This window comes from Eublepharis macularius, chromosome 3 (genome assembly GCF_028583425.1).
Source record: "Eublepharis macularius isolate TG4126 chromosome 3, MPM_Emac_v1.0, whole genome shotgun sequence".
Lineage (NCBI taxonomy): Eukaryota > Metazoa > Chordata > Lepidosauria > Squamata > Eublepharidae > Eublepharis > Eublepharis macularius.
This window is the reverse complement of record NC_072792.1, coordinates 140,391,714-140,535,892: the sequence shown is the minus strand read 5'-3', so window position 1 is coordinate 140,535,892 and position 144,179 is coordinate 140,391,714. Positions and strand designations below refer to the sequence as shown.

Below are 144,179 nucleotides of genomic sequence, written 5' to 3'. Positions count from 1 at the left end.
CATCACAGGAAATTTGGAAAAAAAACTCACAAGAACATAAACAATATCTGGACCAACCAGTCACAACAGAAGATGTTACAGTCACTGTCAAATCCTTGAAAAAAATAACAAAGCTTCAGACAGGGATGGATTCCCTGCCAAATTTTTACAAAAAAATACATTCACCTACTTTCAACTCCACTAACTGCCACATGCAACTCTGTTATGTTAGGAGGTAGCATCCCTCTATCTTGGTCAGAGGCTGAAATAGTAGTTACTCCAAAAAAGGACAACCATATTACAAATACTAAATCTTCTCAACCAATACCCTTACTGAATCAAGATCTTTACAAGCATATTTGCCAAAACATTGTCTAAATTTAAATAACCAACTACATTCACCTTGACCAGACAATACACGTAACACTTTAGCTATAATTAATTTCTGCGAAGCATACAAAACCCGTGCATTACTTCTGGCCTTTGATATAGAGAAGGCATTTGATTAAGTGGAAATACCACATCTAAAACTTTTACTTCAAAAATGGGTTTTGGCGACCAATTCTAAAATGCCATTAATGCTCTTTATCTTTCTCCAAAAGCTACAGTTAGGACTAACAATGTACATTCAATAGATATCCATATAGCAAGGGGAACTAGACAAGGCTGTCCCCTTTCCCCATTTCTGTTTGCCATAACTATAGACAGGGCCAATGCTACCATTAGACCAACTAGGCAGCCGCCTTGGGCACAGACCTCAAGAGGGGCATAGTTTTAAACAGATTATTTTCTTGAAAAAAATGCAACTGAGAAAACCTATTGAGCACCCCCTAAATGGTCCTGTCCACAGACATCAAGCAGCTCAAAAGCTCACCGTAACTTATTTATTTATTTATTTATTTATTTATTTATTTATTTATTTATTTATTTATTTATTTATTTATTTATTTATTTATTTATTTATTTATTTATTTGATGTATACCCTGCCCTCCTCACAGATGGGCTAAGGGTGGCTAACAACATTAAAAAATACATTAAAATCACAGAAACATAAAATCAATCATATTTTTTAAAAAATAATTAAAATAGTCCAGGAGCAGGCTATTTAAACAAATATTGGGAGTCCGTATACAGGCATGGCAGATGGCTGAGGGCAGCTCCGGAAGAAACGGAGGTCTTAGATGGAAGAAGAAGGACACTCGCTGGCACTCAGCCAAAGGCCCAGCAGAACATCTCCGTTTTACAAGCCCTGCAAAACTGTAACAGGTCCCACAGGGCCCAGATCTCCAGCGGGAGAGCATTCCACCAGGCCAGGGCCAGGGCAGAAAAAGCCCTCGCCCTGGTTGAGGCCAGATGGATGTCCTTTGGGCCAGGGACCACCAGGAGTTGCTTGTCTGCAGAGCACAACACCCTGCAGGGGATGTAATGGAAGAGGCGGTCCTGCAGGTATGGAGGTCCCAGTCCATGAAGGGCTTTAAATACCAAGGTTAACACCTTGAACCAGATCTGGAACTCCACTGGAAGCCAGTGCAGCTGGTACAGCACATGATGAATGTGCGCTTGGATGGGCGTTCCGGTAAGGATGAGTGCCGCTGCATTCTGGATCAGCTGTAACTTCCGGGTCAGACCCAAGGGCAGTCCAGGATAGAGTGAGTTGCAGTAGTCTAGCCTGGAGGTGACCGTTGCATGGATTACTGTGGCCAGGTCCTGTGGTGAAAGATAAGGTGCCAGTTGCCTGCCCTGTTGAAGATGAAAAAAGGCAGACCTGGCAACAGTTATGACCTGGGCCTCCATTGAAAGTGTAGCATCCAAGGTCACACCCAGACTCCTCACCATCAGGGAAGGTTTCAATTGTACCCCATCAACAGCTGGGAGCCGGTTCCCAGCTCGATTGCCCCATGATCCAGACACAGAACCTCTGTCTTCAGGGGATTCAATTTCAGGCGACTCTGATGTAACCATACCGTCACAGCCTCAAGACCCTTGACCAAGGAATCCAAAGCAATATCGGACTGGCCATCTGTAATGATTCCAAGTAAATGTGTGCATGTATCTTTAAATGCTTGATGAGATAGGTGAAGAGTGGGGGGTGAAGGAGATGGATGAGTGAGTGATATGTGTCAGGCTATGGCATTCCAGACTTGATAGTCTGTTTCACTCCCTTCTGCAAGAAGACGAGGTCTTTTGATTTCAAAAGGTTTATTGTGAAAGACAGCATTCAAGCCCAGATGTGCATATTCCAGGATTAGAGATCCTGGCCGAGCAAAGCGTTGCTAGGAATGAATCATAGAGCAAAGGTTGTTACATTTCACACTCCCGGAGCCCAGCCTCCCCCCCAAGTTCATACAGCAAAACTTCTCAGAGGTGCGCTGAGCTGGCCAAGGTCGAAACAGCAGATAAGACAGGATCCTTTCCCATGGAATCGGCTCCTTGCAGGTGTTGCCTGGAGGGAAAGAAGTCTAAACACTACACGATTAAATATGGCGTTACTTAGGTTAAAACAGTTTCTGACAATATGATTTGTTGAGGACTGAGAGGGTGGGTGGAGTGAATGCAGTTTGAGACTGAGAGTAGAGAGAAAATTTTTAGTCAGAAGAAAGCAGGCTAGCTGTGTGCTGCCTGAATATGTTGAAGTGTTTATGAGAGAAATATAACCTGTGTGGAACCTGAACTGAGCATGTTTGTGAAAGGACACTCAGTCAGGGAAAGAGAGGCCAGCTGTGTGAATGAGAGTAAATGAAGTAACTTTAAGAACTGAGAACTACGTTTATGAAACCGATACGCTTCTCGAATAAATAAAAGCTTATTTTTGTTTTGCTATATCCCAGTGTAGCTGTCATTGCTATATCACATTCCTATCTTCAGGGCCACATAGAACCACGAAGGAGCCTGACGCTTAGGAATGTTACCAAAGGGAAAATTTAAATAAAATATTCCGGGTGGCAGCAGACTACCCAGAGGGTTAAGGGATAGATTAAAAGAAAAATCTACCCTAAAGAAAGTAAAGGTCATAACACCATCTGTTGTATTCCTGTATAGGTGAAACCAGCCTATTTTTCTATCCTGGAATCCATTTTCTTTAAGTATGGAAAGAACCAGACTATTTTGCTTGATGACATATTCTGAACGGGAAGGGGCAAAGTGTTTGCTTTTGCTGTTTGCATTAGCCAGTGTACAGAAGCAAAAATCGATAGCAGGTCAGTATCTTGTCAGTCAGCCAGAACCTGATCACGCTCAGTGTCACAGAAACCTAGCAGAAAAGGAGGGGCTGACAGACCAAAAACTCAGAGGTTTACTTTAAACGGATAACTTTTCTCTCTTTTAAGATTCAAAGACGTTAAAACACAGTAATTCATACATTTATTCTTATGCCCAAAGAAGGAAGACACTATGCACACACTAACAATCATGGGAACACAATTAAAGAAAGGAACATGAGGAAAATCCACAGCAAGAGAGATTCTTTTAAAGAGCTTTTGGTTTTAGGAAAAGAATCACTGACTGACCGATTTCAGATTTAGCTCAAACCATTCAGAGACACTTAGAGACACTGTCTTGGCTGTAACATCACGCTGACACTAATCACACAATTGCATTACTGGAAAACATATACACATGCATGCATATATCCATATATTCACAGCTCAATCAATCTCACTACATCTCTACATGAAATAACTCAGCAATCACCATGCATATATCAATCACATAAGTCTCAATCATAAGGAACCAAAGATATACTGAACCAAACAAAATGGAGTCTAAATGAACTTTGAATGGAGACATGGCAATAAGCTAAGATCTAGGGGATTTTCGCTGATACATGATATTCATATGAGTAATGATAGCAAATACTAAGGGATCAGAGTGACCTGACCGTTTTACAGATGTCACAATCTCAGCGCAAAATCTGCAAATGCTGCAATTTTTAGGTGATTTCCAATGCCAGGAATGACTCTGAGGAATCTCATTGGTGAATTTGAATGGGTTGATGTAAGCCAAAACAGTATAAAAATGAGCAAGAAAACCATGGAGTCTACGAAGCTAGGAGGAGAGAAAGGAAGGAATACCTCCTTGCTGTCTCTCTCCTTTTCCTTTCAGGTTGGGTAAGGTGCTCACCCATTCTTTCCATCAACAAGAATCTCTGGGACATCTCCAGGATTGGTAAGATGATTCACTATGTCTTGTTCTTGCTGTATTGTTAATCAAGCTATTACAATGCTAAGACCATGCTGTATCATGATACTTAGAGTCTATGTAACCTATGAATGATTCAAATGATTCAAATAAAACTTACTGAAATTTATGTCCAGGCCTGTGTTGTATCCTTGCTCTCTTCTCATTTGGGAAACTCTGATTCAGTTGGAGATATGTTAAAGACCCCCCGCTCTCGCATGGTAAAACTGTTGGCTATAGAGCAAAGCTAACAGAATTGGTGGAGAATGCGGGCATGTCTTTGAACTGACAGAGAAACCCAGGGGAAAAGAGAGCAAACAATTGTGTAATGGTAAAAATTTAACCATTAGAGCAACATTAGGAATAAGACATCCGTTGAACCAGAGTCACAGAAAGCTAAAGTGTCTATCTGGAGAAGGAAGAAAGACAGAAATGTAAAAGATCCGCTGCAGAAATGGGTAGAGAGAAAAGGGAAAGTTGACATTCTGAAACCCGAAATGTTCCAGGGAGATAATCCTTTGGACGCTGCAAGCTTAACCTTTAAGGAACTGAAAAGCTTGACCAAAAGCAAAAAGCAGTTAGATAAATTTGGAGTATGGACACTGTGGTTAACTCTTCAAGAGCAAAACAATAAACTTCAAGAGTGTAAAGCTAAAATAAATGATCAAGAGAATCAAATTGAGGATTTGAAAGACAAACAGGATTTAAGCAAAGCCCAATATCTTGATAGAGTGGCTCAAAATTTACAGAACTCCGCAGCCTTGAGGCAAAAGGAGACAGACTGCCAAATCTGGAAGGCAGCGGCAGAACAAGCGGAAAAAAGAGTATCTGCCTTAACGAATAAAATAGCAGAAACTCAAGCAGCAATTCGTGTGATCACAGGACACAAGCCACCTATGGAAGGATAGGAGCATAAGAAATGTCGGGAACATATGCAGAAACTGAAAAACGCTTTAGCAGCAAAAAGGGGATTGATTTCTGCAGTTGTAGAAGGGTTCGATTCATTCCCTGAATGTGACCCGAATCGTGTAGATTGTGAGGAAGAAGTCTGGGAAGTAGTCCAAAGTATTTGTGATGAAAACACACAAGCAGTGCTAGAAGAGATGGGAGAAGACTGTGATGCTGAAGTTCCATACCCAGTAGAACCTGTAATCAGAAGATCAGTCCACACACGGCGGAATGGTGGCCAAGCCACATTTGATCAAATAGACGAGGTAGCCCCAATGAAATTTAATGAATTACAAGCAGCAGCAAAGAAGTTTGGCCCTTTAAATGCTGAAACAGTTTTGCCATGGCTTTTTGAGGTCAATCGCCACCCAGAGTTTGCCCTAGAGGACATAAAATGAATTGCTAGACAGTCCTCAGACCCGGAGACTTGGGCAACTATTGATCTTCATGCAACTAATGGAGTTCAAAGTCTGGGAGGATTTCTTGCCAGCTGTGTAAAAGCATTAATGCCTGGCAGAAGCATTTCAAAGGCATATTACCAGGAGGAACAAAAACCAGATGAATCACCCGAGATATACATTCAACGTAAGGAAATTTTGGGAATTGCTAGCGACCTAGTCCGCTTACCCCAAGGTCAAGCCGACTTTAATACGGTCGAATTCAAACGGGAGTTGGTAGATGGCTTGAATGTTCAAACAAAAATGATTTTAGGACCAATTGTTGTTGGACCCATGACTTATCCAGAGCTCCTGGAAAGAATCAAAAATGCAGGAAACTTGTTTAGGGAAAGCAGAAAGGCAGAAAGAAAAAAAGGAAAAGACAAACATGGGGTCTTGCATAATGTAACTTTCTCTAACAATGGACCTTGGAACCGTGCACCAAACGCACAACAACGTAATTTCAGGACTAGTCCACCTCGAAACAATTACACAAATACATCAGGAAGTAACTTCAGACCTAACACCGCATGGGTTAGTCCTAGAGGGGGAAGAAATGCACCACCTAGGAGATACCAAGAGGATTCAGGGGTGCAAAATTGGGAATGCCCTCCAAGACCACCTAGACGGGACTGGAATGAAGGAATTAGATCTGGGATATGGGAAAAATTGATGGAAGCTGGAGAACCGAGAGAGAAATGGGACAGGAAACCCACTACTGAATTGATTAAAGGTTTGGCTGAAATAATAAAACAGCAAGAGGATGCAGCTTGTGCATTGGCACAGAACCAGGCAGCACCGCAAGCATGTGCAAGAGTCCTGAAAGGTAAGAGTCCTCTTTCTTCTATGCCCAAGGATTCTATCCCTTCTACCTCTAAGCAGCAATAGGGGGGCCCTCTCCAGGAGTACCCCAAACGAATTGTAGATTTGACATATGATCGTTGGGGAAGACCCATTTTGGAGGCAAGACTGAAGAAGGGGGAGAAACAGCCTCTTTCTATCCTATTAGATACGGGAGCATCGGTCAACATTCTAAGCCCTGAACATGTACCTGAAAGTTTGTCAGCAAAAGAAGTAAACCAAGTACAGCTGACTGGATTTGCAGGACATGATTCTTCTGCTAAAATAATGAATCCTTGTCCCATTCAGATAGGATCTTTGCAAACTGAGATAGAATTTTGTGTGGCCAACAATCAGGAATGTGGAATCATTGGGAACCCATTTTTAAAAGAACACCAGCTGGTGGTAGATTTGTCCAATGATTGCCTGTGGCAAATGCCTGATGGGGGAGACATCTCTCTTCCCGTTTATTCAGTACAGAAAACAAGTGCTTTAAAAGAACCTCAGGAAGTAAAACCTCAAGGGAAAGAGGAATGGATGAAAGAATTCCCTCAGCTGGGAATCAAAAACAGAAATGAGTGTGGGAAAATAGATGCAAAGGTGTTAATAGTGGGAAAGGACCCGAAGCCACAGAGGCAATACCCTTTTCCCAAAGAGGCAGAGGAGCCAATTGCCGAGATTATAGAATCTCTAGTAAATCAAGGAGTTCTAGTTCAAATGGAGAGCATTAACAATTCACCCATTTGGCCAGTAAAGAAAAAGGATGGAACTTACAGGTTAGTAGTAGATTTTCGTGCTCTGAACAATGTCACACCAGCTACAGTTCCAGTAGTGGCCAGTTACCCAGAGGTAATTGCAGCCATAACAGGAGGAGCAAAGTATTTTAGCGTAATTGACATAGCAAATTGTTTTCACTCCATCCCACTGGCTGAGGAATGTTGGTACAAGTTTGCATTCACATTCAAGGGGAAACAATATTCCTACACGTGTGTCCCACAAGGTCTCCATTCTGCTCCCACGATCTGCCACAAGATGGTGGTACAAATGCTAGAAAAACTCCCTTTAGAATACAAAGGGGCGGTCACTTCATTTGTGGACGACATTTTAATTTCAGGAAAGAGTATGCAGTTCACACATGATGCAACTAGGGCGGTCCTACAACTCTTGCAAGACACAGGGTTCAAAATTAATTGGGATAAAGCACAACTGGTACAACAAGAGGTTAAATATCTGGGAGTACACTTAGGTCAAGAGGGAAGGACTCCAGATACACAGAGGGTGGAAGCTTTAGGAAAATTGCCACTCCCCAATGACGCTCATTCTCTTAGAGCCATCTTGGGAATGTTAAACTTCTCTCGAGAGTTCATAGAAGGCTTTGCTGATAAGACACGTATTTTGTGGGCTCTATTAAAGAAAGGTAGACGATGGGAATGGGGTCCAGAACACAAAGAAGCACTTGACCAGCTAAAGCAAGATTTGGCACAAGCACCAGCTTTAGCATACCCTCGGATGGGGGAGCCATATAAGATACAGTTGGCATCCACTGATAGGGCAATAGCTGCAACACTGGCCCAAACCCAAGATGGGAAACAAAGAGTTATTGCTTATGCATCTAGGCCTCTTAGAGGTGCAGAACAGAATTACACCTTTTGTGAACGAGAAGTTCTTGCTCTTTTTTGGGCTCTGGGACATTGGGAATACATGCTGGGGGAAAGCAAGGTCATCGTTCAAACAGTTCACAGCCCCCTTCAGTATATAGTCTCTGGCAAGATCCAAGACGGCCACGTAAGTAATGCCAGAATTGCCTCTTGGTCACTGTCAATCATTAATCGAGGCATCCAAATAGAAAAAGGGAAGGTGATATCTCCTGCTCCCTATGGATTAATCATTCAAGGGACGGAACACGATTGCCCTCTACCTGAGTACAAACACATAGAATGGCCTGTAACATCAGGAATCTCAATGGAAGCAGCCCTACAACAGAATTTTCAGGTTTGGTGTACAGATGGGACTTGTTTCTATGAGAAGGGAACCCCAAAAACAGCCTACGGCAGCATCAGGGTAAATGATGGACTAGAAAAGGGTGGAATAGTGATACCACACTCTGCTCAAGCTGCAGAGCTCAATGCAATAAAAGAGGTGTTCAATACAGAAGCTAGTACTGAGAACCTTGCAATTTTCACAGACTCAGATTGGATAAAGCAAGCACTCTTAGTATGGTTACCTATCTGGAAGTCTCGTGACATGCGTACATCAGATGACAAACCAGTAGCACATGCCAATTTGTGGAGAGAAATTGCTGGGTGTATTGAGAATTGGAAAGGAAAGATCAAAGTCATGTGGGTAAAAGCACATCAGAAAGGCAAATCTAAAGAAATCCACTGGAATAACAAGGCAGACGCATTAGCAAAGCGAATTGCCAGATCAGAACCTCCAAGAGAGGAAGGAAAGGTAGCGGTGACCACAAGGTCAAAGGCTAGGATGCTACCTCCTCCTATACTAGACTTGGAAACGCTGCAAGTAGATGATGCAGAGATTCAAAAGTTGCTAAAGGAAGGGAGAAGTGCTGATGGTAAGTACTCTATCTGCAAAACTGAAGGAGTAGTTTGGGCAGAAAAAGAGGGGTCCAAGTCATGGATAGTTCCTGGGAAGGTTAGAAATGATCTGATTCAATATGTGCACGATCAAGCTCATTTTGGTTGGGAGAAAACCTTAGAGCAAGTCCTAGGTGTAGGATGGTGGCCTCAAATAAAACAGGATGTGAAGCGATGGTGTCTCAATTGTTTAAAATGTGCTATGGTAAATGCAGATACTAAAGTGAAAAAGGGAGCTATGAGACATCAGAGGACAAGTGGAGTATGGTCAGATGTGCAGATAGATTTCATAGGCCCACTCCCAAAAACTAAGAATGGGAATCAGTACTGCCTGGTACTGGTAGATGGTTTCTCAAAATGGGTGGAGGCACTCCCTACAAAAGACAACACAGCTCTAACCACCGCTAAACACCTATACAACCACGTCTTTTCAAAATTAGGAATACCAAAAAGCGTGAATTCAGATCAAGGCACGCACTTTGTGGGTCAGGTGATGCGTGAAATGTGTCAACTTTTGGGGATAAAACAGAGGTTTCATATATCAAATCACCCACAATCCTCGGGAACGGTAGAACGTCAAAATCGTGTAATTAAGGAAGCGCTAAAGAAATTGGTGAAAGCAGATGGTAAAGATTGGGACCAGAAGTTACCCACAATATTAATGGCCATCAGAGCTTCCACTGCTTCTCATGGTTACACCCCTTTTGAGGTCATGACAGGTAGACTAATGAATACTCCACAACAATGGTGGCTAAACACAGAAATACCTGATGAATGGCAGCCCAAAGTGCTAACAGACCATTGGATACAACAGCTCAGTGAAAGACTGGAGGAAGTTCACAGGAACGTTGCAAATCAATTAGGATTTCTCTCTTTTAAGATTCAAAGACGTTAAAACACAGTAATTCATACATTTATTCTTATGCCCAAAGAAGGAAGACACTATGCACACACTAACAATCATGGGAACACAATTAAAGAAAGGAACATGAGGAAAATCCACAGCAAGAGAGATTCTTTTAAAGAGCTTTTGGTTTTAGGAAAAGAATCACTGACTGACCGATTTCAGATTTAGCTCAAACCATTCAGAGACACTTAGAGACACTGTCTTGGCTGTAACATCACGCTGACACTAATCACACGATTGAATTACTGGAAAACATATACACATGCATGCATATATCCATATATACACAGCTCAATCAATCTCACTATATCTCTACATGAAATAACTCAGCAATCACCATGCATATATCAATCACATAAGCCTCAATCATAAGGAACCAAAGATATACTGAACCAAACAAAATGGAGTCTAAATGAACTTTGAATGGAGACATGGCAATAAGCTAAGATCTAGGGGATTTTCGCTGATACATGATATTCATATGAGTAATGATAGCAAATACTAAGGGATCAGAGTGACCTGACCGTTTTACAGATGTCACAATCTCAGCACAAAATCTGCAAATGCTGCAATTTTTAGGTGATTTCCAATGCCAGGAATGACTCTGAGGAATCTCATTGGTGAATTTGAATGGGTTGATGTAAGCCAAAACAGTATAAAAATGAGCAAGAAAACCATGGAGTCTAAGAAGCTAGGAGGAGAGAAAGGAAGGAATACTTCCTTGCTGTCTCTCTCCTTTTCCTTTCAGGTTGGGTAAGGTGCTCACCCATTCTTTCCATCAACGAGAATCTCTGGGACATCTCCAGGATTGGTAAGATGATTCACTATGTCTTGTTCTTGCTGTATTGTTAATCAAGCTATTACAATGCTAAGACCATGCTGTATCATGATACTTAGAGTCTATGTAACCTATGAATGATTCAAATGATTCAAATAAAACTTACTGAAATTTATGTCCAGGCCTGTGTTGTATCCTTGCTCTCTTCTCATTTGGGAAACTCTGATTCAGTTGGAGATATGTTAAAGACCCCCCGCTCTCGCATGGTAAAACTGTTGGCTATAGAGCAAAGCTAACACATCCATCAGCAGATAGAGCTGAGTGTCATCCGCATACCAGTGACAACCTAGCCCAAAGCTGCGGGCTAACTGGGCAAGGGGGCACATATAGATGTTAAATAGCATCGGGGAAAGAATCGCCCCCTGAGGGATGCCACATACCAAAGAATGGTAAGCAGACATCTGTTCCCTGAGTGCCACCCTCTGTCCTAGATTGTGAAGGAAGGAGTTCAGCCATTACAGGGCTGTTCCACGAATCCCCACACTGGCAAGGCAATGGGTCAGAAGATTATGATTGACCATGTCAAATGCTGCTGTAAGATCTAAAAGTATCAGCAGTGCCGAACCACTCCGGTCCAGATGTCGCCGCAGATCATCTGTGAGGGCAACCAGAGCCATCTCTGTACCATGGCCAGGCCTGAAGCTGGACTGGAATGGATCCAGGATAGAGGCATCACCCAGGTATACCTGCAGCTGTTCTGCTACCGCCCTCTCAATTACTCAAAGTTATCTCAGAAGTCTCAGTCAACTTGAGAGGAACAATCCTTAGTGAAACTACTCCTTTTTAGCTCTCCAGAGAGCCAGCTAAAAAGAAGAAAGCAAACAAATTAAGTAACTGCAGACAAAAGTATCTCCTTTTCAAGTACAACACAATTCTCTCTCTCATTGTCTCACAGCAAACATGAGAAGGGGGTGGGAGTAGAAGACACTCTGTTGTGCCAGCCAGGAAAAAGGTGGGGAAATAGCTTCCAATGCTAGAAAAAGAAACTTTTCAGCAACTTGAGGAAGCCAAGCAAGAAGTGAGAAGGAAAACAAAAGGGAAAAGGTGGGAAACTGCCTCCAGAGCTAAGAAAAAACCCCACTTCTTAGAGCAAACTGTATCCCAGCAACACCAGAGAAGAGGCAGAGTGGAAAACACTAAAATCTTCACAGCTATTCTACTGTGTCTGGAAAGAAATGGGCAGAAAGTCAGCTTCATGGCTGCAATAAAAGGGAGGAAAGTAGGGAAATTCTGCTGTGGCAATGCGCATAGCATACTTGCTGCAGAGGAACAAGTGCAGGGAAAAATACCTCTGCACTAGAACCTACAACTATATAGCCAAGCTTTTAAGTTTTCCTCAAAATCTGAAAATCCTTTAAAGAGTTATGATGACCTCGTCCAATCCTTAAGGCCACTTTTGGTAGGTGCTCGAGAGGGAAAACTGGTCAAGACCAATTTGTCATCTAAACCTTGGTTTGATCAAAGCTGTATTTGTGCTAAAAATGCTTTAATCTATGCCTATAAGCTAGCACTGAGAGCTGATGAAAAGACCAAACAAGATGCGTATCGTTCTCTTTCATTTGTAAAAAAGAAGTATAAATCACTGGTTGCCCGCTGTAAGAAAGAACATACCAGAAAACTGTGGGCCAATATAACTGAAGCAGCTACGAGCAAAAACTCAGTGGTGTTCTGGAAACTAGGGTCAAACCGCGCCTCCACAGCCGCCTCCCCCTTGGCTTCCTTTATCCCCCCAGATAAATGGACTTCTTTTTTCCAAAAAATGTATGATGATCCTATTCAACCCCCTCCTGCCCTAACAATAGAAAATCTGGCCAAATGCCCCCCAGTTCATGCCGAAGAGGTAAAAGCTTATATTAGCCACTTAAAGAATGCAAAAGCCCCTGGGCTTGATGGAATATCTCCAGAATTACTAAAAACAAATAAGGACTGGTGGGAAACTTTCCTAGCCTCCCTATTTACTTATATTGATGAAACCGGCTACATCCCCAATGATTGGGGAATGGCTATAGTAGTCCCCTTCCATAAGAAGGGAAAGGAGGAGGATCCATCCAATTATAGACCAATCAGCTTACTAAGCATTGTAAGCAAGTTGTCTACAAAACATCTGCTGAAGAAATTTTTAGACTGGCTAGAACAGGAGGATATAATTGCTGATGAGCAAGCTGGGTTTAGAGCTGGCAGGTCAACAATAGATCACTGCCTAGTAATGCAACACCTTGTAGAGAAATACGCTACAGGAGACCAAGCATCACTTTACCAGGCATTTGTTGATTTAAAAGCAGCTTTTGACACAGTCTCTAGAAATAGACTTTGGAGGAAACTGCAGGCCTCCTCTATTGATAGGCGACTGCTGTCCCTTTTGGGGGCTATGCACAAGCAAACTGCCCTGAGTAAGGTGCAGCCGAATTGGGCATTTGACTGACCCCATTCAAACTTACAGGCAGGTGAGCCTTCTAGCCCCCTTTCTGTTTATCTTCTACATCAACAATTTGGTAAACCTTTTGAATGACCCTGGATTGCACCCTCCCAAATTAGCAAATAGGCACATTCACGTACTGCTCTATGCAGATGATGCTGTATTACTTTCTAGGACCCCCAAAGGGCTGAAACGAGCCCTAAAAAAATTCTCCCAATTCTGTGATACTGAACACCTTCTAACTAATTACCAAAAAACTAAGATCCTGGCTTTCGGTAAAAATCCAAAGATCAGACGATGGGAGCTTCAGGGGCATCAGTTAGAACAACTTACCAGCTTCGGATATTTGGGTGTAGTTTTGCAAGCCTCAGGTACCAAAACAACACATAGCAGCTTCATTGCTGATGTGGGAGAAAAAACAGCACACGGTATACTGAAATTCTATCGATCACAAGGGGGGCAGTATGTACCGGCTGCACTCAGTTTGTTTAAAGCCAAACCATTGGCCCAATTAGTATACGGATCATTCTTGGGGCTGCCATCCTCCTCTTTCTCTCAACTTGAGAGAGTGCACTCCAAATTCCTTAGAGCTCTATTACAAGTGCCCAAATGCATGCCTAACTCATGGGTTAGACTGGAAACAGGAATGTTAAGGGTAGAGGCCAGAATCACCATCCTTTCAATTTTCAAATGGCTGTCAGGACGTCTAAACCCGCAAGGTCTGCTCCCTCTGTTATTCCAAGACAATCTAATTGGCAAAAGGCGACTCTGAAATCCCTGGGAAAATTGGGTCTTTCCCCTCAAAGTTTGCTAGTCATGGGGTTAGACCGAGCAAAATCACTCATTAAGCAGAGAGTGACAGACATTGAAAGACAAACATTTTCTTAGAGCACCAGGTTTTATTTCTTCAGATACTACTAAATATATTGCCGCTCCTGCAGCCTATTTTTACTTTCTTGAATCCAGTAACTCCAGAAGGGCATTTGCTTTAGCTAGAAGTTCAACTCTACCCTCTGCCATTCTGGAAGGAAAGTTTAAAGCTGTCCATTACTCTCTTAGGCTTTGCTCCTATCCCCTAAGAGAAATTGACTCAATGGAGCACATCTTCTTCAACTGCCCAAGTCATAGTAAAATTAGAGCGGAAACCATCAGTCCATTAGTAGAAAGATTCCCTGGAAGTTCAAATAAAATCAAACTTGATTATCTTTTGTCTGATCGGAATCACCAGACACCATGTCAAATAGCAAGATTCTGTGCCCAGGTCTACAAGCAACGTAAATCACATAAGGCAGCTTAAACAACTAATTTATGATGATCTTATTTTTTTACTCTTATATTTATTCATCGTTCTTCCCCGGTATCCAGTCTCAACTGCTTTTAAACTGATTTGCAAATGGTTTTATATGTACTGGTCGCAGACTGTAATAATAAACTTGACTTGACTACCTCTGCACTAAGAACAGCAGAAATACCTGAACCTACTTCATGGGGTGAAATATCCTAGCTACCACCAGAAGAAGCTGAGAAATGGAGAAAAGCGGAGGGTGTGGTGTTGGTGTTGAAGAGAATGATGGCACTTTGAAAGAGCTCCGTCTCTCCCATGCCTGAAATTTAAAATTTGTGTTGAAAAGGTAAAGTAAAAATATTTACCCTTCCAACGTACAGATACGCTAAGAGATCCGAAAGGCAGATTCATATTTATTAAAGGCACTATAGAAAACCAAACTTACACATTTGGCTCAATTTATGCCCCAAACCAAGACAGCTTAATGAAATTCTAAAACAAAGTTCATTAGAATACACATGTATCACTTAGTATAATTTGCTCTAAACCATATTTTCATGACAAACCCACAGAAACAGCAGCAACATAATCTAAGAGTATAATGGAGAACAACATAAAAAACAGAAGGATTAAAAGTATCCTGCTCACTAGGTTGGAGGCAAGTTCTGACGACAACAGGGCCAACAACAAAGATTCTCAGGTCAAACTCCATGGTCAAGTAACAGATTCCAAAATCAAAGACTATGACCCACCAAGGCTCAGGCAGCCAGAACCGAAGAGCTCACCAACAGCCAAATCCAGAATACCACAATTGTGACTAGCTAATCCCATGCTAGCTGCGGCCTTATAAAGGGAGTTTCTCCTACAGGTGAGGCTGGGTTCATTAAGCTTCTTTCTCCAAGCTGGCTCATCTCTGCTACTCAGGAGGAGTAGATCAGATCCTGTACTGGCTCTCCTGACATTTCCTCAGCAGGGGGAAGGCCGTGGGCTGCCAGGCATGTGCTCCTGTGCTTGGTCCATGCTTCTGCCCTTACCCTCAGCCTTCGCTTCCCCCTGCTGAGGAAATGTCAGGAGAGCCAGTACAGGATCTGATCTACTCCTCCTGAGTAGCAGAGATGAGCCAGCTTGGAGAAAGAAGCTTAATGAACCCAGCCTCACCTGTAGGAGAAACTCCCTTTATAAGGCCGCAGCTAGCATGGGATTAGCTAGTCACAATTGTGGTATTCTGGATTTGGCTGTTGGTGAGCTCTTCGGTTCTGGCTGCCTGAGCCTTGGTGGGTCATAGTCTTTGATTTTGGAATCTGTTACTTGACCATGGAGTTTGACCTGAGAATCTTTGTTGTTGGCCCTGTTGTCGTCAGAACTTGCCTCCAACCTAGTGAGCAGGATACTTTTAATCCTTCTGTTTTTTATGTTGTTCTCCATTATACTCTTAGATTATGTTGCTGCTGTTTCTGTGGGTTTGTCATGAAAATATGGTTTAGAGCAAATTATACTAAGTGATACATGTGTATTCTAATGAACTTTGTTTTAGAATTTCATTAAGCTGTCTTGGTTTGGGGCATAAATTGAGCCAAATGTGTAAGTTTGGTTTTCTATAGTGCCTTTAATAAATATGAATCTGCCTTTCGGATCTCTTAGCGTATCTGTACGTTGGAAGGGTAAATATTTTTACTTTACCTTTTCAACACAAATTTTAAATTTCAGGCATGGGAGAGACGGAGCTCTTTCAAAGTGCCATCATTCTCTTCAACACCAACACCACACCCTCCGCTTTTCTCCATTTCTCAGCTTCTTCTGGTGGTAGCTAGGATATTTCACCCCATGAAGTAGGTTCAGGTATTTCTGCTGTTCTTAGTGCAGAGGTAGTCAAGTCAAGTTTATTATTACAGTCTGTGACCAGTACATATAAAACCATTTGCAAATCAGTTTAAAAGCAGTTGAGACTGGTTACCGGGGAAGAACGATGAATAAATATAAGAGTAAAAAAATAAGATCATCATAAATTAGTTGTTTAAGCTGCCTTATGTGATTTACGTTGCTTGTAGACCTGGGCACAGAATCTTGCTACTTGACATGGTGTCTGGTGATTCCGATCAGACAAAAGATAATCAAGTTTGATTTTATTTGAACTTCCAGGGAATCTTTCTACTAATGGACTGATGGTTTCCGCTCTAATTTTACTATGACTTGGGCAGTTGAAGAAGATGTGCTCCATTGAGTCAATTTCTCTTAGGGGATAGGAGCAAAGCCTAAGAGAGTAGTGGACAGCTTTAAACTTTCCTTCCAGAATGGCAGAGGGTAGAGTTGAACTTCTAGCTAAAGCAAATGCCCTTCTGGAGTTACTGGATTCAAGAAAGTAAAAATAGGCTGCAGGAGCGGCAATATATTTAGTAGTATTTGAAGAAATAAAACCTGGTGCTCTAAGAAAATGTTTGTCTTTCAGTGTCTGTCACTCTCTGCTTAATGAGTGATTTTGCTCGGTCTAACCCCATGACTAGCAAACTTTGAGGGGAAAGACCCAATTTTCCCAGGGATTTCAGAGTCGCCTTTTGCCAATTAGATTGTCTTGGAATAACAGAGGGAGCAGACCTTGCGGGTTTAGACGTCCTGACAGCCATTTGAAAATTGAAAGAATGGTGATTCTGGCCTCTACCCTTAACATTCCTGTTTCCAGTCTAACCCATGAGTTAGGCATGCATTTGGGCACTTGTAATAGAGCTCTAAGGAATTTGTTTTTTTTTTGTAAAAATTTTTATTGGATTAGAAACATTCCATATCATTTACAATCACATTCCCTGAAATTTTCCAATTCTAACCCCCTGCCTTTCCCCCCCCTTTTATTGACTTCCAACAGTTTTCCAACCCCTCATTCTATTTTCCCTTTACTCATATCAACTTTGATACATTTGTTAAAATATACTTTCAAATTCTTCTAAGCTTATCTATCATAATTGTGCTATTTCTATGCTCTATCTTATTCTTTCTAGTCTCTTCAATACGGGACAAACAATTTGCCCCTCGTTATATGTATCTTCTAATACTTCTATAAACATTGCATACATTCATGATAAATCAATCAATTTGACTTATATTCTATATGTTGCTCTTTACTTCCTTTTACGTATCCTATCTATCTTAATTATCTTATTTCACCATTGTAAAGCTATCTAACAAAAATAGTCATTATATATCCATTTAACATAAGTCAGTCTATTAAATCCACATTCCGTATGCTAATCTATATTCATACTCCCTTGTACAATTATTATTTGCTTTTAGAGAAAATATTTAATGTAATTTCTATCCTTATAATTCTTATAGTAATAGCACTACTAATACTCTATATAATAATTAAATGTGATATTTGCTTAGAATTATTCTGTTAACTCTCCACCCCGGTATAGTCACTTCCCTCTTCTTATATTATATTTCAGTAATTTTCAAACTGCCACAGTTCTCCTCCCACCTCCCATTTTTTCACCAGATATTGTTTCAGCTTCTCCCAGTCCTTGTTAAACTGCCCTGGGTCAAGGTCTCTCAGTTTTCTTGTCATTTTATCCATCTCCGCCATGTACAGCAATTTGTAGGTCCAGTCCTCGATAGTTGGCACTTCTTGTACTTTCCACTTCTGCGCATACAAAAGTCTAGCTGCTGCTGTCATATAAAATAACAATGTCCTATATTGTACTGGGATATCCTCCATTCCCAAGTTCAGTAGCAGGAGTTCTGGGTTCTTATTAACTTGAAATTGTAAAATCTCACTCATTACTTCTATTATTTCCCCCCAGTACTGCCTAGCTACCTCACACGTCCACCACATATGATACAAAGATCCCTCATGCTTTCTACACTTCCAGCATTTATTAGACATATTCAGATTCCCTAGCGCAATTTTCTTTGGTGTCAGATACCAACGGTAGATCATTTTATAGACATTCTCTTTAATATTAGTACATGTCGTAATCTTCAAGGTATTTTTCCACAAGTATTCCCATGCCTCCATTGTTATTTCTTTGTTAAAGTTTATAGCCCACTTCACCATTTGCACTTTAACTGCCTCATCTTCAGTATACCATTTTAACAGTACTTTATAAACCTTTGAGATTTCCTTTTTATCTTCTTGTAAAATTACTTTCTCTAATTCTGAATTCTCCATTCTTATTCCTCCCTTCGCACAGTCCGAATAATAAAGATCTCTAATTTGTCTATATTGAAACGAATTGTAGTTTGGGGACAACTCTTGTTGTGTCCTTATTCTTATTTTAGAAAATTCTACTTGAGTTATCTCCTTATACGTTAAACACTGTTGTTCATTATCAACCGTTCTTGGATCAATTGCTTCATATGGAACCACCCAGGAGGGAGTTCCTTCCTGTAGGTAGTCTTTATGTTTCTTCCAAACTGTGAAGAGGCTTCTCCGAATATAATGGTGCAAAAACATAGAGTCTGCTTTCACTTTGTCATACCATAAATATCCATGCCAACCGAACAGTTTTTTATATCCCTCTAAGGCCAGTAATTTGCAATTTTTCAGCGTTATCCACTCTTTCAACCATACCAGACAGATTGCATCATAATAAAGTCTCAGGTTGGGCAGTTGCATTCCACCCCTTTCTTTTGAATCCTGCAACACTTTCATTTTCACCCTAGGCTTCCTGCCTGCCCACACAAAGTCCGATATTTTCCTCTGCCATTTTTCAAATTGTTTAGAGTCCCGGATAATTGGTATTGTCTGTAACAAAAACATCACTCTTGGCAAAACATTCATCTTAACTGCTGCAATTCTTCCCAGCCATGACAAATTCAGTCTATTCCACTTAATCAAATCCTGCTCTATTTGAGTCCATAGTTTCTCATAATTGTTCTTGAATAGATCTATATTTTTTGCAGTCAGTTCAATTCCCAAATATTTTACCTTACTTGTTACTTCACAATCAGTTATTTCCATTAATAACTGTTGCTTTTGTTTAGTCATATTTTTACATAATATCTTTGATTTTTTTTATTTACATAAAAACCCACCAACTCTCCAAACTCTTTAATTTTATCCATTACCGTAGGCATGTTTTCGATTGGATCTTCCACAATTAACATTATGTCATCTGCAAATGCTCTGACCTTATAGGAAAAGTCCTTTATCTTTATTCCGCGGATTGCATTATCTTCTCGAATCTGTATCATCAGAATTTCCAATACCAAAATAAACAACAGCGGAGACAACGGGCAACCTTGTCTTGTGCCTTTACCTATAGTCAGTTTCTTAGTCGCCTCATCATTCACCACAATTGCTGCACTTTGGTCTCTATAAATTTCTTTAACTGCTCTTATGAATCTTTCTCCCATTTGTAGCTGTTCCATAGTGGCAAACATAAAGTCCCAGTTCAAATTGTCAAATGCTTTTTCCGCGTCTACAAAGAAGAAACCAACCTCCTTATCACAACGCCTATCGTAGTATTCAATAGCATTTATCACTGTCCTTAAGTTATCTCTGATCTGTCTGTTTGGTAAAAAGCCTGCTTGTTCTTCCCCGATAACCTCGGCTAACCATCCCATTAGTCTCTCTGCCAAGATCTTCGCGAAGATCTTGTAGTCATTGTTAAGTAAGGAAATAGGTCTATAGTTTTTAACGTTAGTCAAGTCCTGTCCCTCTTTGGGGATCAATGATATATTAGCTTCACTCCAGGTATCTGGAATTCTTTGATCTCTCAAAACACCATTGATCACCTCTTTTAAAAGTGGCGCCAGCTCATTGGCCATTACCTTATAAAATTTGGCTGTAAGTCCATCAGGCCCTGGCGCTTTTCCCAAATTTGTTGACTGTATTGCTTTCCTTATCTCTTCCTCTGTTATTTCACAATTTAATTTAGCTCTCCAATCATCCGAAATTACTGGGAGTTTTACTTTTCCCAAGTATTTCGCTATTGAGTCTTTGTTCACTTCTTTTTTCCTGTACAGTTTGGCATAAAATTTGTAAAAGGCTCTACTAATAGCAGTCTGTTCCCGATACACTTTATTGTCCTCACATATTTTATTTATTATCTTTTTTTCTTTTCTCTTCTTCAATTGCCATGCCAAATATTTCCCAGGTTTATTTGCACCTTCAAACGACTTTTGATTCATTCTTTTCAAGTTCCATTCCAGTTCTCTATTATTCATTGCCGTCAACTGCTCTTGTAGTATTTTAATATCCTGATAAATTTTCTTTTTCCCTGGTCTTTTCTTTAATTGTATTTCTTTGGCTTTTATTGTCTCCATAATCTCCTGTCTCTTCTCCTCTCTTTTCTTTCGAACTCTTCCATTTAAGTCCATTAGTGTGCCTCTAATTACTGCTTTGTATGCGTCCCAAACCTTGTTGGTTGGTACTTCTCGGTTCATGTTGTGTTGTATGAAGAACTTAGTTTCCCTTCTCAACATCTCCATATTTTCTCCCTCCTGTAACAAGTCCTCATTTATTCTCCATCCTTTCCTCTTGGTTCTTTTCCCAAACTTCCACATAATTGGATTATGATATGTGGCCACCATAGGCATTAATTCAACGTCCTTAGTCCAAAGCACTAAGTCCTTTGAGGCCCAGATCATATCAATACGTGATAGAGTAGAGTGTCTTGCGGAGAAAAATGTGTACTGTCTGCTTGTGGGATTCCACGTTCTCCACACATCTTCCAAAGTTTCCTGTTGCACTAATGCAAAAAAAGGCCTTGGTAAAAGTCCTTTTTTCTTTTGTGCAGTTACTGAGTTTTTGTCCTGTTCCAAATTTGTAATTCCATTGAAGTCTCCTGCAAGGATTATCTGGTCAGAGCTCTAAGGAATTTGGACTGCACTCTCTCAAGTTGAGAGAAAGAGGAGGATGGCAGCCCCAAGAATGATCCGTATACTAATTGGGCCAATGGTTTGGCTTTAAACAAACTGAGTGCAGCCGGTACATACTGCCCCCTTGTGATCGATAGAATTTCAGTATACCGTGTGCTGTTTTTTCTCCCACATCAGCAATGAAGCTGCTATGTGTTGTTTTGGTACCTGAAGCTTGCAAAACTACACCCAAATATTTGAAGCTGGTAAGTTGTTCTAACTGATGCCCCTGAAGCTCCCATCGTCTGATCTTCGGATTTTTACCGAAAGCCAGGACCTTAGTTTTTTGGTAATTAGTTAGAAGGTGTTCAGTATCACAGAATTGGGAGAATTTTTTTAGGGCTCGTTTCAGCCCTATGGGGGTCCTAGAAAGTAATACAGCATCATCTGCATAGAGCAGTACGTGAATGTGCCTATTTGCTAATTTGGGAGGGTGCAATCCAGGGTCATTCAAAAGGTTTACCAAATTGTTGATGTAGAAGATAAACAGAAAGGGGGCTAGAAGGCACACCTGCCTGTAAGTTTGAATGGGGTCAGTCAAATGCCCAATTCGGCTGCACCTTACTCAGGGCAGTTTGCTTGTGCATAGCCCCCAAAAGGGACAGCAGTCGCCTATCAATAGAGGAGGCCTGCAGTTTCCTCCAAAGTCTATTTCTAGAGACTGTGTCAAAAGCTGCTTTTAAATCAACAAATGCCTGGTAAAGTGATGCTTGGTCTCCTGTAGCGTATTTCTCTACAAGGTGTTGCATTACTAGGCAGTGATCTATTGTTGACCTGCCAGCTCTAAACCCAGCTTGCTCATCAGCAATTATATCCTCCTGTTCTAGCCAGTCTAAAAATTTCTTCAGCAGATGTTTTGTAGACAACTTGCTTACAATGCTTAGTAAGCTGATTGGTCTATAATTGGATGGATCCTCCTTCTTTCCCTTCTTATGGAAGGGGACTACTATAGCCATTCCCCAATCATTGGGGATGTAGCTGGTTTCATCAATATAAGTAAATAGGGAGGCTAGGAAAGTTTCCCACCAGTCCTTATTTGTTTTTAGTAATTCTGGAGATATTCCATCAAGCCCAGGGGCTTTTGCATTCTTTAACTGGCTAATATAAACTTTTACCTCTTCGGCATGAACTGGGGGGCATTTGGCCAGATTTTCTATTGTTAGGGCAGGAGGGGGTTGAATAGGATCATCATACATTTTTTGGAAAAAAGAAGTCCATTTATCTGGGGGGATAGAGGAAGCCAAGGGGGAGGCGGCTGTGGAGGCGCGGTTTGACACTAGTTTCCAGAACACCACTGAGTTTTTGCTCGTAGTTGCTTCAGTTATATTGGCCCACAGTTTTCTGGTATGTTCTTTCTTGCAGCGGGCAACCAGTGATTTATACTTCTTTCTTAAAAATGAAAGAGAACGATATGCATCTTGTCTGGTCTTTTCATCAGCTCTCAGTGCTAGCTTATAGGCATAGATTAAAGCATTTTTAGCACAAATACAGCTTTGATCAAACCAAGGTTTAGATGACAAATTGGTCTTGACCAGTTTTCCCTCTTGAGCACCTACCAAAAGTGGCCATAAGGATTCGACGAGGTCATCATAACTCTTTAAAGGATTTTCAGATTTTGAGGAAACCTTAAAAGCTTGGCTATATAGTTGTAGGTTCTAGTGCAGAGGTATTTTTCCCTGCACTTGTTCCTCTGCAGCAAGTATGCTATGCGCATTGCCACAGCAGAATTTCCCTACTTTCCTCCCTTTTATTGCAGCCATGAAGCTGACTTTCTGCCCATTTCTTTCCAGACACAGTAGAATAGCTGTGAAGATTTTAGTGTTTTCCACTCTGCCTCTTCTCTTGGTGTTGCTGGGATACAGTTTGCTCTAAGAAGTGGGGTTTTTTCTTAGCTCTGGAGGCAGTTTCCCACCTTTTCCCTTTTGTTTTCCTTCTCACTTCTTGCTTGGCTTCCTCAAGTTGCTGAAAAGTTTCTTTTTCTAGCATTGGAAGCTATTTCCCCACCTTTTTCCTGGCTGGCACAACAGAGTGTCTTCTACTCCCACCCCCTTCTCATGTCTGCTGTGAGACAATGAGAGAGAGAATTGTGTTGTACTTGAAAAGGAGATACTTTTGTCTGCAGTTACTTAATTTGTTTGCTTTCTTCTTTTTAGCTGGCTCTCTGGAGAGCTAAAAAGGAGTAGTTTCACTAAGGATTGTTCCTCTCAAGTTGACTGAGACTTCTGAGATAACTTTGAGTAATTGAGAGGGCGGTAGCAGAACAGCTGCAGGTATACCTGGGTGATGCCTCTATCCTGGATCCATTCCAGTCCAGCTTCAGGCCTGGCCATGGTACAGAGACGGCTCTGGTTGCCCTCACAGATGATCTGCGGCGACACCTGGACCAGAGTGGGTCGGCACTGCTGATACTTTTAGATCTTACAGCAGCATTTGACATGGTCAATCATAATCTTCTGACCCATTGCCTTGCCGGTGTGGGGATTCGTGGAACAGCCCTGCAATGGCTGAACTCCTTCCTTCACAATCTAGGACAGAGGGTGGCACTCAGGGAACAGATGTCTGCTTACCATTCTTTGGTATGTGGCATCCCTCAGGGGGCGATTCTTTCCCCGATGCTATTTAACATCTATATGTGCCCCCTTGCCCAGTTAGCCCGCAGCTTTGGGCTAGGTTGTCACTGGTATGCGGATGACACTCAGCTCTATCTGCTGATGGATGGTGTTATGACCTTTACTTTCTTTAGGGTAGATTTTTCTTTTAATCTGTCCCTTAACCCTCTGGGTAGTCTGCTGCCACCCGGAATATTTTATTTAAATTTTCCCTTTGGTAACGTTCCTAAGCGTCAGGCTCCTTCGTGGTTCTATGTGGCCCTGAAGATAGGAATGGGATATAGCAATGACAGCTACACTGGGATATAGCAAAACAAAAATAAGCTTTTATTTATTCGAGAAGCGTATCGGTTTCATAAATGTAGTTCTCGGTTCTTAAAGTTACTTCATTTACTCTCATTCACACAGCTGGCCTCTCTTTCCCTGACTGAGTGTCCTTTCACAAACATGCTCAGTTCAGGTTCCACACAGGTTATATTTCTCTCATAAACACTTCAACATATTCAGGCAGCACACAGCTAGCCTGCTTTCTTCTGACTAAAAATTTTCTCTCTACTCTCAGTCTCAAACTGCATTCACTCCACCCACCCTCTCAGTCCTCAACCAATCATATTGTCAGAAACTGTTTTAACCTAAGTAACGCCATATTTAATCGTGTAGTGTTTAGACTTCTTTCCCTCCAGGCAACACCTGCAAGGAGCCGATTCCATGTGAAAGGATCCTGTCTTATCTGCTGTTTGGACCTTGGCCAGCTCAGCGCACCTCTGAGAAGTTTTGCTGTATGAATTTGGGGGGGAGGCTGGGCTCCGGGAGTGTGAAATGTAACAACCTTTGCTCTATGATTCATTCCTAGCAACGCTTTGCTCGGCCAGGATCTCTAATCCTGGAATATGCACATCTGGGCTTGAATGCTGTCTTTCACAATAAACCTTTTGAAATCAAAAGACCTCGTCTTCTTGCAGAAGGGAGTGAAACAGACTATCAAGTCTGGAATGCCATAGCCTGACACATATCCCTCACTCATCCATCTCCTTCACCCCCCACTCTTCACCTATCTCATCAAGCATTTAAAGATACATGCACACATTTACTTGGAATCATTACAGATGGCCAGTCCGATCTTGCTTTGGATTCCTTGGTCAAGGGTCTTGAGGCTGTGACAGTATGGTTACATCAGAGTCGCCTGAAATTGAATCCCCTGAAGACAGAGGTTCTGTGTCTGGATCATGGGGCAATCGAGCTGGGAACCGGCTCCCAGCTGTTGATGGGGTACAATTGAAACCTTCCCTGATGGTGAGGAGTCTGGGTGTGACCTTGGATGCTACACTTTCAATGGAGGCCCAGGTCATAACTGTTGCCAGGTCTGCCTTTTTTCATCTTCGACAGGGCAGGCAACTGGCGCCTTATCTTTCACCACAGGACCTGGCCACAGTAATCCATGCAACGGTCACCTCCAGGCTAGACTACTGCAACTCACTCTATCCTGGACTGCCCTTGGGTCTGACCCGGAAGTTACAGCTGATCCAGAATGCAGCGGCACGCATCCTTACCGGAACGCCCATCCAAGCACACATTCATCATGTGCTGTGCCAGCTGCACTGGCTTCCAGTGGAGTTCCAGATCTGGTTCAAGGTGTTAACCTTGGTATTTAAAGCCCTTCATGGACTGGGACCTCCATACCTGCGGGACCGCCTCTTCCATTACATCCCCTGCAGGGTGTTGCGCTCTGCAGACAAGCAACTCCTGGTGGTCCCTGGCCCAAAGGACATCCATCTGGCCTCAACCAGGGCGAGGGCTTTTTCTGCCCTGGCCCTGGCCTGGTGGAATGCTCTCCCGCTGGAGATCTGGGCCCTGTGGGACCTGTTACAGTTTTGCAGGGCTTGTAAAACGGAGATGTTCTGCTGGGCCTTTGGCTGAGTGCCAGCGAGTGTCCTTCTTCTTCCATCTAAGACCTCCGTTTCTTCCGGAGCTGCCCTCAGCCATCTGCCATGCCTGTATACGGACTCCCAATATTTGTTTAAATAGCCTGCTCCTGGACTATTTTAATTATTTTTTAAAAAATATGATTGATTTTATGTTTCTGTGATTTTAATGTATTTTTTAATGTTGTTAGCCACCCTTAGCCCATCTGTGAGGAGGGCAGGGTATAAATAAATAAATAAATAAATAAATAAATAAATAAATAAATAAATAAATAAATAAATAAATAAATAAATAAATAAATAAATAAATAAATAAAAGTTACGGTGAGCTTTTGAGCTGCTTGATGTATGTGGACAAGACCATTTAGGGGGTGCTCAATAGGTTTTCTCAGTTGCATTTTTTTCAAGAAAGTAATCTGTTTAAAACTATGCCCTTCTTGAGGTCTGTGCCCAAGGCGGCTGCCTAGTTGGTCTAATGGTAGCATTGGCCCTGTCTATAGTTATGGCAAACAGAAATGGGGAAAGGGGACAGCCTTGTCTAGTTCCCCTTGCTATATGGATATCTATTGAATGTACATTGTTAGTCCTAACTGTAGCTTTTGGAGAAAGATAAAGAGCATTAATGGCATTTTAGAATTGGTCGCCAAAACCCATTTTTGAAGTAAAAGTTTTAGATATGGTATTTCCACTTAATCAAATGCCTTCTCTATATCAAAGGCCAGAAGTAATGCACGGGTTTTGTATGCTTCGCAGAAATTAATTATAGCTAAAGTGTTACGTGTATTGTCTGGTCAAGGTGAATGTAGTTGGTTATTTAAATTTAGACAATGTTTTGGCAAATATGCTTGTAAAGATCTTTTGGTCTTGATTCAGTAAGGGTATTGGTTGAGAAGATTTAGTATTTGTAATATGGTTGTCCTTTTTTGGAGTAACTACTATTTCAGCCTCTGACCAAGATAGAGGGATGCTACCTCCTAACATAACAGAGTTGCATGTGGCAGTTAGTGGAGTTGAAAGTAGGTGAATGTATTTTTTTGTAAAAATTTGGCAGGGAATCCATCCCTGTCTGAAGCTTTGTTATTTTTTTCAAAGATTTGACAGTGACTGTAACATCTTCTGTTGTGACTGGTTGGTCCAGATATTGTTTATGTTCTTGTGAGTTTTTTTTCCAAATTTCCTGTGATGATAAATAATTTAAAATATGATTAGTGTCAGGATTGCCTGATGTACAAATGGTTTGGTAGTATTCAGCAAATACATCGGCTAATTTTACAGTTTGAGTTTTTCCTGGGTGCCTGTATAGAATGTGAGGAGGTTTTTCCCTCTAATTTTCATGCAAGCAAGTTTATAGATTGGGTGGCCTTTTTTGTGTTCATCTTCTAGTTTTCTTATTCTAGATATCATTTCATTTCTAATGTTTTCTTTTTGCTCTTCATGACAGGAGGCAACGGAGATTAATTTCCCTCTAAGTACCACTTCCATAGCATCGTACATGTGAATTTGAAGAATGCCACATAGTTTATTTCTATTGTTTAATTTCTAAAGAGACTTCAGAAGAAATTTATTTGTTAAATAAAAGTGATTTATTTAGTTTCCAATTTGTTTGATGTCATTTATTCTCAGTGTACATTCTGTCCAAGCATAGTCTGTCCACAACTTGTCACCAATCCTTGATGTAAGAGTTTGACTAATTAATTCAGGAGATAAGAATATGTCATTTAAATATGTAATTTAGAATATAAGAATATGTAATCAATCCTTGTGTATATATTTTGGATAGAAGAGAAGTATGTATAGTCTGTTACCAGTGGGTTTTGAAGATGTCACTAGATCAATAGATAAAGCCTAAGAGCCATTAATTGATCTTAGCAGCTTAGTAACTGTATTGTTAATTTTAATTGCTTTGACACGATAGGCAGTAAAATTTAAAAGGTCATTCAAAGAGGAGTGATACAAATGTTTACTGCTGACACATTGATTTACCCATGCTGAACAAAAGCAGAATTGAAAGCCAAGAGAATCAAGTGTACTCTGCATGAAGACAGCTCGTCAGGTTGTTTTGATCTACAAGCAGCTCTCCACACTGACAGCAGTGAAAGCAGCTTTCTCAGTAATCATGCTTCGCGGTATTATCCAATACAATTTTTAAAGTTTGTATATGTACACTCACACATTATGCAATGCATTTATATTTTGTATCACTTTCATATTGATCAAAATACTTAATTTCACAGGTCAAGGGATGGTGTCATGGAAATATAAATAATAATAATAACTGTGCTTATATACCGCTCTTCTACACATATTAGTGCCTCACCCAGAGCAGTGAACAAGTTAGTGTTATTCTTATCCCCACAATGGAGCTGGGGCTGAGAGGAGTGGCTGACCCAAGGCCACCTACTGAGATCATCTCAGTAGTGGGATTCAAACCAGTAGACTGCTGATTATGGTTTAGAACACATACTTCGTGAAACATATGCATTCTAAATAACGCTGTATGAACATCACTGTAGTTCTTTTTCTAGTATGGTGTATAACTGGTGCTTTATCTTTGACAGCCAATTAAAAATAGTGAACAGTATCAGATACATGTTCTGTAATTGTTAGCAGAGACCAAGGATGATCTGGTCATGTAACTTTTCTTGTCATTTTTACTATCGATATCTCTTATCTTGCAGCTGGGCATAGTGGTACTTTTGGCTAGGTAGAATGTCATAGTAAAAAAGAATTAAATTATGATTGGTTTGATATTTATCTTTGTTATCATATGAAAAGATCTTAGCTTTCTGCATAAGATAATATATAAAAATGGTAATCCAAATAGCAGATCAGGGTTTTGGCCAAAAGAAATCTCATGAAGATCTAGGCAGGAAACTTACCCTTGTAATATGTGCTACGGTAACTTGAATGCATTTCATCGTTAATCTGACTGGGTTAGATTTCATTAAGAAATGTTAGGAAACTTAATTCTTGTTGTGTTCATCTGTTCTATTTTTCTACGTTTTATTTAAATAAACATTTATATTTTGATACCTCACATAATGAAAACGACTAGCGTTTGTTAATGAAAGAAGCCATTAAACTCTTAGGAGGAGTCTGTCTCCTGGTTGGGAGAGTGCAACAAAAACATACATCCCGTTTATTTTGTACTGAAAAGCAGTTTCTCTAAAACAGAGAAACGTGTTTTCAGTTCTCACTTGAAGGTTTCAAGCTGCTCAGGATTTAAGATAAAACCTTCAACCCATCTCTACCGAGCATTTAATACTTTTTACTTAATGTTTAAAAGTTATGTTTAATATTTATGCCTAATAAGATTATAGAAGCAAGACTGTTAGAATTATCTATAAACTTATTTGAGTTGGATTGTTAGTAAAATTACAATTTTATGAAATTTTTACCATTTTATAACATTACAACTTTGTACCAAAAAAGTTTTGCATGTAGAAGAGGTTGCCAAAAATAAAATCCCCCACCCGCACCCGCACCTGAAGATGAAGATGAAGACGAAGACGAAGACGAAGACGAAGACGAAGACGAAGACAGCCAGGCCCCCAGGGGTCGCGGCTGCGCCGCTCCCCCCGACGCCCCCCGCCCCGCCTCTGGCTGCGCCGCTCCCCCCGACGCACCCCGCCCTGCCTCCGCCATCAGTTTTCAAACTCAGTTCAAGTTCTTGACTGTGACATGACCTTGGCCTGGCATATCAGTAGGACAACCTCTTTCTCTATGTTCCACCACAGCAGCTTTGCTCACCTGATCAGGGCTGTCTTCAGATACCGTCGAGGAGGGAGGGAGAAAGCTGCCATTTGTCTACTGAATGTAAAGCCTTTGTCCTTCACATATGTGAGAAGCTGTTCTCTTCCACATATGTGACAGGGGGAGGTAACCCCCCCCCCACCAATCCTTGCCTTTTGAGTGCTGACATCTACAATTGATGCCCTGGCTCCATTTTTGGGGGTTCACCAACCCACACTTTACAAACCAGTGGGTGAAGAAGACATCATTTGTGCATTTTATCTACCTACCTCTTTGTGGCTGCATGGCAGACAGATGTTTGGGATATAAACTTCCCTGTGTCCCAAATACCTGGTTCCAGGTCACAGTGTTAGCAAATATGAATGCTGTGCTGTCACAGGATGGCATTGTCAACGATATCAAAAGGCACTAAGAAGTACAGGAAAACAAACAAGGATGCAGTTTCCAAATAAGAGGATCAGTGTAGGGCATTCATCAGGGCAACAAATTATCTTAGTCTGCCATGATGAGGGCAACAATCAGACTGAAATTGATCATCTTTATGACGTGGCAACGGGGGTGGACAGGGTTGCCAAAGAAGCCATGGAAAATGGTTCTTCACCATTGGTCCCATCCCTCTTCCATCAACACTGCCTCATCTGGGGGAGATCCAACAGATAATGGGCTAATATGCAAGTACAAGCCAGCAGCAGGAGGCAGCACCACAGTGAAGCCAAGGACTATTGCTGCCTGTCTCCCTCGGCTCGTCTTTGCCTCACTTGCCTCATCATTGGTCATCTGTGGCTGTGTCCCAAATAGAGATAGAAACGTTACTTGGAGCATCCAGCCAGGTAACTCCTCTTCGCCTGAGGCTAAGTCCCAGGCTACCAACAGATAATTGTTGGGGTGGAGGGAAGCGAAAAACATGGTCTGGGTGTGCTTTCAGTCCCGAGTCTGCAGAAAACTGCAGTCTGTTTTGTGCTGTTCCGTGAGCATATTGGCATAGAAAGGGTTAATTGAAGGGTGCCAGTCCAGAGTTTTCATTTCTAAAATATTGTTCTGGAGTGTCTCTAACACATCCCACTGTTTTTTGTGGCACTGGCATTTATTTAGTGCCCGTTCCGGGCTGTTTTGTGCTGTTCCGGGAGCTTTTTGGCATGGAATGGGTTAATTAAAGGGTGCCAGTCCAGAGTTTTCATTTCTAAAATATTGTTCTGGAGTGTCTCTAACACATCCCCCTCTTTTTTGTGGCGCCGGCATTTCTTTAGTGCCCGTTCCGGCCTGTTCCGTCTCGTTCCGGCTTTTACCCTGTCCCAAATAAAAGCATCTGAAACAATAATGAAACATTCCCTTTTGGAATTAGTAAGAAAAATGAAAGAAATGGAACAAACTCCTATGCACAAGTCTAGTCCCTACACTGCCTGTTCAACATCTTGGTCTATCTCTTTAAATTACAGCTAGAGAGTATCTTGATTTTTTTTTCATTCCTACTGTTTCAACTACAAAAATCCCAGGACACTGCTGGGGGTTGAGGGGAGAAAGGATTCTCCTCTACTTGCTTACTTACTAATGTTGGTAACTCAATAATAATGGAATCGTGAGAATTCTGAAGACAACCAACATGGGGAAAGATCACAGTGGAGTGGAGAGGAATATGACATGCAATCCATGTGTGGGAGTGCACTGAGAAAGCTAAGCCTAAGATTTCTAGACAGGAATTCTGGGGGACAGGATTAGAGAAGCTAGACTGGGAAGCAGCTGTTATACCCCACCCAATCCTAAAAAGGAAGGGGGGGACTGGAATCTATGCAAACATCATTAGAGAGTGTTGCTGCTGGTGGACTTGTTTTGCCTCCCTCTTACACAATAGCCAATGGTGAGCTTCAGATATGTGATGCTGTGAGTTTGGGGAGGGGGGCGTTTGCAAATTTGTGAATGAAAAGCCATGGCTTGTGTGCACTGAAGAGGGAAAAGGCAACATTGCCCCTCTCTGCAGAGTCTCTTGCACCAATAGACGTGCTGTTGGTGGACCTGGGAAATGCCATATTGATTTGCTTTTCATCCACATGTGTTCCCAATGACATTTTGAATGGAGCAATGACATTTTGAAATTTACTGAGGACTGCAGAGGAATGAAGTGGTAAGACAAATCCACCTGTGCCAATGCCGCCCATGGGTGCTGCATAGAATCCAGCCAATTGGTATTAAAATTGATGATTTTTTTCTCATCAGTGGTGTATAATGTAAAAAAAGTACAGCATGTAAAAATGTCAAAAATACCATAAAAGAACAAATATGGGAAATTTGCCAAACAAAATAGGTAGGATACATGTGGAAATAAAATAATAATAATAAAATATCATGTTTTCAACCCCTAAAATAATTAATTTAAAGTGAAAGTAAATAAATAAAGATAATAAAATACTATGGTAAAGAATTCTTTCTGCGAGTGTCTTTTCCAGTGTTGGGATATGACCATGCATAGGAAACTGTGCACCACTACTACTAGAACTAAGTGACATGATGTGATGTTGCATAAACAGCCCTGACAGGGGTTAATGATGCCAGTGAAATACCAACAGTGTCGGTAACTGCTTTAAAAGATCCAGAAGAGTTAGCCATGTTAGTCTGTAGTCACAAAATAGTAAAGGGTCCAGTAACACCTTTAAGGATAACCAACTTTATTGTAGCATAAGCTTTTGAGAACCACAGTTCTCTTCATCAGATGCATGGAGGGTATGAAGAAACTGGCCAGAGATATATAGGTGGTGAGTGGAGTGGAGAGTAGATGCAAATCAGTTGCAAAAGTTATGAAAGAGGTGGAGTGCCCAGTCTATTTGTATTGAATAGAGACTCCAGAGGTTATTTCATTATCAGAAGTAACTGCCTTTCAGGCATTCCATTCAGATTCAGCTATGGAGGAGAGAGGTCACGTCTGGATTGTGCACTCTACCTCTTTTATGAGTTTTGCAACTGATTTGCATCTACTCCCCCTCCCCTCCCCACCTATATATATCTGACCAGTTTCTTCTTGCCCTCCATGCATCTGATGAAGAGAACTGTGGTTCTCGAAAGCTTATGCTACAATAAAGTTGGTTAGTCTTAAAGGTGCTACTGTACACTTTGCTGCTTTAAAAGAGAAAGCGATAGAGAGAGAGAATGGCTGCATAGGTAGCCTTGGTGCTATTAATTTCATTGTGAAAGTTTAAGTATCTCACACCTTTGTTTGACTTTGGCATAGTGTTGCCTTCAAGGCAGTATTCAACATCTGCAACAGTTCAGACAACTCAGATTTACAGCTGGCTGCACTATAACTCTTAGTCTCTCAACAGCTATTACAGAAATATGATGAAGTGTAGGAAAAGTTACTTTAAAAGAGTTGGCAGCTCAACAAAACATGCTGCTATGACTGCACCAGGGCGGACATATAAGCAGACTCCAACTGCTCAGGTGGCATTGGCAACCCAATGATGTATTCTTTTGGCTTTACAGAACTCCATTTTCACATCACTACAAATAGTAACATTGGTCTTACCTAGCTTCATAACAGTAATTGGCAATTCAATGAGAAATGGTCCCTGGGTGACATTTTGGCTGTGTGGGGCTATTACAAATAGGAGCTGCATTCATCCATCCCTGCAGGAGCACAACTAAGTTTTATGAAAGTGTCATGGCTGCCACAAATTCAGGAATCGTAGTAATGCATTTTTGTCACACAAGACAGGGCAAGACTCCTGGCTAAAATGGATTCATTATTTGTATAGTACTTAGCAGCTTTCCACAGGAGCTACTGTCATGGATAAAAGAGCATGGCCTCTTTTGCACAAACAATTTTTGCCACTTCTGGCCCCATACCTCTTCAGGTTTTCTTCCGAATTCCATACACTTAACTCCTCCTTCAGATTTCAATGCAGCATTTGAAGGGTTCCCCTCTGAATTTTCTACCTGTGCTTTTTCTGTGCGGGGAAAAAATTCAGAAGAAACTCTTGAAACGCCGCTTTGAAATCTGAAGAGGGAGTTAAACATATAGAATTTGGGAGAAAACCCAAAGAGGTATGCAAAAATTGCCTATGCAAAAAAGGCCCATATTAGATATGAAAATGAAAGCCAAAGTTCAAATGAAGCTCATTGGGTCACTTTCAGCAAGTAGATATTTTCTCAGCTTAAACAGCCCCATTTATGTAAAATAATAAACATTAAGTTGTATATTTTTAGTAAAACATGTTATAGAAATTATTAGTAAATTACTTTCAGTTATTTTATAACAATACCGTTCAAAAGAGGTGATAATGTGCAAGAACTGTTTTGAAAAATACATATCATGATGAAGCAGGGAGAGACTGTCCTTCATTACTGCAAGTCTTGAGGGGCTTTAAAGGAAAGAATGCTTGCCTTAAATTAAGCCTGGATTACAGAGGCCAGAGCTTGACATATCTTGGGCACCAGTTCACAATGGCACATAGATATTTCAATGTGGTACCCAGTGTTTTCAACAAATGCAAACCCTTCATCACTTACTGTCTCTTAGCCTGCTAATTGCTGGTAGTGTTGTTATTCAATCCTCCTCCCTGGTGATAATCAAGATTCAGAAAACTCAGAAATATCCTAACAATGAGAATGGGGCATAGTAAAAACCAGAATATTAACTTAGTCTCCATATACACTTAGGCAATACTGTTACTGGACCTAATAACATCAGCTCTGCCATCTTGGATTCATAAACTGCTCATTCTCCAATGCGATATAATAAACAATACCCTTCGGCTCTCAACATAAGACATAAAGTTCAGTCCCTACATAAAATAATACATGGGCACGCATTTGACTTTAGAAATCATAATATACAGAAACCAGTAGGAGAACGTTTCAGTTTCACTAGATATTCTGTTTTTGACCCAAGAGTCACAATTCTTCAGCAAAGCTATTTCATAGGAATACTCCAGCATGAAATGGCTGTATAGAATTTGTACAAAGATTTCCCACTGGTCCACAAAAGCTTCAAGCTGTTAGCCTTGAAGTTACGACCAGAACCCCGTTTTGTTCTTTTTATGCTGTTTTATGCTCTGTGAGTCTATGACCTGGGGAATAGCGCTTTCCCCTTAATTAAAATTAGTTAGAACACCAGCAGGAGGAGGGTGGAACTCAGTGGCAGAAGGGATGCACCCTGCAATTTGGCCAGCTCCCCAACCACACACACAGAGAGAATGCAGCAGCACTATCCCAGTCCCTGTGGGTATACATTTGTTCAGATAAATGTGAATAGAGGACCCAGAAATGTTGACTGCCACTGGAATGGGAAGACAAGAAGGGACTGGTTAGGTTAGGTAAACTCTAAACTGTAGAAGGACACGGAAACCCAAAGAAGCAGCCCCAAACTAAGCTATGCATGCTGTTGTTGTTTACTGTTTTAAAATGTTTTAAAACTGCTGTTGCTAAACGTTGTTTAATTCTCTTAAATGTTGTTAAATTCTGCTGTTTCTGTTAAATGTTATCAATGCTGTTAAATATTGTTATTGAAAGGGTGGGTGGAGTGTGGAGGAATAGGCACCAGCTGATGATGAAGGCTAGATCACAACAGCCTGAAGCTGGTGTGTGTGTGTGGGGGGGGAATCCTTTGCCACTGTGCTCCGCGAATGCCGTTGTGTTGTGCTTGTGGCTTGGTACTGTCTGGTTCTGCTCTGTGGTGTTTCTCCACTGGCTGAACTCAGAGCCTGGCTGCAGGAAATAACAATAGTTCTGCTGGACCAAGTTGCAAGAGTTTTCTCCCATTTCAGTGTGGTTTGGGTGGAATGGATGTGAGACTATGGTGCAGTTTCCTTTAAACCACTTTATTTCTGCTGGGTGGGGGTGTATGATTAGTGTTGTACTAATGTTGTTGTATGCTGTAACCACTCCTCAGCCCACTTGTGGGCAGGGCAGGCAAGATGTTCAAGAAATAAATTTTTTGAAAATTATTTTTGGTGTATGATTCTCTGGTGTGATGGTGGGTGTTGTTTTAATCTAGGACTGCAAGTTGTGATTTAACAGTGATGATGTGAATTGTGCATTGCTGTTATTAAGAAAAAAATTAAAAATTAACTTTTGTGTATGTGTGATTCTCTAGTGCGAAGATAGGGAAGAATAGACAGTGGCAGGCAAGCCAGCTCTGGGGGTGATGGGGGAATTTGGGGAGCATGTCTTTGCTTCTGCCATGCTTTCCCAGGGATGAGCTTGCATCAGGGGTTCATGCCTGTGCTGTGTGGCACCCACCCTGCGCATAAGTGCCCCTGGGAACAAAGTTTAAAAAATTCTCATCATAGGGAAGAATGGAGAATGGCTGGCCAGCCAGCTCTGGCGGTGGTGGAGGAATCATTGCGGGGGGGGGGGGGTGTCTTTGCTTCTGTTGGGATGTTGGGGAGTGGATTGTGAGTGGGACAGTGGCTGCATCCACTGGCAGTCACAATCCATGTGTTTCTGCTGTGTGGGAGTTTTCTCCACAGTAGAAATATGGTTTGGAATGGAAACCACCTTTTGGGGGGCATAAAATGCCCCCCAAAGTGCAATCTCCCTGAAACTTGGAGGGCCTGGGAGAAGAAGTAGAAGCAGGTCCCCTGAAAATTGGATGCATTTTGCTTGCAAAATGCCACCTCAAACCACCTAGAAAGCCGCCTTGTTTTTCCCCATAGGGAATAAGGGGGAGTTGAGAAGAATAAGAGCATCTTCTTTGAGGGGAGGGGGCATAACATGGCCTCCCAAAGTGCAATCTCCCTGAAACTTGGGAGGTCTTGGGAAGAGGGGTAGGAGAAGGGCCCCTGAAAATTGGGCGCATTTGGCTTGCAAAATGCCACCCCAAGCCACCTAGAGAGCCCCCTTGTTTTTCCCTGTAGGAAATATGGGAGAGTGGAGAAGGATAGGGGCATCTTCTTTGAGGGGGCCTGTTATGGCCCCCCCAAAGTGAAATCTCCCTGAAACTTGGGGAGTCTTGAGAGGAGAGGTAGGAGCAGGACCCCTGAAAACTGGGTGCATTTGGCTTGCAAAATGCCACCCCAAGCTGCCTAGAAAGCCCCCTTGTTTTTTCCTACAGGGAATAATGGAGAGTGGAGGAAGATGGGATACCTTCTTTGGAGAGCCATAACAGCCCCCCCCCAAGTTCTATCATTCTTAAACTTGGGGGGGGGGGTCGTTAGAAGATAGTTAGGAAAAGGTCCACACCAAGCTTGGTATACTTAGGAATGAAAATGGCTCCCCCAGGCTCCTGGAAATCCAGGCGCACATTCCCGATTGAAAATAAAGGCCAAATCTTTCCTAAGTATACCCGAAGCAACCCGAAGCACGATTTCCAAAGTGGCTTGTTGCTTTGGGAATCGCTTTATTCCTGATTCGGGTAAACCGAACTGGAAAAACCAAATCATCTTGGCACTGCACACCTCTACTGGTGAGCCAGTTTGGTGTAGTGGTTAAGAGCAGCAGGACTCTAATCTGGAGAGTTGGGTTTGATTCCTCACTCCTCCTCTTGAAGCCAGCTGGTTGACCTTGGGACAGTCACGGCATCTTGGAGCTCTCTGAGCCCCATCCACCTCACAGGGTGTTTGTTGTTAGGATAATAATAACACACTTTGTTAACCACTCTAAGTGAGTATTAAGTCATCCTGAAGGGCAGTATATAAACTGAATTTTGTTGTTGTCGCTATCATTATACAGTAGGACTACCTCCCATCTTTTCCCAAACCAAAGTCTCTCTCATCCTGTCTCAAAGCAATATACAATATATGTGCAGTTGGGCTCCTCTCTTGTGAATAAAAACATTTGAAAAGCAATATTCTTGAGGAGTATGAGGGATCCTATTATGCACACGTAGCTTAAACTCATATATGCACTGTGACTATGTGAGCTGAACACATGTAGTCACATGTAGTAGGGGGTTATAACCTGCTTGCTGCTATACATATTTTGAGGCATGGACTATTAAGAATATGGTTTTAATGTAGAAACAGATTAAGTCCACCAACTTCGCCACTGACATCACCAATAGATGCCTATTGTCATGTTTGACTGTGCCCATTCATTCATGCCAATATTACTTTTGCCAAGTGTATGCTTAATTGCCTAGTATAACTCCATTTCCTGTTGCCAGTGGATTCTCAGACGTGCCCAGGTGGCTGTATGTTTATAACTTTGGACCTTTCTTCCGACTATGGCCGTTTCCAAATGGCTTACCTTCACCCAGGACATCGCGCCTCTTTGCGGGGAAAATGCGAAATATCGCGTTTCCTCGCGTGAGTTTTGTGCGACGTCACGCGATGTCATGCAAAACTCGCACAAGGAAACTCGATATTTCACATTTTCCTCACAACGAGGCGTGACGTCCCGGGTGAAGGTAAGCCATCTGGAAATGGCCTATGATATGTCTTCTCTCTTCGTGGTGTGATAGCACAAATATGCACAATGTTCTCACACAGAAAGAGCAGCAATGAATTGTTTGGGCATTGGGAGGGGGAAGGAAAGTTGGGTAGAAAAGGGATGTGTTTTTCCCATGTTGCCATTCTAGTCAACTTTCTGCTAGCGCTACTTAGTTGCTTACCTTACTCCTAAGTAGACCTTTGGACCTGAGTATGGAAAGAACTGATTTCTGAATAAAAGTAATTAACAGCGCAATCCTATGGCCGGCCCCAACGCCGACGCGGCTGCACTGGTGGTGTGGCGGCGCCGCCGGGCCGGATCCTGTGCCAGCAAAGTGTGGCCGCAGCGGCGCCCGCAGCGGCGCAGAGATGCAATTTTGGAGAACCAGAAAGTGTTGTGGGCGGGTCTGATCCACGGCCGCCGCCAGGCGCAGCCAAAGGGTGCTGTTCCTGACAAGCGTCAGGGGGAGGGGCCAGGAAAGGCGCAGCCTATGGGCAGCACGCGATCCCGGCCAGGCCCCAGAGCAGCAGGCAAACCGCGCCCATGCTGGCAGACTGCCTCGGCTCGTGTGTCGGGCGGGGCTCGCAGTCGGGAAGGAGAGGGGTGGGCGTAGTCTGAGAAGCCTTTCCCCCGTTTGCCCAATGTAGCACCAAGTCCCTGGCGGCCGCGTCCAGAGAGGTTGGCATGGGACTGGCAGGCGCCCTGCCATGAGGAATCCAGGGCAGCAGCCAGTCTCTGGCAGCAGGGGACAGCCCCCAAGTGGTGCCGAAGGGGAGGGCTGGCCTGAGGCCGCCACCAAGAGGCAGACACAGCGGGCCTGCCCCCTCGTCCCCATCCCAAGGCAAAGAACACAGACACCCATTGCACAGAAATCAGCCTTTATTATTATATCATCCCACCTCCCCCAGCAGACGTGAGGAAGGGGAGGCGTGTAGGAGAGCCGTCTGTGCAGCAAAACACCCCACCCCACCCCCAAGGCGGCAGCGGCGGTCACCGGCGAGGCCGGCGGCCGGACCCCCTTGGCCGTCCACGGGCCCGGCCTCTCGCACGCAACTGGGCCCGAGGGAGGGGTGCCTCTGGGGCGGGTGGAGCTGCTGCTGCGGGTGGGGCCGGAGGGTCGAGGATGGCGACGAGCCGCCCGAGCAGGGCTTCGGCACGGACTTGAGAGGCACACCCCACCCCTCCCAACAACCATGGCCTGTTGGCGTGGGAGGCTGGCAACTGCTCCACGGGATTGGATGCGAGGCAGGACGCCCTGGGGTGGAAGGTGTTGGAATGACCAATGGGGCTGCTGCAGACGCCCGAGGGGCTGGACCCACTCTGGGAGGCGGCCGCTCATGGGACTGTGTTGCTGGGGCTGCGGCTGCGATGGGGGCGACCCTCCCCAGGCGCGCGAGACCTCCTGCCCGGGATATGGCATCCACCTGCCACCACCCTGGATTCTCCATTGGTGGGGGCTAGGGTTCCAGCGAGCGGACCGTTTGCCCTGCCATCTCCCGCCCCCTTGCAGCTGCAGCTCGCACCACCCTCTCCCTGGCTTATCGTGTGCCAGCTACTCTCCCCACCGGGGATCCCCGCTCACATGCCCCGCCCCAACCCTCTACCTGGCCATAGATACAGGGGGGTTAGCCGTGTTAGCCTGTGGTAGCGAATTCAAAAAGGGCCCCGTAGCACCTTTACAACTATCCAATTTTATTATGGCACAGGCTTCTGAGAATCAAGTTCTCTTCGGCAGATGGGTGGTACAGACACTGGTCAAATACAGAGGAGGAGGGGGGGAGGAGGGAGGGAGGGGGCGGGGAGGCAAGACGGGGTGTGTCGGATACATTTGTGGCAATGTGCAGGTGGGGAGATGTGACGGGAGTGTTGAGGGAGGGGCGGAGGACGAAGTCAGACTCGCAGACACAGAAAACAGTTGTTGTACATCTCGTTTTATTGCACTGGAAAGAGCGGGCTTGCGTTTAGGCTGGCGAGGGAGCTGGAGCATTCCACACAGCCCTCCTTCCCGCTCGGAGGGGCGGGGCTGGGATGCAGGCCGCGGCGCGACGGTGCTTCCTGGGCTGCAGCCAACCGTCCGTCAGAGATGTTTGGGGAGGGCGGGGCGCGGGGGAGCAGCCATGCCCTGGACGTGCCTGTGGGGGAAAAAGACACGTGTGGGCTTTGCCTCATTCCACTGGCAAGGCAAGCCCCACACTCCGCCATCCGGGGGGGTTGCACATGGTCGAGGGCAGCAGCTGATGCATGACGGTCTGGTGAGGATGCACTCGGCCTTGGCAAGCCTTTACCTTTAAGGGAGAGAATGAGCTGGTCACAACAAACACCTGGCCACATGTGGTTTTCGAGGCGCCTGCCTCTGAGGCAGCCAGGGGCGGCCATGGTTGCCCCCCACCCCTGCTGGGCCTCACCCAAAGCGGCAAGTGAGCGGGTGGGTTCAGGTGAATGGGCAGTTTGCGCTAATCTGCGGAATGCCCCCCCACCTCCTCCTTACCTGTCAGCGCTCCGTCGGTCATCACCAGGTGGGAGCGCCAGAGTCAGGGCACCTGCAAGGAAACGGGAGAGCATGCGGTTAATTTGCAAAGTGTCATTCCCTTCTGCCACGGAAGGGTTAGTTTGTTTGTGCTTAGTTAGAAGCAACTAGCATGCATCAGTTAGCTGTGGAGTCATTCTTTCTATCACGGTAGAAAGAGAGTTAGGCAGACATTTGCACCTCTTCCCCTTTATGCGAAGTTCCCCCAGTTTTTCGCAAAGTCCCCGGAGTGCATTCTGCGCCTGCCAATGTGAATGCCCTCAGCCCGTTTCGGTTTTCAAAGGGGCAATGCCACTCAGCAGACGGGCAGAGCCTCCGGCCGAGTGCTCACTTACCTGGGGGTTTGGGTGGCGCTGGCCGGATGTTTTGTAGGGCGCGGTCGCAGGTGATTGGGTGCAGAGAGGGGGGCTCGTCCACGCCGGGCGCGCACGCTGATTGGTCCCCGGGATAGTTCTCATCCTATGCTCCTTCGGGCCATAGGGGCGGGGCGAGGCGCTCAGAGAGGGGGCTGATTTTTCGCCGTTCCATGGACGCCTATGGGCTACGCCTTCTTTTTCCGTGGCGTAGCTTTTTTGCGCCGCTGTGGGCGTTCCCGCTTCTGGAGGAGCTTAGGGAGCGGACTAACTCTGACCCCGCCTTGCTCCCCGCCCCCCCCTGCGTCGGCGTAGGGCTCTACGCCACTTCTGCGCCGCCGCCCGGGCGCCTGTGGCTTGCACCGGTGCTGGCCCGCCGGCGGGCCAGCGCCACGTCCCAGCGCGGGCGGAAGGCCACTTACGCGGGTGTACGGGCTAGATGCGCCCTCGCAAGCCTTAGTTCGGTTCCTGTTCACTTTCCGTGCCCTTCTTAGGATTGGGCTGCCCACTAAGGACCTGTCTCTTGTTATAATGAACCAGGGATTTGTCTTCTGTATTCTGTCATCCAGAGCCTGACGCCTATTATGATACTACCACAAGAAATAAAATTGATTATGTTAATTATGGATATATGATGAATAAGCAAGATAAAATAAAAACTCAGCAAGAATTTCAAGCTCAAGGAAAAAATATCTCATGGTTGATGGATTATCAAGTGGTGCCCAAATTTAAAGAACAATTATCCAAAGAAGGTGGCCAATTAAGAGAGAAAACAGTGTTTGAGTAACGAATCACTGGAGATTCAAAACACCTATTAGGAAAAGTATATAAAATCTTATTGCAATATCAGAACAAGTTAAAAACTGTATGATAAAATGGATGCAAAACTTCGAAGAAAATATTTCCATGAGCCAATGGGAAAACTTATGGACTAAAGAAATTAAATTTACAGATAGTCAAATTTTAAGAGTCAATTGGTATAAAATATGTAGATGGTATATTACCCCTAAGGATAGTGCAAAAACTAATAAGGATTATAGTGGAAGGTATTGGAAATGTATGGATGCAATATTCTATCATATGTGGTGGACATGCAAGAAGGCGAGATATTGGATAAAAATATATGAAGAGATGCAAAAGATACTAAAATTTGACTTTGTGTTGAACTCTCAAATATGCTATTAAATATTTTACCAAGTAATATTATAAAAGTACACAGTGAACTTTTCAAATATATGGTGACAGCAGTGAGAGTGGTATATGCAACAAAATGGAAGGCAGAATCTTGTCCAGATATGAATGAGTGGATGAATAAATTTTATGAATATGCATCAATGGCTAAATTAACTGCTTCTATGCATAACAGACAAATCCTAGAATTCCAGAATAAATGGAAAGCTTTCTTTGATTATGTATTATGTATTACATTTTCAAGAAGAGGCTAGAGGAATATTTGTCAGGGATACTTTAGGCACATCCTGCACTGGGCAGGGGTTTAGACTAGAAGGTCTGTATGGCCCCTTCCAACTCTGTGATTCTGTGATTCTGTAGCTGGAAATTAAGAAAAACTAAGAATAATTATTGGTAAATTTAAAATGTTTAATATAAAATATTGAATATAAAGATTTTAATATAAGTAAGTATGGGGATGGGGGAGAGAAATATCCTGTAGTTTATATGTTCTGTTATATATAATTCTCTTTTGCTCTTTTATGTACTGTTTATCATTTTGTAGTTTATATATTTTATTATATATTTTGTTTTATATAATTATTTCTTGTTCTTTTATGCACTGTTTATTATCATCTTGTAGTTCATAAATTCTGTAATATATGTTGTTATATTATCTCTTGTTCTTTTATGTACTGTTTACTATTTTATTTTTTAAATTATATAGATATAGATGATATAGATATAGATATAAACCCTGCTTGCTGTCAGCACCCACCTCACAGAGTGTTTTGTTGTGGGGATAATAGTAACATACTTGTAAACTGCTCTGAGTGGGCATTAAGTCGTCCTGAAGGCCAGTATATAAACCGAATGTTGTTGTTGTTGTTGTTGTTGTTGTTGTTGTTGTTATTAGCAGGGAGGACGTTTGTGAGTGAATGAGTCTTCTTTAAATACATACTTTTTAAACAGGGCCTTCTGAGTGAACAGTGGAAGAGCCAAAGGGATAGTGGGAAATATTTGGGTGGCATTCCTGCTACCCTTTGAAATCTTATCTGAGAGTTAGAATGGTTAGGAAGTAGCCAATTTTGACATGGAAGTGGCACAGAGAAGCATAATTAGAGAGCCTCACACAGCATGACAAGGCTTCCCAGGGGACTAGGCTATACTGAGCATAGCTAAGCAGAATAGGAATTCAATGTAGTTGAGGCTGTAGTGAGCATCAAACTCAGAAAGAATGCCTGAGCAAAGTCAAACCCTGCTTCAAGCTGACCACCAGGACTGCCATTCAGGCTTTCCCCAGTGACATCCTCATAGATGTTCAAGAAGAATAACTTCAACTACCTTCAGTCAGAGAAACTGGCTCAGATAAAGCTGAAGGTATAGAGAAAAGTCTCCATTGCTTGGACAGGGACAGGGAGGAAGAAGTGACAGACAGTGGCTGCTCCCAGGTTTCTCCTCAGTAAAGTATATGGGTCTCTTTCTGAAACATCCAGTAATAAGATGTACTTTAGCAGCTTTTTTTCCAGTCAAGGTTTCAAGCTGTCTTTTATATGTTTACATATATTGTTTTATTAACCAGGCTATTATCTTAGAAAACAAGCATTGAAATATTGCAATGCATCGCAATATTCTGATGCTTGTGTTCCATGTCATGCTTTTCCATGTTTATAAAAGGTCTTACCTGCTCCAAGACCTTGTAGATAGGACAGGTTATAAATCTGATAGAACAAATAAATCCAATGCAAGGCACTGCATTGTCAGGCAAGTCTGTCCTGCTATCTCTCTGTCAGTTGCAATCACATTATATCTGTCTAGTACACAATATATCAGCCTAGTACAGCTGAGCAGTGTTAGCTGAATGCATGGTGGCCAAGAAGCTGTTCAGATAGCACAAAGGCAAGCTGTCTCTAGCCTGGCTCTAAGACAGCCCTTCTCCCATACCTGTACTTCACGATAAGTCACATAATGTCTAAGTGGAACAATGTCTGGAAAAAGAATGTAATTATTAGCAGTGTAGTGGTTCCATGCCACTGGCACATTATCCAAGCTTTGGTGCTGTGGAAGTGGGCAGCAATACCTAAAGTCAAATCCATGCATATATTGTATTCTCAGCACAATACCTTATAAGATCAAGACCACAAGTCGGCAAAAAAAAAGAAAAAGATACATTGCTAATAATGCATGTAAGCCCAGAAGAGTTGATATTAATTTCATTGCATGTTTTCATATTATATTGAGTACAAATGAAACATTAGAGTAACTCTAGTTTAAGAATAATTCAGAAGTAAGGATTATTACTCGTTGAGCCTAGAGGGAGCAAATTAAGTTGGTACTGAGGATAGTGACAGGAGGAAAGTCTATATTAGCAATATTCTTATGCAGCTCACTCTTTTTCTCCCAGTCCTTGGAATGGTGTGAGAGCCCTGATTTTAGTCAAAGACACAGCAACTCTTGTAGAAGAGCTACAAAGGAGGTAGTAATTGGGGAGGGGGCTAGCATGAGGAGGGAAGGTTAACACAAACACAGTGTTGATCATCTGCTTTAGATTGTGGCATCTGTGGCTTCATTTTACAAAACCAAATAACTTAATAGGCAAATTAGATGTTCGAAATAGTATTCCACTTCTGTGAAACAGGAGTCCCCTGGCAACACATGTAGGCATGGGGGTCCCAGTGATGCACCCAATTCATGCATTCACCATACCATGTAGGTTGGGTAATGCATGGATTTTTGTGGCCAATGCATGGAAAATCAGAGTTCTGAGCTGCATGAAAGGAAGCTGTACCTCCATAGAAAGTCCACGTTGCCCAATTCACATGTTACATGAGCGCACAGCTCACATTCCTAAAACATGTGGCAAGCAGGCTTCCACCTCTTCATAAAAAGAACCTCAGTGTAATGTCTGCAGAAAGTTGCAAAGGAAAAGCTACACAAAGGAAAGTATGTGTAACGGCAAAATAGGTTTGCCTCTTAAATGGGCACCATTGGAAGGATATGCACTGGAACCAATCAAGTGCATGGCTAAGCACATTTCAGTCTCATGGATATGAGATTAAGAAAGGCATGCTTCTCTAAATGTACTGGACTAGCATTGGATGCTTGAAGATCCCAGAATGAGCACACTGAGCACCAACAAGAACACTAGAATATATAAAAAGGGCCTTTTGAAAAATACAAAGGTGGGGATCAGGACATTGATGATTTCCTAGGTATGCAGACTTGCACACGCCTTTCCTGTCTTCAAGGTGAGAGCATCTGAATTGGCCCAGAGAGAAACACAAATTGCGAACCTCACCAGGCCTCAAGGCTTGTGATGCAATCTGAAAGCTCTTTTCTATCTGTTTCATAAAACTGTCAGTAAGCATTTGAACCCCCCTTCCAAAGCAGATTCAAAGTGAGCCGGATGAAATACGTTTTTGAAGAAGAATTAAATACAGCTATGCCAGACTCCTAAGCATCAGCCACAAGATCCTCAGTAACAGGAATGAACTTGAAAGAGAACAAGTCATAAAGATGCCTGAGCCAGTTATAAACAATGTTCCCCCAGTGACATAAAAATGATGAAAATTCATTTTTCCCCATGAAAAAGTGGAAGTTCTGAATATATTTTCCCCCATGTTCTCTTGTTCCTTCTTTCTCAATAGACTGTGTCACAACAGCTTTCTTTCCCTCTTCTGATCTCCCTTGCAGCCTGAAGCAGGTTCCTGGCAATTCTTGTTGAGTCAGGAATAGCCTTACGGTGCAGGCAGATATGCATAATTAATGTATTTAAAATTTTGTTTAAGTACTCTATGTTGTAATCCTCCAAGCCCTTACAGAAATAAAGACAAATGAACAAAGTAAAAAATAGCAATAACTTTTATATTTCCTGTTGATGCCAAGGAACTCTTTTAGCATAGTGTATTATTTCAAAAGGCACAGCTTCAAGAGGCCAGGCGACCTTGAAGGGAATATTTCTGGGTCACTCATGAAGCTACAGACAACCTTGAACTTCATATGTAAAACTATTTCAGTTTCTAGCTATCATAAAACTGTAAGCTATAGCTTGTGTCATGTTCCCTGTCTAGCAATCCTTCACATGGATAGGCATTCTCTTCTGCTTGTTTGGAATTCTGAGGAAGGGAGGAGTCCCTCTTCCTACACTAGCATTTTTATCAACCTGGCCTTCTTCTGGGGAGCATACATGGTCCATTCCCCATTTTTACCTTCCAAAACCATGAAAGTTATGGCCCATGGTCACCTAGCTAGGCGGGGGGTAGGATCTGAATTTAGATATCCCAGATTATAGTCTGACACTTTAACCGCTGTCCAAGACAGTTAGTGCTTGGGTCTGATGTATATTTTGAGAGAGGCAAAAGAGCTGCTGCTCCACACTGACTTCCCTTAGTCGCTGCTATATCTCCTACCTTCTTCTAGTCTGGGGAGGTCAGTGGCTGCCAGATAACATTAGAAACTGTTTCTTTAAAACAACAAGGAGTCTAGCACCACCTCAAAGGTGAAACTTGTCTGAGCTTTAGGCTCTCATGAAGTGCATGAAGTTGCTAAGTACGTGCACACACACACAGAGAACATTAAATATGTTAAAGATTTCCAAACCAGCCTCAAGACTGGTCTCTTGTACATCATGGCACAGTCCCTTTGTCTATCCCTATATTTTTAATTGATTAAAACTTTTATATTCTGTTTTCCTCCTACAACAAAGTAGGACTCAAGAAAGTTAACAACTTATGTTAAAAAATGTAACTATTAAGAAATCATAACCCCCCCCCCACACACATTTCTATTTCCCCCATAGATTCTAGGTATATTTCTTCTTAGGGGGCACAAAAGCCTCTCCAGAACACCAACAAGTTGGAAGCTTTCCATGCTTGTTCTGAGATGATGTTCTGTAGCATAGAGGCCACCAGTGAGAAGGTAGTATAAACTCTATCTGAGCACCCCATGACAAACCAGGAGCCAGAATGGAACTGCCCCAAGGGTTCATAGAGGGAGAGGTATATGGGCTCTAGGTTGAGAAAAGCTTTCATGGAAATAATCAGCTCCTTGCATTGAATCAAAAAATATATTGTTAACTGACATATTGTTAATGACTTAAAACATTGTACAACTATCTTCTGACCGGCTCCCCCATGAATTTCTGCATGCTTATAGTAATGTGTTGTCAACAGTATCAAAGGCAGAAGAAAGATCAAGCTAAACCAATGAAGAAAGATCAAGCTAAACCAATGAAGAGGCTTTCCCCTCATGGAAAAGGAGGATGGAGATGGAGATGGCCCATCAGAATTTCCAAAACAGTCCAAGTTCCACAGCCAGGTCTGAAATCAGACTGCAAAAGGTAATGGGCATAATTACTCAGCTACCACATGCGTGCTGACTACCCTATGTTACTGATTTCAGTGCACGCATGTTAAGAAGACATAGCAGGTGCTATCTGACCATGAAAGGAGAACATGTGTGGTATTTGCCTCCATCCCTCCCTAATTTGCAACATTGTGTGCCTGTATCTAACGTACAATCAAATGTTGACTTACAGGCAGCTAATCTAGGGGGCGGGGGACAGAAGTGCAGCATTTGCTTCCTTCTCTGCAAAAGCAGCAAAAGTGCTTACCAACATGCCAAAGTATGCAAAGCAAATATTGCCTTTGCCTCTTGGACTAATGGCAGTTCTGCCTAACCTTGGAAGGGGATGGAGAGAGTGCTACCTACTTATAGGCCAGTGCCTGGTAGATGCAAATGGACAGAGAATGGCTTATATAAAACAAAGTCACTGCAAAAAAACCCAGTGAGCATCCCGTCCCCTACTGATCCAGACTCAAAGGCAGCCCTGAATTTCTCACATTTGAGCAAAGGAGAAGGACAAGAAATAGAATCTTCAGAATCTAGCTCTATCTATTCCTTTATTTCTCTAGTTCTGTGTATTGAAAAGGGGGTGGGGTGGGGGATACAACATCTGAGCTGCCTTACAGAACAAACCTTTGCTAACCATTTAACACATTTAAGTGTCGCTTCTCTGAACAAGCTCTTTTCCATGATGTTAAAGATTGACAAGGTCATGTCTTTATTTAATAAAGACTCTACAACTGTAGCTAGGAAACTGGAATCTGATGTCAGTCTTTCTTATGCTTTCAGAATTAATCAAAAATCCATTCTTTCAGAGTGCCTACAAGTGCCTTAGAACAGACACATTAAATTAACAGCTTGCCTTCTTATACTATTGCAGTTTCATACAGCTTGGTTGAAATATATAGATAAACAGAGGGACACAAAGGACTTGGTCTTATATATATGGTATTTTCTATTACATGAAGATGAGATAGTAATAGATTTTCTTTTTTGAAGTAGTAATATTGAGACATCTCTTAAAAATTGCTTATAGCTGAGGTAGGTTGGCAATAGGCTTGGGGGAAAATGTCTGAGGAAATAGACAGCTGAGGTAAATAGTATCACTTAATAAATAACATCCCTTAATACTTTTTTTGGTCACATCATGAAAAGACGATGACGAAGATGATAATGATGACAACGACGATGATGATGATGAAGATTAACTCCCATTAACATTATTTATAGTTCACCTTTCTCACTGAAAATCAAGGCAAATTACACAGTGTAAATCAACATGATCTATGGCTGGAACACTCAATAAACAATACAATAAGGTATAAATTGCAGAAATTTGAAAACTAGCAGAAATCTGATACAGAGATGATACAATGCTGAAACAAAACAAACAATTTGACATGACATATTAAGCTGTATAGAAACTACTCAATAGGAACATATTTATAGCAACAGATAGTACACAGTAGTATAGTCTACAGTACCTATTCCTTTATCAAAGCATCTCTCTGAACAAGTTCCTTACAGCACAGCCTTATAATATGTGTCAAAAAGCCCTCCTGAATAATTCAATTACAATAGTCAAGTCTCAATATTACCATACCCTGGATCCCAGCTCTCGCCAGGCACCCCCCTTCCCCTCCACTGGGTGTGTATGGGGGTTTCTCTAAACTTCAATTACATGGAGAGCCAAGCTGTAAGACCAGGACACCTACATTTCCCATCAAAACTTGAGGGAAGCTGACAAGTGTCCAACCTGTGTCAGGCGTCACTTGTAGCTTGGATCTAAGACTTCAAGTATCAGCTGAATCCCATTGTAAATGGGGAGCACAATGTCCTTCAATATCTCTACCTTCCCAACCAGCATCACTTCTGTCTTGTCTGGGTTCAGTTTTAATTTGTTCACTTTCAGCCAACTGACCACAGCAATTAGGCAGCAACTCAAGACCTCTACAGCATCATCCGGGGATTTGGATGGAGAGCTGAATGTCATCTGCATATTAATAACTTCCAATTCCATAACTATGAATGATTTCTCCTAAAAGCTTTACATAAAGGTTGAATGACAGGGGAGATAAGACTGTGCCCTGTGGAACCTGGTAGGATAATTCCTAAGACTCATTGGCAAAGACAATACTACTAGGAAAAGTTGGAAGAAGTAGAAAAAGGGAAATATACAACATGAGATAGATTGACTCAATAAAGGAAGCCATGGCCTTCAGTATGCAAGATCTGAGCAATGATGTCAGTGACAGGACATTTTGGAGGTCATTAATTCATAGGATCACCATAAGTTAGAAGTGACTTGATGGCAAATAACACACACAAGCCTCTATTAAAGAGAAAGGACAGTATTTTTCCTCCAAGGAGTTGGCATTGGAAACCCTAAACTGAGGTCAGAGTAAGGTAAGTCTGCAATCCTGAGAATGTTTTCATGGGAAGTGGGCCTTACATCTAATTAGACCTGCTATTGATTACTTTCTTAGTGTCACTTAAGAGAAATAGCTGGAGAACAAGGTGGAAAGCAAAAATTTGACAGTTAAAAGGGAGGCATTTAAATTTCAACACCATTTTAATAACATTGTATAAATTGCCATCCAATTGGATCACACTGCCCCCTTAAAGAAGAACAATATCTAATGAATTTAATTTTGCATGCAAAATGCCCCCCAACCCTCTGGGGCCCTTCTCCCACCCTTCCTCCCACCCCCTACCAAGGCACAGCCTGCTCCCACTTGGGGGGGGCATTTCATGGCCTCCCCAAGTAGGTGCTCTTTTCTCTACTACTTACAACTGGGGGAGGCTTGTCTTGCCAGGGGTGGCATTTTGCATGCGAAATGCCCCCCAACCCTCAGGGGCCCTTCTCCCACCTTTCCTCCCACCCCCCACCAAGGCACAGCCTGCTCCAACTTGGGGGGCATTTCATGGCCTCCCCAAGTAGGTGCTCTTTTCTCCACCAATTCCACCTGGGGGAGTCTTGTCTTGCCAGGGGTGGCATTTTGCATGCAAAATGCCCCCCTACCCTCAGGGACCCTTCTCCCACCCTTCCTCCCACCCCCCACCAAGGCACAGCCTGCTCCCACTTGGGGGGGGGCATTTCATGGCCTCCCCAAGTAGGTGCTTTTTTCTCTACTACTTACAGCTGGGGGAGGCTTGTCTTGCCAGGGGTGGCATTTTGCATGCAAAATGCCCCCCAACCCTCAGGGGCCCTTCTCCCACCTCTACTCCCACCCCCCACCAAGGCTCAGCCTGCTCCCACTTGGGGGGCATTTCTTGGCCTCCCCAAGTAGGTGCTCTCAGCCCCCAAAGTCCACCTCCTACAGCCCCACACAAACCCAATTCTCCCCCAGCTGCCACACACAGACCGAAATCCCCACATTAGCCCCTCACAGACCCAAATCCACCCCCAGCAGCCCCACACCCATAACCCCAGGAACAGGCTGGCAAAGGCCAGCCCTCTCCCTTTGTTCCCTATGCTGGGAACTTCTAAACTCTCTTTCCCTGGGCAATTCTGCACAGCCCAGGAGTGCCACAATGGTGGGCACACTTCTGAGTGCCAGCTGGTCCCTGTGAAAGAGCACCTGAACCACAGACACCCTCCCTCAAATTCCCCCACCACCTACAGAGATGGCTGGCCAGCCAGCCCCATTGTTCCCTATGATGGGAACCAACTGCACAACAAAGAATAAAACACGAACAACACAAAATAAAGTTTTTTAAAAATTATTTTCTCCCTTTCAAAGTACAAGTAGGCAAAGCATTATGATACATTACACCAGCAGTCCCCCACACAGAAAAATAACACAACTCACTTAACATCAGAGAATCACAAAAGCACAATTCCTGTCAAAAACACTTTATTTCTTGAACAGCTTTAGGTTACACAGCATGGGGGCACACCAAAGGGCATGGCAGCAGTATCTTACACAAAAATAACACAACTCACTTCACATCAGAGAATCACCCTAACACAATTGCTGTCAAAAACGGTGAAGTGGGTTGTATTATTTTGTGTAGTACACTGCTATCATGTCCTGTTGTGCCCTCCTACTGTGTAACCTAAAGCTGTTCAAGAAATAAAGTGTTTTTGACAGGAATTGTGTTTTTGTGGTTCTCTGATGTTAAGTGAGTTGTGTTATTTTTGTGAGGTGGAATGCTGGAATGTCCTTTGGTGTGCCCCCCCTGCTGTGTATCCTAAAGCTGTTCAAGAAATAAAGTGTTTTTGACAGGAATTGTGCTTTTGTGATTCTCTGATGTTAAGTGAGTTGTGTTATTTTTCTGTGTGGGGGACTGCTGGTGTAATGTGTCATAATGCTTTGCCTACTTGTACTTTGAAAGGGAGAAAATAATTTTTATAAAACTTTATTTTGTGTTGTTCGTGTTTTATTCCTTGTTGTGCAGTTCGTTCCCATCATAGGGAACAATGGGGCATCTCTGTAGGTGGTAGGGGAATTTGAGGGAGGGTGTCTGTGGTTCAGGTGCTCTTTCACAGGGACCAGCTGGCACTCAGAAGTGTGCCCACCATTGTGGCACCCCTGGGCTGTGCAGAATTGCCCAGGGAAAGAGAGTTTAGAAGTTCCCAGTATAGGGAACAAAGGGAGAGGGCTGGCCTTTGCCAGCCTGTTCCTGGGGTTATGGGTGTGGGGCTGCTGGGGGTGGATTTGGGTCTGTGAGGGGCTAATGTGGGGATTTGGGTCTGTGAGGGGCTAATGTGGGGATTTGGGTCTGTGTGTGGCAGCTGGGGGGGAAATGTGTGGGGTTTGTGTGGGGCTGTAGGAGGTGGACTTTGGGGGCTGAGAGCACCTACTTGAAATGCCCCCCAAAGTGGGAGTAGGCTGAGCCTTGGTGGGGGGTGGGAGGTAATGTGGGAGAAGGGCCCCTGAGGGTTGGGGGGCATTTTGCATGCAAAATGCCACCCCTGGCAAAGGAAGCCTGCCTCTTCATTTTTTCCCCATAGGATATAATGAAGAAGAAGATGAGCAGCAGCAAGCTAACAATATGCTCACGCTTCCCTTTCTTATGCGAGGATAGGGGGACCTGGTTTGGGGGGCCATAACATGGCCCCCCAAAGTCCAATCGGTCTGAAACTTGGGGGGTTGTTAGAGAGGGGTTAGAGGAAGGTCTCCACAAATTTTGGGATCATTCGGTGGGAAAATGCCTCCCCCAGGCGTCCGGGAAGATGGAGGCATTTTCCCATTGAAAAAGCCGAAAGAAAGCCGAAACAAGCCGAAACAAACCCGAAAGCCGAAAGCCGAAACGGCTAGCCGTTTCGGCTTTTACCTGTATCCGAAACTGATTCTTGTTTCGGGTAAACCCGAAACAAGAATAACGAAACAGTGTGCCTTTGCACACCCCTACTCACAAGGCCCCATTCTAAATGAACAGGTGGTCGTTGCAAGCCTCGATCATTGCTGTTCGTTGCTGTTTGTCAAGCCAGACAGTCTGGCACCTGCAATCAATTCCCTTGGCAACTTAGGCAGGGATTGTCTGAACTCTGTCTGAACTCCTGCTGTTGCCCTGGAAACCCCAATCTAAGCCCAATTTAGTTTGATAGGCAGATCTTCCTTTCAAGTGTGAAGCTCCAAATTTGTTACAAGGGAGCAAAGAGCGGGGAGGAGGGGGGCTCCCAGTTCTGGCTTAGTTTGCAGACAGTGGAGAGGGAGAGAGTTGCTGTTGGCATTTTGATAGAGAGAGTGCATTGGAGCTTGAATTTTCTTTGTGTGGTGGGATAGGGATCTACCCCTTCAAGTTCCAGGGCTGCTGCCAGGCTCTGGCCCAAGCTATTATTTATTATTGGTACCTTTCCTGCTGCCTGCTCAGGTCAGGTTTCTGGGTGTGGTGCAGTAGGAATCTTGACTTGGGTGATGGTTGGAGGAGAGCCTGCTGGCCCCCACAAACAGCCAGTCATGAACATGTTTGTGAACAGGGCCATGTCCGTGGCTGTTTGCGAGTCCCTGTTCGTGGATAGCAACGAACAACGAACAACGAACATCATGGTTGTTGGGGGTTTTCCGGGCTGTCTTGCCGTGGTCTTGGCATTGTAGTTCCTGACGTTTCGCCAGCAGCTGTGGCTGGCATCTTCAGAGGTGTAGCACCAAAAGGTCTTTTGGTGCTACACCTCTGAAGATGCCAGCCACAGCTGCTGGCGAAACGTCAGGAACTACAATGCCAAGACCACGGCAAGACAGCCCGGAAAACCCCCAACAACCATCGTTCTCCGGCCGTGAAAGCCTTCGACAATACAACGAACATCATGTTCAGTTTTTTTCCTGTTCATGCCCATCTCTAATATCAACATTAGAAATTTCCATTTTCCCTTCAAATGCATTAGAACTTGTTCAAGCTACAATAGCTTAGTGATTAATGTTGCTTCACTTTAATTACAAAGATGTGATCTGAGTGGTGTTCAAATGGTCTGCTGAAAGAGAAACTGTAAACAGACAGTGACAGCAAAGAAGTTAACAGAATTGTTTTAAATAGTATTTCTATTACAGAAATAACAGGTTTTAAGCATAATTAGTTTCCATTAGAGAGGCAACATACCTGGCAAGCAGATATGCAAATAAAGTTGAGCAATGCACTTACGACAAATTCCATTCTATCTGTATCATATTACGGTAAAAATACAATAAAAGGATGGTGCAAGAAATAAACCAACAATTCCCAACTGATAGCTACCTTTATAAATAAGGCTAAAATATTTGTTGTAGGCCCTTGGATTCAGAAGTACTTATTTGTTTTAAAGTCACTAACATAAATATGTATGTGTGTGTCTATAACCCTGTACTGATGACATAACTGCGTGTTAACTGACTGTGCAAAGAAGAGAGAGGGCACAAGCGTACTTGCCCTATCCTCCACCTCGGTGTGATTGCATGTCAAGTCATCTGCACTGAGTGAACATATAGAGGACGTGCCTGCATATACACACTCTCACCATGATCAACACCCTTCAGAAAACAGAACTGCTGATCACAGGGAGGGAGTGTATATTGTGAACACTTCCTCCGTGCATTCACTCTGCGCAGATTCAGTGATTGTGAAAAATGGAAGGCAGGGCCACAAGCTCAAGTCTTATATTCCACCTCAGTCTGAACTAATCATGATACCCCAAATCAACAATAAACAAATCCATTTTGGTTCTGCAGTATCCAGCCTACTGTTAATGCTGGAAAGAGGATTAACTCAGCTTATGATCTGCCTCTTTGGTTCTACTCATTATTTCCTAGGTAAAGTTTCAAGGTTTGTGTCCTTTGTGGCATTATTTAATATCTATATGCGCCCCCCCCTGATGTGAACTCAGATGCTGCTGTCCACACCCAACAGTGTATATACTTGCTCTGGAAGAAGTGTTGTGTGGAACATCAAATCTAAACTATGTGCTGCTTTTAATTATTTTAATTATTTATAAGTAAATATATGACACTTACATGCTTGCATAGCTGTAATTTAAATGATTGATGTAGTGTTTTTAAAGTTTTAATGGTTATTTGATGTTTGTGTTTGTTATCCGCCCTGAGCCTGCGAAAGCGGGGAGGGCGGAATATAAATGTAATAAATTAAATTAAATATTAAATTAAATTCCTTGTAGACTAAAAGGGCAATGTTGTATTTTGTGTCATCTATAGGGTGATTATGATTGTCTCTTGAAAAAGTAAGTCTCTAATTGTCCCACATTATCCTGCTCCTTGGTTTAAACTCCTGATGTTGGTCAATTTTTATCATCTCAACTTACCCCTGCTTTCTGACCTTGTTCCGGCAGTTCTGAAAAACCTACAGCTCCATCGTATATACTAATAGTCAAGGGCCTCCAGAGCAGATACTTAATCCTACTGCTTGGGGGCACTTGGCTACAAAGCAGATACTTCTGCAACCTTGGGAGATCCCCTGGAGGGTTGCAAAAATGTGAAAACTAGAAAAAACTAGGGGGAGGTTAAACCTTGCAAAAACCAAGATCATGTTCAGGCAATTACCTCCTCCAGGAGAAACTGTGGTTGGGAGGAAGTTGCTGCTGCAGTTGCTTTGCAGGAGGCTAGCTAGGGAGAAAGTTGCTACTGCTCCTCTGAATGGTGAAGGAAGAGGTGCCATCCCAGTGGCAAAATGTCCCTTTGCTGCCATGGGGTGGGGCCAAACTCTGCAGCCACAGTTGCAGCATGCAAGCTGCAGGATGGGAAGTGAGGAATACTTCTATTGACATTATTCCAATGACAAAGCTGCACTCCACCGTATTGGGGGGAACACTGCTGCCATCCTTGAGCTGGGGCGTGTGTGCCTAGCTGGGGTAGGGAGCTAGGTGGTGGAGAAGAGGGAAATGCCTGCTGTCTCCTTCTTTGAGACGGAGAACCACTGCCATCATTGGAGGGGACAGAGGCAGCAGGCAGTATGGACAGGGGGAGGGGCTGCCTGAAATCCCTCCCACTTGTAATTCTTGCGAGCCCTCCAATAACTGACACTGTTTACCAGGCTGTTTGGACCCGGAAAACGCCAGAACAGGCCTGAAAGTACCAAAAAAAACCAGTGGGGTATGTTAAAGATATTGGAGAACAATATTATAGAAATGAAAACATGGAAATACCATGCTTTTTAACACTTTCCCTAACAAAATGCTTCTGGAACAGCACGGAACAGTTCGGTATGGTCACTAAAGAAATGCTAGTACTACAGAAAACAGTGGGAAGCATTAAAGGCACTGTAGAATAAGATTTTAGAAAGAAAAACACATAACTGGCATGCTTTGATTAACCATTTCCATGTTTTCATTTATAGAATATTCTTCTGTTGCATCTTTGATCCTTCCCACTGTTTTTTTGTGCTACTAGCATTCCTTTAGTGCCTCTTCTGGCCTGTTCCCTGCTGTTTCAGAAGTAGAGATGGGCACAATTGGCATTACGATAGAAAAATACCCATGATAATGGCGTTCGCGCGATCGGGACCCGGCGGATCGGTGCTGTCCAAGGCGACAGATCCAGCGTTCGGGGGGGGGGGGCCTTCATTGGGGCTTGATCAGAGCAATCGGTATCTGATCAGAGATCTAGTCACTCTGGCGCCAGTAGTCTATTCCCCTGGCAACAGAGCCAGGGGGATGCCTGAGCTGAGTTTGCCCTCCTTCTGTCACCCTGGAAACCTGAACGGAAGCCCAGCTTGCCTTGATCAGCAGGGCTTCCTTCCAACCATGGAGCAGCAACGCACTCAGCAGTTGGGAAAAGACAGCCAGAGGAGGGTGGGGGAAGGGGGTGTTCTGTAGCCATGGGCAGTCCAAACGTCTTTTGCTTTTTAAAAAAACGGGGCTTTGTAGGAGGAATGGCTGTTTTTCTGTCTGTCAATCTCTGTTTTTAACCTGCTTTTAAAACACTGTATTTTGTGGGAAAACCTCATTCACGGCTCTGTGTGTGTGTTTAAAATATGCTTTTGGAAGACTGGCTGCTTGCTTTTAAAATTGGGTGGGGAGGAATGGAGGATTCTGTCCCTGCTTTTTTTAAAAGCTGGCTGAAACATGTTGACGGGGTCTCTCTCTCTCTCTCTCTCTCTCTCTATTCGGAGAGGTAGGGATGGGTTAAAAACTTTCCCGCCCCTCTGTTCTAATTGTGTGTGTGAACGTCCCCTCCCTGAGGGGAGGCAGCTCGTCACCGGGTTAAAAACTCCCCCCCTGCTCTAAGTGTGTGTGTGTGTGTGTGTGTGTGTGTGTGTGTGTGTGTGTGTGTGTGTGTGAACATCCCCTCCCTGAGGGGAGGCAGCTCAGCACCACCTCCCCATGCCCGCCAGACCCGGCAGTCGCCACCACCACCCACCTTCCCACATAGCTGGGAACAGTGGGGCACCCCTCCGCTTTGGCCTCCCCGATCTCTGATCCACGGATTGGAAACGGGAGATGATTGGTGTGGATCGGTGATTTGGGGTCATCACCGGCGCCGATCCCTGATCACCTTGATCGGTAATTTTTTTTGGATCGTGCCCACCTCTATTCAGGAGCATTTTGGCAGGGAAAGGGTTAATAAAAGCATGATATTTCCATGTTTTCATTTCTAAAATCTTATCCTACAGTGCCTTTAATGCTTTCCACTATTTTTTTGTTGTACTAGCATTTCTTTAGTGCCTGTTCCGACCTGTTCCAGGAGCATTTGGGCTGGGAAAACATGGAAATAGCAGATTTTCATTAACTCTTTCCTTGCCAAAATGCTCATGGAAGACCATGGAACTGGCAGGAAAAGCTACTAAATAAATGTTAGCATCACAAAAAGACAGTGGGAAGCATTAAAGTCACTGGAAAACATCATTTTAGAAATGAAAACACTGAGCTGGCATGCTTTTATTAACCCTTTCCTAACCAAAGTGCTCCCGGAACAACATGGAACAGGCTGGAACGGGCAGTAAGAAATGCTAATACCATAAAAAAAATGGGAAGCATTAAGGACGTCAGAGAACAATAATATTTTAGAAAGGAAAACATTGAACTGGAACGCTTTTATTAACCCTTTTCCTGCCAAAAACGCTTTTATCAACCCTTTCCCTGCCAAAATGTTTCCGGAACACTATGGAATGGGCCAGAACAGGCATTAAAGAAATGACAGGACCACAAAAAACAATGGGAAGCATTAAGGATAACCAAGAACAATATTTTAGAAATGAAGTGATGGAAATATCAAGCTTTTATTAACCCTTTCCCCGATAAAATGCTCCTGGAACACTCCAGAACAGTCCGGAACGGACACTAAATAAATGGCAGTACAACAAAAAACAGTGGGAAGCATTAAAGACCCTGCAGAACAATATTTTAGAAATGAAAACATGGAAATAGCATGCTTTTATTAACTCTATACCTACCAAAATGCTTCTGGAACAGCACAAAACAGCCTCGAACAGGCACTAAAGAAATCCTAGTACCACAGAAAAACTGTGGGAAGCTTTAAAGACAAAGTGGTCTGGAGCAGGATTTTCAAAAGTTCTGAAGAAAATTGTCTTGTCCCTTTAATAGAGGAAATGGGTAGTTGAAGCTTTCCATCCTATGGCCAAGTGTGCTTTCCATCATTCCCTATGGGCAATTGCTGTCCCCATTATTTCCTATGAGCAAGTGTGCCTTCCATTATTTCCTATGGGCAAATGTTCTTTCCCTATGGGCAATTCCCTATGGGCAATTGCTGTACCCATTATTCATTATGGTCAAGCTTATTCAACCTTATTCCTTCTGGGCAAGCGTGGTCTTCATTATTCCCTATCACCAAGCATGTATTCTCTATTAGCAATGTATTGTCTGTGGGCAATTTATTCTCTATGGGCAAGCATGCCCTCCATTATTCCGTATGGGCAGGTGTGACCTCTATTATTCCCTATGGGCAAGCATGCATTCTCTGCTGGCAATCATCTATTGTCTTTGGGCAATTGGTATCCTTTGTTTTAGTATGTCCTGTTGAGTTCTATATATTAGAAATGAAAACATGGAAATATTCTGTTTTTATTAACCCTTTCCTTCGAAAATACTGTTACCACAAAAATAGTGGGAAGCATTAAAGACCCTGCAGGACAAGATTTTAGAAATAAAAACATGGAAATATCATGCTTTTATTAACCTTTTCCCTGCCATAATGCCCCCAGAAGCGGAAAAAGCACTAAAGAAATGCTAATACCAAAAAAAAAAAACCAGTGGAAAGACACTGGAGAACAATATATTAGAAATGAGAATGGGATAATGTTTTACTTTTATTAACCTCTTTCCAAATTAAACTCACTTTCAACAAAAAAATACTTTATAACAACAGTTTCTAAGGCACACCAACTAGCCTAATAGACATAGTACATTGTTGTAGATGGCAGTGATGTACCACCAAGCTACAAAAGTTCCCCAGAACACCCATTCCATTACCAATTCAGTTCAATTCACTGATTTCATGCAAAGACAGCTTGGAATGGATATTTGTTGGTCTACACCAATCAAATTCATAGGACTAACAGAACTAACAGTGCAACCAGGCACAAAAGTCCCACAGAATACTCTTTCCACTCCCCTTTTAAGGCAATGTAATATTTTGCAGAAAGATAAGGTGGAAAGGACACTTCCCTTTAGTCCACACCTGCCACAATGACAGGTGTCATGGGACTCTTCATATAGTGTTAAATTTCATCCAGTTTCTCTGGATCTTGATGGAAAGGGGAGAAAGTTGAGTATCATCCACATATTGATGACCTTCATCCAAAATTTCAGGATGATCTCTTTCAGTGGTTTTGTGTAGATCTTAAAAAGCATTAGAGAAAAGATGGAACCTTATAGTTTGTTGTTGCCTCACTGATTCATCCTTGTTTGTGTATTTTCTGTTTTTAATTTTTATTTGTATGTATTTTGAAGTTTGTTTTAATGTACTCTAAAGTTTGTTTTTAATGTTTTGGACTGTTGGCTGCCTTGTGGTCCCTATCTTTGATGGAAAGACAACATTGAAATATTTTAAATAAATAATAGTACCCCATAGACCAGTGGCCCAGAAGGCAAGTAGACTTCTCCCAGAAGCATCTATTGAAAGCTCCTTTCCAGAAAGGACTCAAACCAATCTAGCATAGTACCAAACAGGCCCATCTCTGCCATGTAGTTCTGAAAGATTGTTACCCCCAAGGCTACCTGTGTCATTAACCCTTCCCTTAATGAAAGTACTCTGAGCATGTCTAGGGTGCAGCCCAGAAACCAATGGGTTAACATAAAGTGGGGTTCTTGACACATGGAGGGTGCTATTCTTGCTATTAAGGGAAATGACAAAAGGGAATGGGAGGTGGAGGGGAGGAAGAAGCCTGGGCTTGCTGCTTCCAGATAACTCTGCTAACACAGTGGAGAATTAACCAAACAAAATCATTTACTATGGGGAATTAACCAGACACAACACTTAAGGATCCTCTGGTGATGTAGTATAGTCCAGGGTTTTTTTTCTGGGAAAAGAGGTGGTGGAACTCTCTGTTATCATACGTGCACATGCAAAGCATGCACATGCCTCCAGAAATGTGTGATGATGTCACTTCCAGAAGTGACATCACTCCTGGAAGAGACACCACTTCCTGGAACCCAACACAATGCATTATGACGAGATAAATGTTAGTAAGGTTGGAAAATTACACTATTATGAGAAAGGGTTTTTTTCCGTTCTGTGTCCTCTACAAAAAGTGAAATCTTCCATTCCCTTTCCCAAACATTTCATTTCTTTGGAATCATATTTTAAAATATGCAAGAAGGAGGGGGCCTCTAAAAATCCAAAACCCATCTCACAAATCTAAATTCTAAATGATTTTCTCTTCCAGCGTAGAAAAAAAAATCCAAAATTCTTTCTCAAAATTTCACAGAGTCTGAAATTCCTAATATAATGAATATTGAATTTTCAAATTTTCAGGGAGAATTTTGCTTTATTGGAGCAATTCAAAATTAGATACTCAACTTTAGCTGCATTAGATTTATACTTAGTTTTAAAATGGCTTTTTTTTTTGGTAACTGCCAACTCTTTTGCATATGGATTGGTGCTTGATATGCTAATCTTCTCTGCAGGGCTATTGTGGGATGTGGAGTATTTCGTTAGCCTGGTGTTTTGCAGGGCTGGAAGCCATGCTCTATTCATTCTTAAAGTCTCTTCTTTCCTACTGAAATTGTGTTTATGCTTATGAATTTCAATGGCTTCCCTGTGCAATCTGACAAAGTAATTGGAAGTGTTGTCAAGTATTTTAGTGTCCTGGAATAGGATACTGTGTCCTGTTTGAGTTAGGCTATGTTCAGCCACTGCTGATTTTTCTGAAGATGCCAGCCACAGTTGCTGGCGAAACGTCAGGAACTACAATGCCAAGACCACGGCTATACAGCCCGGAAAATCCACAGCAACCATCATTCTCCGGCTGTGAAAGCCTTCGACAATATATCTCCTCTGCAGAGCCTGCAGGGCCGAAGGAGGAAGGAATCACGTGGGCAGATTCTAGAGCTGCCGGAATGGTGTTCCAGAGTGTTCCTTCTCAAAAAAAGCCCTGGTAGAGTCGTTGCTTGACAGCTGTGGTCAAATGGCTGAAAGGAAACAAATTAAAATTGAACCCAGATAAGATTGAAGTGATGCTGGTTGGGAAGGCAGAGATTTTGAAAACATTGTTCTCCCCATCTTCAATGGGGTTCAGTTGACCCTGACTGGTTCCGTGCTTGTTCTTCAAGTGTAGGGAGACACAATTTAAGCTGGGAAGCATAGTTTAAAACTCCAAACCTTGCCTCTAGAGTGCTGAATTCCATCTGGTTCCAGGTTACAGGGTTAGCAAATATGAATGCTGTACTGTCGCAGGATGGCATAGTCAACAATATCAAAAGGCACTGAAAAGTACAGAAAGACAAACAGGGAGTCAGTCTCCTGATCAGAGGCCCGGTGTAGTGCATTCATCAGGACAATCAATGATGTTTGTCTGCCATGATGAAGGCAACAATCAGACAGAAATGGATCATCTTTATGACTTAGCAACAGAGGTTGACAGGGTTGTCAAAATAGACATGGAAAATGGCTCTTCACCTGTATTGGTCCCATCCCTCTTCCAGCAACACTGCCTCATCTGGTGGAGGTACACCAGCTAATGGGCTAATATACAAGCTTAGAAGCCCTTTATCTGTTATATTCTAGTGTATTAGATTTGCTGCTCCATCATCCTCAGCCTCCCCAGTTGTACAGTTGTTAACTTCTTCTTGTACTTGGAGATTTGGGGGTGGGACCTGAGGAGGGCATGGTTTAGGAAGGGAAGGAACCTCAGTGGGGTATGATGTCATAGAGTCCTCTCCTTCAAAGCAGCCATTTTCCCCGGGGGAATTGACCTAGAGATCAGCTGTAATTCAAGGAGAACTCCAGGCTCCACCTGGAGGGGGAGGTTGGCAACTCCAGGCCTCACCTGGAGGGGGAGGTTAGCAACCTTACCCAGTCTCCTGCTGTTCAAACCAGCTCTCCTGTTCTCCCCTGTCTCTCCAAGCACCTACTGATTCTTTAGTCAAACCCCTCTTCAAATGTAGCTTTCCAAAGGGTTAATAAAAGCTTGATATTTACATGTTTTCATTTAGAAAATATTCTTCTCTGGTGTATTTAATGCTTCCCACTGTTTCTTGTGGTAGTAGCATTTCTTTAATGTTTGTTCCGGCCTGTTCTGTGGTGTTCCAGGAGCATTTGAGGAGGGAAAGGGTTAATAAAAGCATGCCAATTCAGTGTTTTCATTTTAAAAATCTTGTTCTGCAGTGTCCTTACTGCTTTAAACTTTTTTTTTGTGGTACTAGCATTTATTTAGTGTCCGTTCCCACCCATTCCATGGTGTTCTAGGAACATTTTGTCATAAAACTTAAAATTTCCATGACTTCATTTCTAAAATATTATTCTGCAGGGCCTTTAATGCTTTCCACTGGTTCTTGTGGTAGTAGCATTTCTTTAGTGTCCTTTCTGGCCAGTTCCATGGTGATCCAGGGGCGTTTGTTCAGGAAAAGGGCTAATAAAATCTTGATATTTCCATGTTTTCATTTCTAAAATATTGTTTTGCAGTGTCTTTAATGCTTCCCACTTTTTTGTGGTACTAGCACTTATTTAGTGCTTCTCACTCTTTATTGTTAGGGTTGCCAGCCTCCAGGTGGTGGCTGGAGACCTGCCGGAATAACAACTGATCTCCAGCCCTCAGAGATCAGTTCACCTGGAGAAAATGGCTGCTTTGGAGGGTGGACTGAATGGAATTATACCATGCTGAGGTACCAGCATGCTCTGTGGTGCTCCGGGAGCATTTTGTCAGGGAAAGGGTTAATAAAGGTTGATAGTTCCATATTTTCATTTCTAAAATATTGTTCTGGAGGGTCTTTAATGCTTCACATTAGTTCTTGTGGTACTAACTTTTATTCACCATTCGCCTTCAGAGAGGCAAATGGCGTGGGCGGCTTCCCAGCCCTGCATGCTGCCTCCGTTCTGCTCTGTGTGATGACATCACTGAAGTGACGTCATCACGCAGCGCAGGGAGTGCGTGCACGCTGTGTACGTGTGCTGGCTGGCTGAGGGTTGCCCCAGGTGCGGGCAACCCTAGATCCGGCGCTGCCATTGGTTCTTGTTAGGTTGCCAGCCTCCAGGTGGTAGCTGGAGATCTCCTAGCATAACAACTGATCTCCAGCCATCAGAGATCAGTTCACTTGGAGAAAATGGCTGCTTTGGAAGGAGGACTGAATGGAATTATACCAAGCTGAGATTCTTTTTCCTCCGCAAACCTTACCTCTTCCAGGTTTCACTCCCCAAATCTCCAGGAATTTCCCAACTTGGAGCTGGCAACCCTAGTTCTTGTGGTACTAGCATTTATTTAGTGCCTGTTCTGGTCCATTCAGTGGTGCTCCAGGAGCATTTTGTCAGGAAAAGGGTTAATAAAGGTTGAAAGTTCCATGTTTTCACTTATAAAATATTGTTCTCCAGTTTCTTTACTGCCTTCCACTGTTTTTTCTAGTAGTAGCATTTATTTAGTGACTGTTCTGCGTTGTTCTGGTAGCATTTTGGCAGGGAAAGGGTTAACAAAAGCTTGATATTTCCATGACTTCATTTCTAAAATATTGTTCTGCAAGGTCTTTAATGCTTTCCACTGGTTCTTTTGGTACTAGAATTTCTTTAGTGTCCCTTCTGGCCAGTTCCATGGTGTTCCAGGTGCATTTAGGCACAGAAAAGGTTAACAAAAGCATGCAAGTTCAATGTTTTCATTTCTAAAATATTGTTTTCGGGTGTCCTTAATGCTTCCCACTCTTTTTTTATGGTAGTATCATTTCTTTAATGCCCATTCTGACCTGTTCTGTGGTGTTCCAAGAGCATTTTGAAATGGAAAGGGTTAATAAAAGCATGCTATTTCCATGTTCTCATTTCTAAAATATTGTTCTCCAGTGTCTTTGACACATCCCACTGTTTTTCGAGGTACCACTCTTTGTTTAATGCCCATTCCTGTCCTTTTCAGTCTCTTCCAGCTTTTACCCCTTTCCAGCTGTTTTGTGCATGTGGGAACACACACTCATACGTGTGCACACGCGTGCACACAATCTGGATTGGTGTTTCACAGCAATTTCTTAAACAGCAAAAATCATCTGTAAAATGGTATTGCCAGGAAGAGCTCTGAGGGGCTCGGGAGGAAAAAGGAAGAGTTGAGTGCACTCAAACGACCTGGCTGGATTAAAAAACCCACCCAAGTAAGAAGTGGCACATCACAGGAGGAGACAGGGTTTCCAGGGACTGGGAGTTCCTCATTGGGAGATCCCCAAGTCCCTGGGCTCTCCCGATGGGGGATTGGGAGCTGGCACTTACCCCGGCTTCTTTCTTTGCATGCACGCACAGTACGTGTGCACTCCTGGTTCGCATGTTGATGTTGCTTCTTGGAGTGTTGTCATCACACGAGGTCAAAGGGGCCCTTTTCCTTACCAGCATGGGCTGCTGTTGCCGGCACAGCCACAGCCTGCTCTCGATTGGTACAAAGGGTCATGGTGGTAGCAATGAGAGTGGGTGGCAGCTGCACCACTTATAGAGGGGGCGCCCCAGGGAGCACACTCCCCACCATCCAAGTAAGTGGGCACGGGGGGAAGGGTTGGATCAGGGGATCCCCAACCCCAGGTGGGGGGATGGGAACCCTAGGAAGAGGGGAAGAAACTGGAAAGGATGGAGATGGGGGACAGAGAAGGATGTTTGACAAAAGGGGAAATAAAGACAGGAGAATGAGATTCCCCCTCCCCAACTTTCCTGCCCCCCATAACCCCATCACCATCACCCTTGAGACTGGGTAAGCGTGTCTTGCCGGGAGGGGTAAAAACAATAAGTGTGTTTTAAAGGGGAGAGCATAAGGGACTTTCAAAGGAATGGTTTTGGGGAGATGGGGAAAAGTTACATTGAAGGGTGTCTGAAAAGAGAGGAACCAACAGGAAAGTTTGAGTGGAGCAGTAACAGGAAAGCCTGGCTTTGGGCAACTGTGGAGACAACCGTCTCCACAATCAGCAACGCCACCTCCCCCCACCCCCTAGAATATTGGAGGTCTGTCTAAGATATCTTCAGAAATTGATTCCCCCCGCCAAATCAATCCTTTCAAAATGATTGCCACACTTAAAATTCAGGCAATATGATTAAATCTCTCAACTAACAAATATATTTATTGATCTCTACTTAGAAAGCACTTCTGTGCAGGAACTAGCATGCAACCTCCAAATAGATAATCATGTGGGTTGTGTTTATTTCCTATGTGGATATGATTTACATGTAGGAGAAACATCTGAAGTATCCTTTAATCAGAACAGAACAAACCCTGCAGAGCATTTGTTTGCAGCCCTTTTCTAATGGAGTCTCATTATGACAAGAAGAACATGTTGATTTTGAAATATTTTAAAAATAACTTCTAGCACAGACCTGCCATTTCTTGATGCACTCTTCAGAGTACTTGCCATTTTAATTTTAGCAGACTTGAATGGGAATTCTTGCATTGCTCTTTGCAAAGATGCATAATAGCGTCTCAATCTGGTCCTTCATAATGAAAGCAGGTGCCAGAACAAACAAGCTATTAAGTTCACTGCACCTGGCAAAGAGGCAAAAAATTTTTAAAAATATTTATAAGGATGACAGATTTCACAGTGCTGCATTCCATGATCATTTGCCACAGTTCTACTATTTCATGAATTGTCCACCCCAGCTCTAGAAACTAGCAATGGGATAGTTCTTCTAAACTGGTGTCCAGAAAAGTGAAGGAAATAGCGTCCCCTTTTCCAGAATGGATACAACTTCCAGGCCTATGCCTGACAGTAACATACTGCTAGCAACCTCTAGGAGGGTCCTGAAATTCTCCCAGAATTGTAACTGATTGCCAGATACAGAGATCAGTAGCCATCGAGGAAATAACAGCTTTGGAGGGTAGTCTATATGTTATACCATAAAGTATTGGAGAAACCAAAGTCCTAAAATGGCATTGCATTCCTGTTGAGTTACTTTCCTTCCCTGAACTTGCCTTCCCCGAGCACTGCTCTCAAGTCTCCAGGAATTTTTTGAACAGGAGTTATTAACTCCACATTAGCTGTTTCTGCTGATTCAGGAGTCTAAAAGCACAACAAACACCCAGGCAAAGGTATTTCAAGAAGGGTATTGGTCAGGAAGTTCCACTGCCTTCCTGAAACTCCCAGGAACTAGTACATCCCAGGAGCCTGAAGTTCTTCTAGAAAGTTGTCAGGATTCTCCTTGCCTGCCCTTGCTGCTTGCCCCTCGGCCATGGTGGCCCCTTTGGCAGCAACAACCCTGTATGTTCTTTTTTCTGTTCTGGAGTCTTGTGTTCCCACCAAGGGGCTGCCTGCAAGCCTCAAGTACAGTCCTCTATGCAGGGTTGACAAGGTCAGGATGGTCAGTCCCTAGAACCCTGGTTTCTCCAAGAAGCTGCCCTTTGACTCCAGACCAGCCTCTTCTCCTTTAGTCACTCTTTCACCCTGCTTTCTCTCTCCCCCCTCCTTTCTCCACCGCCACCCTTGGCCTCTAGTCTGCCCCCTTTTTATACCTTCCTGCCTTCACTACCTCCACCCTTGGTTGCCCCACCCTCCTGCCCTAAGTGCAATGCCTCCCACCTGTGCTAGCCATGGCCAGAGCTGCCTGACCCTGTCCTGTGATTGGCCTCCCAGGGTTTGTGACTGGCCACCCAGGGCTTGCAACTGGTTTCCCGGGGCTTGTCTCCTCCCCCTTCCCCTCTGTTCCCATTCCATGCCCTGGCCCTTCCTGGAGGAGTGTGGCAGGATGGCCTTCTCAGATGCTATGAGCCCCCCCTCTCTGGGGCTTGGTCCTCCTCTCCCTGGGGCTCTGCCCCTCCTCCATGACCTTCCCATGGCTCCAGTCTCCTTTTGGCCTGTGGCTCCTCTCTCTGTCCAGCTGGGACTCACTTCCTCCAGGGCTGCCACCACCACCTCACCTGCTGTCCTGTTGCCCTGTTGCCACTATCTGTCCTCTTTTCCTTCTGTGCTCCACATCCGCTGTCAGGCTACTGGGCTGGGCCACTGCAGGGAGGTGAATGCCGGGAGGGTGGGTGCCTCATTTGGGTGGGGCATTTAATTTACATTTCATTAACCCATATTTCATTGACCCAAACGGGGAGAAAGTATGACAGAAGTCTAGTATGACTGACTGGCATAGAATTATGCTAGTTGCAGTACTTGTGGGTTCTTGATCTATGGTCAAACTGAAATGAAGAAGAGGTACTGAAATTCCCAATAAACATTACAGTGAGATTTCATACATTTATACAATTGGAAGCACTGGGCTAGAAAGGTCCGTTACCCTGGGATCAAGCCAAAACAGGAACAGATGCTCAAACACTGGTGTTGGGGGGTGGGAATGTAAATACTTTCATTTATTTTTAATTATTTTATCCTGCCTCTCCAGAAATATGTCTGAGGCAGCTGATAAGATAAAAATGATAAAACCAAAACATTAAAGGATATTAATTAAAATCCAGATGCTAATTAAAATCCGGATTAATATCCAGGTAATTAATAAAAACCCAGCCTAGCATAATAAGTCTTGTATTGGAACAAGTGAGAGGGCATTGGGAAAAGGAATTCTGTCTGCATTCAAGACCTGTATTATTGTCATCAGCTTGTTGTGCCACCATGGGAAGCTCATAAACCTCTGAAAATTGGAATGCTCCAATAGTCTCAAAGCCTAGGGCACACTCTTACAAGTTTTTAACCCACGCAAACTCTGCTGATTCCTATATGCTGGCTTGTTCTGGGATTCTGAATAATACCTATATTACCATTTGGCTGGAGCTGTGGTGGTAAGAGACTGTCTGATTGCATACTCCCTAACCTCTTCGCCGCAGGGATTAAGAGTAACTAATTTTCGTTTACTTCATTTTAAACCAGTAAATTGACTGAGTTGGCTTCTCACCATAGGAGCAGAAGTGAAATGGAAAAAAAGAGAGATGTTTCTGTTGTTCTTCTTGCTGAATTCCAATACTTTCTATAGCCCTCAGCATGAGAGGGAAAAAAGGATATTGCTCGTATGTAGCTTGATGAATGCACTCTTTAGAATTATAAATAAGCTTTCCCAATAGCTGGCACTATGTAAAAATGTAGCTAGACTTTATCTGCAAATTGATTAGTGCTCCTAGTTGCTCTCTCAGGGTTTGAAAAGCAACAATTAAACTAATAAAGTAATTGGATTCTATACACCCCCCACAGTGCTATCAAAAAACCCTAATACACAGAGAAACCTTTGAAGCTCCTCAGACAAGAAAGCAATAATATTTTCTTATTAAGCTTCTGCTGTTGATGTGGAAGAATGGGCAGACAGCAATAAACAAAAATTCCCCAGGTCTGCAAGAGAAATTCAATCATAGTCAATTTTCCCCTGCACCAAATAAACATGTTTAAACTTTTTATCCTAAGTATCATCTGGGAAAAAGGCCGACGACTCTTGGGAAGCATTTGGTATTTTGACAGCTTCCTGGTTTGGCTTGTCAACCAAATACAACAGATGGATAGACAGACAGACAGTTGCCAAAACAGAAAGAGGCTTCAAATTACTGTCACTGATGAAGATGCAAGTAAAAAAAAATTCTTGTTCAATCATTTAAAGCCCTCCTTTGATTTGTCAGTTTCTTATTTGCATATACTTCTTGTGATTAACTGCATTCTGTTTAGATCTAATGCCACTCATACATATCATGGTTACATTGTTTAATTTTAGATGATCTCTCTATATTTTTAAGCAGGTATAAGTATGCATAAATATTGCACTTGGAAGACTGGTTGCACTTCGATTGGTGATTACAGGTCTGCTGTTAGTAATCTATGACTTTTTCGCATGGAGAAAGCAATTAGAAACACATTTCTGATATCCCAGACAGACCTTCAGTGCTACACAGCAGAAAATTGAATCTTGAAGTACACACTTGCAAGCAGCTAAATTAAATGTACAGATTCAACCATGAGATTCAACCCCATGGCTATTGCATGCCCTGTTGTGCTTAATAGAACACCATCAAGTTATAAGGTTTAATAATTTGATTTATATTTTCTTGTCATCATTTTGTGGCATCTCTAAAAGACTCCTCTGGCGTAAGGCATGACAAAGCAATGGAGAGAAAATGGGAATAGAGATGCAAGGGGTGTTGTTTGTTCACCCACTTATTCATTCATGCTATTTCTTTTTTTTCAAAAGTGGATAGCAAATACAAATGGTAAGAGCAACCCAGCTGATAGCTTTCCTTCTCAGTCATCCAGAGTGGCTGGCCACTAATAAAATAACAAAACGGCACTCCCGGGACACGCAACACGTGGTCATCCGGGTGCTGCCATTTGCCTCCCCGCACGGAGGGAGGGAGGAACGGCTCTTTCCCGGGCATCCAGGGATGTTGTGAGGGTGGGACCAGGGCCTATAAAGGCCAGCTCCGCCTCTCTCCCTGCAGCAGCTGTTAGGAAAGCTCAACCCGCCCACCTCACCCTCTGCAGTACAGGACTAGCTGGTCACTATTTTACAGGGCCAGGTAGGAATTTTTTTGCTCCTTCCCAAATTGGCTCGAGGGGAAAGGGTGTTTTTCACCTACCTTGTACTGCTGATTAGATAGTTGTTTTTAGTTCAGTTAGTCTTTGCCAAGACCACGGCAATACAGCCCGGAAAACCCACAACAACCATCAGTCTTTGCCCTGTTTTTTGGTAGGTTAGTTTGGGTAGGAAGAGCGGACCGGTGAGCACCTGATGGCACTTCCCCATTGGTGAGGAATGGGGGTCTGCCTGGGATCAGCTGGTGGGCTTTACAGCTGCCAGCTGAGAGGGCAGACTGCCTGTGGGACCCCCTGTACAAGTCCTTCCCTCACGGCCTTACAGTTTGGGGGTTAAGGAGCTTTAAGGGGGGAACCACTTGAGTAGCTGGCCGGGTTACAGCCATACACTTGGATGGCTTGCACCTGGGGCAGTGGGTGTTCGAAGAGACAGGTTGAGGAGGAGGTCCAGTTGACCTCTTGGCTCAACCTGTACCTCTAGTTATACCCTTGCCATTCTTAAGTTATTGTAGGTCAATAAATGGCCCTGTTTTCACCCAAGCCTTATGTCCAACTCTTCATTCCAAATTTGGGGGGGGGGGCAAAGGGGAGAAGTCAGGTGACACGTGGCCAGGTAGGCCAATGAAAGTTGTGTCATCCTCTTCTCTCTTTCTAAATAAGAACCAGGCTTTTAATGGAGTCTGTCAAACATGTAGGTTTTTAAAGAGTCATGCCTGGTTTCCCCAGACCCAACTTGGGTTCCCTGCAGTCATTCAGCAGCAGCTCTGGAGAATGGCTGTTAAAAAAATAAAGGAGAGCCCAAACAGCTTCAGAATGCCACAGCAGGGGAAGGAAGAGCTCTTACCTCTCTCCTCAAGCTGTTTCCTGAGATTTGTGCACAGAATACTTCACATAGCGCAGCAAAAACAGAGACCTCCCCCCGGTCACTATTTTAGAAAATGGCTTGAAGGGGGAGGCAGGAGCATTTCCTCCCTCTGCAGTGGTGTTCTGAGGCCTCTTGAGCTGTCCTTTATTTTTAAACAGCCATTCCCTTACAGCTGTTGTGTGGCTTCTGTAAAGCTAAGTTGGGTCTAGGGAATCTGGACCCAACTCTTTAAAAACCTGCACATCTAGTTTGACCCTGAGAGAGGGGCATTTTTAAGGTTATAGTGGTAGCAGAGAAACTTCCTTTCACTAAGCCACTGTTGTTTTTAATTGTGTGTATAGATATTGGTTTTGATATTTTTGATTATTTTCCCTATTAGTTGTCCTAATTTAGGTGGAAAGGTGGCATTAAAATACTTTAAATAAATAAAATAAATATATAGAAATGTGTCAAAAAAGGTTTACTCATATTCCTACATGCTGTGCAGCATTTCAGACTGTTTCTAATGTTTTCTAATGATTCTAATGTTTTGTTTAAATCTTCAGGGTATTTTCTTTAATAGCAGATCTGTCAAATTTTGTTAAGAAGAGGATGTTTGTATACCAAAGCAAGAAAATACACGTCTAGCTTACGGCATCATTCTAATATTATCATATTACATACTTAGTGAAATGATCATCAGAATGACGGGGTATTTTTCATTGTCAAAGTAGGCTGCATATATTTAAGCCATACATAAAAATAAGGGTGTGATGGGAAGCCCTATACATGTAAGGATGTCCCGTTCTTGTCTATAATATGCAATGATATTTATGCTCTTATATGCCGACCCACTTTATATGTGGATTACTGAAAGTCCTTGTTTATTTGGAGAGCTGGATTGCTCACAAGGGAATCAAATTTTTGCCCTGTATTTTCTCATTATGTACGGACTCCAGATGCAAAATAAAGTTTATCTCCATATAACTAAACTCCTGTAGCTTAAAAAGACCTGTAGGAATACAGAACGCCTGCTGAGTTTGTATGCTATTAAAAACAAGTTCTCCATATCAAGAGATTCTTGGACACAGGGTAAATTTTTCATAAAAAGTGCTGTCAGGGATGAACAATAAATCATTTAAAAGGAGACTCTATCCTGGGACTTATTAAATTCAATTCAAGCACCAAAAGAAGCACATTCTTGTGTTTTCAGATTTATAGACCTTCACTCTTACAAATGTAAAACCAGCCTTGGCTTTAGAAGAGGCAAGACAAATTATTTTTGATTTCTGTATACCTAATGGGTGGCGGGGGGAGGGGGAGCTTCTAGTATTCTAATAATTGCAAGCCAGAAGCTCCCTCATGTTCATGCCTATACATAACCTGAAAGGGAAGGACTGTGAAAACTAGCCCATTATGGGAAACGAATGTGGAGCAAACTTACAGGAGTGATGAGCAATTTCAGAGGTTCTGCCTGGCAGGCAGCTATATGGAATCTGGTCCCCTATTTGGAAAAGTTGCCCCAAGTCTAACTGGGGAAGCTTCCCTATGGCCTTTCATAACTGAGTTCTCTTTAAGGTCTTTGAAAGAGGATGGAGAAAGACAAAGAGCTGTGATAGCTTTAATCAGATTTATATATATGCTAGTGTAAAAGTATGCAGGCTTTTGAATTAAACAGAATATTATTTTCAGGCAGAATAGAAGAACATCTAATTCTTGGTTGGATACAGAGCAGTGGACTCAATGGGCCACTTTACAAACTCTTCTACAATCAGAAGGTGGGCTGAAATAGAAAATAGCACACTGCCAGTTTTATTAAAAATTCCATCAAGATAGCCATGTTCCACTGTTGATTCTTATGTTGTGTAACACATAGCTTACTCTCTTTAAGGTATTTACTAAGAAATTGGTATAATTTATTGCAATTTAATGTACTGTTTTATTCCAGAGTTTTCTTTAATTGTCACGTTGTAATCTTTATTTTCTGTACTCAAGTTTTAATAAAATCTATTTTTTTTAAAAAATATATAGCCATGTTGCTTTGCCTGTTCGTTACATGTTCTAGGGGAGAAACCTAGCAGCTGTCTGTACAAAATAAATGGTAAGATTTAGTCCACCTATATGATAATACTGCTGCATTAATGCATACACAAGTCTAATAGCAGGAGAATATTATGAGTAAGAATGCCCAGTCCTATAAATGTGCTTTACCTCAGCAGTACAGCTTCCCTCCATCTCTAAGTTTGCAGAGGAAATATCTGCATTGTAGCAGCAACAGCAGCAAGATGGGAGTCAGGTCTTTGCACATGTAGTGAGGAAATCATGGATACGGGCGAGGAAAGATTTACTCTGTGTTCCTAAGCAGAGCTCTCTACACATCAGCACCTCCAGTCTCCAGACTGGTTTATGCAACTCAGAGCACAATGTGCAAGTGATCAGGTGCAGTGCACAAAGTGCCTCATGAGCCCATTGCCATAGATGACTTGAACAAGTGAGATAAGCCCACATCTGTCAACCATGGTTGCTCTGGTAAGTGGTGTTGCTGGCCCACAAAAAGATGCAATCACCTAATCTAATTGAGTTTGAACTAGAACCAAGATTGAGTTGATAAAATCTGTGTCTTATCAAGAAAATAAAAAATAGGGTAGGTATAGGTAAGTTCCATGCTGGAGAGAAAGTTTTCAAACTGTGTCTCAGATTAATTTGGCCAGGAATAAACAAGCCCCCCTGGACTGGTCATGTTTTTTCTTCGTGTCCTATGATCCTCTCATTTCAGAAATTGCAGATTGCTATTTTTGTTCATAGAAAAAGAAATCTAAAGCAGCTGGACTTTGGGCCATTTAAAGGGTCCTGCTGCTTGCAAGGAGCAGGAAAAGTTTAAATGGCCATTTTCCTGGGGAAATGGCCTTTTAAACTGCTCCTTTAATATGAACCAAACAAACCAGTAGACCAGTTCGTGGAAGTTCATGGAAACAAGCTTCCACGAACCACTGGTTCGTGAACCACGAGCTGGCCTGTTTCGTGCATTTTTTTGGTTCGTATTTAGGTTCGTACCCATTTCTAGTTAAACACTGCAGGAATTACTTATTAGGACCAAACTTATACAATGCATGAGTCCTTTAAAAGGCAGAAGAAAAGAAAAACATGGTAGTCCTTCCATTAGCAAAGTTGGAGATTACTTTTGGATCACCCATTAATTCAACACAAGCTAAAATGAGTACAATAGCTCATAAATGCCCTTCTGGGGCCCTTTTCACACTCTCACCTTGGTCCTGATTTTTAAAGCTCATTAATTTGGCCTGTTTTTGTTTGATGCATTATGCACCTCCACCTCTGTGTTGGATTTCTCTCCGTTGTTAATTGTCTGCACAGTCCCTCCTCCCACTTTGAAAAAGATTTCAAAAAATCATCTGAAAATGCTTACTTCATTGCAGATCATTTGTTTTGCACAATTGTTAAGTGGTTAAAGCAACCAATTCCTAACACACTGCCTGAGGATCTCTCCTCTTCTGTCTCCTTCCAGAAATATAGCATGCACGAGTTCTGGCTAAAACCGTTTTGTTCTGAGAGATTAATGCAGTATCTTCCTAGCCACTAAAGCTAGAATCTGTTGTGAATTCTTGTGGGATTTCATCAGGGCACAGATATAGAGCCTTGATAATCCATTTTGAATGTTTTTGCTCTGGGTGATTCTAATTGCTGTGATTGTAAGCAGAGTAATCCTACACTGTGTATCAGAGGTGACTTGGGTTTCAAGTCATCCAGAAATCTTTAGATTACATGTGTTAGACTGGATGATAGGTTACAGCAGACAGATCCCTGGTTATTGTAACAAGACACTGGTTCTTGATTAAATGACTTTTATTCAGAAATCAGTTTTTCCATAATCAGCTCCAAAGGTCTACTCAAGAGCAAGGTAAGCCCCTAAGCAGTTCTAGTAGAAAGTTGAGCAGAATGACTACATACAAAAATTACATCCCTCTTCTACCCTCTGTTCCATCCCCCCTCCCAATTTCCCAAAAACTTAGGGTTGTTTTGATCTGTGTGAGAACAGTATGCATATTTGGGTTATCAAGCTACATAGAGAACAGACATATCACAAGCAGGAAAAAGCTTCAAACTGGTAAACACCTGGCCACCTGGGAACGGGTGAGAACTTTTTGGAATGTTAGCAACAAGAATACTCCCAGGCATACAAAATGGAGTTACCCCTGACAGAATAAAGCATACACTTGACAGCAAAATCATTGGCATGAATGAATGGGTACAGTCAAACATGACAACATGTGCAATTGAGGGGGGAGGATCTGAAGAGGACAAGGTTTGGGGAGGTGAGGAACCACCCCAGGATATAATAATTCTATAGAGTCCACTTTCCAAAGCAGCCATTTTCCACAGAAGAACTGATCTCTGTAGTCTGGAGATCTCTGTCCTTTGGAGTTATAATTCTGGGAGATCTCCAGGCCCCACCTGGAGTTTGGCAATCCTAGCGCTGATTAGAGAGACAGTCCTCAGGATGTCCAAAACCAGGCAAGAGAACTGCAGTTCACGGAGGATGGACTAAGTGCCCCAAGGAGCAGGAGTGTGAGGTGAAGGAGAGGAAGGGGGGGGGGGGTAGGAGATGAACAAACCAATCAACATGAAGGGGGCAGATCTAGGGTGGGTGGAGTCAGACCTGGCATGTTTTCACATTGAGGGAAAAGTCAGGAGAAACCAGGATCCATTCAACATAGGCAAACCTCAGCATAGATCACCATTGAAGCTATTGAATGCTGTGCATAAATCAGAAAAAAGATATAACACAGTATAGGGCCAAACAGGGGGCAAGTAGCCTGTGAATAAAAAGTCTAGAATAGGCAAGTGGTTATCCAGACCAGCATCCTGTTTTATGCAGTAGCAAACTAGATAACCAAGAAGTAGGGCTGCCTGGCAATTGGTGGGAGACTTACTTTCCAAGGAATCATCACTGTCAATGTGCTGTCATTGCCAGTGATGCACTGATGTCACTAATGTTAAACCACAGAGTTATTGCAGAGTACCAGAGCATCCCTGAAGACACGCTCCTCTTACTTCTGACTGAGCCCATAAGAAGTAACATCAGTGCATTGCTGGCATTGCTGGAGGTAAGTCTCCCACTAATTGCCAGGCAACTCTATCTCTTGGTTACCTAGTCTGCTGCTATATAAAATATAAGTTTTACCACAGAATCTGTCAGGCTCAGGCATGTTCCACCCCTCACATGTCTCTTTCTGCTGTGGTAGCGCTCACTCACCACCTGTCTGACTTCTGCTTCTTGGCCTTTGGGTCTACTCCACCACTGTTGGCCCCCTAGCCCCTCTTAGCTGTAGGGATATTGTCTCCTGAAGGTCTCAGAAGCAGGGTGATTGGGCCCTGGGTACTTCCCAGGGGCCCCTCTATAACCCTGAGTAGACTGACCTCACCTCCAGGAACAACCCCCCCCCCCCCTGCTCCGATACTCTCAACCTCCTCCCTCCCCCACTTGTAGGTGGACCTCCCTTTTATCCCCTCACCATTCCCAGGCACCACCTCCTAGCCCCACCCCCAACAGCTTAGCTGCTGCCCTGGCTGCCTTAGGTAGCCACTGCTGTGCCTGTTTTGTCCCCAGCCTCTCCTGGCCCATTTCTATTCTATGTAGCCTGTTTGCTGGGTTGCTGGCTGTAGTTCTTCCAGTGCCTGCCACTGGGTTGGGGTGTGGCCCTGTGCCACTGAAACTGCCCATGATCTGCTGCCTGTGGTGGCACAGACTGGCTGTCTCTGCCCACTGTGCCCTCTTCCTCCAGCTAGGCTGGGCTGCTCTAAGGGCCCGGCTGGGAAGCGGGCAGTGGCTAGGACCCAGGAGCTGCCATCTAGCCTACTTCCTGCCAACGAGAGCTTGTCAGCACCTAGGCCATCTAGCCTGCCTCCTGCTGATGAGGACTTGTCAACACCTGGGCCCTCTTTGGCATTCCAGTTCTCCATTGGTGGCTTTGCTGCCTGTCTTCTCCTTGCTGCTGCTTGTTTCCTCCTTGTCAGGTGAGTGCCAAGGGTGATAAGGCTGGATGGGTTCTGGGTGTGGCTCTGGGAGGGTTCCCAAGTCCAGCCTGGTCACTAGACACAATCTTTATAGAGTGATAGAGTGTTGCTTGTTTAAACTGGAAGTGCCAGCATGCTGGAGCAAAGCTGGTGCACCAGCCCACTTCCCAATTTCTCCCACTGGTACTCAAGGCACTGACAGACAGCAAAGGGAATTGCCAAGAGGCCTCTTGTTATAGCATCCCTAGTGAGAGGACCAACTAGCAGGACATAGAAGATAAGACCTTCTCCTGGCATTGCCTACTAGCCCTGGTATTCAGAGATCTATTGTCCTTGAATTTGGAAGTTCTCTTTAGTCATCTTTGTTAGTACTTATTGATGAATGTATCCTTCATGAGCATGTTTATATCACTTTTAAAGCCATCCATAACCCTGTGCTCATGATCTGTTTACACATTGACTGAGCCTCCCTGTCTTTTGATGCTGCTTTCCAAATGTTGCTGATCATGGGGAGGGAAGGTATGTGTGTAGACAACATGCTTATGAGCTGCAGATCATGTGGTGATTCATGCCTGCTCTCTCTGGCTTCAGGCATTCAGTCAGTGTGAGGATGGGTTGTGATACAGTGGTCATCACTATATCCACTAATAGTGAATTAAACAATTTAATTATTTGTTGAGTGATAAAATACTCCCTTTTCTTCATCCTGAATCTATTATTCATCAACTACATCGGATGCCCACAAGTTCTAGAATTATAAGACAGAAAGAAAAGTTCTCCTGGTCCATTTTCTCTACCTTATGCCTGCTTATATACTTCTAGTACATTCCTTATTAGTGCATACTGTTTGGGATGAATGATGGGTGAGATAAAATGAAAAAGTGGGTATTGTTGGGCATAAAGGATGGTCAAGTCTGCAGACTGCATCACCTAAAACTAATCTCCAGTTCTGCTACATTTTAAAGGCTGTAACAATCTGAAAACTATTGGCTGTATCCTAGGGATGTTGCACTAGTGAAATAGAGAGGAAAGGTGATCTTGCTTGATCCTTCTCCTCCCTGCAGCTCCTGATCTGCATTGCTTTTTGTCTGCAAGAGTCCCCTGACCTCTGACAATGGTTTTTCAGAACTCTCAGGAGTCTACTGGGGAAGAGTAGAGACATATCCCTTTCCTCCAGCAAAACAGTCATATGATACAACACTTGGGCTTTCCATCATGTGCTGTAACATCATTGTCTGCTCCGTCGGTCGTCATTGTTGTTGCCGTCATCATCGTCATCATAATCATCACTACCACCACCATGACCACCTACTATTACTGAGGATACAAATAAAGAAGAGTTTTGGAGAACTCAAAAATTTCACTCACAACTTTCAGTGCAATCCTAAACAGAGTTACTCCAGTCTAAACCCATTGACTTCAATGAGCTTAGACTGGAGTAACTCTGATCAGAATTTCACTGTTTGAGCTCTTGTTGGACCTAATAAAGGTATACTCTATTGTTCTTTTTGCATTTATGCAGTTCAATAGCTCATAAAAGCTAGTCACTATTTATAAAAATACAGGATTAGAACATCACCTATGTGTGTTTAGTGGGACATAAAGGATGCTGTTGATCACATTCTGAAGCAGAGAAGGGAGTTAGGAATACAATTAGTGATGATTTCTGTCCTCTATTTTTGACCTTTTCACATTTGCAGAGCTTGAAAATGTAGATTACAAGCAGTGGTATAATTTACCAGCAGGCTGTTATCTCAACTGTTGTTTTAATTTCCCTTAAAAGCAGTCATTTGATGTGTAGGCAGACATCAAAGGTCTTGTAATCCAAACACTAATTAAAAGCAAAGGTGACAAAAATTGGAGAAGGCAAATTCAATTGACCAAAAATTGAGCAGCCCAAATGCAACACAAATGATGAACAGTTCTGTCAACACAGAGGGCCCTATCAACAACAACCATGTCACTCCGTGTGGCAAATATCCATGAAACCTCACAATGGAAACATGGATTAAAGAAGCTCTTCACTGTCCTGATACTCAGAGACATACAAAGTCATTTCTCATGAAGGTCATTTTAAAAGGGAAATCTAATCAGGCAAATTCTCTTTGAAACAAATCTATTGAAAAAATCTGTCATCTGGGGGAGTACTCCTTTCAAGCCTCTGGTTTTTCTGCTAGCTTTTAGCAAATTACAGTAAACAATGGATCATTTAAACAGATCAGCTGTTGTTCCTGGTTCAGTTCAGCCTTGTACAAATCCAGTATTTTTGAGCATAATAAATCACGTCAATGTAGCCACCATTCTCTTGTCCCCTTTCTCTCTGACAGACATCATATTATATTAAAGTATGGCCTTTTCATCCACAATGCATGGCATAGCTGATGTGAATGAGTACTGGGTGCAATTTAAAGCATGAAGAGAGTTAGCAAGCCCTTTTCTCCTTGCCCTCCACCAGATCATCTGTCAACAAATTCTATGGCTACCTTGCCCAGGGGCATTGCTGATGTTAGATTGCTTGCTACTTAATTACAGATAATTAAATTAATGCAAATGTAATTTTTCTCTTTGCCAGGAATTAAGGCAGAGAACGAATAGAAACAAAGGGAATTTGTGTGACATAATGATTAGAGTGTCAGGTTAAGACTTTTGTAACCTGAGTTCAAATGCCAACTCGCACATGAAGCTCATGTGTGACCTTGGACAGCTCTCTCTCTCTCAGCCTAACCTACCTCATAGTAGATTATACCGAGAATTAAAAAGTGGGGCAGAGACTTGCTCAAATCTTGCAAACTAGATGGCATGGCTTCTTTGAGTCAAGCCATCTCATTTTAGGTCCTCTTCTTTTCTTACTGCCTTCTATTGTATGCATGTTGTAAAAACAAACTCAAATATTTGGAAATGGAAGTCCTATAACTGGAGACAATTTGAAAGGAAACAGTAGGAAGAATATGAATTTCTCAAATATGAAAGAAACTTACTTACTTGCATTATTTGCATTTTTAACATGATTTATAGTCTGCCTTTCTCATCGATACTCAAGGCAGATTACACAATGTAAGTTACTACAGTCTGTTTTTAGGAAATTTCAATATACAATATAATAGGGTCTATAAATGCAAATTTTCAAAGGTTTAAAACCAGCAGAAATCTAATATCTGGGAGCCAGTTTGGTGTAGTCGTTAAGAGCAGGAACTCTAATCTGGAGAACCAAGTTTGATTCCCCACTCCTCCTCTTGAAGCCAGCTGGGTGACTTTGGGCTAGTCACAGTTCTCTGGAGCTCTCTCAGCCCCACCCACTTCACAGCAATAGGATGTTTTGGAGGTCTTTCATTCATAGGGTCACCATAGGGTCATCGGAGGAGACTTGACAGCACATAACACATAGAGTGGAAAGGTCTCTTGCTTTTCATGTGAAACGCAGCAGCAGTAGCTTTTATTTAACCCTTACAAATGACATGTGATTTGCTCCTTTCTCTGCTACTGCTTATTTCTAATTATTCATCATCCAAAGCAGTTACGTTGATCCAAGAATACCAATTCCTACTTTAAAAGTATATAAGGCTGTAAGGGAATGGCTTTTTTGGAGGACAAATATGGAACTCTAGCTTTGCTTCTCAGTGGAAAAGGAAGCTCTGGAGTCCTACAGAGACACATTTGTAGCATTAACTATGAATATACAAGCGAGACAACTCTTGGCATTCTCAAAATTCTTTATTTCTCTTGAAACTCTGAGAAAACATTATTCTGAATCATCAAATATCTAAGGAATGGTCAAACAACAGCATCAGCATCAGAAAAAGATTGCTTTCAATGCCCCAACCCTGTACAACAGGAAGCAATTTCAATAGCAAGTTTTCTATCAAATGTTGATAATGTGTTTGGAGAACTGATACCAATATTTTCATCCTGAATAAGTGAAAATCAGAAAAGAAATACATTTTTGTCAAACTAGGGTAGTCATTAAATTTATTCATGTCCTAGTGAGAAGAATTCTGTGTTACATTGAGGTCCTTGGAAGAAGGGTATGTTAAAATGTAATTGATAGAAAGGAAGAAGGTGAATAGGTAAAGTCAGTTCAACACAGATGATATAAATGGAGAAACTTCTTTGATTTGCAATCCTGTGAAGTTACTCTAGTCTAAACTCGTAGGATTGCACTGCTGTTCATCTATATTATCCTGCCAAATCTTAAGGAACATTTTACTGCACATGAGATGTTGATGTGTGGTAAAAGGCATCTCTGTGAGCACAACATATTAATTCTGTTTGAAAATGGCCTAAATGGTAGCTCTATTTCAGTTTAACATCTGAGCCCAACTATTGAACAAAGAATGCTTGTTATCTTAGTTGAGTAGTGCTTTTTATAGCATACCAAGGAAGAAGCATCAAACAAAGAAGGCTGATGGTTTACAGTGCAGTTCTAAGAATTACATTGTGATGGTTAGAGCCTGGCTATCACCAGTGTGCATTGTGACTGTACAGCTTGGGCTGCCACTGATCTTATTTGTGGTATATCCCTGATATGTTAGAGGAAGGATAAGGAAGGAGAGTTGAGGGGGAGACCTCTGAGGTAAAGGACTCTATGGACTAAATCCTGTCCTACTACCCCACACGGTAGTGTCTTCTTTCCTTCCGTTTAAACCATATGCACCACAATACACATACACACAAACACACACACACAAGATTTAATTAAATGGATGGTATATGTCACTTTGTATTCCCTAAATGGCTTTTATTTGTGGCCGTGGGTTGCACCACACGAGACAAAACACACTAGAATTACACAAGTAATTCAAGTGTATTTTGTAATTCGAGTGTATTTGAGTGTAATGCGAGTGTAAGTCAAGTGCATTTTATCTCGTGTGGTTTGACCCCGTAATAATGTGGCACTTGATAGTGAGGTGATTAGAAACCTCTTTCCCACAGTTATATTGACTTGACAGATAGCCACAGATGGAACAGAATAACCAGAGATTATTTTACGAAAAAATAAGTTAATGTTTTTGTGTGGAATAAATAGTAAGAACAAATGTACAACTGGCTCACATTCCACACCCAGAGATTATACTTTCTTCTCATTGGGAGTCAATTTGTTGAACCTGAGCCTAAGTTGACAACACAGAGCCTCGCTTCAAGTGACATTTTACACATGAAGGGCACTTGATCATTTTTGCAAGTCTTTCTGGGAACTGAAGTCCCTCTCCCCCACCACTTTTCCTTCTGTTCCTTTCCCTCTTTGTTAGAATGGCTGCCTGAAGAGACAGAGAAAGCCTATGGCAACAGCAGCTTTTGCAAATCATCTTGCTGTGGGGTGGGGGATGCTCTGGAGAAAGCTGACATGTCGGTGAAGTCCTAGTGTCCTTCCCCTCTCTGTTAGAACTGTTAGAATCGCTGGCTGAAAAGTCAGAGAGAGCCTGCGGCAACAGCAGCTTTTGCAAATCGTTCCTCCGGTCACAAGCCTGCTCTCAACGATCTTTGGCGGTGGGCAGCTGCAACTTTCTCAGCTTTCTCCAGAGCATTCCCCCTCCTCCCTGAGCAAGATGATTTGCAAAAGCTGCTGTTGCCGTAGGCTTTCTCTGTCTCTTCAGGCAGCCATTCTAACAGAGAGGGGAAGGAACAGAAGGAAAAGGGGTGGGGGAGAGGGACTTCAGTTCCCAGAAAGACTTGCGAAAATGATCAAATGCCCTTCACGTGTAAAATGTCACTTGTAGCGAGGCTCACAGATGCTCAGGGGAGAAAATGCTTTCCCTTCAGACAGGGCTCGTCACCATTGAAGGTTCCTTTACCACACCTGACAGGCTTCTACTCAAGTACAAGTCCACTCTTTTAAACTCTCAGAAACTCTGGCCTCAGAAACAGTTCTAGAAAATTAGGTTTTGGACAGGCCCTTCACAGGGTGCTTGTTCAATTCCTTAAATCAAGGATCCTAACCTGTCCTCATCCCATAATCCTATAAATGACCCAAATAAAAACCTAACTTGGTTTATGCGCTTATCCAAGGCTGTAATATCCCTGTCCAAAGGAAAATGTATCAATCTTCCCTTTTTAAGCTGGGTGCTTCACCGCCTCCCATACATCAAAGTTCCAGAACTTAAATTGGCTGACCAGTCTTTGGACTTGCTTGTGAGCAGAATCCCCAGGACTTATACAAAATTCTGGAGAACAGGAAGAACTTTGGGGTTGATTGCCACAACACTTTTCTAAATCCATCAAAATCAGTGGGCTTTGAATGGTGCAGCTAGACTTGTTAGGTTCTTGTTGGGAAAATCTTGGAGATTTGGGGGTGGGGTGAGGGTGGAGCCTGAGGAAGGTGGGTTTTGGGGAATGGAAGGGATTTCAGCTGGGGATAATGGTTTAAAATACACCTTCCAAGGCAGCAATTTTCTCCAGTGGAACTGATTTCTGTTGCTTGGATATCAGTTGTGATTCTGACAGTTTTCCAGGCACCACTTTTTAAAAGAAGATCACTTACTTTGTTACTTGATCATAAATTTGGCATCAAATTAGAGTGAAACTTCTGATTAGTCTGTGAAGAACTAGAGTATTAAGTATCCATCTCTACTCTAATGAAACAGAAAATACATTCCATTCAAAGTCCATTAGCAAAAACATCAGTCAACATTGAGAAATCATTCATAATGCAACTAAGAGAAGAAAAACCTGATTGGCTTAATGGCCCTTACTAGTAGTATTGTACTTTTAGAAGTATTATGCAGCAAATGTACTTATAAAAAGTATATTGAAGAGAATACAAATCATTTACAATGGTGCTTTAAAGTACATTAGGAGAATACTTAGGTATTTTGGCCTTGATCCTGAAAACTATAATACTCCCACAGTTCCATTAATGTTAGTATGGCTATGTGTGTGTGTTTAAGAATCTGTGGCTCATACTAAATAGTTGCTACATAGTTTAATGAAAGCAAAATTTACATAATAATACTAAGAACCTGCATTTCTTTTGTTATTTAAGCTGGCAAAATTGGCCTTATCCTTCACAATTACTGTTATTGAAATACCTTTTATTCTGAATTTTGCTATACATTGTTATAATTTAATCTGAGGCAACAAATATGAGCAAAAATTATTTTGGGGTGCCAAATAAGGGATTTCAACCTGATAATATAGTTTTGAACCACTTGTGTTGCTTTGACTAATTCAAGGAGTAGCAATCTCTTTTTGTTACATGATCCAACGTATGTTTTTTGCGGGGAGGGGGAGGTTTGATTTATATACCACCCTTCAAGACAAGTAATAGTGAGAAAATATATTTTTGGTATGTAGCAATTTTTTTTTGTTATTTAGAATCAGGACCAGTTTAAAAACAAAACAAAAGTGGAGACCTATGCATGGTAAAAACCAGCTCTCCTGAAATAACAATCTTAGGTATGTTATTAAATGATGAATAAACCACTCTGATGAAAAATATTACATATTAAACCTGTCTACATGGTTAAGGTTTCAGCTTCCAAGAGATGGGTTAATTCAATGAGGAATAGGAATTTATAGACAAATAGTGCAATCCTAAGGATCATTATTAGAGATGGGCACGAACAAAAAAAAAAAAACCCGAACATGATGTTCGTTGTTCATTGCCATCCACGAACAGGGACTCACAAACAACCACGAACATGGCCCTGTTCACAAACATGTTCGTGGTTGGCTGTTTGTGGGGCCAGCAGACTCTCTTCCAGCCATCATCCAAGTCAAGATCCCTACTGCACCACTACCAGAAACCTTACCTGAGCAAGCAGCAGGAAAGGTACCAATAATAAATAATAGCTTGGCCTCAGAGCCTGGCAGCAGCCCTGGAACTTGAAGGGGTAGATCCCTACCGCACCACTCCCAGAAACCTTACCTGAGCAAGCAGCAGGAAAGGTACCAATAATAAATAATAGCTTGGCCTCAGAGCCTGGCAGCAGCCCTGGAACTTGAAAGGGTAGATCCCTATCCCACCACACACAAGCTCCAATGCACTCTCTCTATCAAAATGCCAACAGCAGCTGTCTCTCCCACTCCAAAGCCAGAGCTAGGAGCCCCCTCCCCCCTGGTCTTTTTTCTCTTGTAACAAATTTGGAGCTCTACACTTGAATGGAAGACCTGCCTATCAAGCTAAATTGGTCTTAGATTGGGGTTTCCAGGGCAACAGTAGGAGTTCAGACAGAGTTCAGAAAATCCCTGCCTAAGTTGCCAAGGGAATTGATTGTAGGTGCCAGACTGTCTGGCTTGACGAACAGCAATGAACAGGAATGCACAGCAACGAACGAGGCTTGCAATGACCACCTGTTTGTTTAGAATGAGGCCTCACGAACAGCTTGTTCCCGATCAGCAGATTGGGCTGTTCGTAGCTTTTTAAAATTCGTATTGCTGTTCGTGCCCATCTCTAATCATTATACAGAATAACTGCAAAAGGGCCCACAAAATTCCTTGTACCCTGGTCACATAGGAAGGCCATACAGCTGGGTAAATTGTCATTTGTTTTTATCTGATGATTGAGCTAAGGGGGCCCAAAAAGAATGTTTGTCTGGATACAAATAGCAGTAATTTCTTTTAAGACTAACCAATTTTATTGTAGCATAAGCTTTCGAGAATCAAGTTCTCTGCACACACTAAAAGGAGATGTTTACATATACTAGCAAAGGAATGTTTTGATTGCACCCTCCCCCTTCCTCCCCCTAATTGCCTCTTCTTTCTCCTCCTCTTCTGTATTTGACCAGTCTCTGTATCAGGCATCTGACGAAGAGAACTTGATTCTCGAAAGCTTATGCTACAATAAAATTGGTTAGTCTTAAAGGTGCTACTGGACTCTTTTTGATTTTGCTACCACAGACTAACACGGCTAACTCCTCTGCAGTAATTTCTTAGTAATTTGAGTGTGTTCCCTTTCAAAGTAATATATAGCAGGGGTCTCCAATGTGGTGCCCATAGACACATTTTCTGGTGCCCACCCTGCCCATCAGGGTTTCTCATTGGTCATTAGAGATCTGATTGGCTGTGCAGATTAAAACTGCATTGTTTCATCAGCAGCTATCATCATTGTGTTGGTTTTATTCTCACCCACTTCTCTTTCCAAGTGTAGTTTTTAAATTACCCTGCCTCTCCCGTCTACTTGGGCTTCTTCTGTGTGGTTGGCTCCACCTCCTGAAGCAGCTGTTTCATGGTTGCCCCCACCACCCTGTATCAGAATTCCAAAGGTACCCACTGGCTCAAAAAAGTTGGGGACCCTGACATATAGAACTACAGCCGTGCGGGTTGATTCTATAGCTGATAGTTCAAAACTATGTGCCTTTAATTCATTGGGATTTCCAGTGTAATGCTAAGCAGAGTTACGCAATTCTAAGACCACTGACTTCAATAGTCTTGAAACTATATATCTTTTTTTGGCATTTTTTGCAAGATTGCATTGGATTACAGCCTTAATGTTACTAACATTGTTATAAATGTTCTTTTGACATATAAAATCAATTTTTTAATACTGGATTGATCATTTTGAAATGTATTAAATGATAATTTGCACATTTGCAATGAAATTTTAGAGAAATTATCTCAGTATATTAGCTTCTAACACAGTAACCTTCTACAGAAGAAAGAAACAGAATGAGCCATTAAGCCATTATCCATTAAAAGGCACAAGGTGTCGATTCCATTCCAAGATGAAGTAGAGAAGGTTGGTGGTAAATATTTTCTTCAACATTTTACTGAACTTTTTCAGCAAAAGATTTGTGAAGTGCCCATATATGTCTATCCATCTATCCATCTGTCTGTCCATCCATCCATCATTTTATCTGTAATAATCACAGAGAAAGCTTCTTGATAGCTAAAGATGAAAAGAATCAGACTAGGATTTTTCTTGACTTCAACACTTCTTGAAAATTTTATATGTAATAGTGAAAATGGCTTTAAAAAGACCAAAGGAATTATGGATGTTTCAGAGCATTTTAAAGCCAAGGGAACAGTGGACGGTCTTATATGGCCTATGCTAATTTTACAAAGCATTTGATAATGGTTTCCATCTGATGGTTGTTGTGGGTTTTCCGGGCTGTATTGCCGTGGTCTTGGCATTGTAGTTCCTGACGTTTCGCCAGCAGCTGTGGCTGGCATCTTCAGAGGTGTAGCACCAAAAGACAGAGATCTCTCAGTGTCACAGTGTGGAAAAGATGTAGGTCATTTGTATCTACTCAGGAGGGGTGGGGTTGAGCTGAGTCATCCTGTAAGAGTTTCCCAGGGTGTGGAATGCTAATGGCGGGAGGCTTCACTGTATCCTGAGGAGGTTCTTTTGCATATGGATTGGTACTTGATGTGCTAATCTTCTCTGCAGGGCTATTGTCGGGGATAGAATGTTTTGTTAGCCTGGTGTTTTTCAGAACTGGAAACCATGCTCTGTTCATTCTTAAGGTTTCTTCTTTCCTGTTGAAGTTTTGCTTATGCTTGTGAATTTCAATGGCTTCCCTGTGCAGTCTGACAAAGTAGTTGGAAGTGTTGTCCAGTATTTTGGTGTCCTGGAATAAGATACTGTGCCCTGTTTGCATTAGACTATGTTCAGCCACTGCTGATTTTTCAGGTTGTCCAAGTCTGCAGTGTCTTTCATGTTCTTTTATTCTTGTCTGGATGCTACGCTTTGTGGTCCCGATGTAAACTTGTCCACAGCTGCAGGGTATATGGTATATTCCTGCAGAGGTGAGGGGGTCTCTACTGTCTTTTGCTGATCGTAGCATCTGTTGTATTTTTCGGGTGGGTCTGAATACTGCTTGAAGGTTATGCTTTTTCATAAGCTTTCCCATCTGATCAGTAATTCCTTTGATATATGGCAAAAACACTTTTGCCCCCATATTCGGAAAGAAGAGACGGACACAAAGGCATGGGTGAAAACAGGGCCTTTTATTGACCATTCAACATAAACTTGACTAAGATTTAACTAACGGCAAGGGTGAAACTAGCGGTACAGTTCGAGCAAGGGGGTCACTGTGACCAGCTCCTCGTACTGCATGGGCGAGCACCCCCTGCCCTAGGCGCAAGCCATCCATTGCATGGCTATAACCCAGCCGGCCAGGCTAATGGTTCCCCCCTTTAAAGCGCCATACACCCCAGCCGTAAAGCCCGAGGTAATGCCTTTTCCAGGGGGTCCCAAGGGCAGTCTGCCCTCTCAGCTGGCAGCCGTAAGGCCCGCCAGCCGATCCGAGACAGACCCCCATTCCCCACCAATGGGGATGTGCCACCGGGTGCTCACCAGCCCGCTCTGCCTACCCCAGCTAACCTGCCATCGTTGGGGTCAAGCCTCTGCTTAGGCCCCAACGCCCCACATCTCCTGCAGGGCCAACCTCAACCCTTGCCGCAGGTCAGTAAGAAAGATCTCATTACCTTTAAAGGACAAGTGAACACCATCCCCCCTATAGAGGTCAGCGTACGTGTCCCTGATTTGAGGATGGGGCAAATATACCCCCAGGCCCTCACCCAAAGCCTTAAACATGGCCTTATTGGCCTTACGTCTAGTCCGCTCAACAGCGTCATGGTCCAGGGCCTCCCTCCACACCCGCCGGGGGAGGATGGCCGACCACATAATGAGGACGCCAGGCCACCTGCTTAAGATAAACTTAAGATCGGCTTGCGCTTGCAGTGTAAGCGCCTTCCCCTTAATCCAGCCCAAATCATTACCTCCTAAATGAATAACTAGAAAATGAGGCGGAGGGGCAGACCTTCCCTCAAACAAGAGAGGCAACAGGCCCGGCCAACGTAGGCCCCGACGGCCCTGCCACTCAATCTGGGCCCAACGACTGAGGCCAAGCTGGGAACCAAGGTGGGTCCTCTTGGCCTGATGGGCAGCCCAGAAAACCATGCTGTGTCCGCAGATGAGGATCCGACACCTCCCACGGCGAACCACAGCACCTAAAAGAAAAAACAGTCAAACACATCTCAACTTGAGGCAGGCAGAGGGCGGATATACCCCTTGTAAGCCGCCGAACGCCAACGACCCACCTTGCGAATAGCAGCTTCAGGGTAGCCCATAGCCGCCGCCGTAGAAGCCGCCCCAATTCTAAAAGAATGGGTACCAAAATTGAAACCCTCAAGGCCCAATTTAGACAAGGCCCGCCCAGTAACGGACCAAAACTGATACCTAGTAAGAGGGGACTGATCGCAATGGCGAAAGAGAAGCCCTTCGCCCCCTCCCCTCTTTTTAAGGTATGCCCTTAAACCGGGCATAGGTCAGCGTCAGCACACGAACCCAGCCAAACCGTCGACCCTTTACGACGTTGGTCCGTTTTGGATGTCCGTATACATAAAGAGACTCTCTCCCCCACAAACCGCACATCCCTGAGCAGCAATGCCCGCTGCGAGAGGTCTGAGCACGACTGAGCCACCAACTCACCTACCCTTAGGGCCCCAAAGAAAGCTGTAAGCGCAGCTGCATGAAACAGCGCCGCTTCGTAATCCGACGAGCAAACTAACTGCCAGGTGCCAAACAGGCCCCTCAAGATAGCAGGCGAGATAGGTTGCCTGGTATCCGGCCGCACGCCGGCCTCCCTAGACCAACCCTCGATCATCTTACGAATCCTGAAGTCGCCAGTCACCTCTGGAAATCCTTGTGCCTTGCTAACAAAGGCTAGGGCCGCTAAGAGCCCCCGAATGGACTTAACCGATAGGCCGTCCGATCTCCTTGCCACACAAAACTGCAGAAGATGCTCGACCGGAATGGGCCAGCTCTGCTCCAAACTGGCCCCGATCCGAAAGCTTGCAAACTGACGTACAGCGCGATCGTACGCCCTCCTTGTGCTGGGGGTGATGGCTAGACGGATGGCTCTGCGCACTTCGTCCCTCCAAGACTCCACAGCTCCATGGGCATCAAAGAAGGCAAGGGATCGGCTCCGGGGGCGAGCAAGCGAAAGCGCTCCATCTGCTGGCGAGACAGAGCGTCCGCCACCCCATTGTCAACACCAGGGACATGCCTTGCCTGAAACAGCATGTTAAGGTGCAGGCAACGGAGCGTGAAAGGCCTGACCAGCCCCATGACCCTGGGAGACCTGGCAGAGAGGGAATTGATAACCTGCACCACCGCCATGTTGTCACACCAAAAGTGGACAACATGGTTGGCAAGCTCATCCCCCCACAACCAAAGCGCAACCAGAATTGGAAAAAACTCCAAAAACGTGAGATCCCTGGTAATGCCCCCAGCGTGCCACTCCGCCGGCCAAGGCTCAGCGCACCAGTGCCCCCTAAAATAGACACCGAACCCCCAAGTCCCAGAAGCATCCGAAGCCACCCGCAATTCAGCTTCCAGAAGCAACTCATCCCGCCATAAAGTAATTCCATTAAACGAGGCGAGGAACTCCTCCCACACCCGAAGGTCCTCCTTAACACCGTGAGATAACCTAACTTTATGGCGGGGCAAACGGAGTCCAGCCATAGCGCCACATAGGCGGCGTAAAAAGGCACGCCCCGGCGCCACAGCCTTACAAGCAAAGTTTAGGTGACCAACGAGCTGCTGCAGCTCGCGCAGCGTCACCTTGCATTTCCCTTGCACGGCGGACAGCCGCTCACGCAATTCAGACACTTTGGCTACTGGGAGACGAAAGGTCTGCGCCACCATGTCAATCTCAATCCCCAGGTAGGTCAGTACCTGGGTGGGTCCCTCAGTCTTCTCGTGCGCCAAAGGCACACCTAGCTCCTCCGCTAATGCCATAAAGGCCGCTAACAAACGGGAACATTGTCCCGACCCCTGAGGGCCACAAAAAATAAAATCATCAAGGTAGTGGGCGGAGTCACGGCATCGCTGCCGTTGACGCAAAGCCCATTCCAAAAAGGAGCTAAACTTCTCAAAGGCCGCACAAGACACAGAGCACCCCATTGGGAGCGCCCTGTCCATGTAAAATTGGCCCTCGAACGAGAACCCCAACAACTCAAAATCCCCCGGGTGGACAGGAAGAAGGCAAAACGCCGACTTGATGTCGCATTTCGCCATTTCCGCACCAAAACCATTTCTCCTTACCATGCGAACCGCATCATCGAAGGACGTATACCGCACGGAGCATAAATGCTCCGGAATGGCATCGTTAATAGAATCTCCTTTTGGAAAAGACAAGTGATGTATCAGCCGATACTCACCCTCTGCCTTCTTAGGCACCACTCCAAGGGGGGAAACCCTCAAATTTGACACCGGAGGAACCGGAAATGGGCCTAATACATGCCCCTCAGCGCATTCCTTGGCAATCTTGCGCCTAGCAACGTCCTCCAGACCCTTAACCGACTGCAAATTTCGAGACATAAAAGGGGACCTGGGACCCTGAAACGGAATCCTGAAACCAAACGTAAAACCATCCAACAGAAACTGTGCAGAAGCACGATCAGGATAATCCCTCAGGGCATCAGCCAGAGGCCTCAGTTTTATGGGAGAAGGACCCTTTGTCAGGGGCAGCCTGACCGGAGCCCCCTCCCGGCCGCCTGGTCCCACCACCCCGTGGCTTGGGCCGGGGACAGGCTGAAAATGAGTGGGGGCCCCTGCAACGTGGGCACTCGTGCTTAAACCCGCAGCCTTTTCTGGAACACACGCCCTGATAGGCAAAATCCCAACAAAGCAGCCGGGGCTGAACCGACTGCCCCGCTGAGGCGCGGGTACCAGAGGCGGCGGCAGGCCTATACAGCAAGTGCCCACTATCTGCCCTATCACCCAGATTGGGCTTAGCAGGGGCCATTAACTGCAGCCAAAGCTGCGGATGAATCCGATCCCACGGCAAGGTGGGATCCGCGGCAGCACGCATACGGAACTCTTCATCGTACTGCATCCAAGCAGCACCGACGAAGTCCGAATATCCCCTGTAAATGATGTCAATGTATTGAAACAGGGGGGCCGCCCTCTGAGGCTGCGCACGGGCGATAACCCCGGCGTAGATCAACATACCCGGCAGCCAATTAGCCCACGATCGGTCAACCTTCCGTCGCCTCATCCTCTCCTTATCGCGCTCGTCCATGTCCTCCTTATCCTTCTTTTCCAGCTCCCGGAAAAGAAGGGTAAAGACGTCAACGAACTCACCCCGCAATATCTTATCCCTGGTGGCAGGGGTCAAGTGGTCCCCCAAAGGGAGGGCTGCATCCCCATACGGGGTGGCCCTGTAGGGCAACGCCCCCAGGGCAGTCGGCAGATAGTAAGGACCACCTGAATAAGAAGGCCAGAAGGCCGAAGGTTGCCCCAACAGCTGTGAGCCGCAACCCGCGAAGGCTCCAGCAACTGGCGCAGTAGGAACCTGACCAGGCCCCCCAAGCCCTTGCTGACCTGGAACGGCCAGGTGGCTCCAAGACTGCCATGGCCCAACCCCTACCGATTGCAGCTGCCCGGGACTCCCAGGCCAGGCTGCCGGACCAGCAGATGAAGGGTGTGAAAACTGAGAGCCCCAACTGACGGGACTACCCGCTGTCGCTATGGGCCCCCAGGGCCAAGTGTGAGATGCCTGTGGCAAAGCAGACTTACCCTCACTCTCAGCTTGCTCCACGGCCACTGCCACGTGGGGAACGTCCGACACATCCGCCGCGTCATCCTCCACTGGTGCAGATGGTCCAGCTCCAGCATGTTCCTCGTGAGGCACGCCTACTTCAGCCATCACATTACCTGCCGAACTTTCCAGGACAGAAAGACGCGTGAGGACATCCCGCTGAAAAGTGGCCTGGGAAACCTTTTTTGAAGTTCTACCTGCCCTACTAGGCAGTACATGCCCAGAAGAAACCCCCTTTGCCCGCTCCAAGGTGGCCAACTTGTCCAAAATCTCCTGCCGAAGGGAACCGGCATCGCCCTCGTCAGAGGACGACTCAGGGGCAGGCACAATAATTCTGGGGTGCTTAACAGGCTGTTTGCCTTTGCTCTTGCCCCCACCCTTTTTTGGAGGCATAATGCCGAATATGGGGGATGATAGATAACCACCAAACCACAAGCCCACCGGCCACACTCGGCACCCTACCAGGCACGCACTCAAGGCAAGCCCCCAGGTCACGGCAGAAAGGCAACCCTACTAAACCAGTTCTACACCCCTTTCTTTAAATTAACAAAGCCCCAGAGTATATGGGTTCTACACCCCTTAAAGAAAATGGGCAGGAGCCGCCCCAGTAGGCACAAAGGCGTAGCTGCTGCCACCCCTGCCTCCGACTCAAACAAAAACCCACCCTAGGGGGGCAAAGAAGGGAGGAGGCAAATGGGCGAGGGGATTCGCGAGCCCGCCGCGGGCGATTGTCCACCTGCCCCACGCAATGCAGCGCCCGCTGAAACCGCGGCACAAAAGGCAAAGAGCCGCCCTTCAAACGCCGCAGCGACCCAAAGCGCGGCAAAAAACCGGCCTTCACCGCCGGACGGCCCGCGCCGAAAGAGGGAAATCCCCCACCCCTGGGAGAAGGGGCCGACCCCTCCCGCTTAACACCGGGCCCGGCGGCAGCGCCGCGAATCGGCGCCGCAGCACACGGATGCCGCAAGCAGACCGCCTTGCTAGGCAAACCCCAAAAGACAGTCCCCGCTGACGACCAGGCAAGGGTGCGGCCCAGGCGCAACAGCAGCGAGTCGGCCGCACGTCCTCCTCCTCAAACGAACAAGCCCGGACTGCACGGAGGGAAAGGCGGGCTGAGCCGATAACGGCTCCGAAACCCCGCCCACAACAGGCGCCCGGATGCCCGGGAAAGCCTGCCGCTCTCCCTCCGTGCATGAGGGCAAAGGCAGGCACCCGGGTAAGCGTGCATGCACGCTCCGGGAGTGCCTATTTCCTGTAGGAGACTGTTTTTCCTTGGTTGTTTGATTCATCCTGGGTTTGATTGCTCTTCGGATTTCATTTCTGGAGTAGCCATTTGCCTGAAGTGCGTGGTTTAGATGATTAATTTCCTCATTGAGAAAGTGCGTCTCACATATCCGTCTTGCACGATCCACTAATGTTTTCATTATGCCTCTTTTCTGTCGGGGGTGGTGATTGGAGTTTTTGTGTAAGTACTGATCAGTGTGAGTTGGTTTCCTGTAGACCTTGTGACCTAACTGAAAGTTTGCTTTGCGGATGACTAAGGTATCCAGAAATGGGAGTTTTCCCTCGATTTCTTTCTCCATTGTGAATTGTATGTTCAGGTGGATGTTGTTGAGATGATTCAAAAACCCCATCAATTCTTCCTCCCCATGGCTCCAAATGATAAATGTATCATCCACAAACCGGAACCATACACTAGGTTTGTGGGGTGCTGATTCTAGAGCTGTTTTTTCAAAATGTTCCATGTAGAAGTTTGCACATCAGCAAAAGACAGTAGAGACCCCCTCACCTCTGCAGGAGTATACCGTATACCCTGCAGCTGTGGACAAGTTTACATCGGGACCACAAAGCGTAGCATCCAGACAAGAATAAAAGAATATGAAAGACACTGCAGACTTGGACAACCTGAAAAATCAGCAGTGGCTGAACATAGCCTAACGCAAACAGGGCACAGTATCTTATTCCAGGACACCAAAATACTGGACAACACTTCCAACTACTTTGTCAGACTGCACAGGGAAGCCATTGAAATTCACAAGCATAAGCAAAACTTCAACAGGAAAGAAGAAACCCTAAGAATGAACAGAGCATGGTTTCCAGTTCTGAAAAACACCAGGCTAACAAAACATTCTATCCCCGACAATAGCCCTGCAGAGAAGATTAGCACATCAAGTACCAATCCATATGCAAAAGAACCTCCTCAGGATACAGTGAAGCCTCCCGCCATTAGCATTCCACACCCTGGGAAACTCTTACAGGATGACTCAGCTCAACCCCACCCCTCCTGAGTAGATACAAATGACCTACATCTTTTCCACACTGTGACACTGAGAGATCTCTGTCTTTTGGTGCTACACCTCTGAAGGTGCCAGCCACAGCTGCTGGCGAAACGTCAGGAACTACAATGCCAAGACCATGGCAATACAGCCCGGAAAACCCACAACAACCATCGTTCTCCGGCCGTGAAAGCCTTCGACAATACATTGGTTTCCATCTGGTTCCCAAATGGAAAATCTTGCTTGTTTTGGCTTGCTATACAAATTTACTATTGTAGTGAGACAGTTTTGTGAGGAAATTAAAAACCTTTCCAGTAGCTATTGGAGTTAATATCGTTAGCTCTTTATTTGCACTGTACTTCTTGATGCTGTTTTGTGATCTTTAATGTAGGAATAAATATTAGCTTTAGGACATTGTAAAATATTTTTAACTATAAAGCCTGCCTGCTAGAACTTGCAAGATTACTTAGAAACTATTGTTGGTCAATTGGTTTGTCTTGAGAGGGCACAGAAGCAATAACTCACTTTCTGAATATGTTTCACATATGGAAAAAAATACTGAAATTAGCTCTGAGTATATAAGAACATTTTTTCACCTTGGTACATCTTATGAGCAATGCTTGAGATGTCAGTTCTTGTTGTCTATCTTCATCACCAGATAACCAGAGGTATGTTCTCTGACCAAAATGGATCATTTTTTTGTCTTTCATAGATAGGAACCACTTATTTCTCTTAGTCTTTTTAAAAGCCTTCTGAACTGCTGTCCATAACCACATCTATATTTACTTCATTTATACCCTGCCTTCCTTCCCAATGGGATCCAAAGCAGCATACATCATTCTTTTATCTTCCATATTATCCTAACAACAATCCTGTGATGTAGGTTAGGCTGAGTGTGTGTTTGGCCCAAAGTCACTTAGCAAGTTTCCATGGCAGAGAGGCGATTTGAACCTGGGTCTCCAGCTCCTAGCCCGACACTGTAACCACTATTACATCATACTGACTTGGTGAAATGACTTCCAAAAATTGATAATTTGATGTATGACTAAATACTTGTATCTGCCCTGAACTTGTTGATAATTTAACTGGATGATCCTGATATATTTAGGAAACATATGATGATTCCTTTCTATTCATTCTAGCCATAGCAATCATAATTGTATAAATCTGTCTGATTATGTTACAGGGGGCCCAGGCTCCCACCTCTTGTGTTGGGAAATCTGTAGCTGCTGTTTTAGAGGACTCCAAAGCACCATGATATGGCCTCCTTCTTCTATTATATGTCCTCCCATGCCCCTTATTGATTAGAACTTTTTACAGATTATTAAAGAAAACTTTGGAAAGGCACACTAGTACATGATTGCAATTTGAATGCATTATGTGCGCTGTTACAACACACCTACATTTTCTTGTTTTCTCGATTTTGCTAAAACTCACAGTTTATACATTTTGGGGACATGCATAGAATGAGAGAAAATCTTCAGACTTGGGAATCAGATCACACTCATGAAGAAGTGTGTTATATACAGACTTCACACAATACAATCGTCAAGAAAAATCCATTTGCTGTGACAGGTATTAAAAAACGAAACCCAAAGTAGGCCTAATATCAAAGCCTTTATAGTCCACACACTCCATCAGATCCCGTGACAACAACCAGAAGACAATTCTCTTAATTCCTCTTCACACAAAAAAAATTAATTGTAATGCACTGATTCAGAATTCCAAACATGCAGAAATACCCCTTTTGTTCTCACTGTGTTTCATAGAATCATAGTTAGGAGGGGCCTTACAGGCCATCTAGTCCAACCTCCTGCCCAATGCAGGTACAACGTAAAGTGTCCCTGACATGTATTCATCCAGTCGCTCCTTAAAGACTTCCAATAAAGGGAACCCACCACGTGCCCGTACATCCAATTTCACTGTTGAATTAACCTTAACATGAAGAAGTTTTTCTTAATATCCAGCTGGTACATTCCCTTCTGTAATTTAAACTCATTATTGCAAGCCCTGTCCTTTGTTGCCAAGAGGAACAACTCCCCTAAGTGTCAGCCTTTTAAATACTTAAAGAGCAATCATGTCTCCCTTCTACCTCCTTGTCTCCAAACTGAACATTCCCAGGTCCCTCAGTCTTTCCTTGTAGGACTTGGCCTCCAGACCCCTGATCACACTGGTTGCTCCTTTTCCTCCTTAGCTCATCACAGAGAATCCTGTCCATCCCCACTGGCTTCTTAGATCCTCTGACACATTTCCATCTTGATGGGATGGTGATAACTTGAGCCTGCAAGAGCTCTCCTTTTAGGAGAGCCATCCCTTCAATTGCTCCTTTCCCTTCCAGCACTCTTGTCCACGGAATAACTCTTTATTAAAGTTTGCCCTACTAAAATCTAATGTGCATTTGGCTCCCACAGCCAAACACTAAGGTTCCCACCACCTTTACCCCATCAACCAACTCTTTCTTGTTGGTTAATATCAAGTCTAGCATGGCCAAGCTTCCTCCACTGTTTGAGAAAGGAAACTGTTGGCCAGGCAGATCAGGAAGTTGCATGACCCTAGACATATAGGAGAGTTGGTCTCCCTCACACATCATGGAGGTTAAAGTCTCCCATAACGACAAGCTGTTCATGAAGAGCAGAATGTACCTCATCGCCTTGATCAGGCAGTCTGTACCACAGATCCCACCCACAATACTGCTCATCCTTCCCTCCCTTATCTTTACTAAGACACTTAACACTGGGTTGTCACTCTCCTCCTCCAGAATTTCCTGAAAATCAAGCCCTTTCTTCACATACAGTGCTTGTAAGTGGTGTTGTGACGACTGAGGCCCAGAAAGAAAAATATCCCCAATTTTGGGTTTATCCAACAAAACTTCCTCAAGGGAACAATACATTGAGAAATAGAGTGGCTTGCTAGTGAAATTCTAGTACCATTTGATCTATATATTGTGACAAAATAACATTCGCAGGGTTCTGTTTGCTTGTTTAATTGATATCATGCTATATCCCATAGGCGCAGGGCAGTTAAAGCAAGTTCATCAATCCTGTCAATTTTTTTTTTTTAAAATTATGCCATTTTAAATAAACAAGTCTATCAATGTTCGCAAAGGATTTACAATCTAGCTAATGGATATGGATGGCTTGAGGAAATAAAGGACGACAAAATGAAAGAACAAATTGTAAGCTGTGAGTAAGGAGCAAGACGTTTTTAATTGTGAGTTCTCTGGTTGAAATCAATGTAGATGATTTTGTAAAACTGTCAAGTCACCAAGGAGAGCTGCTACCTATTTGTATAACCTCTTTTTGGTGGGTTCTATGGAGCTAATTTAGGAACAGAACTTGCAAGAGAAATTGATGTTTTTAACTCAACCTTTCCACCATACAGAAAGAACACTGCAAGAAAACTATTGTAATTTACCCATAAATATATTAGTGAACAGGAAACTACAATAAAGACAGCAATCCCAGCCATGGCGTAGCCGTTAAGGCTGGGTGCTGCTTTTGCTGCCCTGGAAGGAGAGGAGGCAACTCTCCCCTTCCACTACCTGAGGGGTGGGTAGAGCTGGCGCATTAGAGCATACTCTGCCCGCATCTCCCCTCATTTGGCACCTAAGAAGAGTGAAAGTGGCAAGGGCGGTGTAAAAGCGGCGAGAGCGACGAGGGCAACAACTGGGAAGCGGAGAAAGTGGTGAGGAGGCTTCACTCACTGCACTCCTGGCCAGTTTGCCATGCAGCGTGGCGATTTTCTGGCAGCTTTTTTGCCACTCATCTTTTGCCCCCCTTCCCCTTCTTATACTGCACATTAGTGCAGTGTGGGCAGTAGTTGGTTTCCCAGCAGGGCTTTTGCCACTTGTCATTCCCCCCTTTTATTTATGGTTTCCCAACTTAAGAATGAACAGAGCATGGTTTCCAGTTCTGAAAAACACCAGGCTAACAAAACACTCTATACCCGACAATAGCCCTGCAGAGAAGATTAGCACATCAAGCACCAATCCATATGCAAAAGAACCTCCTCAGGATACAGTGAAGCCTCCCTCCATTAGCATTCCACACCCTGGGAAACTCTTACAGGATGACTCAGCTTAACCCCACCCCTCCTGAGTAGATATAAATGACCTGCCAACATCTTTTCCACACCATGACATTGAGAGATCTCTGTCTTTTGGTGCTACACCTCTGAAGATGCCAGCCACAGCTGCTGGCGAAACGTCAGGAACTACAATGCCAAGACCACGGCAATACAGCCCGGAAAACCCACAACAACCATTGTAAGGTTTCTCTTCTGGAACTGCAATGGTTAGTGGGGCATTTAAACTTTGCCCGTAAGGCAGTTGCTCCAGGGTGGGCCTTTCTTAGGTGGCTGTGTGATGCCTTGGCTTCCTTGAGGCTGCCGCATCACAGGCTGCACATTACTAGCAGCATCAGGGAGGGTTTGGAGGTATGGGAGGCATTCCTTACCTAGTTTAATGGAGTCACCTTTTGGAGGGAGGCCCTATTGTTTGAAGCTAAACTCCAGATCACTTCTGATGTATCTGTGGCTACTGGCTTCAGTGTCTATTTTCGGGGGCACTGGCGCACTGAACAGTGGCCAGCTGACTGGCACGATGGGATTCTAAACAGGGACCTCACTTTCTTGGAGTTTTTTCCAATTCTGGTAGTGGTCTGGCTGTGGAGTGATGAGTTGGCCAACCACACGGTGCGCTTTTGGTGTGATAATTTGGCGGTGGTACATGTGCTTAACTCCCTCATGGGAGCAGCTGGGATTTGGCTGCTGCCAGATGGGGCAGTGTTCATCCACCTGGCAGATGGGGTCAGTATTGGGCAGGGGAGGGGTCCCCCTCCAGGCACCAACCCAATCCTGGTGGTTTTGGTCTTGATCTTGGCCAAAATGGGCCCCAAATGCTCAAAAATGGCCATTTGATTCCCATTTGGGCCCGGTTCAGAGGCAAAACAGTCAGGACTGGATCAGTTTCAGGCAGGGTAGGGTTCCTCCACATGGCACCAACCCAGTGAGAATGGGGCCAAAATGGCAGAAAATGGCAATTTTGGGCCCGTTTTGGCCTGGATCAGGGCTGAAATGGCCGGGACTGGGTCAGTGTTGGGAGGGAGAGGCTTTCCCCCTCCCAGCACTGACCCAATCCTGGCCATTTCAGCCCCAATCCCAGCAGAAAATTGCCCAAAGTGGCACAAAGTGGCCATTTTGGGCATTTCACGCCCAGATCCAGGCCAAAACAGTCCAGATCAGGTAGGAGCCGGGGGGAACCCTCCCCTGCCTGGCACTGACAGGTCCAGGCTCTTTGGGGCACTTTTGGGCCAGGATTAGGGCCAAAACAACTGGGGCCAGGTTGCTGCTGGGTGGGAGAGGCTTCCCCCATCTGACACCGACCCGATCCGGGCTGATTCAGCCCCGATCCAGGCCAAAATGGGACCAAAGTTGCTGAAAATGGCCATTTTGGGCCCATTTTGGCCCAGATCAAGATGGCCAGGACTGGGTTGGTGCTGGGCGGAGGAGGCTTCAGCCCTGAAACAGTCCCAAAATGGCAGTTTTTGGCACATTTTTGCCTGGATTGGGGCCAAAATTGCCAGGACCACATCAGTGCCAATCGGGGAAGGCTTCCCCAACCTGGCACCAACCCAATCTGGGCCCTTTCAACTCCATTCTGGGCCAAAATGGGACCAAAATGGCCAAAAATGCACTTTGAACCCGTTTTGGCCCGGATCGGGGACGAAATGGCCAGGATCGGGTTGATGCCGGGTGGGGGGAAGGTTCCCTCACCTGGCACTGCCCCCAGGCTGTTTTGGCCTCAATCAAGGCCTAAATAGCCCTAAAGTCAGGTAGGCAGGGCCACCTGACTTGGGGGAACTGCCAGAACGCCGTTCCGGCTCGTTCCCCCTCAAAATGAGTCCTAAATATAATTACTACATTACCAGTGCAACTGAATTTAATTCCTCCCTTGACTAGGTAACTTTTAAATACAAAGTTCTTCAAGTTCTTGAAGCTTATATATGCATACTTGAATAGTTTGAATTTATATAAGTTTTTTTTAAAAGTTCTTTATGATGTACTGAGTTTAGCTTGTTCTACCATGTCATTTTGTAGATACTTGAATAGTCAGTAAATTACTATCAACTAGAAACATAGTCACAGGAGCTGCTTTGGATATCTTAGAAGTGGTCACAATTGACTCATGCCTCCTATCCCACCTCTTTGAAATCTATATTGCTTCAAAAGCATAGAACCCCCAAGAAGCATACAGGTTTTTAAAAGACAATATAATTTTCTTCTTCCCCACTTCCTCCATTTACAGTATATTAACCTTCCTGGTGCTGTGCCCCAGGTGTAATTTCTTTGGTAGATGCAGTTGCTGGCTGGCATGCAGTTTAGCCTCTTATAGAGCTTTAATATTCTTTGGATTCAAGCAACGAGGAGCCAGTTGCTTTTCTTCCTGAGATGTTACTATGTTGATTCCCTTCATGCTGGGATAGATATTTGTTTTTGCAGGAATATGTACACCTCCTCTTCTGGAGAGGCAGGCAAGGAAATGGAATCACTTGTTCTTCTTTGGTTATTGTGATTTGAGACTTTACGAAGTAATTTTTAGCTAATCCAGCTCACCAGTTCATTCACTTCCTTAAGTTTGCTTGTTCAAAATGACATCATTTTTGTTTAGACAGTTCGTCTTTATGAACTGATTGTTGATGTTTTACTGTTTCTTTCCTCAACACTTGACATTCAAAGAGTGTGCTATGTTGATTAGTTTCTTAACAATAAGTGCAGTCTTTAACAGAAAGATAAGTCCTCCTGAAAGTGGTACTGTATGAGACGGAAGGAAACAAAGAATACTTTGCACAGTGGTGGGTAAATAGTTTGAAAAAACAATGCCTGTTTACAAACCAGTTTTTCATGTATCTACAGTTTCTGCCTGCCTGCCTGGATGGGGATCAGTCATTTTATTTACCAGAACTTTACTTGACCACGTTGTCTGCCCCATTGTCATATGAACTGTAAGTAACAGAGGATGGCAGCTTTTTGCTTTTGCTCATGGCTAATGACCATCTTTCTCAAATCCAGGTCTGGTTTCTCTCTATGAAAAAGCAATGAATGGCACAACTAATTCTGTGCTAGCATGTTATGCAAAATGCATGCCCTAATTTTGCATAATTTCTCCCCCTCATATAGTTCTTTGAATGCAATTCAGTGTCTTTTTGGTTTATTTGCAAAGTAGAGTTTTCTGTGTGGTCTGGAAAATACCTTATCCATTCAAGGTCTCTGGAAAGCCTGCCGACAAGCCTATTACTGTGAAATACAGCTGAACCTAAGATTTTATACACCATGTTTATATACTTATATACCACTCACTACAAAAACTGGGACTGGCAACAAAATATTGTACTATCTAAAGGGCATTTAGGAAATGCTATCATAGAATCATAGAGTTGGGAGGGACCTCCAGGGTCATCGAGTCTAACTGCCTGCACAATGCAGGAGATTCACAACTACATCCCCCCACACCTCCAGTGACCTCTGATCCATGCCCAGAACATGGCAAAACTCCTCCAGGATCCCTAGCCAAACTGGGCCCTGTCTTTTTGTTAGTTCTCATTTTCTCTTCCACTTTTTCTCTCTTCAGCTTGGCACTTCCTTTTTCTCTTTTGTTATTCTGTTTCCTGCTTTCTTTCCTGTCTTTTCTCAATCCCCCTTGTATTCTTTTTCTGTCTGTGTTTTATCCCCCTCCCCATCATTAAGTCTTTGCTTGTATCCTCCTTCCCACTTTGTGCTTCTGCAATCTTACCTTTCTCGAAAGCTTATGCTACAATAAAGTTGGTTAGTCTTAAAGGTGCTACTGGATTCTTTTTGATTTTGCTACTACAGACTAACACGGCTAACTCCTCTGCATCTTGTTGTTCTGGAGTCTGTGAGGCTTCCTTCATAGTAAACAAGCCCAGAATCTCAGTATTAGATTGGAAAGGCTAGATTGGAGTCATCAGTTTTTAACAGGGAACCTTACTTTTCTCTCTTTTTCCTTCTCTATTTTCTGGATTTCCTTTCTCCCCATTTTGGCTGGGCATCATAGCATGGTGTTTATCCGAGCAGCCTGCTGGCCCAGGATACTTTCTACCAGAACAATGTAGAAAATTCTGATCTGACAACTGTGCTGTAATGGTCTACCGCCTTAGAGATCACTCTAATTTTTCTGACTAGATGGAAGTATGTATGTATCAGGGTACATAAAATCAGTACATGTAGGTTTCCAGTGGAGCCAAGCACCCCTGCCTCTGCAGTCATCCATGCAAGTTGTGTGTGTGTGGGCGCATGCACACACACACACACACACACATTGCTTAGTGTAAGGGCTGACTCCTGACACTATTGCTTCTTTCTTTTTCTGTTTTCCCTTCTGCCAAATACCCACACATCTGTCTCCAGACCTTGTGTGGTGACAGGTTTGTTTTTGTACTGCAAGCAGTTGGAATTGTCTTAAAATATTCCATAATGCCTCAGTAACAGCCAAGGACTAGAGATGGCTCATTTCAATGAACTGACCTCTTGAAGTCAATGGCCATGAAACTTTGAGTTTACCTGAGCAGAGAAGGAAGGACACAGCACTATTGAGTGGGCAAACAATAAATTATTGACATGCCTTCTTTTTGATCAAGCATCACGTCCTTTCACAGCTCAGTTACTTTGGTATTGTTTTTTGAGAATGGCAATTCATGATAGGCATTTTGATAGCATTTATGTGACTGAAGCAAAATCACACTTGCTTTTGTTAAACAACCACAAAGAAATCTATTTTTTATATTCAAATGGCTATTAGGAAAAAATGGTTCTGTTCAGAACTCTACGGAGAACTTGGCATATTTCACAGATCACACCAAATACTGATTCTTTATTTCTCAGTGTGAACACACAAAATCTATTTCAGTGTGTGCTCTTTTGGGGCATGCTTTACCAGCTCAATTGCTAGGGGAAAACCTCTTTTATTAAAGAAGTGAAGCACAGCAAGTTACATTTTGATTTGTGTGAAATTATGCATGCAGTCAGAACTTAGCTTGAACTAGGGAAAAGTCTTTTGTTTGAAGTCTTTGGCTCTTACATTCATATTTTTAATTAACTTTTCCCTTAAATTTTAATTCTCAGAATGGTTCCATTGTGATTCTCAATACACCACTACATCACTCTGGGAACAATGGGGAAGCTTTTCTGTGGCTAATTTAACACCTGCAGAATTCCCACAGAAGATGGAGAAGTAAAATCTTACCATCCTGGTGGGTAAAATGTAATCCTTATGTTACTAAATTAATGCATTCAAATTCTGTTTGGATTGATACTTTAGTAACATTTGTAATCTATGCATCTTTTGCTATCAGAGTACTTACTTAAGGATTAACACTTAACTTTTTAATCAACAACATTATTGCACTTCATATATTTCACATGGGCATTTTTGTGTTTATTAAAATAAAGATTAGTTGCACTAAGCAACATGGATCTGTGACTAAACCTCAACCTGGTTTATTTTCCTATTTCTAAGGTGTTGTGGATATATCCTCTGATTTTTCATTGTCTCTGGATTAATACAGAAGGGATGGCTCCTCTCCAGCCATCCTCCAGCCTAAGGAGCTTTCCTCCAGTTTATGTAGCTCTTCTGTTGGAGGAATGGAAGCCTATGATAGGATACAGCTCAGTATGCTTTTAACGATAATTATATGCTGGGACCCAATCAGATCAGAGCTGCAGTGGTGGAGGTAGATTAATACTTCAACTTCTGCAAAGTTTGACTAATTGAAAATGGGCTTTCAGGGTTGCTTTTACCTCCTTAATGGGCAAAAAAACAGATAGGTACCCATCTTTTTGCTGTCTTTTTCCTTTAAAGTGCTAACAACAACATTTTCAATTAGCAAAGCTGTGCAGGGCTAGACATGTTAAACCTACCCTCCCTTTCTCAACTGGCCCTGCTCTGAATTAGCTGCTCCTGCACAGTCATAACTTTCAGCCATAAAAGACTGAAAGAGATCCATGATCTCCATCACACTTTGGCTGTAGGCAAAATAACCCTTTTACCCCTTTAGATGGTCACAAATTAAGGTAAGTGGGGTTGGAGTGGGAGGTAGACCATGATGACATTAAACCAATACAAAGCAGATCTTCCTTTGTAATGCTCTAAAATTGCCTCTTTATTGTATGGATGTCTAAGAAAATGGTACTATATGGAAGATTTATTTATTAACTTGTTTTCTCTATACCTCACCTTTCCCCCTAATGGGGGCCCATTGTGGCTTGCAGTGTTCTCCACATGTTCATTTTATCCTCACAACTGTGTGAGGTATAGGTTAGGCTGAGAAAGTGATTGGCCCAAGGTCATCCAGCAAGCGTCCATGGCAGAGCTGGGATTCGAACCTGTTTCTCCCAGATCCTAGTCTGACACTATAGCCATACACTGCTGTTGCAATGCACTTACATGATTTCACAAGCATAAAGTTTTAATATTAGCCTGCCAATGACCCCCACCCCCGACCATTAAAAGAAAATTACATATAACATTTTTCATTTTGACTGAAACAAACTCAGCAAATTAAATGATTAACTTCATGTAAAATGAATGAGAATGCAGATGATGATACCATTTAAAAGTTTTTTTAAAGGATATGTCCAGATAATTTGAACTATTCAACAGTTCAGAACATCCAAACATTTGCTGATATGGCAAGGAAGTCAACCATCTGGGAACTGCTTTGCAGAAGGAATGACTCTGCCAAGCTCAGAATCGAAAACTATTGATCTCTCAGAATATGATTAAGATTAGAGAATGAAACTTGAGGATAGTACATGGAAGGATATATTATAAATTCACTTCACTTCCTCAGGGGCGACATTCTCAGGGGCGACCTGCAGGTGAATGCACAGCCGCCAATAGTCCGGGTACTGGTGAGAAGGAATGCTTCTACAAGAATCGTAGCAGAGAATGTCGCCCCTGAGGAAGTGAAGGCACGAAATCTGAGTCTTTGAGCCGGCCCCAGATAGGGCGTGGAACCGAGCCCCATTGGTTCCATTATTTTCCATTTTCTGCCGTAGAAAAAGAGGAAGGATCCAAAAGAAGATACACTGGCATGAAAGATTTCTCTTTGGACTCTTTTGACGTTCCCGGTTTAGTTTCCTATGCATGTATACAGAAAAGAAACCATATTTTGCAGGAGACCTTGACGGTTTTTCTGATTGGGTTACTTTGTATATGAATGATTGTATTTGGATATATATGTACTGTAGATGAATTTTGTACATGATTGTAGCACATTGCACTTTTGAAATAATTGTGATAATTCACAAAATTGTGCTTTATTTCTCCCACGAGTTTTCTCTTTGCAAGCAGCATTGGTATATTACAGGAGAGGCCATTGTTTTTCACACATTGTGGCCCGCTGCAAAGCAGCGACAGGGGCTGGCACACATGCCACTCAGCTGAGCTGTGGCCAGTTGGAGGCGGGGGTCCCAACCCACCTTCCCAACAGAGCAGAGAGGGGAGGCACCCGGCAAGGGCCAGCACACTGTTTCCCCACCCTTGCACATGTGCTTCTCTCCCTTGCAGGAGCAGGCTTACCTTGTAAAATGGGTGGCCGTTTCCTCCAGGGGAACTGATCTCTGTCTGGAAATCAGGAGGGTGGGGCCACCCCACGTGATCTCTTTGGAGAGGTGCTGGAATGCTGTTCTGGTGCATTCCAGCAGAAAAAAGCCCTGCATGCATTCATAGTAATCAGCTAAGGGCCAAGCTACAAGTGACAAATGACACTTGAACAGCAAGTGTATTTCTCCCTGTTCACTTGCCCTCCACTAAATCCACTTGCGGTTCAAGTGTCATTCGTCACTTGTAGCTTGGCCCTAAGAAAAGCAATCAGTGCTCTAATGCAGAGTAAGTATTACTTCTACCTGCCCAATATATAGTAGTTGTCCAGTCCTTCATCTTCCTAGGGTCATATCTGAATATCAAAAAAGCATCTGAAACATACTCAATTAATTCTAATACTTAGATTATTCCCTATTCCATTTTAATTTATGTGAAGGTTCTTCCACACCACATCAGCCTAAAATGTAGTACTTATCAATTTAGAACAGTTTGTTAAAAAAAAAAAGTTGAAGAATATTTACATTTTCACTGCTGCATCAAAGCATTTTTATTGTGTAGTAAAATTTGTAGGCAGTATTTACATTTGAAAACAGTTTAAATATGTAGGCATTGTGAAAAGGGATAAGATATGGTAGGTTTTTTCAATATGTGTTTGAGCAATAAGAACACTGTGTAACAATGCAATTTAATATTGTGTAGAAATGTTCTCTGGAGTACATATAATATCATGGTTAGTGCACTTTATGAGATTAGAAAACTAATCTACAGACAGTTTCCAGTGTCACTTTATCTTGCTTGAGCAATATTCTATGCAAGTCTGCCTCTTTTATAGTCTGTGGCCTTGGTTTGCAAAGTGTGTTCCTGGCAGCTGTGTGTTCCTTGAAACCTATGTGTTCCTTGAAGCCTTCCTTCATAAGAATATCAAAATGTCCCTGAAGGACCAGTTGTCCACCATATTGTGTAGGCACAGCAAAGTGCGTGCTAGTGCACAACCTTCATGTTTGGTATCATGAAGATGAGGCCACGCAGAAGCCAACAAGTGCTTCCTTTCAACCATAAACATACATCATGAGGACATATTCAGTGCGACTGGTTTCTAGAATGAGCCAAACTACTGGAACTAGAAAGCGAAGCAGACTAGTATGGATAGCTGGGAGGGCCAATACACTTTGTATGGGGCAAAGGTTAAGCTTATGTGGTGTAGGTTTGCCAGGCTGCCTATTATGGAAATCTCCAACCCTCAGCCTCTGGGCTCCCTTTGCTGCTCAGCGAAGCAACAGGAGCAAATGTAGGGGGAGAACCAGTGTTACACAATGCTCTATGACACTCTAGGAACTGCCACTCTAGGAATTTCCCAGATCTCTATGGAAGTTATTTCCCAAGCCTCTATACTAAAAAAGTAGAGATTTGGAGAACTCCTAGAGTGTTCCACCACTTACTTCCAGGTATGAACCCAGAAGTGATGTCAAGGCATTGGCCAACAACAACTTCCGCCATCCCTGAGCCTCCAATATTCTTAAGGGTGACCAGCCAACAGTTTGTTACCCTAATAGGGTGTCTCTTGTGGATTGACAGTGCTCCCTAGAAATCCCCTAGATCCTTTATAGAGTCCATTGGGTTCATTGGGTTCATGGAAGACATACTGTGTTTATCAATAGAGAAATCAATTGGAAAATGCTTCCCTGAGAGCACAATGGTTGAAATCTATTGGCTGATGTTAACAGTTCTCACATTTTGTCCTAGTGAAGCTCCTTTTAGATGTACTCCTGGGAGCGTGAAAACCAATCTAATATGTCTTGAACCCTGCAGTTGTGACTGGTCTGGCTACAGGCCCTTGGGGCTGGGGCTGGTAATACAAGGCTTGTGCCCAGTGGATGAATTGATCCAACAATGCAGCCTTCTCAAGCCTCAGATGAAATAGGCTGGGAGTTAATCTGGCTCAGCTGCACTTGTGGGCAGGTGTTCAGGCTCTTGAGCCTGTGCTGTCCTTTGGCCAGGATCCTGGAAAAGAAGTAGCATTCTCACCACTCTGTTCTGGATCAATAGGGAGGAAAGCATGCAGTCAGTATGGCAGTATGGCACTTGGCCTCTTTGTGCCACCTCAGCCTGGGTCTTCCTCCACCTCCATTCCTGCAGAGTGAGAGAGGCTCCTGAGGGAACTACAGGCTCAAATTTGATTCCTGCATGGCCTAGCAGCTAACTCCTGGGATGGTGACACGGTTTCTCAGGTACTGCTGATTCATCCTCAGCAGGCTCGTCTGCAGTGCTGGTCCTTCTAGTCCCTCTGATACTCTTTAGCCACCCACCTTGGTTCATTGGACATCTCCCCTAAGGACTCTGAATCTAAGTTACTGAGACAGGATTTCTTTAATTCTTATCAATGTAAAATATGAACAGTCAAAGCATAAACTAGAAAAAGCTATCACTTTCAAATCTTGGCTTTAAACAAGTAGAAATTAACATGACCAATAGTCATTTATTTATTTATTTAATATATTTATATCTCATCATTTTTACATCAAGATGTTGAACCTAGGTTCCTTGGAGGTTTTGGCAGTGATCTAACCCAGATCTGCTTAGTTTCAGTAAGGAAGCTGTGTTGTGTATCATCTAACCAGAGTGATATAAACTTCTTTCAAATGATTTTATTTATTTGTTACATTTTTGCCCCATCTTTCTTACCAAAGGTTCCCCAAAACAGTGTACATATCCCTCCTCTGCTCCATTTTATCTTCTCAACAACCCTTTGAGGTAGGCTGAAAGTGTGTGAACATAGGCTTGCCAGGGTAGCTACTATGGTGGACGCCTCCCACTGTTACCCTAATGAGGGGGTCTCCCTTTGTGAGTTGAGCATTAAGGGTGTGCAACTTTAATTTAACCATTTTAGATTCAGATGCTGGGGTTCGGAATGAAGTCACTGCCATTACTGTTTTGTTTTCGGTGCCCCCAATGCTGTTTTGGATTTTTGTCTGCTTCGTTACCACTATATTTCATTAATTTCAGCAACAGCAATGCATGCTCTTTGCCGCTTCCCTGGCTGCTGTTGCCAGAGATGGGGGAGAGGGAAATGGCACTCTGGGGCAGTTGGCTTTGGTTAGAATGGTCCCATAATGACTCTGAATGCGCTCCTCCTTATTCCATCAATCCATTAAGTTTTTTGCACTGCACAATTTTTCATGGCATGTGTTTCAGCTTGGTTCTTATCAGTGGGCTGGGCAGGTATTTAAATTTCTTGGAGTTTTCTCCCATTCCCATTTCCCATTCTAGTAGCTGTCTCTATTTGAAGGCAGGAGCTGGCTAATCATGTAGTGCACTTCTGGTGCGACAACATGGTAGTTGTGCAGGTAGTTAACTCCCTCACTTCCAAATCTGCCAGGGTAATGAGGTTGGTAAGGGCATTCACATTGAAATGCCTCCAGTAGTCTATACTGTTTAGGGCTAGACATGTTCCAGGTGTTGACAACAGAGGAGTGGACACTTTGTCTCACCAACAGATGGACTGTTTCTGGGAACTAGCCCCCGAGGGCAACAGCTAGCCTACCAGAATGCCCCTAGAGCTGTGGAAGCTTGAGAAGTAGAAGTGAGCAGAGCAATTCAACTGGCTATTGCAGCCAGCACTCGAAGGGCATATGAGCGTACAGTAGGACAGTTCTGTGGGTTCAGTGGGGAGGCTGGGCTGCAGCAGCAGCAAGGCACGTGGTTTACCGAAGTTTACGGGGGATTTTTGGGTTACGAAAATGTTTGAAGGCTGGGCCTGTGAGTTGGTGGCCCCAAAGGATGATAGACAACCAATCTTCCCAGCTGTCCTTAGGGGCTTGGGATCAGTTTGGTGTGTAGTCTGTAGTTCTAGGTACGAAGGGAAACTTTTCCATGCCACAGCACTGACGGTGTTTTTCAGGGTCTTACGTGTAAGTGAATTGGTGGTTCAGTCACAGAAGGACATGTCAGGCCAAGCCTTGCTGGCACAGGATGTTAGGTTTGTTGATGAGAAGGTTTCAGTCAGGTTCAAGTGATCCAAGATGGACCAGAAACAGGTGAGGGCAGTGTTACTTTTGGGCCCCTGTGAGGAGAAAGGATTGTGTCCGATTAGGGCTCTCAAATGTTATATCGCAGTCAGGGGAGATGAACAAGGGGTCTTGTTTCACCATTGCGACCACTGTCCCCTGACATGATACCAGTTTTGGGCAGTGACAGACAGGGCACTGCGTCAGTTGGGCCTGTTGGGTGTCAAATTCAGCACTCATTCCTTTTGAATTGGGGCTGCCTCTACGGCAGCGGCTATGGGGTATACTGGCAAAGCCATTCCGTGGGTGGGCAGACAGCGATCATCTGCCTACCAGTCTTACATTCAGCCTTTGCCTTCCTTTGATTGAATTATACTGATTGAATTTTTTCCTAGGTGCGGCGGGTCACCTTGGGAGGAGCGGATCCTCATTGTTGGACACAGTATGGTGTTCTGGGCGGCCATCCAAGACAGGAAGTCGCTGGTCAGATCTCAGCTCAAGCTGGGTGGAAATGCCATGGTTGAATGGCTGGGCTAGCAGAGTTTTTGGTGGTCAGGGTTGCTGTCTCTCCTGTTTGGGGTTAGGACGGGTCCTCCCCTGCATATTGTGGTCATCCACTTGGATGGTAATGACCTGAGATTAATGAAAGGCAGGTCCCTGTCTTTACAGGTGATTGCTGACTTTAGAGAGATCAAGGACCAATGGCCCAGCATGTACATTTTTTGGTCTGAAATTCTCCCTTGCCACATTTGGAGGGAGACACTGGGCCCTAGGGGTATGGCTCGAGCTAGACGTAGGGCCAATAGGGCCATACAGAAGGCATTAGGGGAGGGCCTAGGAATATACCTGCCTCACCCTAGGATCAAGACTGCATGTGCCACCCTTTACAGGGAAGGTGGGGTATACCTGTTCATAGCTGGCAATGACATCTTCTTAGATGACCTGCGGCAAGGGCTCAGGTTGGCATTAGGCCCCTTGTGGCATGAGAGGGCCTAAGCCGAGGCTTGGCCTTTCACATTGGCAGGAGATAGTTGGGGAATAGGGAGTGAGCCAATGAGCACCCCCTTTGGCAATTCCCCATAGATGGGGAAATGGGGTCTGTCAGGAGGGATGGTATGCTTCATAGCTACCACCACCTGTGAAGACCACCTACAGGGAACCCCAGGTGCAAGTCCTTCACTCATGCTGTATGGCTGAGGTTTTAGAAGCTTTATGGGGTGGGGGGAACCCTTTGTCTGGCTGGCTGGGCCAAGGTCATTCCAAGAATGGCTCATGCTCGGGACAGTGGGGTTCGCCCAGACAAGTCAAGATGGAGGTCCTGGAGTGACCCCATGGCTTGACCTGTACTGCCAGTTTGCCTTTGCTGCAGTTTAGAGTTGATGTTGTATTTAATAAAGTGGCCCTTAGTTCCAAATACCTTGTGTCTGTCTCATTCTTCTGACTGGGGGGGGGCAATATGGCCCTTTTCTGGCAGCCACACAGTGGCTTATGCCAGGGGCCAAAGTTTGCTTTCTCGGAAAGAGGAGGAGGCAGACTGCATTCGCAGGCATCCAGGTGCAAGCAGGGTGTGGAGACACGTGCCTTAGTAGGCATCTCCACCCCCTGATGCTTCAGTTTCTCTGCGTGTTTGGCCCACCCTCCTCGATCTGTTTCAGCACAGGATTAGTCAGTTGCTGTTTTGGAGCCAGGTAGGAATTTTTTCCCATTTCCCTGATTGGCACAGAGGAGAATGGGTTTTTTGCCTACCTTGTGCTGCAGCAGGGGTTTGAGGCAGTTTGTGCCTAGTAGGTTGCCCTGTAGGAGAAAGTTGGGGAATAGGGAGCGGGCTGGTGAGCACCCCTTTGGCAATTCCCCATAGATGGGGAAATGGAGTCTGTCAGGAGGGATGGTATGCTTCATGGCTACCACCACCTGTGCAGACCGCCTCCAGGGAACCCCAGGTGCAAGTCCTTTCCTCGTGCTGTACGGCTGAGGCTTTAGGAGCTTTATGGGTGGTAACCCATTACCTGGCTGGCCAGGCCGAGCTTATTCCAGGAACGGCTCATGCCCAGGGCAATGGGGCTCACCCAGACAGGTCAAGGCAGAGGTCCTGGAGTGACCCCATGGCTTGACCTGTACTGCCAGTTTGCCTTTGCTGCAGTTTAGAGTTGAATTTGTATTTAATAAAGTGGCCCTTAGTTCCAAATACCTTGTGTCTGTCTCATTCTTCCGACGGGGGGGGGGGGGCACAAATCCCATTTATTTCAGTGAGGTTTGTGCAAGAGAAGTTCTTGGAAGGTTGCTCCTTTTAGTCTTCTTGTGTAGCTCATTTTAGTAAGAATGAAGAGTCCTTTGGCACTTTAAAGGTTAACAAACTCATGTATTTGTATCCTGTTTCTCCTGTATCTCTTACCCTTCCAGTTTTCTGTTCCTATGGATTATCCATATCACTCTCTGTATTTACTATTTTAAACATTATTTCTGCTACCCCCTTTTTAGAGGATTTTGCTATTTCTAATTTCATAATTCTAGGCTGCTAACTTGGACTTTCCAGTAAAAAGTTCAACCATTTCTCCCTTTACAGTGCTATATTTGCTTTTCTGAACTAGATTTGGTGAAGTTAACAACAGGATATCATCCACCCAGCCTATGATGGTAAACATGAGGGGATGTATTTGAAATAGCTCACTCTTGTTTAGAAGTCCTGATGGCACATGGGCCTGCTCAAAATTCTCTATCCATCTTGGCTGAGCTGATTTATCAACAGAATTAAAACACTTAAGGGCAAAAGCACCTACATTGTCCTTGTTCCTTTCTGACTCTTTACTATTTATTAACTTATATGCTTCATTCCTTGAAGCAATTTGTTCTTTGCTTTACTCTCTCTTGTGCTCCTCTGTACTACACTGCTCCCATTCTGTCTCTGGACTCTGTAATGTATTTTTATATTATCTGGCTGCTTCATGTATTTCTTTTGTCTCTGCAGGCACTTTGTACTCCATATTTATTTGAAACTGTGACTATACATTATAGAATACACAGGTTTGGTCCAAGGAACCCACCTTCTATTGGTATGTAAACATCACATTTGTGTCACAGGTTCTCCTCAATCTCTGCACACATGGTGCCTGATTCAGATCATGACTGTGGTGTGCATGTGAAGTCACTTCAATCTCCTCCCTTTGTGCCATTTTCTCAACCTGTAATGGTCCCAGGTATTCCCCACTAGGGAAACCCAGAGGCACACTTGTGGATTTCTCCAGCAATTCAAATACTACCCCTGGACCATTTCAGGTCAGGAATGGGGTGCAATTTCTCCACCTGCATCACAGGTGTGATACAAAGCAGACTCTACAGCTGTGAGAGTTGAGGAAAACCCACAATTCATGTGTGACCATTATACAGGGCACAGGCAATCTGTGTAATCTATATAAGTGAGTTTAATGGAAGCTAAGAAGGGTCAGCCTGAGTTAGTAAGTGGATGGGAGACCTCCAGTGAAGACCAGGGTTGCAGAGGTAGGCAATGGCAAACCACCTCTGTGAATCTCTTGACATGAAAATACTACCAGGGTCACCATACGTCAGCTATGATTTGATGGCACTTTCTACCACCACTAATGGGATTTATTCCCACATACATGTGTCTAAGTGTACTTCCTACTAGAGCTCTAACTTTAGGATTCACATTCTACTGAAGTTAATGACCAAATTCCTGTTGAGCTTTGTGGCGGAACAGGTGCTGGCTCTCAGTCCGGGCAACTGAGCCGCCGTCAATGGCCTGCTAGCCCTGCTATCCACCTCCCACCATCCCTGGTGGGCGTCACTCACACTCTCCATCGCTGCCACCACTCACTGATTTGTATACCACCTGACTGAGGGGCAGTGAGACCCCTCCGACTGAATTTCCGTACTGGGAAGTGAATTACCCAATCTTTGGTTGGGCCCTGGAGAATTGGCAACCCACCAAGGTCTAGGCTTATCAGTTTCTCCCAGGCTCCCTCCCTTCTTGTAGCATGCCAAGTGGGGGAGGTTATGTAGTCAGAACACCACAAAGTTCTTTATATTCAAAAAGTATAATTTAATAACTATATACAGAGCACTTGCACACGAAGCAAGTAAAGTCACAACACATAAGGGTAGACTCCCCTTTCGTAACCCATAGGGCAGAAAATTAAACAGAAGAGAACCACCATCTGCTTTCCCTACCACACTGTTCCCTACTCTACCTTAAGGGGGTGGTGGTCTCAGGGAAGGTTCAGCCTTTTTCTTTTCTGCTGCCTCCCAGGCCCTCCACACTGGGGCTTAGGCACCCTGGTTTCACCCAGCAGCAGGAGCCTCTCCTTCTTCAACCAAGAAGGCGACTAACTTCCCCTCAGGATCGGCTGGGTATTTCTATTGAGGCTGCTCCACCCCTTATTTTTCCCGCATTTTCTTGGCCTGGGGCAGCTGGGAGCTGTAGCCCAGGAAGAAGGGCATCCCATACCAAGACTCCTGCAGGCCCCTCCATGGCACTACAGCCCATTAAACCTCATGGGGAACATTTTTTTCTTTAAAACAGATTAACTGCAACCAGCACTCATTTCACCCTTGGTAACCATTTTGTTTCAAGCTTTATGAATTTGAGGGCCAAACTAGATATCTGTGACTCCTGTCTGAATAAGTCACTTCAAAACTGTGCTTTCTATATGTTCTGTGGAATTGAGATCTCAGTGTAATTCCTAATTTTGGCCCTCAGGAGTACCCTAAATTACATTCTTTATCCAACTGTACTGTTTATTTTGTTCCTTGACATCTATTTTTCTGAATTCAAGCTTCTTGAACTTTCTCACTGATGTTTTGTGTTGCCTTACGGACATGTCTTTTTGAAGTTGCAATTATGTATGGAAAATGTGTTAAAGTGTGGCACTAAGTGTAGCAGAATAAACTGTCTTTCAACTACTAAACCTAGCACTTGTTCCCTGGAATAATATGTCAATCGCTGTCCTGGTTCCAATGTTTCTAGAAGTTAAGGATGTATGAAACCTCTCCATTTGTTTCTGCAGAATTTACTGCTTTTTCACCAAGTTTGGTGTAGTGGTTAGGAGTGGCAGGACTCTAATCTGGACAGCCAAGTTTGATTCTCCACTACTCCACTTGAAGCCAGCTTGAACTTGGTAAGAAGGAAGAATGTGTGCAATGTGCATGAGTGCATCTCCTGCCCCATTGCTATCCAGGTTATGGCATTCTCTCACAGCCAATGGGATCCTTGCAAGGAGAGACCCCTCCTTGCCTATTGACTTTGGAAACATTTGGAAGGTGGGAATACCAGGACCTAATATTTTGCTGTTGAATAATGAAACATCAGCTTACTACTGGATTTTAATCCTGGGTGAGTGTATTAGCTTGGCATGAATGATCAAGAACTGGTTGGATGAGCTGAGTAGCAATAGGTTTTCCATCAGATGGATTCACCAGATATTTCTGCACAGGAGGAGACCAGGCTTGATATTCAGGAAAAGGAGGGCAGCTATTAGTCTATATGTCCTCTCCCTTCTCAGATGCCTAGTCTACAAAGGGAGTCTGCTGATATACCCATTGACTTCTTTCCTGAGAAGACTCACCTGGTGTCCAAACTTTTCCTAGTACTCAGGGTTGAGCTCCATGGGAGTTTAATATCCATGATGAAGCTTTCTTATCAGGGTAGCTCAGAACTTCTAGACTGCAATTGCAGCCATGGGACTTTCTCAGTTGATATCTGACCCCATATATGTGGCATATACTCAAACTAAATTTCTGTTCTCAGTAGAATGAAGGTGATCTGATTGGGGAGTGGGGGTTGTGATAACTACATTCTCACAGACAGGTAGGTAGTCATCTGGTATGGCTTAGGCTTTTGAAAGCAGACTTCCACAGGGGTATGAGACCGTTAAAATGGCCATCCTCTGGATAATGATGGATGAAGCTAGCTTGTCCTCTAGAATACAAAAATGGCCTTTAGGACAGGATTACTCCCAAGCACTGTTTCCAGTTGATGAAAGATCATTTAAACCTACCTTTTACTAGGGGTCTGCCAAATTAAACAAATGAGCCAGAAATGCACCCAGAATCAGCTGTTTTGTTTTCTTAAAGCAGCTTCCAGAATGGTGAACCAAATGTGGGAAATGAAGCTGTAATGATTCCCCCTTTACTGAAAAGTTTGTGTTTCATTTTGGTTCTTACCCTCACAGCAGCAAAGCAGACAGTCAGGCAGTGGGCAGGCAGCATCTTATTTTTCTTAACTACAAATCTACCAACCAATCAGATCCCAATGAGAGAGTCTGAACCCTTAGTGTTGACTTCATTGGCAGGAAAGAGAATGTGGACAGAGCATATTAATGCATTTTTTTGTTTGGTACTTCCTGGTCAATGGCATTGACTGCCTGACAATCGGGTCATCAAAAGAGAGCCAGTTTGGTGTTGTGGTTAAGAGCACGGGACTCTAATCTGGAGAGCCAGGTTTGATTCTCCACTCCTCCACTTGAAGCCAGCTGGGTGACCTTGGGCTAGTCACAGTTCTCTGGAGCTCTCTCAGACCCACCCACCTCACAGGGTGTTTTGTTGTTGGGATAATAATGGCATACTTTGTAAACTGCTCTGAGTGGGTATTAAGTTGTCCTGAAGGGTGGTATATAAATCGAATATTGTTTTTGTTATTGTTGTTATTAAAAGGGAAAGAGCAGTGACCTCTCCCCCACCCATTGGCTTTAGAAGCATTTCTTCAATTTAATTCCATTGGAGAGAAGGGGGAAAAGTACATCTCTTTTTTTTAACACCTGCCCGCACAGAAAGACAAAAAGTTATGGAAAAGCAGAGGTCTTTTGGGACAAAGGTGGGGGATCATGATGCATGCCTGCCTGCACTTGTTTGATAGATGAATTTGGCAGCAATTAAGGCAAGAACACCTTGTTTTGCAAAGGAACATGCTAAGCACAAAAGGAAAAAATTCACTGCCAGCCATTGTGAAAACAAAACTGCAAAGCACAAGGAAATATGGCAGCAACACACAGCAGAAGGGAAAAAAGGTAAGAAAGAATTTATTGGCACTATTGTCACTTGGAAATGGGAAAAAAGTAACATAAAAGCAGGATTTTTATTTAATGCCGTTGCAGTGCTGCTCTGGTTGGAGTGCTCTCCTGCTTGGGTGCTACCCTGCTGCTACCGCAACACTGTTAGACTAGGTGAATCAGCATGCCTTGGACATGGGGGTGGGGTGCTGCATGTCTCTCTGCATGCATGTGTAGCTCTAGTCAAGTAAGCTGCGAGTTTTTTTCTAAGGTGTGAATGCCTCCTGACTCCACCTCTTGTCTCTATGCCTCTTGGGAGATCTCTTTCTCTTGCCTCATACTCTTCCTGGGGGAGAATATGATCCCTCGTTCCTGCCATGAAGGCCTTATCCATAGACCTGCACCTTTTAGCCTCACTGCCTATCTCAGGCTGTGGTTTAGTTACAGGGAAAGTTACTCTTTAGATTAGGACTCTCTCTCTTCTCCAAGATATTGCTATTAATGGAATCTACCTCAATAAAATTGTAAGTTATATCTTTCTATGATTTGTCTGAAGACTAATTAATGCACATTGGGGTTAAGCACTTCTGACTAAGTTAACTCTGCTGCTACCATAAAGGTGTCACAAACTATAGAAATCCTAATAAACATCACTACTACTTTGCCAGTCAGGTTCCGACCAAAGTGTGTACTTGCTGACACTCACCTTCTTCGAGCTCCTTTGTTGTGTGTGTGAGTAGTGTACTTGAGGAAAGATTGGTGGGCCAATGATTTAGAGTGAAGAATGTGTTTGGTTTGATTTTGGTACTATTAAGTGCAAAAACAGCTGCCCAAGAGCATCATTTCCCCAACCCCCTTTGAAAAGAAGAGTATACGCCTGCATGTGTATAGCCACCACTTGACATGTGCCTTTCTCAAGCATTCATTGTGTTTTGCAAACATCAAACCCTGCTGTTGTGCACTCTCAAACTTGGAGGCTGATGGTTTAGAGGGAGGGCTGTGATCTATGTGATTTTGATGCCATTAGTGTAAAAACAGCTACTCCAGCCCCTCATTTTCTCACCCCCGCCGATGATGATAACTGCGCTTATATAGCACTCTTTTAGATAGATTAGTGCCCCACCCAGAGCAGTGAACAAGTTACTGTTATTATTATCCCCACTATGCAGCTGGGGAGCTTGGGCTGAGAGGAGTGGCTTATCCAAGGCCACCTACTGAGCTCAAGGCAATAGTGGGATTCATAGAGTGCAATAGGTTAAAAAACCCAAACAGATTATAGGAAATTGATACTTAATTAGCAGAGTTTAAGGCAGAGATTGTGCATTGGACTTAATTAGAACAGACACACACTCCAGTATAGCTCTGTAAGAATATTTTATTACATAAAGGATAAAAATAAGGTTACATTGGAAGAAAATAAGAAATTGCTAGACTGACTACATCTTGCAAGTAAAAGGTGGTCCTAAGACTTAGAGCACAAGACTGACTGAGTATAACTGAGACAAAGAGCAATAAAACTTCAGTATATAGCTTCAATTAATTGCCCCCCCCCCAATAAACAGGTTACCCAATGGAAAATCCTAATTCTTCAGTAACACTAGTGACTCCCCTTTCCTTGGCTGGAATCCTTATTCGAGGCCTAAGTGGTTACATGCAAATAAGTTTACTAACTAAGAAACACAAACAGTTTAACCTTTTCATGGCTGAAATGGAAACACTTGCTAAATATGAACCAGCAACAGTTTACCTGAAACAAACCAATAAGGGAACAGATTCATTCAGAAGCCTCAGATTTGAAACTGTAATGAACATTTCCTTAGTGCATACCTCTACTATTTACTGCAGAGCTGAGAACAACGTACTGATTGGAATGACAGTAGATGAAAACTCATACTGAAACTGATCAGATACGGGCTAAAGCCCATTTTGGAACATTCTCTGTTACTGTGATGGTTACAAAGCAGTCTTTATTCCACCAATGCATCTGTTCTGGAAGGGGCTGGAAGAATAAAGTGGAATGTGGGAAACTCCATATTCTGTGCATGGAGTGATGAGATATGGTCTACTATAACTAGGGATATACAAATTTCTCATGACTCAATTTTTGATGGTCTAAGTGGGTTCTTGTAAACCAAGAGTCAAAATTGACACCAATGTAACAGGTTTCCACTTATCTGGTTTCAGTTGGTGTTGTCAAAAGATCTGGCTTTGATTAGTGGGGAGAAAGCACATGTGCTGCTTGTTCTAAGGATTTTTAACATGCTCTCAGAAGTGTACCAGAAGTTTTCTTCTCCCCATACCAGAAAGCGCAGTGAAATATTATCATATTATGTAAAAAAAGGTAGGAACTAATAATTATTCAGTTCTATTTAGATCTTGGTTTGTAAAACGGTCCACTGGATTTTGGATAGATAATTTTAATAAATAACATGCTGGATATCATGGTCTATTCAAGAAAAATTGTTCACTGAAAAAGAGAGACGTTGAGTTTATTGGTTATTTATTCAGCTCTCCTGGAAACTCTGCTCCTTGCACTTACTGTTCTGTAGACAGATGACTTCATTACTCTTGCCTATAAATATGCTGTATTTTTCATGGGCACTTAAGTTATTAAATAAAAATAGACTGCATATATGTGTCGGTTCATTGGGAAGACCGCTCTAGATTTTAATTTTTTTAACTTAGCAATTCAAATCTTTTTGTGTAAGTACACAAAATCACATTTTCTTAAAACATATATAAAGTCAAACTTGATTAGGGATATTCTGAGTCAGCAACTATAGAAGCATTTTTGGTACACACACCCTGATTTGTATTTCTGGAATGAATTAATAATGACTTGTATTGCTTGATCTTGTGAATGCTGAATGGCTTATTACAAAAATAAGAATTATGTACTGAACAGAATAGATAGCAGCACTATTATTCCCAGCTGCTAGTTATCTGTTGTGATAGCCATAGTCTCGATACAGTAACATTAACACGTGATTATAACAAAGTTGAGGATGTCACGAAGCCTTGTCCAATGAGCTAGCTACTACAGGACAAACCAGAACTCAGGAATTGGTACATAGGCTTGCCAACCTCCAGGTGGGGCTTGTAGATCTAGAATTTCAAGTGATCTCCAGACAACAGAGATCAGTTCCTCTGGAGAAAATGGCTGTGTCAGAGGGTGTGCTTTATGGCATTGTACCCTGTTAATGTTTTTCCCTTCTACAAACACTGCCCTCCACAGGATCCATCCCCAAATCCCCAGGAATTTCCCAACTCAGAGTTGGCAACCCTATGGCACAATGATCCCAGCACTGTTGCATTAGACATTAGATACTACAAGCACGGGATCGGTAAGGGCTTGTGCGGGGGGGGGGGGGATATCATTTTTCCCCACTCCACTATTTCCTCTTTCCCTCCCAAGCCCCACAGCCTCTTTCCTTTTCCTGCTTCCTTCTGTCTTTTCTACTCACCAGCCAACTTACTTTTTATCTGTCCCTAACCTTCAGCTATGTTTATTATTTATTTACTTATTTATTTACTTCATTTATACCCTTTTCTCCATAATGATGACCCAAAGCAGCTTACATCATTCTCCTCACCTTCATTTTATCATCAGAACAACCCTGTGATGTAGGTTAGGTGGAGACTGTATGACCAGCTTAAAGCCTCCCAGTGAGCTTCCACAGCAGAGTGGGGATTCAAACCTGTCTCTCCCAGATCCTAGTCTGAAACACCAACCACTACACCACACTCGCTTCCATGGGGTGGCTACTGTTGAACAGTAGCAAGCAGCCAGTCCTGGTGAGTTATGCAAGTCACATGGTATCATGTCACCTACTGGTTGCTGGAGAGTCTGGCCTTGATCAGTCACCTTCCTCAGTATGTTCACACATGTGTGCACACACTCCCATGCTTTGCAGCTGGGCAATTTGGACCCCAAATGGACTCAAATTGGCCCATTTGGTACCCAAATCAGCCTGCTGAGAGGTGCAGGAGTTTTCTGAGGGCAGCCCAATGACATCAATCCCGGGAGTGATGTTGTCACACTGCCCCTGGGAGTGCACCCAGGAGGTCTTTCCCCCCCTGGCCAGGTGAGTGGTGGCAGGGGCAGAGGTTGGGAGTGGGGGATCCCCCACTGTGTAACCTGGGATCCCTAATATGAGTGGAAACAAAAAGAGTGTCACCAGAGCCCTCCTGAGGTAAAATTTTATGGTAGCATAAAATGGAGCTGAATTAAAGGTCCAAAAGCAGAGGTTACAATAAATAAATAATTACAGCTACTATTACATATTAGACATTTTCCTTGCATAGCCTTAAAATGAATTATTTTCTAAATGATTAAGGAGTCTTATTTATAAGACTCAGGCTACTAGTGATGTAGCTTGAGCCTGTTAAATAAATAACTGAAGGTTCGCAGACAGGAAGATGTCAGCTAAGAATCTTCAGCTCATGTACATTTTAATTCCAAGATCAAAGGCCTCAGTAAGACGAATTCATTGCCTGAGCTGCTGAGCTTCATATCTTTTTCATTAAAGGAACTGATTGTAAGATCCCTTTGGGGAAAATTCAAACTGGGAAAGCCTCACGGAGTTTGAATTCTGTAGGGATGGAAGAATGACAGAACTTTCATAGTAGGGAATGAAAGAAATGGAGGATGAGGTTTATAATAGATGGCCATGCCACTCCTTTAAGAAGCAAAGGCAAGCTTTTATAGCATTGTCCCACTCCTACTTCTGCAACGTCACACATACAAACACATGGACACACACATTCACAATATTGTGGGAGCAACACAGCTTAGTGCTGTTCCTTTCTAAAATATATATAATTGCCTTGTTCCAAAGTGTTTAATATGCCTCTCTCACACTGTCACATTATCAAATCAAATTAGTTCATCTTGGATTCCAGTTTTGGCAAACCAAATTTTTGAGAATAAATTATTAATTTTTATCTGAATTGGAATCCAAGCTCTTGAAGTGCTCAGAATTAGACATGGGCATGAATGGGGGGGGGGAACCCGAACAGGCTGTTCGGTGTTCGTTCCTGATGACGAACATGAACAGTCGAACGGGACCGAACATGTCCCGTTACCGAACATGTTCGGTGTTTGGTGCTCGTCAGTGCCAGAGCAGCCCCCTTATCACTTAGAGAGCTCATATGCACAGGGAATGTGCAGCAGGCTCTTCTCCAGCCACCACCCAAGTTTGGTCAATATGGCAATATGGATCTTGGAGTTATACATTCCCAAATTCGACACCCACAAGGAAACTACCAATCAACACAAATGGAGCCACTCTCCCCAGTTCACTTGTGCCCCATGCGGTGGTCCTGAACGCATGCCACCTCCCCTCTTGGGGACAGGAGGTCTGGCTACTTGCCGGCAGCGCCCCCGTGTGCCTGCCCGCCAGGCCTGCAGGTGGGAGGAAAATTATCCACCTACACAGCAAGATGGGTGAAGATTGCGGCCGCCGGGCCTGGCTGGGTCGGGGAGGCGTTGGTGTGCCACCTCCCCTCAGGGGCAGGGGGTCTGGCCACTCACCAGTGACAACCCCATGTGCCTGCTCACCAGGCCTCCGGGTTGTAAGCAGACAAAGCATCTGCTTGTGCAGCAAGGTGGGTGAAGACTGCTGCCACCAGGCCTGGCAGGCTCAGGGAGGCGTTGGTGTGCAGCCTTGCCTCAGGGGGTAGGGGGTCTGGCTGCTTTCTGGCAGCAGCACCCCCCCACGTGCCTGCCCACCAGGCCTCCAGGTTGGAGGCGGACAATGCATCAGCTTGTGTAGTAAGGTGGGTGAAGACTATGGCTGCTGGACCTGGTGGACTCAGTGAGGCGTTGGCCTGCTGCCTCCCTCAGGGGGCAGGGGGTCTGGCCACTTGCTGGCAGCACCCCCCATGTGCCTGCCTGCCAGGCCACTGGGTTGGAAGCAGACAAAGCATCCACTTGTGCAGCAAGGTGGGTGAAGACTGAGGCCACCAGGCCTGGCGGGCTCAGGGAGGGGGTGGTGTGCTGCCTCACCTCAGGGGGTGGGGGATCTGGCTGCTCACCGGTGGCACCTGCCATGTGCATGCCCTCCAGGCCTCTGGGTCGGTGGCAGACAAAGCATCCGCTTGTGTAGCAAGATAGTTAACGACTGCGGCTGCCAGGTGGTCAGGGAGAGGAGAACGCAGGGGTTCTCGCCGCAGTGACAAGCGACACCTGGAAGATCCTGAAAGGGGGATGGGAAGACCCTGATTCAGCGGCTGCAGGCATCACCCACCTCCCTGCCATAATGGAAATGAGGGACAGGGTGGTGCAAGTGTTGGGGAAGGGACTCGTGGCAGTACCCAAGAGGGAGAGGAGAAAAGAGGGAACATGAAGTGGTCAGGGTGGGGGAGGGGTACCAAGGGGTTCCAGGCACTGTGATGAGCCACACCTGGAAGATCCTGCGATGGGGATGGGAAGACCCCGATTCGGCAGCTGCAGGCATCACCCACCTCCCTGTCATCACAGAAATGAGGGAATGGGGCACTGCAAGTATTGGGGAAGGGGCTCGTGGCAGTACCCGACAGGGAGAGGAGGAAAGAGGGAACACAACGTGGTCAGGGTGGGAGAGGAGGACCCAGGGGTTCCGGGCGTGGCGACGAGCCGCACCTGGAAGATCCTACAACAGGGCCTGGAAGACCCCGATCCATCAGCGGTTGCTGGCATCACCCACCTCCCTGTCATCACGGAAAGGAGGGGACAGGGTGGTGCAAGTGGTGGGGAAGAGACTCGTGGCAGTACCTGGGAGGGAGAGTACCTGGGAGATTGGGAACTGGAAAGCTCTCAAGCGAGAGGTAGTTGGGAGGGGTCACAGTGGTCCCAGAGAGGGAGAGGAAGAAATAGGGCAGTGGCAGCAGCTGCCATTACCCACCTTCCTGCCTTTGCGGAAAGGACAGGAGTTGCTGCATGGGACACATTCACCCCTGGTTCAAAGGGATCCAGTCAGTCCTGTTGACAGGGGAGCCGCCATGCTCTGCAACCGACTGTGTGCCTATATGGTACAGTTGGCTGTGTGATCACAACCGAGCCCTCCCTCGGTGTGGGGCTGGGGTATGAGCAGTTTAAAGTGCCCTGCCACCTGCAGGTTCCTTTAAACTGTCAGCTGGCAGGTGGTGAGGGGGGTCCCCCCTGCCACCTGCCAGCTGATAGTTTAAAGGGACCTGCCACTTGCAAGGCAGGAAAGGGCCCTTTAAACTGTTAAACGCCCCTTTCCCTGCCGCTGTTAAGGCCAGAAAGGGGCATTTGAACCCCACGAACCAGGAACCATGAACTGGTTCGTAACTGGTCCAGTTCCGTGGTTCATGGTTCGTGAAACCCACGAACCACCTGGGTTATTTTTTTTCTGTGCCCATTTCTAGTTCTGACCCTTTCCCCTTTTCCAATGGGTTCTTCCATTTTAATACTAACTTGAAAGCACTTGCTGTTATTACAGTATTTACTCAAATTCAAGACTAGGTTTCTTTCCAGGCATGTCATCAAAAAAAGAGGGGGGTGGAGTTGCCTTACATTTGCACAAAAGTTACACCTATGTCATTTTTTTTGGTGTATAACATTTTAAGGGAGTTATTAGACATTCAGGGTCAACTTCCTTTTGAAAAAATATGGGTATCTTCGTTCACACAGATGGCAAAACTGGCAAATCCACATGTAGAATCCAAGAGTTAGATTGTGACAAAGTTGACAGTAGCCTAGGGAACTATAACATAAAGACAAAAGAAAAGCTGTGTAAATCCTGGAGAACAGATTAATATGTCCCTATGATTCACATCTGGAAGGACTTGGGCCATTGCTTTGCACTCAACCACCATAAGCATCTATGTTGCTTTCAAAGCAAGTTCTGCATAGTCTAACATTACGAACACAATGGTAAAAAAGGGATTGGTGTGACTTTCATGTAGTCAGATTGGCTGAAAAATGCTTCTTGTGCAATTGTGGGTGACTCATTCTATACTGGAGCTGAGTCCAGGATTTCTAGTTCCAAAGCATGCATTAGTTACAGGCAGTGCAATCCTGAGGCTGCTGTGCCATCGGCGCCCATGTGCCGGTGTACCTGTGGTGCTGTTTGTCCACTCCCTAAGGACATTCACCCCCAGCCCGCTGGTGGAGGGACTTACACCCTAGTTATGCCCATGCCCAGCTGCAATGGCCGGGCACTGGAGGGGCCCCCAAGCAGAACGGCACCATCATAGGAGGAGTTACACCATTGTTAGTCTGGGATATACTGGCATAACTCCTAGTTGGCTTCCAGGGCACTTCCCCCTCCCCTCAGGATTGTGCTGTAAGAGTCACTAAGCAGCATTAAAAATGCTATCTCTATCTATGTATAGCACAGTGGTGTAAATCAAGTTGCCATATACTTAGCAAGATTTTGATGTACTAAACGAGAAGTGGGGAAAACGGGATGTAGAAATGAGTTGCACTTTTATTCCTATTCTTGTGTCAGACATTTAAAACTCAAGTCACACATTTCTATATGCACACGAATCATACTGCAGAGGGAGAATCCATAGTCTCAGCTATGGACAGCACTCTAAACAGGTGTAGAGTCACAGGTGTAGACTGAAAAATCATAGCTCAAATAATGCAGTTGTGCCTTGTCTCTTCCATTTGTTAGAAACGTCTTAATAACTCTCATACTTTACCTTAACCTACTACTGTTTCATATACACAAAGGGTGACATCTGCCTACGGTCAGTGTTACACAATCTCTGTTCAAGAAACATGAGGACAGTGTTTGCTGAGTTATTTCCTATAATTTGTGTTTAAGCAATTAAATTAGTCTGTGAATGACTTAAAAGAAACTATTCTATTTTGCTACCTCACTGTTAAAAATATCAAGATCTAGAAAGATGGATCACTTTTCTTTCTCCCTAAAACATAGCGCACTTTAGCTCTAACAACTATGTTTTTCTCCTTTTTCATACAATAATACAACACTATTTTGCAGAGATTTAATTTTCACAGCAATCATTGTTTGGTTTTAGCAGCAGTTTTTGACATTCTTCTCTGCTGAAATCTCTCATCAGCTAAGTGCATATGTGGAATGAATAGAGCTGGAAATCTGCATGCTAGGGAACTAGTGAACAGCTGTCTGAATTTCATAGCTGTGCCTGGTTGTTTATTTTTTAAAAAGTATTCCCTTCCTTAGGAAAGCACCAGCAATTTCTGGGAAATGACCACTAGTGATTCTTGTCAAAACACCATCATTTACAATATTGAAGCCATGTTTTATATTAGCCACTGAAAATCTACAACCATTTTTAATATGCACGCCTGCAGGTTTGCACTCTTTAGAAGAACTGTGCTGAATGTTTGTGGTTGGACATTTTCAGGACACAAACTGCTCTATAGTGGTGATTACAGCACGCCAAAAAAATGCTTCTTTCCACTTTTTTTGTCTTGAGATTCACACCTATGATAATCATCACTCATCTTCTGTTGCTTGGTGGCATTTTTAAAAGTCTAACAAGGTTCTTCTCCAGTAAATCAGGGATCATAGAGTGAACATGCTGTTGTCATGGAGCCATGTACAGTAGCTCATGAACTGCAAATGATTCCATGAGTGAAAAACGCATCGCTTTAATAACTCCAAGAGATACTGTCTTTTCTCTGATCATTTATTTATTTATATTATTTCCAGTCCACCTCTCTTTCTAAAGGGACACAAGTAGATGACCAATCCATTAAAACAGACAATTAGTATAACTCTAAGCAGAGTTACTCTAGTCTAAGCCTTATTAAAATCACTGGGTTTAGACTGGAGTAATTTTGTTTAGGATTGCACTATAAGATTATAAAATCAGTAACCATATAATCACAATTAATAGCATTTGTTCTGCTGACTGGAGTTGCTTCAGGAGGATACACTGAGAGAAATGGTAGATTTCTGACACATTTCAAGGAAAAAAACCCTAGATGATCCAATCTGAGGTATCCCTTTAAGGGATATTAGATACTAAAGAACACAAATCTGATGATAAAAATAGCAGTTTCAGATTTCAGCGTGAGAAAATTTCAATCTATTGGGACACTATTTCACCATAATTCACCATTAAAAAAAATTCAAAAGAAGATTTCAGACTGAAATGGCTGAAATCGGATTCATTCAGAGATTTCACACTATCTCCAAGCCCTGCCACCACCACCACCTGGCCTGTTGAACTAAGGATTTCAAATGATGGGAAATGTAGGCATCCTAGTCTTGCAGCTTCGCTCTCTGACTGCTGTCCAATGGACTTTTCAACTGTCACTTGTCCAACATTCCGCCAAGCTGCCTACATTTCCCATCAAAACTTGAGGGAAGCTGACAAGTGTCCAACCTGTGCCTTTTGTCACTTGTAGTTCTGCTCTTACTGTACCCATGATGACTACCTTAACAAAACCTGTGATTTCCTATCCATTAACTATGTTTGCATAACTAGTAATTATTCTTTATAGTATTCCTGATTAACTTCAATTTTTAAACAGTTATATTTCACCCTGTACTTCTTAGATTTCTATTAAAACTTATGCTTTAAGGTACCACAAGCGTCCTATTTTATTTTGCTGATAAGCTATAAATTGTTTAATAAGTTACACGGCTAATCTGCAGTTTTTTTCTATTGCACTTTCTATTAAGAATCAAATTTTGGTGCGAACATATCTGATATTCCTCATTTCTGTTAGAGAAGGAGTACCTCTGAAATATTGATCAGTTTTCCTTCTGTGTCATTTGGCTGCTGCTTCTTTAAAAAATTCCTATGCACTTTAGGTTACATTTGTAGGGTTGGATACAACATCTTTAAAGTGATGAAATTAAAAAGATAATCCACAGAAAACATGTCATCATAACCCTACACATTTGTAATGCGGTGCCTAGTGGCAAGTGGAGGGACCAGAAAATGAACAGAAGTGGCAGTTGGCTTAAAGCAGCAATATAATTTGCTCATCAGCTCCAACTGGGAACTGGGAAAGGAATGACATTTTCTAGTAGAGCCTACTTAAACCATTCTTTTGTTCCACTTGTCAGGTTCAGAATGCTTTCTTGTATGCCCTTGCTTAACCGACTCCATTTTTTAATCCTTTCAGTGTTTAAGTGCTCTCTTCACAGGTGCCAAGGTTCCCAGGCAGCTATCTCACAGAAAAGGATTGTTTTGGCTACCGATGTTCCACCATGAACCGGCCTTGAAGAACTTTCGCTTTCCTAACTTCAAAGGGGTTGTTTTGAGAACTGTGGGGGGAGGCTGGGCCTGCTGTGATCTGTTACTTTGTACCTCATGCTTTGCCTGTCATTGGTAACAATGCATATGTACCATCCTGCATATTGTATTCAGGCTAGTGGACTATAATGAACTAATCCTTCAGTAAAAACCTTTTAGAAACAATGGACTGTTGTCTGATTGCAGAAGGTAGTCTGGAGTAAGGACATTATCTAGCCACAGTTCTGACATTTTGTTACCAATCACCTTTTCCAATGCCTAAGCCAGATCAGATGGACTCCAAAGCTGTCCCAGTCAGGGATCCTTTGTTTGACCCGTATGCCTCTCCCGGCTCTCAAGGTTTGGAACCTCAAGGACCTGTACCACGAGGAAACAACTCCTCGGTTACTACGCTTTATACTCTCGCTCCCAGCAGTGCAGATACCCGGCCCAGAGCTACAGCCGAACCACTGTTTTCCGTGCCCACTCCGACGCAGTGGGGCGCGAGACCAAGAGAGACGAGGGAACGGAGGGCCAGTACGATGTTCACGCAAATGCAGCTGGATAGCCGGCGCAGTTTGGAGTCTATACCCGAGCACGCCAGTAGCCGACCGTGGCTTTACTGGAACAGGACGACCGAACAAACGGAATGGGAGACGTCCCGCCGTGGCGCCCTGAGCTGGGATTATTTGGAAGTCACCCCATGGTCGGGGCAACAAGAAGTAAGTGAGCACCAATGGGTGCAGCTTCAAAGCCGAATGATTGCAATTGACTCTGGGATATCGGCAATCACTGGTTTGGCGAAAGGGATCTTAGCCGTAAGATCTCAAGAAGAACAAGGAGTGGAAGAAATCATTCCTGACCTGCCGAGGCCACATACTGAATATGTGCCCACCTCGCAAGCTACTGGTTCTACCGAACAGGAGGAGGGGAATCCAGACAGAGTGCAAGTTTTGGAGACCAGACTAGCAAGCATGGAAGAAAGTTTGGCCCACACCGTCCACCTGCTATCTGTACCCGTGGCGGGGGACGGAGGACGCGAACCGCCAGCTGGTCTACCAGACATCAATCAAAGTTTGTCAAACTTACAAAATCTTCTGCCCCGTCTGGAGGGCCCCATCCAACCGTGGCCGCAACAGCCACCGGAAACGGGGGATTCTGATACCGGGGAAAGACCCTGTCCTGAAGACCTGTGTCCAGACGAACCCCGTCCCGAACAGCCGATCATACCGGATGACAACGGAGCCGGCACAGGAGGTGGAGAACCGTATCCAGAAGACCCCGGTCCCGATCGCCCAGTCATTCCCGATGACAATATACCCGGAGGAGGTGGGGATCCAGGACAACCCCTGAGACCCACTTCCCCTACAAAGCCTCCACCCACGACCCAGGCGAGTCAGTCACCAGGTCTTCCGAGAGGGGATACACCGCGAGTCATCCCTGGGACGAGCAGAATTGGAAGAGGTACTACTCTTAGGCCACACCAAACGCTGGGGCCGCGGGGGACCATGCTGCCTCTCCAACCTATCTCCCCTCACCCATCCCCGATTCAACCTGCACCTGCACCTCAAGGGCCGATACCCGCTCCTCTCTTACCAGCGCCCAGAGTACCGACGCCTCGAGGCCCACCGCCGGTTCAGCCGGCACCCTTATGGCCAGCACCTCTACAACCCGTACCTGGAGGGCCTCCCCAGCCGATCCCGGGAGGGCCTCCCCCACATCAACCTCAACCTCATCCTCACCAACCTCTGCTGCAGCTACCACCAACACCGCGACAGCCTCCTTTACAACTCACTCCGCTCGACGTCTACCCGATGCCAGCACCAGCTCCCAGGCAAGAACTTCCCATGGGGTGGGTTAAGCTGGAAGCTACGTTTGATGGAGATCCTTCCAAATTGGGATTTTTTCTTGTTCAAGCAGTACAATTTTTCAATCGATGGGGACATCTATTTGGAAGTGAAGCCAGTCAAATCGAACACCTAGGATCGAGACTTCAAGGCAAAACGGCGGACTGGTATGTAGGACTTTATGAGATTGGTGCCCCCGAGTTGGATACACTTCAAGGGCTAGTGGATGCACTTCGAGCCCAATATGAAGATCCCCTGGAAGAAACTAGAGCCCGGACTGAATTGCAGTCTATTAGGCAGGGCAGCATGTCGGCTAGAGACTATGCCACAAAATTCCGACAGCTCGCTGCCAAATGCCCAAGGTGTGAGGAATCCACCAAAATTATTTTATTCAAACAGGGCTTAAACCCTAAATTGTTGGACAGAGCTCTCATGCAAGATAATCCTCCTACGCTGTTAGGTTGGATCCAGTTAACTTGCGAAGTAGAAAATCGCATGCTAGAAGTTCGTTTGGTGGAACAACACCAACAACCCACGGGCCAAAGACGCTCTTCCGTTCTCGTCCAAGGAAGCCGAGGGGCTGGATATGCTACTTGTGGAGCGAGAGATGCTAGATGGCAACAAGGGTTGTGTCTGCAGTGTGGCCAAAGTGGTCATTTTGCAGCGCAATGCCCATATCGGCCTGTGCAAAGACCTCTGCTCCAACTAAGACGCCCAGCCCCCGCAGCCTACCCGGTGCCACCGCGCCCTACTCCAGCCCCCAGGACAGCGAGAGGTAGAGGAACTTCTCGGAGAAACCCTCCCGAAAGAGGATTAGAGTTGGAAGAAGTTATGGAATATGATCCAACAGCCCTAACCAGGGGGGGAGAATCCAGAGAGCCCCTCCTTGGGAAACGAGATGGATCTGTCGTAAAAGGACCCAAATGGCAGATCAAACCTCAGTCAGTTCCGGTTTCGAACCGACCCCACGGGTCCATACTCTTCATACCAATAACTTTGGTGAATCCTGATAAGAAAATGCACATCCGCGTGCAAGCCTTAATAGACTCGGGCTGCTCCAGAGACATTATTGCACCAGCCCTAGTGAATGGACTAGTACTTCCTGTGAAAGAATTGGAAATACCTGTCATTTTTGAACAAATGGATGGCACTAACATGAATCCAGTCACCACCGAAACCACTCCAGTCATAACAGGCATGGGACAACATTGGGAAGTGAGATCATTCGTTATTAGTGCCACTGCCAAATACCCCTTGATCCTGGGAAGCCGGTGGTTGTGTGATCACAACCCCTACATCAACTGGGCAGAGGGAAGCATCACGTTCACCCATGAGTCTTGCAAAAATCATCGTTGGAATCAAAATTGGGGTAACAATCCTACTATCCCTGAGCCTGCTCTCCTCACCCAGGAAGAAATCAACCAAATACCCAAGCAATACAGAGCGTAAACCCAAGCCTTCACAGAAGAAGAAGCTAATACTTTACCTCCTCACAGGAGGACGGACTGTGCCGTGGAAATTTTACCGGGCGCCTCGCTGCCCAAGGGCCGCCTATATCCTATGAGCCCTAACAAAAGGGAAGAGCTTCGCAAGTTCATTGACCTCAATCTTCAAAGAGGATTTATTTGACCTGCTAATAGCCCCCATGCCGCGCCGGTGCTTTTCGTCAAAAAGAAGGACGGGGGCTTAAGACTGTGCACGGATTTTCGGGGACTTAAAGCTGTCTCTTCCAGCAACGCCTACCCCATCCTGCTCATCAGAGATCTACTCAACGTCGTGGCACAAGGTAAGGTCTTTACGAAATTAGATTTAAAAGACGCTTACTTCCATGTTCGTATCAAAGCAGGGGATGAATGGAAAACCGCTTTTAACACACCCCTCGGCCAGTATGAATATTTGATTATGCCGTTTGGCCTGGCTGGGGCCCCCTCGGTTTTCATGTCTATGATCAATGAAGTACTGCATGAATTCCTCTACAAAGGTGTTGTGGTGTACCTAGATGATGTTTTAATCTATTCGGAGACTGAAGAGGAACACGTGGACCTTGTAAAAAGGGTCTTAACCACTCTCGTGAATAACAAACTGCCCATTAAACTGTCTAAATGTGAGTTCCACAAAACAGAACTCACTTACTTAGGCTACTGCATTTCCCAAGAGGGCTTGAAAATGGATCCAGGCAAAATACAAGCAGTACAAAATTGGCAAACCCCCGCGACCTGCAAAGAACTACAATCCTTTTTGGGCTTTGCCAACTTTTATAGAGAATTCATTGCGAATTTTGCTCAAATCACACTCCCCCTAACCAAACTGTTAAAAACCAAAGACAAGGGGGACCAAGCCAAAAAACCAAGTGCAAAATTATCTTGGACACCAGAATGCCAAACAGCATTCAACCATCTTAAAACGCAGTTTGTTTCGGAACCCGTTCTTCAACACCCCGATGAAAACCGCCGCTTCATAGTGCAGGTTGATGCCAGCGACACTGCAATTGGAGGCATACTGTTGCAGCGGGGGGAGGATGGGAAGCTCAAGCCCTGTGCCTTCCTTTCCAGAAAGTTTTCAGAGGCGGAAAGGAATTGGAATGTTTGGGAAAAGGAGGCCTTTGCCGTAAAAGCCGCTCTCACTACCTGGAGACATTGGTTAGAAGGAGCCCGTCATCCTTTCGAGGTGTGGATGGACCATAAAAATTTAGAGGCCCTACGTAGCCCCCGCAGGCTAAATGCCAAATAACTGAGGTGGGCGGAATACTTCTCTAAGTTCAATTTCACGTTAAACTTTCTACCGGGCAAAACTAACTTTTTGGCCGATGCGCTATCACGCATGCCCCAGCACAAAAGCAAAAGGGAGGAGACAATTGACACTGTCTTTTCGCCTACGCAATTAGGGGGCGTGGTGACCACACGCAGCCGCACAACCCAGTCCACTCAACCCGATCAGGGGTGGAGACAAAAACTGAAAGCTGAAGTGGACAAGGAGGGGGGGGACGTGCCCAAAGACAAACTGCAACAATCCAAACAAGGGGAATGGCTTTGGAAAGATCGATTCTATGTACCCAAAAGTTTAAGAAAAGAAGTTTTACAACGCTGTCACGATACTCCCACGGCCGGGCACTATGGTTACTTAAAAACGCTTCACTTGGTGCAACGTCAATTTTGGTGGCCGGGCATGCGCAAAGACATTTCCCAATATGTAGCGTCTTGCCCCGTTTGTCTCAGTGCCAAATCCCGAAAAGGCAAACCACCAGGCCTATTACAGCCTTTAGAAACGCCAAGCCGACCGTGGGAAATAATTTCCATGGACTTTATCACTGACTTACCCCCCTCAAAGGGGCATAACTGCATTTTAGTAGTCGTTGATCTGTTCTCCAAGCAAGCTCATTTTATACCTTGCACCACAATTCCTTCTGCCAGAAAACTAGCCGACATCTTTATAAAAAACATTGTAAAAATACATTCTTTTCCATCAAAGGTGATTTTGGACCACGGCGGACAATTCGTTGCCAACTTCTGGTGGGAGCTTTTACAACTGCTGGGTATTGAACAAGGTTTAAGTTCAAGCCATCATCCGGAAACCGATGGACAGTCAGAAAAAACTAATCAGGTATTAGAACAATTTCTACGCTGTTACATTAATTTCCAACAGGATAATTGGATTGATTTGCTCCCCTTAGCAGAGTTCTCTTACAATAACAGCATGCACGCTTCCACAGGAGAAACGCCTCCTGTCGTCTATGGCTTCCACTTCAAACCATTCCCGTTTGAAGCGCTTCCCCCTCCTGCTACAGCTTCCAAAGACGTCACCGAATGGTGGGGGGAAGCTGCTCAACAATGGACTCAAATCAGAAAACACCTCATCAAAGCCAAACAGGATTACAAAAAATACGCCGACCGCCACCGTGCGGCTGAGTGGGATTTACAACCTGGTGATCTTGTCTATCTTTCTACAAAAAATCTGAAAGTAACCCAAACCAGCCGCAAGTTAGCATTAAAATTCCTGTGACCTTTTCCTGTTCGCAAAGTAATCAACAAAGTAACGGTTGCCTTGGACTTACCAAAGAATTTACGCCACGTACACGATACCTTCCATGTCAGCCTGCTGAAGAAAGCTCCCTCTGCAAACCAGTGGCACACCCGTGCCCCTCCAATCCCAACTTTAATTGATGATCAAACCCACTATGAAGTTCAACAAATTTTGGACTCTAAAAAGAAATCAGCTGAGTGGGTGAATGCTATACATGTTCATGCACCTAGATTAGTTAAAGCATTCCAATCTCGCTACCCACATAAACCTGGGGGGAAGCATCTTAGAGGGGGCAGAATGTCAGGTTCAGAATGCTTTCTTGTATGCCCTTGCTTAACCGACTCCATTTTTTAATCCTTTCAGTGTTTAAGTGCTCTCTTCACAGGTGCCAAGGTTCCCAGGCAGCTATCTCACAGAAAAGGATTGTTTTGGCTACCGATGTTCCACCATGAACCGGCCTTGAAGAACTTTCGCTTTCCTAACTTCAAAGGGGTTGTTTTGAGAACTGTGGGGGGAGGCTGGGCCTGCTGTGATCTGTTACTTTGTACCTCATGCTTTGCCTGTCATTGGTAACAATGCATATGTACCATCCTGAATATTGTATTCAGGCTAGTGGACTATAATGAACTAATCCTTCAGTAAAAACCTTTTGGAAACAATGGACTGTTGTCTGATTGCAGAAGGTAGTCTGGAGTAAGGACATTATCTAGCCACAGTTCTGACACCACTCAAGGTAGCACTCCTGCTAATCTTTACTCATATATATTGTGTTTTCTGGATGTGAAACAATATTTTACTTCAAAGGATTATTGGGAACAAAACTAAGGATGATAGACCTCAAGGACTACTTGCAGTCTTCTGAGAAGCTTCAGATGCACAGGGAGGCTATACTCTCCTGTCTCCTTCTCTTTTGTAGAGATCTATCTTGGAAGTCAATAGGGGAAAATAGATGCATTACAAGTCTGTCTGCCCTTCTTTGTCTGTCTGTCTGGGAACCTTTCTGACATTCTCAGATGTGTGGGAGTCTTCCTGTCATTCTTAGGCAGGCCATTACACAAAGTTGGAGTAACAACAGAGAATGCACATGTTATTGAGCTTGTCCATGTACAGGATGGCACCTGTAGAAGCTTGCCCTGCTCAGATGAGCAAAGCTGTGTTGGTGGAGCTTTCAGATAAATAGGTCCAAGATCATGAAGGGCTTTGTATGCTATAGTCACCTTGAATTGAACTCAGTTACTGATGGGCAGCCAATGGAGGGACTGAAGGATGTTCATAATAAGGAACTTCATAATAACCAAGCTGTAGCATTTTGTATGAATTAGAGTTTCTGAATTAATTTTAAGGGTAGATCCATGTGGGGTGCCTTACAATAGTTTAGTGTTGATGTTATGGTAGCATGGATATAAATGGTAAAATTGGCTGAGTCAAGGTATGGGGGATTTCAGGATAAACTCAGTTGAGAGAAAGCAATTTTTGCAGGTGCATTTACTTGACAGTTCAGCAGTAATTCTGGGTTTAGGATAAGCTCTAGACTCTTAACTGAGTCAGCAAGAGTCAGTTAAACCCAGAGCTTTTTCTTGTGGTGGTACTCACCAGTATTGAATTCTGGTACCTTTTGAGGAGATCTCCCAAGTCCTGAAGGTAGGGTTGCCAGATGGTTTCAACCCAAATACCAGACACACTCCATGTTTGTCATGTGTGCAGCTCCAGAGGCGACAATGATGTCACTTCCGGTTGAAAACTGGAAGCTGTGGGGTCTCAGTGGGGTTAAAATTGGCCTAAAACATAGCATTTTTGCACACAACCTCACAGAGCACAACCCCAAGCCTTCATATTCACAAGTAAATCCCTTGGAGTTCAGTGGCTCTTACAGCCTAGTTTAAGATTGTAGTCAGGGTCTATTTCAGTTATGCTACAATAAGAAAAAATGTCTCAAATCATTTACAGAGTGCTTCCCCCATTCCCAGTTCATACATACTTTCCCCCCTCCCCATCTAACTTTTCTCCATCAGCTTCATTCAGTCTGACATCATGTGGCAAACAATGCCTCTCCTTTTAAACACTTACCTTCCCAGCCTTCCCAGCCCTGTTTCTCACTTTTCTTGGCTACATGATTTACTGCTTGGGAGTGGAGAAGCAAGCACAGCTCTTGAGCTCTCCCAGTCTCCTCTGTTCCAATTCCACATCTCTCAAGCCCAGGAATAATGTGGGGAAGCTGGCAATACAAGCAGAGCAACCATCTTGGAAGAGGGCAACAGAGTTTAAATTCTTTTTTTTTGTCAAGGGAGCCTTAAATTGCCTTCAGGAAAGGAATGTCTGTGTTTGGAATATTTAATTCTTCTCCCATATTGAGATTTGGTGGAGGGTGGGGAGCCTGTCTGAATCTTCCTGCATTGGGACAAGGTGGAAAGTGAGGGTTGAAGGATATCAACGTGCATTCTCCCCATCTTACAACTTTCAATTATCCAGCTCAGGTAGACTCCATCACTCGCTCTGGCCATGAACGTGGAAGGAAGCAATTGTGAGAGGGAAGGGGATTGCACAGGATATAGGATTGTTACAGGGAGTGGAATTTCTTTTTCTGAAATTTTCTTTTTTAGACATAGCAATTGGTTCCTCTTATTCTCTTTTCCTCCTTCAGAAGGGGAATTCTCTTTGATTAATTTATCTTTGTATTTTTTAAACCATGTGATGGTGTAGAGTTCCTCACCTGTGAATTTCTGTCTGTAGTTGTGCCATTGTGGTATGATACAAAGGGTAAAAGCAGTCTGCTGCAGCAAAGATATGTTCAGACAAGTCTTGGCTTGTGTTTAATTCTTTGTTTAATAGCTCACCTTGTTCTTAATTTTTTTATGCTTGTAGTATAGAGATGAATAAATACATTACTTCTTAGAGATCTAAACCAAATCTTCCTCTCCATGAAAGAAAAATTGATTTGAAACTGACCCAAATTCCTAAAAAGAGGAATAGAAATGGATTGCTGGATTTTAGGGAGAAATTCAGCTAAGAAGAATTAAAAGAATTCCACTCTTAACAACTCTAATGGGAAATTTGAGTAAGCACGCTGCCATCTTGAGACAGAGAATGTGATGCTGGTTGAGGTGACTAGGCAGTCAACTGGCTGTTGGGTGGAAAGAAAGGGGGTTGGAGGCAGGGAAGTGAAGCCTGAGCAAGTTCCTGCATTTTTATGCCCTCCAGCAGCAGATTGGCTACTGGGTGGTAAGCATGGGGAGGGGGGAAGGGAGGAGGCAGGGAGGCAGAGCCCAAGCCCAAACCCGAGCCTGAGCCCCACTGTCTTCAGTGTGAACCTGTGCTTGCCCTCTCCTCCTACCAGAAACTAGCCAGCCACGTGGCATATCAGCAGACATAACATGCTGGCACCACTGTCTCCCCGCCAAAATTCTTGCGCACCCAGGCACGGCACCAGCTGGCGCCGCTGCTCATGTTGCTTGCCTTGGCCACTCCTTCACCATGCAAAAATACTGGACATTTAAATGTTTGGTATTTTCTTTGACATTTTCCTGGAAAGTCCAAGAAAATACCAGACAGTCTGGGTGAAAACCGGACACCTGACAACTGTACCTGAGGGGAGAGTTGGTGAAAATCAGTGAGACCATATATATGAGTATCAGCACTTTTTGTTTTTTAAAAAAAGAACTGGCTAAATCTCATCAAAAGAGGGAAGAAAAGTGTCCTTCATGACTTCACCTTTCCCAAACAGCATCTTTGTTAGCATTCATTACATTGATGATGCTCTTCCTTATTAGGGCAGAAGAGATATTCCATTCCTTGCTTAATTTTAACCTTCAGCTGCTAATATTCTGGATTCTGCAAAAGAACTCTAGAGAGCCTTTGGTTGCTTAGCCATGCAGATAAGCATGAACTTCAATGGGACTTCAGAATGTGCTTCAAATTAATCACAGCATGTTGCTGGATATACAATGTAGAGAAGTAAGAATAAATGTTTTGTTGTAGTACATGGAAGCCTGATATTCATGGTCTGTTTACATAGGGTAAAATTGATGACTACTTAAAAATATCTAATGTAATGGCTGTAAGCAGATGATGATGATGTTCGAGCTGTGACCATGTGATGATCATGTTACTTCCTCAAAGACGTGTAAGATAAGGTAATGTTCAGCTTATTGTTTTACTTGAGTGTACAGACAAAGTGCTCCCCATGTGGTTAGAGGTGATATTTTAGGATATTTGGAATGCTTAGGGTGTGGGAACATATTTCATGCTTAGCAAAGTTACTACAAAATGTCTTTCCCTTTCTTTGGAATGCACCTTCCACAGTGACATATAGTCATGTCCCCTGCCCCAAATGGTAATTTAATGGCAACAAGGATCCAAAGTGGAGGTGCTGTGTTTGGCTGTACCTGTGAAAAGAATAAATCTGTGTTAGACTGTAATGTTTTTTGAATGTAAAGAAGTTTGAGTATTTATTTCTGCTTGCTAATGTGGAAGTTTTTTTTTTTAAAATTGTTGCTGTGAGTTTAAATGTAGTCCTCTGCAGAAAATGGGGGGCTGGTTGGGTGATTGGAGAACAATCTGATTGGATGGTAGCTGTAGGGAACTGCAGTTTTTAGTCAGTGTTGAGGGAAAGTTTTTCAGTCAACCTTTGTATATCTCATTGAGGTTATTCTGGTTAAGTCAGGCAACCTGTGTGGAACTTTTATTGTCAGTTTGTTTCTTGTAGAAAGTACTTACTTTTCCAAGTTCAGTGAAACTTGTGTTCCTGAGACAGTCTGTGTGTTTCTCAGAGAAAGGATTCAGGCTGAATCAGGCAGGCTGTGTGGAAGCCCAAGAGTCTAATTCAGTCTAAGTCGGAGAAATTGTATGTGCGCCTGGCTTAGTTTGTGTATATCTGACAGTGATTATTCTATATAAATCAGGCTAACTTTGTGGACAGACCCGTGTCTTGCCAAAGAGCAAGGGGTTCTTTAGGATTTGATAGCAATAAGCATACCAGTGTAGAAGGAAAGCAATTTATTAAACAAATCAAGTAAAATAATCAAGACAGTGCATACATACAAAGAAATAAGAGAGAAAACATCAGCACAATAACATAGCAGAACAGAGGAAGGATATATATATATACCACCTGATGATTAACACTGCCAACTTGAGTTGTCTGGGACCCCAAAAGACAATGGACAGACTCCTATGGCCAATTTATGCCCAGCACATCACCGATCCATCTAGACTGAAGTCCATTTTGAAAGGGAATTTACTAAGACTTATATAGGTTAAACTTACCCTGTTACATTAATCTTCCTCAAAAGAGGGATGATTAAAGAGAAGTTGATTGATTGTCACAAAGGGAAGTTTCAAGAGCAAAATATGCTGTCAGTGTCCCAGGCTAGCACCAGTAAAGGAGGTGCTGGTATCAATTCAAGAAATTATTGCCTGCCTCCCTTTCTGTCAGGTGTATTAATTTAGTATCCTTGCGGCCAGTTTACTTGATCTATTTGGGAATCCTTGTACCCTTGTACTCAAAACACCAGCAAGGCTAGAACTTACGTCAGCAGAGAACATTATAGCTTAGCAAGGCATGAAATTCAAGCAAGAAATCATATTCAGGCCCTGGCATGAACAGGGCAAGATGGCAGAACCTATGATACACCAACTATCTCCTCAATATACAATATTCTTGTGCAATTTTCACTACAACCTGAATGAATCTGTCTGCATGGTGAAGAGAGTTTATTCTGTTTATGAAGACCTGCGTGGAAAATTACTATATGTGTGAGTCTAAAAATACCTGGAAGCAGATATAACCATATTTGAAACTGCCGCACATAAAAACTATTTTGAAACCAATACACTTATGAAAACTCTGCAACCTGATGGTTGCTTATGTACCTATAACTAAATTCTACTTTTTATAAGAAAAAAAAGATTGTATTGTCGAAGGCTTTCATGGCCGGAGAACGATGGTTGTTGTAGGTTTTCCGGGCTGTATTGCCGTGGTCTTGGCATTGTAGTTCCTGACGTTTCGCCAGCAGCTGTGGCTGGCATCTTCAGAGGTGTAGCACCAAAAGACAGAGATCTCTCAGTGTCTCAGTGTGTGACACTGAGAGATCTCTGTCTTTTGGTGCTACACCTCTGAAGATGCCAGCCACAGCTGCTGGCGAAATGTCAGGAACTACAATGCCAAGACCACGGCAATACAGCCTGGAAAACCCACAACAACCAAAAAAAAAAATTCTTTTTTGCCCCATAACCACTATCACATGTTGACCTGTCAGACTACCATGTATAACAAAGCCTTCCTATAGTGCCAGTTAAGCAGAAGAGGTCTAAAGTGAGAGCCTTTGGTGGCAGCAAAAAGCTTTTGGGGAAGCAACAATATATAGTCACACAAACAAAACAAGGAAAATGTCTTTGAGGTAAAAGCTTGGGTAAAGTACAGAATACCTGAAGCTTGATGTGAGTAGAATTTAAAAAGTGTATTGGCTGTGACCAGAGCCCACCTGAAATATAAATTAATGTAAAAAGGAGCTGAATTTAAGGTCCAAAGCCAAAGATTTAACAAAAGGTTTAAAATGGTATAAATATAAAAGGGTTTAAGGTAAAGCAAACAGCTGCAATATGGTGGCCATATTCTTAAAGAGAAAAATCTGGACAAGCAAATACTCATTTTGGGGGCTCTGTGCTTTGTGCATTGCTATGTAGAGAGGAACAAAGAAGAGCTGTGAACCACACAAACAAAGGGGTTATTTGAGTTTGTTGTATGGTATCTCTTCAAAAAATGGAATTCGTAAGCAAGATTCAAGTAGAGCCACAAGCAAGAAAGATCAGAGCATATTCTGTGTGAGCATTTTTGCTATGAAACAGAGGCAGCTGGTGCTGAACCTGAGGCTCAGAACAAGTAAGAAGCAATTCAAGGATCAATAAATGGTATTGGTCACCAAGGAGATATAGAGCATGTCTGGGCTCATTACCTGCCAAGAAAATCATATAAGTAATCAGTAAGGTTTGAGAAGGTCATTTTCTTTTTAGCATTGCCTCAATTTTCCTTTTGGTTTCCACAGTCCACTCTTTAGGTTTGCTGGCTTTCCCAACATATAATAAGATAGGCCAATGATAATATGTACCATGTAATATATAAAGATAAGTGCTGCTTAAGAACTAGACAATACCAACATATGAGGGGGACAGTTTGGTACTAGCATTATTTATCTTGCACACTATAATCCCTTTCAGTTGTTTGAAAAGAAGCCACTATCCCAGACTTACATGGGACTCTTTTTGTGGGTCTGCAGGGTCGGGAGGGGGCATGGTATAAGGTGGCCACCATCTTCATCTGCAACCTGGTGACTCCAAGAAGCCCTTGTGTGGCTAAGCAGGCACCTTGAAGTTTGAAATGCCAGGCCAGCCAAACAGAATTGGGCTGGGTGGGCTGGGGTACAGGTAGCTGCCACCAGACCAAAAAGATGAAGGCTTCCCTCAGGTCCACTTGCTAGGTATTTATTTAGGAGCTGGCTAGGCCACTGGCAATCTGCCTTGTTTCATCTTCCCACCCATCCATCGCTTGTTTCAGATGATTCTTGGGGTTAGCTGTTGTAAGTTAGAATCATAAAATCATAGAATGACAGCGTTGGAAGAGACCTCTAGGGTCATCTAGTCCAACCCCCTGTAAAATGCCGGAAATTCTCAAATATCTCCCCCTCATACAGAGACTCTTACTCCATGCCCAGAAGATGGCAAAACTCCATCAGGATCCCTAGCCAAACTGGCCTGGGGGAAACTTGCAACCTGAACCCAAGGTTGTGATTGGCCTTATCCTGGGCATGTAAGAAGGGGCCACAAGAACTAAGCACTGATGTAAATGTCCAAAGAAGGAGGGCCCACCACTTACTGAGGAAGCCTGATTCACTGAGGGATCACTCTAACTGTCAGGAAGTTCTTCCTAACGTTTAGCTGAAAACTTTTTTGATTTGATTGATTTAATTTCAGCTCTTTTGATTTAATTGATTCCGGTCCAGCCTTCTGAGGCAGTGGAAAACAACTCCATGCCATTTTCTATATAACAGCCCTTCAAGTACTTGAAGATGGTTATCCTATCACCTCACAGTCGTCTCCTTTCCAAGTTGAACATATCAAGCTCCTTCAACATTTCCTCATAGGACTTGGTCTCCAGACCCTTCACCATCTTCGTTGTCCTCCTCTGGACACATTCCAGATTGTCTATATCCTTCTAAAAATGTGGTGCCCCAAACTGAACACAATACTCTAGGTGAGGTCTAACCAGAGCAGAGTAGAATGATACCATCACTTATCATGATCTGGACATTATGCTTCTGTTGATACAGCCCAAAATCACATTTGCCTTTTTAGCTACCACATCACACTGCTGACTCATGTTCAGTGTATGGTCTACTAAGATCCCTCTGCACATACTACTGCCAAGAGAAATCTCTCCCATCCTATAATTATGCATTTCATTTTTGCTACTTAAATGCAGAACTTTGCATTTATTTCTGTTGAAATTAATTTTGTTTGTTTTAGCCCAGTTTTCCAGCCTGTCAAGATCATCTTGTATCCTGACTCAGTCTTCGACCATATTTGCTACTGCTCCCAATTTAGTATCATTTGCAAATTTAATAAGCATTCCTTCAGAATAAGCTAAGGGAGAAAAAGGAAATGTTCAGGAAATGGAGAGAAGGACAGACCTCTACAGAGGAATATATGAGGGTTACTAAGTACTGCAGATCAGCCATCAGAGAAGCCAAAGCTCAGTATGAGCTGGGTCTGGCCAGGGGAGCTTGCTCCAATAAGAAAAACACCTACAGATATGTGAGAAGCAAACACAAGGTAAAAGAGGCAATTGTTGGGAGTGGAAGGAGAAACTGATGGAGGACAGAGAAAAAGCAGACAGGTTTAATGACTTTTTTGCCTCTGTTTTCTCCCTGAAGAACTCGAGCCCATCTAGAGGCACCTGTATGCACTAGACAAATACAAATCCCCTGGGCCGGATGGTGTGCACCCAAGAGTGCTCAAAGAACTTTCTAGAGAACTTTCTGGAGAACTGCAAGGCCTCCTGGAGGACTGGGGATGTGCCACAAGATTGGAGAAGAGCAAATGTTATCCCAGTCTTTAAGAAAGGGAAGAAAGATGACCCAGGAAACTACAGGTCAGTCAGTCTGACTTCAGTTGCGGGGAAGATATTAGAGCCGACTTTAAAGGGATCGATCTGTAAGCATCTGAAGGACTGCTTAGTGATCTGGAGAAGTCAACATGGTTTTCTCCCCAACTAATGTTGCCATACCAACCTGGTTTCCTTCTTTGATCGAGTGACGAGCTTACTGGATTGTGGGAACTCTGTCAACGTGATTTACCTGGATTTCAGTAAAGCTTTTGAGAAGGTTCCCCATGACATTCTAATGGGTAAACTGGAAAACTGTGGACTGGACTATAGGATAGTTCGGTGGATAGGGAACTGGTTAGAGGACCGCACCCAAAGAGTGTTGGTCAATGGCATTTCATCAGATTGGAGGGAGGTGTCCAGTGGGGTGCCACAGGGCTTGGTTTTGGGCCCGGGACTTTTCAATATTTTTATCAATGATCTGGATGAAGGAGTAAATGGGCTACTCATTAAATTTGCTGATGATACCAAATTGAGAGGAGTGGCAAACACCCAAGAAGATAGAGTTAAAATTCAACAAGACCAGAATACTCTGGAGAAGTGGGCAGTTGTGAACAGAATGCAATTCAACATAGGTAAGTGCACAGTATTACATCTGGGCCACAAAAATGGGAAGCACAAATACTGGATGGGGGATACACTTCTGGGCAGTAGTATATGCGAAAGGGATCTTGGGGTAAGAGTGGACTGTAAACTAAATATGAGCAGTCAGTGTGATGTTGTGGCAAAAAAGGCAAACTCTGTCTTGGGTTGTATCAAAAGGGCCATTGCATCGATATCACAAGATGTCATAGTCCCTCTCTATACTGCCTTGGTCAGGCTACACCTGGAGTACTGTCTGCAGTTCTGGAGGCCTCACTTCAAAAAGGATGCGGACAAAATTGAGAGGGTGCAGAAGAGAGTGA

At 43.9% G+C, this 144,179-nt stretch overlaps 1 long non-coding RNA gene across 1 annotated transcript; it reads right to left on the bottom strand.

Annotated features, from left to right (window-relative positions):
- Positions 1-39,830: 39,830 nt before the first annotated feature.
- LOC129326678 (uncharacterized) lies at positions 39,831-41,161 on the bottom strand. The gene is made up of 3 exons (XR_008596724.1): positions 40,778-41,161; positions 40,404-40,455; positions 39,831-40,047 (listed from the first exon to the last, which is right to left on the bottom strand). It is a non-coding gene; the product is annotated as an uncharacterized LOC129326678 (long non-coding RNA).
- Between the last annotated feature and the right edge of the window lie 103,018 nt (positions 41,162-144,179).